The following is a 124,774-nucleotide window of genomic DNA, read 5'->3' as shown; positions in this document are numbered from 1 at the left end:
TCATTTTACAGAAGAGGTAACTGAGGTACAAAGTAATAATAATAATGTTGGTATTTATTAAGTGCTTACTATGTGCAGAGCACTGTTCTAGGTGCTGGGGTAGATACAGGGTAATCAGATTGTCCCACGTGAGGCTCACAGATAATGCCCATTTTACAGATAAGGTAACTGAGGCACAGAGAAGTGAAGTGACTTGCCCCCAGCCACACAGCTGACAAGTGGCAGAGATGGAATTCAAACCCATGACCTCTGACTCCCAAGCCCAGGCTCTTTCCACTGAGCCACGTGGCTTAGTGAAGTGACAGGCCTAAAGTCACATAGCAGACATGTGGCAGATCAGGGATTAGAATCCATGTCCTCTGACTTCCAGGCCCATGCTCTTATCCACTAGGCCACGCTTATTCCAAGGCCTCAGTTTCCCAGGGGGAAGACTGAATGGGGAATGGCCGTGTTCTCCCTTCCCCTACCTCCGCGCAATGACGGGAGAGTCTAGTCCACCTGTGAAGACTAGTGTGGCCCTTGAATGGCCCCTAAGGTTTTGGCCATGGGCGTGACCCCCCTGAGGTTGCCGGGTGCACCCGATGAGGATGGGCGCCATCCCCGGGCTCCCCGTAGTGGTCGATGCCGAATACAGAGGGTAAGAAGGGACTCTGTCCAGCATGGCTCAGTGGAAAAGAGCCCGGGCTCGAGAGTCAGAGGCCGTGGGTTCGAATACCGACTCTCCCACTTGTCAGCTATGTGACTGTGGGCAAGTCACTTCACTTCTCTGGGCCTCAGTTCCCTCATCTGTAAAATGGGGATGAAGACTGAGCTTCACATGGGACAACCTGATGACCCTGTATCTACCCCAGCGTTTAGAACAGTGCTCTGCACGTAGTAAGCGCTTAACAAATACCAACATCATCATCATTATTATTATTAATAATAATAATAATAATAATGTCCTTGGGCTCCCCCTAGTGTTTCATTTGAGGATACCACGGACAGACCGTGCGGACAGACGCCGTCCTTGGGCTCCCCCTGGGGTTCGACGTGAGGATAGCAGGGCAGACCGTGTGGATGGGTGCCGCCGGGCTCCCCCTGGTGTTCGATATGAGGATAGCAGGGCAGACCGTGTGGCTGGGCGCCTCCCTTGGGCTCCCCCTGGCGTTCGACGTGAGGATAGCACGGGCAGACCGTGTGGACGGGCGCCGTCCTTGGGCTCCCCCTAGTGTTCGGTCGGGGGCGAAGCCGCCTGAAGATGCCGGGCGCAATTGCTGAATCCGGTTGATTCAGAGGGAAGTGAGTGGCAGGAAGGAAGGAAAAAGAAAGACTAGAAGGAGCCGAACAGAGGAAGAGCTAATAATAATGACAGTACTTGTGGTATTTGCTTAGTGCTTACTACGTGCCGAACATTGTGCTGAGCACTGCGGTAGATTCAAAAGTAACAGGTCAGGCACCATAAGTGTCCCACAAGGGTCACGCAGTCTAAGGAGGAGGGAGAACAAATACTGAACTCCCCATTTCACAGATGAGAAAACTGAGGCACAGAGAATTTTCATGATCTGTCCACCATCAGGCAGCAGGCAAGCGGAGAAGCAGTTGGCGGAGTGGATAGAGCGGAGGCCTGGTGGTCAGAAGGACCTGGGTTCTAACGCTGATTTCACCACTCGTATGCTGTGTGACCTTCGGCAAGTCACTTAATTTCTCTGGGCCTCAGTTACCTCACCCGTAAAATGAGGATTAAGACTGTGAGACTCACGCTGGTTACGGACTGTGTCAAATCTGATTACTTACTGAGTATTCCAGCAATTAGAAAAGGGCCTGGCACATAGTAAGCACTAAAAAAATACCACAATTATTATTTTAAAAAGTGATGAAGTTGGGATTAGAAGCCACAGGGAACATGGTGGTGGTAGTAGTAATAAGAGTATTTATTAAGCACTTACTGTGTTCAGAGCTCTGTACTAAGCATTGGCAGGGAACTGCACAGGTAGGAATTTGACAGGATCCCTATCCCTTGGGGAACTTATAGTCGAAAAGTAAAAAGACGGAGAAAGGGGACTGATGACAGATACATAAAGAGAGAGGAAACAAGGCACTAAGACACCGTAAAGACAAAAACAAAGATCAGTAGGGCGGTGTGACTAGTGGAGCGGAATTTTAGGCTCAGCGTCTACTTACTCTAAAGTACTTTCCCATGTGCTTAGTACAGCGTTCTGTATTCAGTAAATACCAGAGATTGGTTAATAGGGTCAATTGCTCCTAAACTGTCCTTCTGGCCTCCTCCTGATTCCCCGCACATCAGAAGGAGGGAGAAGATGGCATTTTCTCTGACGGTCTGTGCACCTGGAGCTCTGAGACTCTGTTGGTCTGAGACTCTGAGTCTGTTGGTCCAGACCCCAACAAACCACTGTCAGAAAGCCTCAGGGTGCTTCTCTTTAAAGAAACAACCAGTTTCACCTTCCCTTCTCCCCTGCCTCCCACGCTCCCCACCTGGACCCTCCTCCAGTGAGAACGAGGCCTCATCAAACATCCCGGCCCTGTTGGGGCTGCTGTGACTGGGGAAACAGTGTGGTCTCGTGGAAAGTGCTCCAGATTGGGAGTCAGGAGACCAAGATTCTGCTCCTGGCTCTGTCACTTGTCTGCTGTGAAGGCTTGGGCAAGTCAGTTTTCTGGGTTTCACTTTCCTCAACTGTAAAGACGGCATTCGAAACTTGTTCTTCCCCTGTAAGACTGAGAGCCCCATGTGGAATAGGGGCTGTGCTGGACCCTATTATCTTGAATCTACTCCAGTGCTTAGTACAGTGCTTAGCAGTTAGTAAGCCACTTAACCAATTCCACAATTATTCCTATTATTACTACTACTAATAGTAATAATAATAGTAGTAGTAATATTAGTGTGGTCACTCCTCTCCTTATGGGCTTATTGGTGCAGAGACAGTAAGCAAAGGGAAAGAAATGTCCACTCTAGAATTTGTCAGGGACTGACCAAGCCCTGGTCCATTTCCATGGGCGTGGCACCATCAGCACTGCCAGGCTGTAACAACTAGGTGTGGGGGTGTGTGTGTGTTTGAGTGAGAGAGAGAGAGGGAGGGAAAGAGAGAGACTGTGAGGGTGTATTTAGATGCAAACCAGAGATTTTTCCATGCCAATTTAGAAGGTCAGGGCAGCTCAGCTAATCATCAGCTCTGTTGAACATTTTTTGCGGAGGGAAAGAGGGGAGTAAATTACCCAGACCCCAGGCAGGAACTCTGGGTTCAAGTTTGCAAAGTGGCTGTAAAAATAACGAGCTGGAATTGTGAACTGTATTTATTTCCCCTTCAAGGACAAACAGGTCAGATCAGCCCACAGGCAGCCATAGGACCATGTCCCCAAGTGCCCAGCGCTCACCACGCCCCCGCGGGCACTAGGATTAAACCATTCTTCGCTTCCTCTGCCCTTTTGATGGGGGAAAAAAAACCCCACAAAACCTTGCAAGCAGAAAGAAAGTGGTGGTTTTGTGGCTGCTGTCTCCGCAGTCAAGAATCCAGTCTGGGCTGGTAAAGATGACACAGAGGTAATCGAGTTCCAGTTGTGTTTTCCTCCACAAGCAGGTGAGACTCCAGAGCACAAAGAGGCCAGTACATCCACTCCCTCCAGGTGATCTTCCAGACCTTCCCAGATCTGAGGCGCATAGCTCATCTGTTAAAATCATTCTCGTCTCAATTGTACTTCACGACAGTCTCCAGACCTCCTTCCCTGTTAATCATTCAACAGTACTTCCTGCACACCTTCTATCTTCCATAGCCCTTCTGAAACCCCATCTCCTCCAGTTGGCCTTCCCTGATTAATCTCTCACCTCCCCCTCAAAGTCCCCCACAGTGCCACTTCACCACGTGGACACTCATGCTTGCCCATAGCAGTTGTGTATTTATCTTTGCACTCTATTACTACATCCTTCATGTCATTTATTTTAGAGTCTGTCTCCACCGAGGTTGTAAACTCCTTGAGGGCAGGGATCAGGTTTACCAACTCTTATTGGACTCATAATACCAATAAATGTTGTTTTGGTTAAATGCTTACTGTGTGCCAAGCACTGTACTAAGGCTTGGGGTAGTTAAAAAAATCATTTGGTTCCACAAGGGGGTCACAGTCTAAGTAGGAGGGAGAATGGATATTGAATCCCCATTTTGTTGATAAGGAAACTGAGGCACAGAGAAGTTAAATAACGTGCCCAAGGTCACACAGCAGACTAGTGGCAGAACTGGGATTAGAATCCAGGTCCTCTGACTCCCGGGCCCAATGACTTTCCGATAACCACACTGCTTCTCTCCCAAGTACTTGATTCAGGGCTCTGCATTCAGCGGATGCTCAACCAATACCATTATTTATAGTTCTGAGAGCTTGGAAAAATGCATTAGAAAAAAGAGATGCCCCTGCCCTCAAGGAGCTTTGTAGTGAAACAGGAGGAGACAGGGAGACATAAGTTAATGGCAAAGAGAGGGCCTGAGGAAGGTGGTCTCATGAGAATGACAGGATGAAATTGCTGAAGGAATTGAGTACACAGGGGTGGGAATACACCCATTAGTGTAAATGGAGGAGGCAGAGATCAGGGTGGGGGCTTGGCGGAATATTTGGACAGGTGGGTGGATGTGAAGTGCGACAGTCTGGAAAAGTGAGCCTGGCCCCTGAGGCCTGGTGAGGTACGGGGTCTCGATGTGGCTTTATATGGGGGGGGGAAGGTATCTGTCAGCTGTGTGACCTTGGGCCAGTCACTTCTCTGTGCCTCAGTTCCCTCATCTGTAAAATGGGGATGAAGACCGTGAGCCCTACGTGGGACAACCTGATGACCTTCTATCTAGAGAAGCAGCGTGGCTCAGTGGAAAGAGCCCGGGCTGGGGAGTTAGGGGTCATAGGTTCGAATTCCCGCTCTGCCACTTGTCAGCTGGGTGACTGTGGGCAAGTCGCTTAACTTCTCTTTGCCTCAGTTCCCTCATCTATCAAATGGGGATGAACACTGTGAGCCCACATGGGACAACCTAATGACCCTGTATCTCCCCCAGCGCTTAGAACAGTGCTCTGCACATAGTAAGCGCTTAACAAATACCAACATTATTACCTACCCCTGCGCTCAGAACAGTGCTTGGCACATAGTAAGTGCTTAAGAAATACTCACATTGGTCATGGGTTTGAATCCTGACTCTGCTACTTGTCAGCTGTGTGACTGTGGGCAAGTCACTTCACTTCTCTGTGCCTCAGTTCCCTCATCTGTCAAATGGGGATGAAGACTGTGAGCCTCACGTGGGACAACCTTAGTACAAACGCTTAGTCCAGTGCTCTGCACATAGTAAGCGCTCAATAAATACTACTGAATGAATGAGCCTGATGACCCTTTATCTACCCCAGTGTTTAGAACAGTGCTCTGCACATAGTAAGCGCTTAACAAATACCAACATTATCTCCCCCTGCGCTTAGAACAGAGCTTAGCACATAGTAAGCGCTTAAGAAATACTGACGTTGGTCATAATAGTAATAATAATACTGTTGGTATTTGTTAAGTGCTTACTATGTGCAGAGCACTGTTCTAAGCGCTGGGGTAGACACAGGGTCATCAGGTTGTCCCACGTGGGGCTCACAGTCTTAATCCCCATTTTCCAGATGAGGTAACTGAGGCACAGAGAAGTGAAGTGACTTGCCCACAGTCACACAGCTGACAAGTGGCAGATCCGGGATTTGAACCCATGACCTCTGACTCCAAAGCCCGTGCTCTTTCCACTGAGCATGGGTTCGAATCTTGCCTCTCCCACTTGTCAGCTGTGTGACTGTGGGCAAGTCACTTCACTTCTCTGTGCCCCAGTTCCTTCATCTGTCAAATGGGGATGAAGACTGGGAACCTCACATGGGACAACCGGATCACCCTGTATCTCCCCCAGCGCTTAGCACAGCGCTCTGCACATGGCAAGCGCTTAACAAATACCAACATTATTATCTTTACAGATGCGTCCACGTGCGTCACGATGCAGGTAAAAGTCGCTTTGCACCAGACCCCCTCCCCCGCTTCCCTTCCCTGCTCCGCTCCCCTAATTGGCTTCGCTCCCGGGGAGGCCCGTGGCGCCACCTGGTGGCCGCGGCGGCCCCCGGAAACAATGGACGGGGAGGCGGGGCTCCCTGTGACGGACAGCTCCCCGCGCCAATCGCCCTAGGCCTTCCATCTCAAACCTACCAATCACCAGCGAGGGGGCGGGGCCCAGGGGTCGGGTGAGGCCCGTCCGCCATGTTGGGTGTGGCGGTGGAGCGTCGGCTCCCCCCTTCCCGCAGCCTCCCCATCCCCATCAGGGCCTCCGGAGCCGCCCTCCCCTCCCCCGCTTTCCTTCCCTCCCTTCTCCCCATCCCCTGGCCGATGGTGTCGGCGACGGGACGGCGACGGGCCCGGCCCCGGCCGCGCCCAAGATGGCGCGGGGAGGCGCTAGCGGTGACGTCAGCGCGCCGGGCACGCCGGCCTAGGGAGGGCGGGGGGCGGGGAGGGGGGGGGAAAGTTTGGTCGGGCCCGGGGGGGGCAGGGAGAGCGTGAGGCGCGGGGGTGAGGCGCTGAGGGGGCGCAGGACGGTGGGGGGAGGGGGGGAGTCGGCGCCGCTTCCCACCGCCCGCGGCCTCGCGGGGATCCCTCCTTCCCGCCCCGCGTCGCTCCGGGCCGTTTCCCCTCCCCCGCGGGGAGGAGCCGCCGCCCGGGCCGCGGTCATGTCGGAGGAGGCGAGCGCCCTGCCCTGGTCCATCAACCGGGACGACTACGAGCTCCAGGAGGTCATCGGTGAGCCGAGGGCGGGCGGGGAGCGCGTGCGCCCGGGGGGCGCGTGGGGGCGCGCGCGCGGCCGAGGGGGGGGGGGTAAGGGGAAGGGGGCGCGTGCCGGCGGGGAGCGCGCGCGGGCTCGCGGGGGGCGCGTGCGGGCGGGGAGCGCGTGCGCGTGGGGCCCCAAGTGGATGGGGGCAGCTCCACCAAGGGGCCTCGGCGTCGGCTCTACCGCCGCCTGCTGGACCTCCCCTGCCTCGCCTCGCCCTCCCACCGGCCCCCTCGTTCGTTCCTTCCTACCTTCTTTCATTTAATAGTATGTAATAATAATAATGTTGGTATTTGTTAAAGCGCTTACTATGTGCAGAGCACTGGACTAAGCGCTTGGAAGGGACAATTCGGCAACAGATAATAATAATAATAATGTTGGCATTTGTTAAGCGCTTACTAGGTGCAGAGCACTGTTCTAATAATAATAATGTTGGCATTTGTTAAGCGCTTACTATGTGCAGAGCACTGTTCTAAGCGCTGGGGGAGATACAGGGTCATCAGGTTGTCCCACGTGAGGCTCACAGTTAATCCCCATGTTACAGATGAGGTCACTGAGGCACAGAGAAGTGACTTCACACGCTTACTATGTGCAGAGCACTGGACTAAGCGCTTGGAATGGATAATTCGGTAACAGTAATAATAATAATAATGTTGGTATTTGTTAAGCGCTTCCTATGTGCAGAGCACTGTTCTAAGCCCCGGGGGAGATACAGGGTCATCAGGTTATCCCACGTGAGGCTCACAGTCTTCATCCCCATTTTACAGATGAGATAACTGAGGCACAGAGAAGTGAAGTGACTTGCCCACAGTCACACAGCTGACAAGTGGCCGAGCCGGAATTTGAACCCATGACCTCTGACTCCCAAGCCCAGGATCTTTCCACTGAGCCACGCTCCTTCTCCCTGCCCATTGACGGGCTCACAGTCTCATCGGGGGAGACAAACAAAAACAATAGCAATAAATAGAATCAAGGGGATGGACATCTCTTTAACCAAAAAAAATAGGGTAATAAGTCACTTAACTTCTCTGTGCCTCAGTTACCTCATTTGTAAAATGGGGATGAACACTGTGAACCTCACGTGGGGCAACCTGATGACCCTGTATCTACCCCAGCGCTTAGAACAGTGCTCTGCACATAGTAAGCGCTTAACAAATACCAACATTATTATACAAATGAGCAGACGAGCGCAGTGCTGAGGGGAGGGGAGAAGGGGAGGAGCAGGGGGAAAGGGGGCTTAGCTGAGGGGAGGTGAAGGGGGGGTTGATTATCTTGGTTATCTCCCCCCTTTCCAATATTTAAGACCTCGTTATAATAATAATGGTAGTGGCATTTGTTAAGCGCTTACTATGTTCCGAGCACCGTTCTGAGCGCTGGGGGAGCTACAAGGTAATCAGATTGGCATCCCCCCCACCGTGGTGCTCACAGTCTTCATCCTCATTTTAATAATAATAATGTTGGTATTTGTTAAGCGCTTACTATGTGCGGAGCACTGTTCTAAGTGATGGGGTAGACACAGGGTAATGAGGTTGTTCCACATGAGGTTCACACTTAATCCCCATTTTACAGATGAGGTCACCGAGGCTCAGAGAAGGGGAGTGACTTGCCCAGGGTCACACAGCCGACAAGTGTGAGAAGCAGCGTGGCTCCGTGGAAAGAGCACGGGTTTAATAATAATAATGTTGGTGTTTGTTAAGCGCTTACTATGTGCAGAGCACTGTTCTAAGCACTGGGGAAGATACAGAGTAATCAGGTTGTCCCATGTGGGGCCACAGTCTTCATCCCCATTTTACAGATGAGGGAACTGAGGCACAGAGAAATTGTGACTTACCCACAGTCTCACAGTTTAGGGTTCTAATCCTGGCTCCGCCACCTATCAGCTGTGCGACTTTGGGCAAGTCACTTCCCTTCTTGGTGCCTCAGTTACCTCATCTGTAAAATGGGGACTAAGACTGTGAGCCTCACGTGGAACAACCTGATTACCCTATATCTACCCCAGCGCTTAAAACAGTGCTTGGCACATAGTGCTTTACAAATACCAACATTATTAATATTATTATTATTATTATGTGGTGGAGCCGGGATTAGAACCCATGACCTCTGATTCCCAAGCCCAGGCTCTTTCCACTGAGCTCCGCTGCTTCTCCGAGTATGTGTCCGAGTATCGCGCGAAGCGCTGGGATAGGTCCAAGATCTACTCATTGCACCCAGTCCCCAACACGGGACAAAATAGTAATAACGATGGTATTTGTTAAGCGCTTACTGTGTGCCGAGCGCCAGTCCGAGCACTGGGGTAAATGCAAAGTAATAAGGTTGGGGGTATGTCCCTCACGGGGCTCACGGTCTTAATCCCCATTTTGTGGATGAGGTGACTGGGGCAAAGAGAAGTTAAGTGACTTGGACAAGGTCACACAGCAGGCAGCAGAGCCGGGGTTAGAATCCACGACCTCTGTCTCCCAAACTCATGCTCTTGCCATTAGACCGTTTAATGATAGCCTAATTAAGGTATTTAATGCCCATTTGTCAGATGAGGCACAGCATGGTCTCATGGAAAGAGCACAGGCCAGGGAGTCAGAGGACATGGGTTCTATTTCCGACTCCACTGCTTGCCTGCTGTGTGACCTTGGCCAAGTCACTTGACTCTGTACCTCAGCTCATCTGTAAAATGGGGATTCAGTACCTGCTCTCTTTTCCTTTTAGATTGTGAGGCCCATACGGGGCGGGGGCTGTGCCTGATCTGTTCTGATTGTATTGACCCGAGAGCTTGGCACATAATCAGCACTTAACAAATACCACGGTTTTTATTAGGAAACTGAGGCAAAGAGAAGTAAAGTGGCTTGCCCAGGGCAGCAGGTAAGTGGTGGAGCAGGGATTAGAACCCAGGACTCCTCCCTCCCTTCTCTGTGCTCTTTCCACTAGGTCACATGGCTTCTGCCCTCTCCCCTCCTCCCCTTGAACGAAGATCCATTTCCTTGCCCTGTGAAGGCTATGGAGAGTCCCCTCTCCACCCAGGGGAGGAAAGGAGATGGGGAGAGTTTCCGTCATTTTAGAATAAGAAAAGGGAATGGAGTCTATTCATCGTCTTGGGCTCAAGCTCCCGGCTTACACTAACTCAGGCCTATGGAATGCCGACCGTGACTTGGGTGGTGGTGCCAGTTCCTGGCCTTATGCGTCACTCAGTTGGTCTCTGGGGAGGGCAGCGGGGTGCGGGTGGTGGGGAAGTGAGAGTTGGAAAATGCTATTCACAGTCATAAATAGGAAACCCTCCCCCCGCCCCCCGCACACCTCTCATATACCGACGCACACTCCCTATCATCGTCCTATAAATAAAGAAGGACTTTTTTAGGAAACTCCCTTCCTGGGATAAGGTGGGAATCCCCCGCCGGTGCTGGGCCCTGGGGGTTGTCCCGTCCCGAGGGACGCCAGGCCGTGCCCCAGGGGTGTGGGGCAGGGCTGGCTCCGCTGCCGCCTCGGCCTTCAGACAACCCGAGTTGGTGTTTGAGGCGGGGAGGGTGTCAGAAGCGGAATCCGTTGGGTTTGCCAAGAATCCTGCCTGAGTCAGGGAAGGCTATTCCCTGCTGGGCGAAGGACCCTTCGCTCCTTCCCCAAGTACAATGGTCTTTTTCTAGATGCGCCGTCTGTTGGAGTTGAGCTCTGCTTGGCTCAGACGTTCCCACCCGGTGGAGGCTTGCAGGACCTTCAACTCGCTTGCTCCTCTTTGACGTTTTCCTACCTCCCGTGACTTCAGTTTCCCTTTCTCCGCATGTATTCAAAGTTCTCAGTGTTCACAGACCGCCTTGGGACTTCCGAAACGGGGATTGGAACGCTCTTCTCCGAGCTGGATGTTCGCTGGGCAGTGTGTGGAAACAGATGTGTTTCAGGCCTCGGGCTCTGCTTCTCCCCCGGCCCTTGGGTTGGGGAGGCTTCGCAACTGCCAAAAAGTATGTGTCATGTGTCACTGTATAGCTCAGGATTCTTGAAACATTTGCTGAGCTTAAAAATGTTTCAATGCCAACTGGAAACTGGCCTGAATGTTCCTTCCCTCGCCTCACGCCTCTGATTCTTCCAGGTGGGATGAGTGACTGCTGCTGACCTCTCCTTCCCTCTCCCCCTGCTCATCTGGCTGTTTGCCACTCACCTCATCCTTCAGAGCCTTAATAAAAAATCACATCTCCTCCGTGAGGCATTCCCTGATTGACTTCTCATCTCCCCTTTCTGTAGCCACTGCCCCTTCAGACCCTCTGTGCCACTTCCATTGTGGTATTTATTGAGCAGTTACTGTGTGCAGAGCACTGTACTGAGCGCTTGGTAGAGTACAATAGAACAAACACATTCCCTGCCCACAAGGAGCTTACTTGAACACTCACCCCCATAATGCTAATGTCTAAGCCCTGTCACTGTAGGCAGCACCACTATCTTCCCTGTCTCACAAGCCCTGTAACCTTGGTATGATCCCCGACTCTCCTCTCAGACAACCTACGTATTCAGTTCGTCACCAAATCCTGTCAGTTCTGTCTTCATACGTTGTTAAAATCCACCCTCTCATCTCCATCCAAATGGTTACTGCACTGATCATATCCCATCTTGTTTTGTGCATCAGCCTCCATGCTGACCTCTCTGCCTCCTGTCTCTCCCCGCTCCAGTCCATACTAGAGTCCGTTCGTTGCCTGGTTCATTTTTCTAAAATATGGTTCTTACCATGTCCCTACACTCCTCAAGAACTTAGAGTGTTTTCCCAGTCACCACATCAAACAGAAATCCTTTACCATTGACTTTAAAACACTCGATCCCTTTGCCCCCTTTTATTTTACCTTGCTGATTTCCTACTGCAGCCCAGTCCGCACACTTTTCTCTTCTAGCACCGACTTGCTCACTGTGCGCCAATCTTATTTATCTCACCAGTGACTCCTTGCCCCACATCCTGTCTTTGGCCTGGAACTACCCCCTCCTCCATTTGTGCCGTACTTTGACTCTTCCCCACTTTCAAAGCCTTATTAGGGTCCCATCTTCAAGAGGCTTTCCCCGATGGAGCCTTCTTTTCCCTGATTCCCTATCCCTTTGGCGTCACCTGTACACTTGGATCCGTACCCTTGAGACACTTGTTATTCAACCCGCTCTCAGGCCCACAGCACTTACGTATATATCCATAATTTATTTGTATTAGTGTCTGTCTCTCCCTCTAGACTGTGAACTCCTTGTGGACACGGAACATATCTACCAACTGTTTTGTACTGTACTCTTCCAAGCACTTAGAGTGATCTTGACACAGTAGGAACTGGATAAATATTGATACATTCATTCATTCAATAGTATTTATTGAGCACTTACTATGTGCAGAGCACTGTACTAAGTGCTTGGAGTGCACAATTCAGCAACAGATAGAGACAATCCCTGCCCAATAACGGGCACAGTCTAAACTCAGGGCAAGAGGCCAGAAAGCTGAGGAGTAGAGAGCTGATGGATTGATTTCTATGTACTCCATTATTTCCTCAATATTTATTGGGAAGCATTGTGGCTCAGAGGAAAGAGCACGTGCTTGGGAGTCAGAGGTCGTGGGTTTTAATCCCGGCTCCGCCACTTGTCAGCTGTGGGACTTTGAGCAAGTCACTTAACTTCTCTGTGCCTCAGTTACCTCATCTGTCAAATGGGGATTAAGACTGTGAGCCCAAAGTGGGACAGCCTGATCACCTTGTATTGCCCACCCCCCCAGCGCTTAGAACAGTGCTTTGCACATAGTAAGTGCTTAAATACCATCATTATTATTATTTCTCTCACACCTTTTAGTGGTAGGCTTTATAATATCCACTGAGCACCTGCTGAGAGAGAAGACACTCTCTTAAGAATTGGTCCTGGGCCCTGGCCCTCGGGCTTTGTGGGTGGAGAATTTGAATAAGAATTTATGCTGAAGTCTTGGCACAGGTCCTGCCCCCTGTCGACACAGTGATTCTTAAGAGATCAATTGGTTTATTTTTCTCTCTGAGGACACTCCTCCTTCTCATGGCATCCCTCCCCCACAACTTGCTGCTCCAGCCACGTTGGAGAGGGGATGGGGTCTGGAAAGGCAGGGAGGGAGAAGTAGGGGGTCGCCCCCCAAACACCTCAGTGGGGAGGGTCCCTCATCTGTGGGCGGTCCACCAGGCTCCATCCTTCCCTCAGAGTTGCGTCTTGTTCAGTCAGTCTATGGTGTATGAGCCCTTTCTGTTTGCAAAGCACTGTACTGGGCACTTGGGAGAGTACGGTAGAGTAAGTCGACGCAATTGCTGGCCACAGGGAGTTTACGGTCTGGCAGCGTTTCCACTCTCTTTGCGACTGAAGTTCTACAGGCATCTTTACGAGTTCCTGGACAGACTCTTCAGTAGGGATAAGTGGGACCGTCCCCAGACAATGGGGACGTGCGGTCCGCTCTTCAGTCCGACTTCTGCAGGAGAGAAACCATAAACCCTTAACTTGAAGGGAATTGCCTGAAGTCATTGGTGCCTTGGGGTGGAGGGAGAGGCCATGTGGAATAGGTCATCTTCTGCCCCTCCCTCACCGGAGGAAATGGGGCGATAACGTGTATTTAGATGCCTTCAAAGGATGAAGTGGCCGAGGGCCTAACCCCCACCCTCCACCGTGAGGGATAGCATGGATCCCCTCTGCTGCAGCCCTAGTCAGCTGGCTTCACGCTGCGGAAAAGCAGCGTGGCTCAGTGGAAAGAGCACGGGCTTTGGAGTCAGGGCTCATGAGTTCGAATCCCAGCTCTGCCACTTGGCTGTGTGTGGGCAAGTCACTTAACTTCTCTGTGCCTCAGTTCCCTCATCTGTAAAATGGGGATTAAGACTGTGAGCCCCACGTGGGACAACCTGATTCCCCTATGTCTACCCCAGCACTTAGAACAGTGCTCGGCACATAGTAAGCACTTAACAAATAGCAACATTATTATTATTATTATTGTTATTAGAGCGCTGACCTGTGGGCTCCATGCTTCATTTCGCGCCCAGCAAACTGCGACCCCCCTCAGGGAGGAATCAGAATCCAGGGGTCAGGCCGGCTCCCGCCTCAGCATTGACTCAAATGGGCCTTGGGGACTGGATACTGCCCATCCCCGCCACCGACAGAGAACAGGACCAAGAGTGTGGTGACTGCCAAAGGCTGATTGTGCTCTTTAGGTTGCAAAGACCGCAGAGAGATGCTCCAAGACCAGCATGTGCTTGTTCCTCCCCGCTCCACCTCCCTCCTCCCTGAAATCGCAGCCTTTGGCATTTGCACTGGGGACTCAGGATGGGAATGACCCTGAAGGGTTTCTCCTTGGGACCCTGTCTGTCTCCTGGACAGCCACCAAGTTTGAAGGCCGTTTGTGGATCTCAAAAAAGCTAAATCAGGTGTCTGATGATGAGCCAGCAGCCTGCCACCCCCGGGCACTGACCACGACCCTCCCTCCCGCTGGCCACAGCCTGCCATCCCCGGGCACTGACCCTGACCCTCCCTCCTGCCGGCCACTGCCCCAAGAGCTCTTTCCTCTTGCTGGGAGCTGGACCCCCAGAAACTGGAATTCTTCCATCCCACAGCCATCGCTTTCCCTCCGGCTCCTGCAGGGATTCCCAGGGCTATTCCCCTTCTCTCCCCCCCACCCCATGACACCCATGAACATTCCCCCATAATTGATGGCTCTAGGAGGTGTTGGAGATAGCTGGTTTCTCACTATAGAAATTCAAATGCCAAGGGACTCCCAGCTCACCCTCTACCAGCTCTTCTCCCCAACCCCTTTTCTCTTTCTCTCCTTTCCACCCTGCGTTTAAAACCAAAACACACTACCCTTTTTGTCTAGGATTTGTGATAGCCTCATCTGCCTGAAGATCTGGACTTGGGGGAAGGTGTTCCTCAGAGGAAGCTCCCTACTGGACTGTTTCTTTTCTGGTCCCCCTCTACCTCTGGACATTTCAGCATTCTCCATTTTGATGGGGGACTTTTAGGGTGCAGCGGGAGGGACAGCTTGAGCGACTCAACTAAATTTTGTGTGTGTGTGTGTAAAATGCAGTCCATCAATGCTGTTTTCTTAGTTCCCCACTTAAACTGGTTCTGGGAAGACCCTGCTTAATTTACAATCCATTCTTTGCATTTTTGCTTTACTCTCCTGTGTCAGCGTGCTTACCCCTGGGAAGAGTCCCGGAAAGCTCAGGCCTGGGCCCAAGGGCAGTAGTAAGAATGTGCTTGTTGAGCACCTGCTGGGTGTGGTGAACTGAACTGAATGCCTGGACAAATACTACGGAATACTCGGAGCACTGTCCCCGCCCTCAGGGAGCAATCTCAATTATTCCAAGTTGGGTAGAGCCACATAGGGTAGAGTCTGAAGGCCTGGTGGTCCAGGGTACTCCCAAATTCAAAAGGTAGTGGTCCCCAGCTGGGCTCTGCCAGGTACCCCCTGGTACCGTGACTCAGAGTCAGAGTCATCTGCTTCCCTTTGAGTCCTTTCTGGAAGACCTCACCGCGCCCCTCCGGGGACTCAGGGGTAGCCGGGACTTGCTGGGGGTTCAAGTACTGGCTCGAGCTCATCTTCTCTTCTTAGAGAAGCACCGTAGAAAAAGGCATGAGCAAGGGAGTGCGAGGACCTGGGTTCTAATCCTGTTTTTGCCACGTGCCTGCCACTTCTCTGGGCCTCCATTCCCTCATCGGTAAAATGGGGGATTCAGTACCTCTTCTCCCTCCTACTTACGCTGTTAGCCCAGGTGGGACCTGATGGTCTTTCGTCTACCATAGCGCTAGTATACTGCTTAGCACATAACAAGCATTTAACCAATAAGTGCTGTTGAATGACGAGGGACCAGCAGAGAGGCATGGTATGAAACCCACTACTAAGCATAATCCATATCCCATGTTGGGCTGCAGGTCCGAGAGGGGAGGGAGGACAGTCATTTATCCCCATTTTTTAGGTGAGCCAACTGAGGCCCACAGAAGTGAAGTGACGTGCCCAAGTCACACAACAGGCAAGTGGCAGAGCAGGAATTAGAACTCAGTTTCCCTGACTCCTAGGCCTGGGTTCTTCTGACTAGGCCAAATAGGGAGAGTGGCCCTGTTGCAGGTTGAGCGGCTGACCCTGTGGGCCTCTCGCAGCCTGTACTGCCACTGAGTTCTCCTGGTGTCACTCAGCACCCCACAGGAGCCGAGCCTTGCGGTGGAGCAGAAGTGCCCTCCCTCCTCCTTCCTCCTCATATTCTGGGTCCCACAGAAAGCAAACCTGTGGCACTGCTCCCTCTGCCCTCATGCGACCTTGCTGTAACGTTGGCTACCAAGGAGAGAATTCCTCCTGAGGTGCTGCCACAGACCAGGTGGGCCGAGAATGGAGTCGGGGCCAGTGGATCAGCTGCCTGGTCCTTTCTTCCCAAACTCCGAGCCCAGAAACCTAGCGGTAAAGGTCCTGAGCCCCTTCCCCCGCTCCCGTCCCCCTTTCCTTAAATCCGCAAGGAGCGTCGGCGGGAACGGGGTCAGTCTTCCCGTCCAGGAGCTGTCGCCGAGCTGTGAGTGGATGGTGACACAGATGCCCGGGGTCTGCACACTCCCCCGGCCACTCTCTCCCGTGGATGGTAGCTCCTGTGTCCTTATTTCCCCCCTCCCCCCTCCACCTCTCTCTGTGTCCAGGGAGCGGAGCAACTGCCGTGGTCCAAGCCGCCTACTGTGCCCCCAAGAAGGAGAAAGTGGCCATCAAGCGCATCAACCTGGAGAAATGCCAGACCAGCATGGATGAGCTCTTGGTACACAGCAGGGCTGGGTCCCGGCAGAGGCCGGCGGGGCGGGCCGGACCGGACCGATCTCCAGCCTGCCGGTTCGGCCCGGTGGGGCTGGGCTGGGTGGAGGTGGCGGGGTCTGGAGCGGGGGGGGGTGGTCGACAGTTGCTGGGCAACAAGCCTTCCCGTGATTGAACGAGGGTCTCTTCCCACTGCCCCAGTCCTGGAGTCCTGGGGGTGCGGCGATGGCGGACCCCGGCGGGGGAGCCCCTGCTCTCGTGGAGTCAGGGATCTCGGAGGGAGTCAGCCAGTCGATCGGGCCTGTGTGGTGAGGCCTAATCAGTCAATCCAGCAATGGTATGTATTGAGCGCTTACTGTGTGCAGAGCACTGTACTAGGCACTTGGGAGGTACAATGCCAAGGAGTAGGTGAAGATGATTCCTGCCCAAAGGAAGCTTATGCCTATTGTTTGCAGAGCCCTGGTCTCAGCACTCGTGGGACTACAGTAGAGTTAGTAGACCCGATCTCTGCCCTCGAGGAGCTGACAGTCTACTGTGTACAGAGTACTGTGCTGAGCACTTGAAGGGTATAACAATTGCGCCTACCAACTCTATTTTATTTTACTCCCCCAAGTGTTTAGTAAAGGGCTCTGCACACAGTAAGTATTCAATCACTCGTATTTGTCGAGCACTTAATATGTGCAAAGCACTGTACTAAGTGCTTGGAGAGTACAGTATAACAGAATTAGCTGACATGTTCCCTGTCCAAAACAAGCTTCAGCCTAGGGGGGGAGATGGACATTAATATGAATAAGTAACTTAGGTAATTTAAAAATGTGTACATAAGTGCTGTGGGGTTGGGAGCTGGGGAAGCAGTGTGGCTTAGTGGATAGACTACAGGCCTGGGAGTGTCAGAAGGTCATGGGTTTTAGTCCCGGCTCCACCACTTGTCTGCTGTGTGACCTTGGGCAAGGCACTTCACTTCTCTGTGCCTCAGTTATCTCATCTGGAAAATGGGGATTAAGACTGTGAGCCCTATGTGGGACAGGGACTCTGTCCAATCCTATTACCTTGTATCTACTCCAGCGCTTAGTACAGTGCCTGGCAAATAGTAAGGCTTAACAAATACTATTGTTATTATGAGAATATTAAGCATCCAAAGGTCGCAGATTTAAGTGTGTAGGTGAGATTGGAGTGCATAGACTTCAGTCATTCATAAATACCAGTGATGGATTGATTACAGTACAGTGGAATTAGGGGAGACAGGGGACACCATGAAGGTCCCCCACTTCTCTCTTTACTCCCTGAGGGGAGGGTCATCTTGGGCCGGGAAAGGATTCACTACAGACCCATTTCCCCGGGGATCTGCATCCTCATGGGAGGTCCTTCCCGAATACATCCTGGTGCCCAGGTGGACTGGAAGGTCTCCTGGAGCAGATGTGGGAAGGGCTGGGGACAAGGTGCTCAAGATTTCACTTTGCGGCTGCCTGTGGGTCAGGGTTCCTGACGTAGGCTCTTGCCCCATGAGAGAGGACATCCCCCAGCCCAGCCCAGCCCAGCCCAGCCCAGAGGCTCTTGGAGCATCCATCCGTCTGTCCAGTGGATTGGGCCGAGCGTCTGCAGATGACCCCAGTCAAGTGATCAGTGGTATTAATTGAGAACTTACTGTGTGCAGAGCACTGTACTAAGCACTTGAGAGAGTACAAGACCCTATCGGCCCTCCCCACAGCTTGCACACTGCTGGGCTTGTGGCGACTCCCCGGGCAGCGTGTGGCACCAGTTGAGTCAGCTGCTCTGGGGTGGTTCGAACCATTGTGGACTCATGGAGGCCTCTTGGCCAGTGCTGCATCCTATGAAGCTCCTTTATAGTAACCCCTGGATTCCCAGGCTTGGAGGCCTTGAGTGGACAAACATATTGGCAGAACACACTCACCCCAGTTAGCAAATGGTGCCATCAGCACATGGGGTGAAGCAAGGCTTGAGGTGATGGAAGGTCACATCTGATTACTGTCACATGATTGTGCACTTTGTGGATGCTTCAACACCATTCAGGCTGCATGGGGTAGAGATTAGGGCATCTTGGGGCTCCGGGACAGAGGCCTCCCATCCTGCCTCTTCCCCCCTACCCCATCCCAGCAGTCTGGTTCCTGCCTTCCCTACCTGCATGCAGCACCCTGAGGCTCCTGCACCTTCTGATTGGCTGCTTCCAGCCTGCCTCCACCACACCCCACACAGCTTGCTGGATTTCCCATGAGTAGGTTAATCTTGGGCACAGACGGACAGAGTCCCGGGGAAGAAGAGGCTTTGTTGAAAACCCCTCCCGCCCCCTCCTGTCCCTCTTTCCAAATCCCAGCACTCTTGGTAGCAGGGCTGGAGTTGGGGGGCAATTAGCCACATTCCCCTCCACATACTACTGTGTGGTGCAGTTGCATTGACCTTTTCCCCCAGGAGTAGTCATTGGTAGTAGTTGTTAGGGTAGTCATTGTGCTGATGAAGCATTTACCATGTTCAGTCAACTGTACTGTACTAAGCAGTGGGAAAGAATACAAAGGTGGAAATTAAACACAATCCCTGGCCCTCGAGGGCTCACGTGTGGGAATCCAAAACCGGGGAGGGCGGAGGGTGGACTGGCCACCACAAAGGAAAAGCTGGAAAATAGAGGCATTAGGCACAACTGAGGTACAGAGAAGTTGAATGAGTAATCAATACCAAAGCCATAATAATGAGTTCAGTAAGGTGAAAAGCAGCATGGCCTAGTGGAAAGAGCATGGGCCTGGGAATTGGGACTCTTGTATTCTGACTCCACTACCGGTCCACTGTGTGACCTTGAGTAAGTCACTTCATATTTTTGGGCCTCAGTTTCTCCCTCGGTCAAATGGGGATAAAACACTGTTCTCCAACTCTTAAGCTGGGAGCAAAAAGTGGGACAGGGATTGTGTCTGAGCTCGTTATGTTGTACCTACCCCCAGCATTTAGCCCAGCTCTTGGTGCAGTATAAGAGCCTAACAAATACTGCAGTTAGTATAATTACTGAGAGATAGATGGATCGGGCTAGCAATGGGTATTTGTTTGGCTCCACAGCTGGCAAGAGCTTCAGGGAGGAATTTGGCAGATTGAGGCTTGGGAAGAGGGGCAAGACAGGGTTGGGGGGGCTGAGGGGAGGGGCAGAGCCTCGAGGGAGAGGCAGTCAAAAGATTTGCGAGGAGTCAATGGGAGGAGTTAGCTGGAGGGAGTTGACAGCGGCCGTCTAGTCGGCTCCTCTCTTCTGCCTTGATCTTCCTCCGGGACCGGGCTGGGCGCCAGCGTCTCACCGACTGCTCGGCCGCCTCCCCGGGAGCATTCTGACCCGACCCCCAGGCCTCAGTTAGTCAAATATATTTATCGAGCGCTGACTGTGTGCAGAGCACTGAACTAACAGCTTGGGAGAGTACAATATAACAGTAATGGTATAACAGTAGAAGAGGCCACGCCTGCCTCCTGACGCCGCACCGCTTCTCCTTCCAGAAAGAAATCCAAGCCATGAGCCAGTGCCATCACCCCAACATCGTGTCTTACTACACATCCTTCGTGGTCAAGGACGAGCTCTGGCTGGTCATGAGGCTGCTCAGCGGAGGTGAGTAGTGGCCTGTTCTGCCTGACCACATCCCGTCTCCTCCCCCCGGTCCCAGAAGCCATGGCTTGTGTGGAGCAGAAGGCTGACCGTGCCGGGCCCACGCCACCTCCATGAGGGGCTCGCAGAGGCAGCTCCAGAGAGCGGCAGGTTTGCAGTCAGTGGATGTCAGTGCGTGCTTGTGTCTGGCTCCTAGTGCCTTCTCTTCCTGTTTGCTGCTTCTCCCTCCTCTGCTGCCTCCTCGTGGCGTCCCCAGATAGCTGGGTTTGGCCTCTGGAGAGAACCAGTTCTTGTCTAAGTTGGACAAAAAGGTCTCCCAAGGCCGGGCGGTGGGTTTTCCTTTCTGTGCTGTGCTGCTGGGGGCCATGGGAACGGAAAGGGATGCCGGGCTGCAAAAACAGCATTAGCAGTACAACGGCTGTCCGCTTGGACGTTGCACAAGGATCCATGTGGCAAGTTCGTGAGCAGGCTGGGCCGGCTCAAGGTGTCCAAATTCAGTTTGAGTAACTTTTATTTCCCTCTCGACTTCCTCATCTGCCTCCCCTGGGGTCCTCCTCCACAGTCTGAGGTTGGGGTAAGGAGAGTGGTCGAAGCCTCCCTTGGGAGCATGCAAGATGTCCCGGGTGGCAGGGAGGACCGGATTGAGCCGGGCAGAGGAGGTAGGGCGAGGTGTCTGCTAAGGGCACAGAAAGAGTGCATGCTGCTGCTGCTGCTTGCAGCAGAGGCGGCAGAGAGAGGTTGCGCTATGTGGGGCACTGCAATTTCAGCCGACCTCTGTGGGAGAGAAAGGGAGGTGGCGAGGCCGGAGACGTGCCCCCTTGATTCTTCGTCACTACCGGCAGACATTCCAGCTGGGTATTCCTGGCCCTTGCCCTTCAAGCTGGTGCCACCCTGGAGTTTCTTCCCCCTCCCTCTGACTCCAGCCTCTGAAAGGGGGAGTGAAAAATGTGCTTGAATCAGCAGAGTTGCTGGAGCCTGGAGTTCCCGACAATGTCTGCATATGACAACCTTGTGGGGTGAATGGTGGACCAGTACATACATACATACATGATGGCATTTGTTAAGCGCTTACTCTGTGCCAAGCACTGTTCTAAGCGCTGGGTAGATACAAGGTAATCAGGTGGTCTCACACGGGGCTCACACTCTTAATCCCTATTTTACAGAGGAGGCAACTGAAGCCCAGAGAAGTTAAGTGATTTGCCCAAAGTCACACAGCTGATACGTGGCGGAGCTGGGTTTAGAACCCATGACTTCTGACTCCCAAACCCGGGCTCTTTCCACTAAGCCACACTGCTTCTCTGGGGTCATAGCCAGACTCAGGAGAGGGGCCGGAGAAGTGCACAGCCCTGCTCCCAGCTCTAGATATCAAGGGCAATTTGCCCAGGCTGGAATTGTGAGTTCAGTCTGTGACTCTGAGGGCAGACCTGTTATATCTAGAGTTGCCAGCTACTTCCCCGCAGTAACCGGGACACTGTGGGTTTTTTGTCTGATATGGGGCCACCCTGGGCTCCTCCCATTGTGGGACTTTCCCATTCTTCCTTCCGCCAAGCCTGTAAGGCAGACAGGAAGGAATTGTGGAAGCCCATTTTCCAGGTAAGGAAACAGAGGCTCAGAGAGGCAGGTCCCATTCCAGTGTGGGACCCAGACACCGTGCCACAGTGTGGGGATCGAGTTGAGGCCTTCCGCTTCCCACTGGTGTGGGCACTCCCCAGGGCTTCCCTTTCAGGAGCCCAAATGGCCATCCCAGAGACCATCAGAGCCACCACTGGCCTCTCTGTACACAGGGACTGTGTCTGGTGCAGTGATGATAGTAATGATAATTGTGGTTTTTATTAAGCACCTAGGTACCACAATTATTATTAGAGGCCACATGAAGTCGGCACCCAGCAAATCGATGTGGATCTTGGCTTGCCACCCCAGCCCGGATTAACAGGGAGCATCTGATTAGCACTTGGCTAAGATGCTGGGGCGACTGGCTCTTGGGCACCCTGGTTGCCGGGAGGACCAAGAGATGGTAGAAGGAAAGGAGCAGGAAAACTCTGGTTGTTCTCTGGCTAGATTGGAAATCGGACCCTGCTGAGGTGGGCTGGGGAGTTGCAGGGGTGCCTGGGCCTTGGTTGGATCCCACATTGAAAGGCTCAACTGATCATTGCCCATTCAGTGGGACCAGATGGGTTACCGACTCCTCTCCTATAAATGGAAATTGAATCCTACTCCCTCCTACTTAGTCTGTGTGCCCCATGTGGGAAAAGGTACTGTGTCCAACCAGATTATCTTGTATCTACCCTAGCGCTTAGTACAGTGCATGACATGTGGTAAGCACTTAAGAGGTACCATAATTACTATTATTACTCTTACTCTCTGGGAGCCGCCGAACCTTGCATACGCTGGGCTTCCCGTCGTCCGTGCCAATCTTTGTGGTTTCCTGGGATGTGGCAGAGAATCTGTGGGTATGGTCAAGGCAGCCTGCTGCTCCCACTGAGTCGGGAATCAGCCGCGGTAGCTGTGGATCCTGCCCCTTCCCCTCCCTGCCCTTCTTCTTGCACTGCACTGCCACTAAGGGGCATTTGGGCTGTTTGAGCGGGGCCGTGGTCATATGGCCCGGCATAATTCTGGTCTCTGGAGCACTGCAGAATCAGCCGTGAATGGTGAGGTTTATGCTTCACCCTCAGGGTCCGTCCTGGATGTAATCAAACACATTGTGGCCAAGGGGGAGCACCGGAATGGAGTCTTGGACGAGGCCAGCATCGCCACTGTCCTCAAGGAGGTGCTGGAGGGGCTGGAGTACCTGCACAAGAATGGCCAGATCCACAGGTATTGGATGACCCCGCACTGGGCCCACCCGTCCTAGGCTCCTCCCCCCGGCACGCGGACTCACCGGCTCCAAGGGTGGCCGTTTGGGCCGTCGTCAACTCTGTGGGAAGAGGGGGGTGCTGAAAGGCAAGGCCCTGATGTCCTCACAGCATACTGGGAGTCGCCCTGCTGACTGTCAGAGAGGAGGGCGCCTTGGGTCACTGGTGCACTTGTTCTCACTGGGAGGGGCGGGAACCGCCGGTTATCGGGACTTGTGACCCTTCTCTCCCCACAGAGACGTGAAGGCCGGCAATATCCTCCTCGGTGAGGATGGCTCAGTGCAGATTGCAGGTGAGGGGTTGTAGAGTCATGGGGTCACTTCTCTGGGCACAGCAGGGAGCAGACCTCTCCCTGCCCATGCCTGGTGGGTGCCCGGCTCCGGCACGAGAGTATGGGTCCGTCTGTCTCAGCCACGTCTCTGTCTCGGACAGTATGGATGGCTGGACCCTAGTGGATGGCTAGATCCTCTGGTCGTTCTACCCCCCCTTGGTGGTTTTCCCCCTGGCTTTTTCCACTGCCTCCAGCAATTTCTGCTCCCACCCTTTGCGCGCTTGCTAGCGAGGCTCCTTCCCAGCTTTCAGGGCCCGCCAGTCTGTATGGAGGGTCCGGCGCAGCCCGAGACTCATGGGCCCATAGTGATGGGGGTGGTGGTGATGGTGTCACCGGTCTCCTGCGTGAGGGGGCTGGGGGGCAAACGGCTGTCCACGTTTCCATTTCTTGTTGCCCTCCCGAACCCCTGTATCAGTGCCGGATTGCCAGCAGTTCATCTCTGTCGAGTGAAGTGGAGGTGTCATTCTGGACCCCTGTGTGGGCAGGAGGACGCCAGGGGTGACTGATGGATTTTATCCTGTTGTCTGTTGTGCATGGGGGCGTGGGGGTTCTCCGCCTACCTCCCTGCCACATCCTCCCCCTCAGTGCCCTCCACTGTATGGGTTGGGTCTATTTCAGACTTTGGGGTCAGCGCCTTCCTAGCAACTGGTGGGGATATCACCCGGAACAAAGTGAGGAAAACATTTGTGGGCACGCCCTGCTGGATGGCCCCTGAGGTCATGGAACAGGTAAGACTGTCCAGTCCCTGGGTAGCCAGCATGGTGGAGGGCGGGTAGCTGGCACCGAGACGGGCTGAGCCAAAACCGTGCCACGACCCAGTGTGGACAGGAGGTGCACACCTCTCCTCCATCCCTGGGAAGAGAGAGGGTGGATCCAGCTTTCATAAGGAGGCTCCTCCCTTAGGCGCGGCCACTTCAGGGTATAGAGGTAGTTCTTGCTCCACATCTCCTTGCTTTGATGGTGGCAGCCGTCCCAGCCAGCATTCCTGAGCAGCCGGGTCCCACCCCATCTCCTCAGCCCCCACCTGGCGCTTTAGGGGAGGACCAAGGGGCAAGCCAGGGGCCAAGATCTGGGTTTGGTCCCTTGCGGTAGTCCCGACTCTGGACTTTTGGGTTGGGCTACCGGTGGCTGCTACCTGGTGCAAGTGACAGCTTACACCTCTGTCTGGCTCCCAGGTGCGTGGCTACGATTTCAAGGCCGACATCTGGAGTTTCGGGATCACTGCCATCGAGTTGGCCACAGGGGCGGCTCCGTATCACAAGTACCCACCGATGAAAGTGAGTTTGCTCAATCGGTTGTTGCCGCTTTGGGCCGTGAGGGCATGGTAGGGCTGTGGCTGCAGCCACAGGATGCAGCTGTAGTGGCTTGGCCTGTGCCCTCGACTCTCTGGCCACTGCTCCTGGCGTGCCACTGCCCGGAGCTTCCTCATGGCCATTCATGAGGCTCATAGTTGCTGGGGAGGGCGCCCTCAGTGTTGTCCCGAGGTCCTCCAGTTACAGCAGGCAGCTAAGTGTAGCCAGATTCAACCAGGCTGCAGCAGGCCCTCCTTCGTGTGCCCGAGACCCCTCATCACAGTATGCCAGGATCAGGCCCAACCCATCCCAGGGGTCCCCATTCCCTAAGTCAATTGCGCAGGCTCTTAGGGGCTTCCATTTTTGCAGGTCCTGATGCTAACCCTTCAGAATGACCCTCCATCTCTGGAAACGGGGGTGCAGGACAAGGAAATGCTGAAGAAGTATGGAAAATCATTTCGGAAAATGATCGCATTGTGCCTTCAGAAAGACCCTGAGAAAAGGTAAAGCGGGAAATGTGGAGTCGGTTACCTTTCTCATTGCCCTCCCCCTCAACGAGATTCTTTGAGTCGAAGATGATACATATGCACGCACACACTCACAAATTCATGGATGGGGAACTGGAGGAGAGAAAGTTTTGAAAGTAGTGAGAAACTGAGGGAACTGACTCCTTCAAAGACGACGCGCGTGCACGTTTGTGCATCCCCCAAGTGCTGGTTGACTTAGGAGGCCAGAGGTGGATTGTGATTGTTCCAGGGCCTGCAGGCTAGGGGCGAGCTGCCCAGCTGGGAGAGCACAGCCAAGGCATGGGGGAGGAGGGAGGCTCCCCACCACCCGGATGCTCATTCCACTGGTGCTTCTGGGCCCGGCGGGGAGGGGAAGGGTCAAGTCCTCGTTAGCCAGCGCCAGTTTGCATCTTATGTTTTTCAGGCCAACAGCTGCCGAACTGTTGAGACATAAATTTTTCCAGAAAGCTAAGGTAGGAGAGCTATGGCCCTCTGTGTGTTTGTGTGTCGGAGAGTGCCACCCACCCCATCTCCTGCATCACCTCCTGCCCCCAGCCTTTGTCGAAACTCTTGGTGCTTCCACTCTATAATAATGTTGGTATTTGTTAAGCGCTTACTATGTGCCGAGCACTGTTCTAAGCGCTGGGTTGGACACAAGGGAATCAGGTTGTCCCACGTGGGGCTCACAGTCTTAATCCCCATTTCACAGATGAGGGAACTGAGGCACAGAGAAGTTAAGTGACTTGCCCACAGTCACACAGCTGACAAGTGGCAGAGCTGGGATTCGAACTCATGAGCCCTGACTCCAAAGCCCGTGCTCTTTCCACTGCACCACGCTGCTTCTCTATGTAGAATGCTGTCTGAGGCACCGGCTGAAGTGGGAGTTTTCACCAGGTGGCCTTCTGCCAGCGCTGTTCTGGCACTACCTGTCAGAGACAGAGAAGGGGGTTCATGGGAGGATTCAGTCTCTCTCAGGCCCTTATCCCAGGGAATCATGAAGGAAGCAGAGGTCCACCAATCCTGACCCTACCCGTCTCTGGCAGCCAGCACCCATGACTGAGCGGCTGCTTGCTGCAGTGCCCAGTCCTGGGCCATGAAGAACCAGAATAGCCATGGCTGTTAATAATGTTGATATTTGTTAAGCGCTTACTTGGCCTTCCTGGCTGGCTGCTGGGACCATGTTTGTCTGCAGTTGGTCCTGTAGACTGCTGGGCTCAGAGCCTCTAGACGTGGGTATCTTGGGTCAGGGTAGTGATACCAGAATTGCTTTCCCTCTGACCTGGGCTTGTTGGGGTTCCAGAGGTCCTCCAGATAGCCCAGTCTGCCAGCCGCAGCACAGAACATCCAGGTCTGTCTGCCATGGGCCGGGGCAGGAAGTAGCCTACTTGCTGCTGAGAGCAGCCGTACTGTTGGTCTGCGAGTTTCCCCCACCACAGCCCTCTTGAGTGAGAGTGAATCTCCCCTCCTCCAGAATAAGGAATTCCTACAAGAAAAGATGTTGCAGCGAGCACCCACCATCACAGAAAGAGCGAAAAAGGTATGTGGGGAACTGACCCTGGGCCCGAGACGACTGCCAGTCGGCTCCGGCACCCTTAGTGGCAGGAGGTGTAGGGAGGTGGGGAGGCATTGCAGGCTGTAAAATGACTTGACACTTTTGCCAGGCACAGCTCCCTCAAGGACAGTGCCAGGGTGGGAAGGGCCAGTCAGGGCAGGAGGGATGGGTCTATTGATGTCCAGGTCAGCAGAGGAGGAGGGCAGAGTGGTGTCTGGGGAAATCGCCCATCTGCCTTTCTCAGGTGCGCCGGGTGCCCGGCTCCAGCGGGCGCCTGCACAAGACAGAAGACGGTGGCTGGGAGTGGAGTGACGACGAGTTTGATGAAGAAAGCGAGGAGGGGAAGGCAGCTATTTCACAGCTGCGGGTAGGCTGTCACTCCCATCGATACTCTGCGTTCCTTGTCCCTGTACAATGGCACTCCCACGTCCCCCATGCTCCGGGTCCCCTTTGTTCCCCAATCCCATCCCTACCTGCCGTGAAAGGCCACAGTCTGAGAGAAAGGCCTCTATGGGTAGTTTCCTTTTTGGGCCCTGTGGGGTGCTTGGGGAGGACTATGGGGTGTTAGGCTGGCACTCAAAGATAACCCTGTCTCCTTTTCCTTCCGTAGTCCCCTCGAGTGAAAGAGTCAAGTCAGAATTCAGAGGTAAGGATATCCACTTGAATTCTATCAAAAAGCTTATCTGCAACACAGCAACCTTGCTCGGGGGTGTTTCCAAGTCTGGTTCCAAGGTGGGAAGGATGTTTTGGGAACGCGTAGCTCTCTTGGAGTCGCCGGGTCTGGGGTCTCCCTTTGGGATCCCATACAGATGGAGGAACTTGGTGGAGTCGGCATTGGGCGGCCATCATCCAGCCTTCCTCTCCCCACAACACCTAGCTCGGCCTCCTCCACCCCAAATGGTTGACATCTTGGTTCTGTTAGCCACTCTCAAGCCCTTGGTATTAGGCTGAGCCCCTCGCGGGCTCCCACGCATCATTTGGTGATGGGATGGGATTTTGACCGGCCCACCTGCGACCCTTCCCCATCCCGCACTGAGCTGGGGCCCACCCCAACCCTGCTCCAGGGCCACAGGGGAGGCCGTGCCCACCAGGATAGGAGAAGTGATAGTCCACCCTGGCAACCCTGGGTACATCCTGGGTGAGGGTCAGCCTGCTGCTCCCCACTGTCACTCTGAACCCCAAGGGGCCTCATTGGTAATGCTGAAATGGGCGTCTAGAGGGGCTGGATCAGATAGTTGGGGTATGGTGAGGCCAGAGGAAGGGGGATCCTCCACCCTCACAGTTCCACTGGTTCTGTTTTGTCTCCTTGGTCAGGGCTGAAAGCAAGCATGTCTGTGTATGATATGTCTGTTCTGTAGTTGTTCCCAGTGTCCGATTCTGCGGGCTCTTTACTCCAAGTGCCTGGGCAACCTCCATGTCACCTACCTCAACCAGCCGGACAGTCTCCTCCCCAGACATTGCAAGTCACCGTCCCGGCCCCACCTCTGGCTCCGGCGGCGGCTGCCCCCGCAGGAGCCACCGGACAGGTAAGAACACCAATTGGCTGAGCGCTGGGCCAGTGGGAGGAGCCAGTGGTCAGTAAAACCCCCGCCATGGGCACCTGCAGCACTCGGGAACAGGTCCGGGCTTGCTGTCCTTAGGAAGTCAGTCTGTTCACCAGTGGTATTTGCTGAGCACGACAGGGTGCAGACCCCAGAACTGAGTGCTGGGAATTAGCAACTACGATCGCTAACCTCTAGGAGCTGGCAGTCTAGCAGGGGAGACAGGCACTTAAACAATGTCCAGGTAGGAAGAAGGTGGGGCAGTGGATCAGTTTAGGGCTTAATTGTCTGAGCCTCTAAGGTGTGGACACGTATTCTGGGGGCTTGAATGTATCACGTAGTGGTTAGGGGGCATGGGAGTGGGAACCTAGGGGCTTGGGGCTGTGGGCAGTGACTTGGTTGGCCTTAGCTTTAAATGGCCTTGTCCAGGCCACAGTTTCAGGTCCTCCGGAGCCAGCAGAACCCAAGATTCCTATCAGCCTAGTTCTCCGGTTGCGGTAAGTTGGTGGGCAGGGCTTACCGAAGCCTGCATCCCCCCGGCTGCTCTGCCAACAGCCTGAGGGGGAATCTCCTGTCGTTCTGTCTGGTTGAGGGGAGTCCCGCTCTCTGGCTCGTGATATCGGCTGGCAATGAGTCAGGCTGCCATGTAAGTAGCTGGGCCTTGCTTCTCACCCCCTCAGCCCTCCCACCAGCAGTGGGGGAGCCCTTCCTCTTCTGAAGGCAGCTGGAAGGCAGGACATGGGTTGAGGCTAGGGAGCACTGCATCTCCTAATCTGAGCACCTGTAGGGCGGGCCATGTCCCATTCCCAATCTTCCCTCGAGGGTTACTAGGTGCTTGTGAGGCAGCCAGAGCTGCTGGGCTGCGAAGGCTCGGCCACCCTTGCACTGGTCCACTCTGGGGCCCGAGGGCCTTAACCAGGAACCAGAGGGTCATGAGGATGATCACTCACCCTCCAGTGTCTGGACCCTGCTCCCCCGGGAGGCCCCTCGGTTCCGCCTCAGAGCTCTCCCCACAGGTCTTCTGTCTTGGGTGTTGAATGGGCTGACAGGCGGGGCTGAGCCTGGACGCCACGGTCGGTACACGGATCCTGACTGTTCCCCAGCCTGGTTTCTGCTTTCTCTTTCCCCTGTCCCTCTCCTCGCTGTGGGGGGTGGTTGGGGAGGTGCCAGAGCTTCCTTCGGGGAGGGCAGCTGGGCAGCAGTGGGGAGGGAGCAAGGCCACCCACCAAGCCGCCACCTCAGAGAGTCTCATCCCTGGGGCTAACTCCAGATACCTTCTCTTCTCTCTGGCAGGAACTCCAAGAAAGAGCTGAATGACATTCGGTTTGAGTTTACTCCAGGGAGAGGTGAGCCAGACCCATAGTGCTGGAGGACACTGGATCGGCTAGGAACCCCGGGACAGCTGCACCCTCCCCGACCCTCAGGACCCCCGCCCCCCAAGACCAGCAGCTACAGACACGGACATGGTCCTCGGGCTGTTCCAAATTGGATTCAGGGAGCACAGAGTCACCCCGAAACTCCACAGCCCCTATGTCCCCACTCCTATCCGAAGCATAACGAGCTGTTATTGCCTGGCTCCCACTCACCCACTCATTCCACTTGGCTGGATCATCTAGCTAGCTCTGGAATGAGGAGCCAGCAGGTCTACCTTGCTGGAGGGAGATGGGATGTGAAGGGAGGAGCAGGAGAGCAACAGGGCCAATATGCACTGCATGCACCGACAGAGTGGGTGGGCAAGGAGAGCCCTACCCCTCCTGTCCAGTTGGGGGATCTTTGCCAAGGAGCTGGGTGAAGCGAGATCCCGCTTCAGGGCCCAGATCTGCCACTCACTCATTGGACCAATCGATCCCTCTCCCCTTTTCAGACACAGCAGACGGTGTCTCCCAGGAGCTCATCTCTGCCGGCCTGGTGGACGGCCGAGATCTCGTGATCGGTACGTGCCCGAGCTGGGGGCGGTGGCTGGGCTGGTTGAGAGTCAAGAGGACTCCTGGGGATGGAGGGAGGGCTGGGAAGTTGGATGGGCAGTGGGTTGGAACGGGCTTAGTGGGAGGGTTTTTCTTTGGGGACTTGGGCTCCCCAGCTGTCGTGTGGGAGGGCTGACTGGAAGGTGTGCGGGTGTCCACAGGCCTGGCTGGTCAGGCCCCGGTGGTTGCTCTCTGCACCCAGCTCTAACACCCTCTCACCACCCCAGCTGCAGCTTAAGGACTCTGACCAACCAGTTCTTGTATTTGCAGTGGCTGCAAATCTGCAGAAAATTGTGGGAGATCCTCAGACAAGTCGCTCTGTCACCTTCAAGCTGGTAACCCATCTCATGTTTTCTCTACCCTTGGCCCCTGACTCCCAGCTACCAGCCACTAGGATCCTCCCTCAGTCCTATCCACCCCAGAGGCCTCCTGCCCCACCCCAGGACCAATCCCTTCTACCCCCTTCCTAATTACATGCTAGGCACTTAACTCTAATGTCAATCACTGTTCTAGCATCCTCCTCCCCACTGGCTACTGTCCTCCCATCCTTTAATCCCTCCCATCCTCCTCCTCTTCACCGCCCTCCCTTGGCTGGTCCATTGACTGAGGCCACCAGTGGAGTCTGAGTGGCACACTTTTTCTCTCTGGTCTGTTGTCAGGCTTCGGGCGTCGAGGGCTCAGAGATCCCGGACGACGGGAAACTGATTGGATTTGCACAGCTCAGTATCAGCTGAAACCCAGGGCCGCTTTCCCGCTCTTCCCTCCTCCTTAACCCCCTCTTCCTCTTCTCTCCCTCCCCCCGCCCTCACCGGAGGAATCCCCACCACTCCCACCCCAAGAGCCACCACGCAAGTTTCTACAGCTTCTGTTGACCTCCAACCACTACTGCCAAAGAGTCCCTCAGTCCACTGGCCACTGCCCCGGCCTGCCGACCCTCCAGCCACTGGATTGTTTACCATTTATCAGCGATGGCTCACACGTGTTCCCTGTGCCCACCGGGCAGCCCTCGCTGTGGAATCTGGGGACGGGGCTGTCTTAACCTAGCCAGTACTACTGAGTGGATGTGCATCCCCCTAGAGGCCCTCACGTTACCTTCAGTGGGGCTGCTGAGTAGAGACCTGGGAGCCCCCAGTAAGTGAGGAAATAATGGGGGCTGCTGCCAGAGGTGGTAGAGTGCTCCTCCCCTCCCTCACCTCTGCCAGCCAGGAAAGAATTGTCCTCAGTGCCACGATCCCCGTTGCCTCCTGGCCAATTTCTAGAGGGTGGAGTGGGCTGAGAGAATCTGGGCCTGGTCAGAGTCGCCTAGGAAACCCCTCCTCCCTCCTCCTCTGCTAAGTGCCCTCTCACTTCTGGGAGCCTTCACGTTAGAAAAAACCCCTTCTAGTCCTCTTGCCTCCTCCCTCCACTTCTTTAATCTCCCGTGTACCTTGATCCTCCCCCAGTCCCTTCCCTCTTCCCTCCTCCCCCTCCCCAAGGGTGTCAGAAGGGGCCGGTCTGTGGCAACCACAGCAATAAGGGTCCCGGGGTGGGCAGTCACGGGCAGACCCTGGTTGTTGTGCTGGGGTGTGGGCCTGGCTGATCTCAGCCGTCGGCTGGGGTCTGGGTTGGCCACTGCAGCCCAGGCCTTGGGCTCTTCCCATAGGCCCTGCTGTTCGTCGGGATTTCTACGGGAATAATATAAATTATTCATGAGTCTTGAGAGCAACACTTGTAATGCAATATGTGAATAATAAATGGTGTTGATTTTTTTCGAGTGTTTCACTGTTGGTCCTTACCTCTACTCCTGCCTGGGAGCGTGGGTTGCCTGGCCTGGCTCCTGCAGGGTGCCAGGAAGAACCAGCTGAGCAGGGCCTCCTGGCTTCCCTCTCACCTCCTGAGAATGTGGTTTTGCTCCTCTTACTTTGCTCCTCCTCCTCCTCCTTCTCCAACAGCATTGCCAGCTTGAAGCTCCCTAGACTTTCCCCCACCAACCACATCCTCTTGGGTGGGGAACACCCTACAGGCCCCCCACACCCATACCCTCTCTTTAGAGTCATTCACCTTTGGCCACCCCTATGCGCGTGCACGCACACACACACACACACACAATTTTTGGTGAGGGTCTGCCTGAGATCATTGACCTGAAGTGCCTTGCCCCCCCCCAAACACCTAGGGTCCTGGTGAGGGCCTCTCAGGTGATCCCCTGAAGCGCCCCTCCTCCACAACGCATGATCCTGGTGAGAGCGACTCTACGGTCATCACCTTGTGGTGCCCCTCTTCCCCCACCCCTGGGTCCTGGTGAAGTCCTCTCTTGGGTCATCCCCCCTGTTTCCTCTCCCCCTCACTCCCTGGGGTCATTGATTCAATCGTATTTATTCAACTGTATTTATTGAGCACTTACTGTGTTTAGAGCACTGCCTCTTTGGGGTCTTCTCCCTGCAGCCCCCCGTTTCCAGGGCCTGGCTGCAGTGGAAGGCATTTCCAGGGGCGGGTGGGTGGGGGAGAGGTCTGAAATGGCCGAGCTAGGGAATGGTAGCCAAGGTCGCTCCCTCTGTGAGCCTAGTGGGACTCGATGGGGGGGGGCGGGGCCTCTGGGGTTCCCCCGAGGGGCAGAGGTCCAAGGGGCTGCCCCTCGGCAGGGGGCTTCTTGGTCTGCAAAAGGCGGGGCTGTCAAAGGGCCTGCGCCACCGACCTGTCGAGTAGGGGCCCCGGTGTTCACGGCCCCCGGCGGGCTCTGCCAGACGGTGCCGGAAGGTGAGGAAGATCGGGCTGCTGGACCGAGGCCGGGTTTCCGGAGCCGGGGATGGCCAGAAGGTCAGGTGGGGAGGAACGCGGAGGGCGGTCTTGGGGCCTGGTGGGTAGAGAGGGAGATCGGGTGGGCAGCGGGGAGATTGGGAGGGGGTCGGAGGCCCCCCGACAACCCGGATGAGAGGTCCCGGAGGACAGGACGGAGTGGACGGTGAAGGGTAGAGGTCTGACGGAGACAGCAGGCTGCGCTGGAGCAGCGGGAGAGATGGCACCTTGACATGGGGCCGGGGGCTGGTGGACCAAAGCCACGGAGAGCCCCGGGGAGGAAGATGAGATGGGGGGAGAGTCCTGCGTGACACCAGAGAGTGGGTTGTGGGTCATTTGGCCGATTCTGATGACTCCGAGCCTCGTCCCTCCCCTCCCCTCTGCAAAGCCCAGCTCGGATTTCCGCCGAGCCGGTCTGTGGGTGGACCGCCGCTCCATCAGAGGGCAAAGACCTTCGGGCTCGGTGGTGGACATCCCCGGCCTCATGGGGGGGGTCACGGCCCCGGGTCGCGAGGGGCCGAGGTGGACGCCTGTCCTGGTCCGCCAAGGCTTGGACCTAGGGACGTGCTCGTTGTTGGAGTTCCGTCCCTGACCTTTGTCGGGGGAGAGGAGGGAGGGGGCCCCGGCGGGGGGTGGGGGGACCAAGAGGGAGAAGGAAGCAATGGAGGGGAGAAGCCGGCAGGTCCACCCCCAGGAGGCGATTGGGAGAGGGCCTGAGGAGGGCGGGGGAGGCTGGAATCTCTGCCCCGTTTCATCCCCACATCGTCCCCACACCGGCAAGGCTGGGCCGGGCTCGGAGGGGCCCAGGGAGCTTGGGGTGACCGGGCCGGATCACCGGTCCCAAGCCCTGGGGCGGGGGGGGGGGGGGGGGCGGCGCCGACCGGATGGCCCAGATGCGGTGGGCGGGCGGGGGCGATGGGCGGGATCGGCCCTATGCAAAATGACCGCGACTTCCCCGGTTCCAGGGGCGGGGGGCGGATGTCGCCCCTTCCTGGAAAGGCTCTCCAGAGCCGGACCAGCCCCGCCCCAGCGTGGGGGCGGAGGGGGAGGAAGGGAGGGTAGGAGGATGGGGAGACCGAGACCCAAGATCCCTCGTGGAAGGAGGCACTGGGGATCGGGAGGAGGAGGAGGAAAGGGAGAGCGGACGGCAGGACTTCACGGTCACGCACCGACGCGTCCAGGCTCACGGACCCCGATCCGCCCGATAAGTCAAGCCGGAGTCTGACACCTCCGGGGACGGCGGTGGCAAGAGGTAAGAGGCACCACGACCTCCGCCCCCCCTGACTCGGAGTTCGAGGGACCGCCCCCTCCTCGACTGCCAGGGACCCCCTTCCCGGACCACCTACATGTGAGCCCCTGCGGCCTGGGCTGAGGGAGGGGGGTGGGCAGGGAGAGAGAGAGAGGGACAGAACCTCTGTGGGAAGGTGAGAGAGAATCCGTTCATTCAATCGTATTTAGTGAGCGCTTACTGTGTACAGAGCACTGTACTAAGCGCTTGGGAAGTACAATTCAGCAACAGAGACATTCCCTGCCCACAACGGGATACAACGGGATACAGAGCACGGGCTTTGGAGTCAGGGCTCATGAGTTCGAATCCCAGCTCTGCCACTTGTCAGCTGTGTGACTGTGGGCAAGTCACTTAACTTCTCTGTGCCTCAGTTTCCTCATCTGTAAAATGGGGATTAAGACTGTGAGCCCTACGTGGGACAACCTGATTCCCCTGTGTCTACCCCAGCGCTTAGAACAGTGCTCGGCACATAGTAAGCGCTTAACAAATACCAACATTATTATACAAAGTCCGTAGTAGAGTGGCTATTGGAATGCGTTGGGTTTTTACGGTATTTGTTAAGCACTTACTAGAGAAGCCGCTTGGCATAGTGGAAAGGGCTAGGGTCTGGGAGTCAGAAGGTCATGGGTTCTAATCCCAGCTCTGCCACTTGTCTGCCGGGTGACCTTGGGCAAGTCCCTTCACTTCTCTGTGCTTCAGTTACCTCATCTGACAAATGAGAATGAGGAGTAAGACTGAGCCCCATACAATGCTATGTGCAGTCTAACTGGTATCTACAGTGAGTTTACAGTGCAGAGGGAGATACAGACATTAATATAAATAAATTACATAATAATTTATGATCTAATCATCATCATCATGGTATTTGTTAAGCACTGTACTAAGCACTGGGATGGATACAAGCAAAGCGAGTTGGATACAGTCCCTGTCCCACATGGGGCTCACAGTCTCAATCCCCATTTTGTAGATGAGATATCTGAGGCACAGAGAAGTGAAGTAACTTGCCCAAAATCATACAGCTGACAAGTCGTGGAGCCGGGATTAGAACCCAATGAACTCTGACTTCCAAACATGACCTCTGACTTCACTAAGCCACCCTGCTTTTTTGGGCCCGGAGGAGGGATGACTAAAGGGAACACGTCAGGGCGACACAGAAGGGAGTAGGAGAAGAGGAAAGGAAGGCTTTTTCGGGGAAGGCCTCTTGGAGATGGGCCTTCAATAAAGCTTTGAAGCAGGGGAGAGTAACTGTCTGTTAGATATGAGGAGGGAGGGCTTAGGAAACACTTCACAAGCACCTTTAAAAAAAAATACACCAATAGTATTTATCAAGAATCTGAATGGCCCAGTGGAAAGAGCACTAAACCACATTTGCCATTTGTCTGCTGTGTGATCTTGGGCAAGTCATTTAACATCTCTGCCTCCCTTTATTCATTTGTAAAATGACTAAATTCCTCCTCTCCCTTCCCCCTTAGATAGTGAGTCTCTTGTGTATCCAGGCTTTCTTCTGAATATTTTGTAAACAGAACTCCTTTATCTTCCCACTCAAACCCTGTCCTCCCCTTGACTTTCCCACCATTGTAGACAGCACCACCATCCATCCTATCTCCTAAACCTGAAACTTTGGCATTATCCTTGACTCCTGTTTCTCATTCAACCCACATATTCAATCCATCACTAAATCCTTTTGCTTTGCCCTTCACAGTATTGCTAAAATCTGCCCTTTCCTCTCCATCTAAACTGCTACCATGATAATCCAAACACTTATTCTATCCCACCTTGATTACTGTATTAACTTCCTTGCTGACCTCCTAGCCTCATGTCTCTCCCCATGCCAGGCCATCCTTCACTCTGCTGCCAGGATGGTTTTTCTATAAAAATGTTCGGGACATGTCACCTTGCTCCTCAAAAAACTCCAGTGGTTGCCCAACCACCGCCGCATCAAACAGAAACTCCTCACCATTGGCTTTAAAGCACGCTACCACCTTGCCCACTCCTATCTCACCTTACTTCTCTCCTTCTACAACCTGGCCTGCAGACTTCATACCTCTAGTGCTAACCTTCTCACTGTGCCTCCATCCTACCTGTCTTGCGGCCGCCCCTTAGACCATGTCCTGCCTCTGGTTTGGAATGTCCTACCTCCTCTAATCTGACAGACAATTATACTCCCTCCTTTAAGGTCTTACTGAAGGTACATCTCCTCCAAGAAGCCTTCCCAGACTAAGCTCCCCTTTTCCTCATCTCCCACACCCTTCCATGTCACCCCGGCTTGCTCCCTTTGCTTCCCCCTCCCCAGCCCCCCAGCATTTATATACATATCTATAATTTTATATATTTGTATTGATGTCTGTTCCCCCACTCTAGACTGTAAGCTCATTTTGGGCAGGGAATGTGACTGTTTATTGCTGTATTGTACTCTCCCAAGCGTTTAGTACAGTGCTCTGCATCCAGTAAGCACTCAATAAATATAATTGAATGAATGAATGAAATCATTCCCTGAGTGCTAGCAAGCGTCATCAATCCATCCCCAAACTGGGGCCTGGGGATAGGCTTAATGAAAAGAATAATAATAGGCTCCAGCCTGCCCTTTGGAGGAACCGCAGGCCAGACACTGCTGGCCACTAGTCGCTCCCGCTGGATGTGGGATAGACTTGGGCCAAGGTGGAGCTCGGCCTGAATTTTGGCCTCTTCTTCAGACGCAGGTCAAGCAGGATATGTCACCCCAGTTGTCGCTGATCCCCCCGAGGGCGATGACCAGGTCCTCCAAATTAGGAGCTTCCAGTAGCCCGCCCGTGCACGGCTTTGGGGGCATCCTGACGGCACTTGGGGACTTTGGGCCCTTCCAGAAGTGGCTGGTGTTCTGGCTGGCCCTTCCCAGCATGATCAGCCCCTTCTTCTTCTTCGGCCAAATGTTCATGCTTCTGGAGCCGCAACACCATTGCAACACCTCCTGGATCCTGGCCCTGAGCCCCAACCTGAGCAAAGAGCAGCAGCTTTACCTGACCCTCCCACGCCAGGCCAATGGGACCTTCGAGGCCTGCCGCATGTACAGACCAGAACCGGGGTGGGGCATTGACAAGATCATCTCCTTCGGACTGAACGAAACAGAGGACTGCCAGGATGGCTGGGTATACCTCTCGGAGGAGCCGCCTTCTCTGGTCACCGAGGTGGGTCCCGGCCATGGTCTGGCCTCATTCCTGCTTCTCCCTGGGCCTAGTGAAGGGGGTGGGTGTGTCGCTGGGATTGGAGTGAAAAAGTGAAGTGTGCAGAGGCAGAGAGAGAGAGAGAGAGAGTGTGTGTGTGTGTGTGTGTGTGTGTGTGTGTGTGTGTGTGTGTGTGTCCATCCAGTCTTCCCATCAGGGCAAAACTGGTTCAGTCACTGGGAGGGCCCAGTTGAGGACTCTGGATTTGATTGGGTTCGGAGACAGTTGACTGGTACAAATTATTGGCTACATGGGGCCTTTGACTTCTACTCTGTAAGTTTCTTGTGGACAGGGATACCAACACGGAAGCAACGTGGCATAGTGGAAGGAGCATGGACTTGGGACTCTAAGGTTGTGGGTTCTAATCCCGGCCCCAACACTTGTCAGCTGTGTGACCTTGGACAAGTCACTTAACTTCTTTGTGCCTCAGTTATCTCACCTGTACAATGGGGATTAAGACTGTGAGCCCCACGTGGGACAAACTGGTAATTTTGTATCTACCCCAGCACTTAGAACAGTGCTTGGCTCATAGTAAGTGCTTAACAGATACCATCCTCATTATCATCAACGCTGGTAGTGTACATGCCAAAGCACCTAGGTCAGTGCTAGATGCACATTAAGTGTTCAATAAATACCAATGATTGATTGAGTGATTGATTCCCCTCCAGTGTCCACGTGTGTTTCCAACTTGTAGCAGTAAATGAATCAAGGGATCATGGGAGAGTATGGATAGTCAATCAATCAATCATTGGCATTTATTGAGCGCTGTCCTGAGCACTTGGGAGAGTATAATACAACAAGGTGGATGGACATATCCCTGCCCACAACAATCTATAGGGATGGAAAGGTACTGAGCCAGGCCCCAGCTTCTCTAAGCTTGGGCCAGAAAGTGGCCATGATGACCGGTCAGGCCGGAGGGTGACCGGCTACCATGAGGATGATGTCGAGTTTCTACCGCCCATGATGTCACACCAGGGTTAGCTGGCCCCTTTCTCCAAAGGAGACCAGCTATGGTGGGGAAATCCCCGGGGCTTATCCAAGCCCCGTGCCTATGGCCCCTAGGCCCAGAAACATTCTCAAGGCGGCATCTTCCTCCACAGTTCAACCTGGTCTGCGACCGGAAGTATGAGAAGGAGGTCTCCCAGTCCATCTTCATGGCCGGGCTGCTGCTTGGGGCAGCCACCTTCGGTCCACTCAGTGACAGGTGAGGGGACGGGGTCAATTCTTCTCTATCATTATTATTGTGGGTGCTAAGCAATGTTCTCCACAGTCCTACGGCCCCCGACCCAGCCCCTTGGCTCTTGGCTTGTTCTCTCAGGTTCGGCCGCCGCATCACCATCCTTGTGGAGCTGCTGCTGCAGGCCGTAATCGGCATCGGTACGGCCTTCGTCCCCAACTTCTACCTGTACATGGCGCTGCGGTTTGTGGTGGGCACTGCCGTCTCTGGATTCGCCATCAGCTATATCACCTTGAGTGAGTGCTGGGGCCAGGGCGGGGGTGGGGGCCAAGACGCTCGCTGTTATCAACACAAAACCAGGCACATCTTGCAGTAGGAGATTCATTGGTCGATGGGAGTCTGGGCTCATTCCCAGATTTAGAGACCCAAGTAGAGAATCAAAGCTCTGAAATGGGTCCATGGCTTCCTTCAGTCACTCAACCCATCAGTGGGTCTTTACTGCACACCTTCTGTGCTGTGGGCATAACCAAATATCTCTATTGATGACACAAAGCTAAGTGCTGTCATAAAATTCCATGACTGGGGCAGCATACTGGCCAATGAGGCAATGATAGACAAGGAAGTTGAAAAACGAATGAGGAAGGCCAACACATCCTTTGGGAGGTGATCAGAGAGGGGCGAAAATGTAGAGTCCCGCTCCAGATGAAATTTAAGTTCTCCAGAGCTGTAGTGTTGTCCATCCTAACCGTGGCCTCGCCCTTCTCCCCACACAGCCACAGAATGGGTAGGGCCCACCCAACGAACGCTGGCGGTGACCATCGCACCCTGCTTCTTTGCATTGGGTCAGATGGTCCTGGCGGGGCTGGCCTACGGGTTGCGGAACTGGAGGCTACTGCAGCTCGCCGGTGCATCCCCCATCGTCCTGCTCTTTTTCTATGTCTGGTGAGTGAGATGGGCACAGGTCACCACAAGGGGCCCGGGCTCCGGCCGCTGCCCAGGAGGTCAGAGGATCAGTGCCCAGGGTGGGCCGAGTCCAGGAGCTTCTGCGGTCACCACCCTTGTCAATGTTGGAGCCCACTGGACTCCTAGCACGAGGGAACAAGTCAGTATGGCAGCAGCAGCAATGATGTTCAGTGAGCATCCACGGGTGTTGTGCACTGTGCTACCAGTTCAGGAATCAAAGCAATCACAAAAGGCCAAAAAAGCAAGTGACTCATTCCCTGCCTACAAGGAGCATTCACCCTAAATGAGGGAAGGGGGAGTTCCTGGGTTGTCCACCAGTCCTTTGTCTGATTGGACAGCCAGAAATGTTTGAACCAGCTGGGGCCAAGCCCCAACCTCAGATCCGAATAGCTTCCCAACCTAGCACATCCTTGCAGGGTCCTCCCAGAGTCAGCACGTTGGCTCCTGGTCCGTGGGAGAGTGGATGAGGCCCGGGAGCTCATGAAGAAAGCAGCAGGCTGCAACCACCGCATGATCCCTCAGGAGCTGCTGGACAAGGTACTGGGGTCTGGGGGCTAGGGGCACCTGGGGAACAGTTGGAGTTGGGGGGCTTGGCCAAGCGACGTTCCTCTGGCTCCCCATGATTGGGTCTCTTGGCTGAAGATGAAGGGGAGCCTTGGAACTGGAGATGGACAGTGCAAAGAATGTTCAGTCAGCTTACCCTGTCCAGTCTGGTTGTGAGGAGCCCTGTCTGCCCCATCACATGGGGAAAGGACCCAGGGGGTCTGTCCAATCTGTTATTTGGATGTATGCATGCATGCTCTCTCTCTGTCTCTGCCTCTGTCTGTCTCTCTGTCTCTTCCTCCCCCCACCACTGCTCTCCCCAAAGCTCCAAAATGAGACAAAGCCACCACGAGGGAATATCCTAGACCTCTTCCGCCAACAGCACCTCAGGAAAGTGACGCTCATTCTGCTGGCAGTGTGGTAAGTGCCTCCCCTTCCCACCCTGCGTTTGGGTTTTGGACCCCCAGCCCAGGATCCTGGTGGGGTTGGGGTTGAAGGGTGGAATGGTGGGAGGTGGAGTGATGGGGGGCAGGGTGCCCATGTTGATGGGTGGGAGGCCGGCCGCTGGCCTGGCTCCAGGTTTGTGGACAGCCTGGTGTACTATGGACTGAGCCTGAACGTGGGGAGCTTTGGCCTGGACATCTATCTGACGCAGCTGGTGTTCGGGCTAGTGGAGTTGCCTGCCCGCCTTGGCTGTGTCGTCGTGCTCCAGCGCTTTGGCAGGAGGCGGTGCCAGGCTTGGACACTTATCGCCGGGGGCGGCATGTGCCTCATCATCATCTTCATCCCCTCAGGTACTGTCCGGACGCCCCCATGCACGGCAGCCCGGTCACCAGACACCTTTGCTGGAGGGAAGCACCCCCTCCGGCCATCCGTTCCCTTCATCTCTCCGTCCCCCTGCTCAACAGTTCTAGAGTATATTGATTACAGCCCCACCTCACGTTTTGGACTTTAAGCTCCTTGTGGTTAGGGAATGTTGCTCTGACTCCTTTGGAACTCTCTCCTGTGCTCAGTACAGTGCCTAGCTTCCAGGCACTGGGACTCTCAGTGCAGAGATGGGGGGTCCACCAGTGAGGGGGCACTGTGTCTTCACAGCCCTGGATGAGGCTCAATTCAAGAATGGCTGTGGCTGGACTCTGCCGCACAGTTTCTCTCGGGTTGAAAGAGTCAGCAGCATTAGTAGTGTTTATTGAGCACCCAGTTGGTGCTGCGCACTGTACAAGGTCCTTGGGAAATACAAAATAAAGAAGGGATGCAGCACTGCTCTCAAAGGGCTGGCAGTCAGGGGAAGATCTCTCTCTCTCTCTCTTTCTCTCTCTCCTCTCTATCTCTGCTGAGTGGCTCAGTCTTTTCCCCACAGTGTCCCCTATCTGCAGCTGTGGAAAACCAGCACTTGGTGGTTTCTGGGAGGTGGGGGCTATTTGGAGCCCATAAATCTGTCCTCATTGCACCTCACTCCAGTGTGGTGAGGATTCAAAAACCTACTGAGCTCCATGCGGTGGGGCGAAGCAGGGGTTAACAGTGGTCAGGGGATATACAGTGAGAAGGGTCTCTGAGCTAATAGCCAAGTCTTCTCTCTCCCTTGCCCCAGACTTTCCCGTGCTCATCACAGTGCTGGCGGTCATCGGCAAGTTTGCCACCACAGCGGCTTTTACCATCTCCTACATCTACTCGGCTGAGCTGTTCCCCACCATCATCAGGTGACTCCCCCTCCCCCGCCCCCAAAACTACTATCACAGTTGGGTGACTCCCTCCCTGTCTCCCCCACTACCACTGTTGGGTGACTCCCTCTCCATCCCCGCCACCACCACCGTCGGTTGGCTCCCTACCTGTCCGTGTCACCACCATCATTGGGTGACTTCCCCCCCTTCCCCACCACTGCCATCATCAGATGATGCCCCGTGTCCAATCCTCACCACTGCCATCACTGCGTTTCCCACCCACCCCCATCCCCGCTACCACAATCGTCAGGTGACTCTTCCCACCATCCCCACCACCAACATTCCCCAGGCCCTGCCATAATCAGGTGACTTCCCCCCATTCCCTGCCACTGCCATCATCCAGTGACTCTCCCCCAGGCCCTGCCATCATTAATAATAATGTTGGTATCTGTTAAGCGCTTACTACGTGCAGAGCACTGTTCTAAGCACTGGGGTATCAGGTTATCAGGTTGTCCCACGTGAGGCTCACAATCTTAAGCCCCATTTTCCAGATGAGGGAACTGAGGCACAGAGAAGTTAAGTGACTTGCCCATAGTCACACAGCTGACAAGTGGCAGAGCTGGGATTTGAACCAATGACATCTGACTCCCAAGCCCGGGCTCTTTCCACTGAGCCATGCTGCTTCATTAGTTGCATCATTAGGTGACTCTCCCCCATCCCTGACACTGCTGTCAACAGGTGGCTTCTTCGTCATCCTCCCTGCATCGGATGACCCCACTACCATTTTTGGGTGACTCCCTCCCCAACCCCACAGTTTGGAATGTGACCGAGAGCCACAATCTTGAACCAGACAGTTGGGAATCCCTTACACTTGGAAAATGTTTCCTCACAAGGAGGACCCCCTTTGAATGGGAATGAGAGCCATTTTGAGATTGGACAGCTCTAGGGAGAAAGAGCATTGTCCAGTTCTTGGAGGAAACAGATCAGTCAGCGTTTACTGAGCACTCATTCTGTGCAGAACACTGCACCAAGTGCTTGGGACAATCCAGTAGCGTGAACTGTCCTACATGGGCTTACAGTCAAATAGGAGAGATTGACCTTAACGTAACTTACAGACAGGAAGAAGAAATTCTTGGCTCCTCTCAAGCCAACCTAAGCATGGAGGCTAGCTATCGTCACTCCCTCCACAAACCTCTTGCTCCTAGCCTCCCTCTTGCTTGTAACTCCCTCCCCCTTCATATATGATTCATACCCTCTCCATCTTCAATGCCTTTCTGAGATCCCATCTCCTCCAAGAGGCCTTCCCTGACTCAGCTCCCATCTCCCGACCCTACATCACCCTGTCAACTAATGACAGAGCTGGAACTAGCACCCAGGTATCCTGCTCCAGGTCCTCTGTGCTCTATCCACAGTGCCCTTATGCTCATGCAGCTATGTGTTGTGTGCTCGGCAGGCAGACGGGCATGGGGCTGGTGGCCATGGCCTCGCGGACTGCTGGCATCATCACCCCTCTGATCGGGCTGCTGAGAGAGTATCACCCTGCCATCCCCATGGCTATCTTCGGGAGCATCCCGATACTCGTGGGGGTCCTCTGCTTCCTGCTCCCGGAAACCAAGGACCGGGAACTCCAAGACTGGCTGGACGGCCCCGGCAACACTCACCAGTTGGTCTCTCTCTCTTCAGTTCGTTGGGAAGCATGCTTTTCCTTGCCTCGGCTGATTAGTTCTGTGATTGATTTGGCCCTGGCTGGATGCTAAGCACTGTGCTGAGCCCTGGGGTGGATACGGGATGGTCAGACTGGAAATGGTCCCTGTGGTCCCACCCGGGACTCCCAGTCTGATCAGGAGGAAGAAATGGAAACTTTTCCGTGTTGTACGGGGGAGGAAACTGAGGCCCAGAGAGGTTGACTCCCGAGATCACACAGCAGGCCAGGGGCAGAACTGGGACTGGAAACCTGTATCTCCCAGATCCCAGCCCTGTGGTCTCACCACTAGGCAATGCTGCCTACTTCAAGGCTGCTCTCATCCGTTTCCTGATATGAAGTCATGTGGTTCCTTTGAGAAACTTGCATAGTAGCTCTTGCCCCAGGTTGGTGGGATCATTTGAGGATGGGGGACTGTGGGAGGATCTGTGGGGGTTCAGGAAGGCTTCTCCACCTGCCCCTTGCACCTCACCAGTCTGCCACCCTTCCTGGTCCCTGGGGGACCACTGTCCTGATCCCAATTCTCTCTCTTTCCCAAGGACCAAGGGGGCAGCCGGAGGCTGCAATGGACAAGACCAGGTGAAGGAAGCGAAAACAGATGTGAGGACGGATGCCCTTCCCTCCACCTACCTGTGACTGAGCTGGCGGCACATGGTCCAGGTGGCTGAGCTCAAGGGACCCTGGGTGCTGAGTGCTGGTGGAGACACCCTGGCTCTGGTCCTGGGGCTCAGAAACCCCCTTTCCTAGGGACACCCTAGCAGACAGACCATCCCCTTGCCCACCCTGTGCTCACCTCTCCACCCACGGATGGTGGCACTGGGCAGGGAAAGTTTCCCTGACCTCTCCCTGCAACCCCTCTCCCACCAGCCTGGCCAGCAGCTGGTCTGGTCTCCAGCTGGGGACAAGTAGAGGAAACATCCTGACCCTCATCATCCACTCAGTTTGGTGACAGTTTGGCAAAGCACAGTTGTTCGAAGGCCCCCTTCCCTCACAGCTCCCGGATCTCAACCCCAATCTGGTGTCACCTTGGCCACCTGATGAGGGAGCTGGGGCGAGGGAGTCACGGAGGAGAAGCAGAGACGTGCAGCCGTCTGATTCCTGATTCCTGGAGGCAGGGGCTGGATTGGACGTCCTTTACAGTCCTTTCTGCCCCAGTCCTCCCAACTCCCTTTCCTTCTCCCTGTCCTGGGATTGGGGTCGGCCCTTGATCCAGGGTTGTCAGTTTAGCATGGCTCCTAAGTAAACTCCAGGAATACTTTTTCCTTGGGGGCTGAAATTGGGGCCGTTTTTCCCCACTATGGAAAATGAAGGTGAGAACCAGACCTTTCATGCTGCTAAAGGGAGAGGTGGGGTTAACCCCCAGCCCAGGACACAGTGAAGCCAGCAGCCAGTCCTGAACCAGAATCCCAAACAAGATAATCATCTGGACGAGTATTTAATGGGCAGCTCAACTGGGAAGAAAATCACAACAGAAAATACTCATCAAAACTGTGCCAAGTGATCCTTGCAGCGGAGGAGGACTGAAACAATCAGGATCGAACTGAGAGTTTGAGTAACAAGGAAAATGCCTCATGTTAGATGCTCTGCTAGATCCTGTGCCAAGCTTGGAGAGATGGAGTTTGTCTCAGAATACCCCTAAATTGAGATCATCTAAACTGTTAGCTCGCTGTGGTCAGGGAACATGTCTATCAAGTCTGTTATATCTTTTTTTATGATAATTTTTAAGCATATACAAGAGAAGCAATGTGGCTTAGTGGCAAGAGCACAGGCATCAGAGGACGTGGCTTCTAATCCCGGCTCTGCCACTCGTCGGCTGTGTGACCTTGGGTAAGCCACTTAACTTCTCTGTGCCTCAGTTACTTCCTCTGTAAAATGGAGATTAAGACTGTGAGCCCCAGGAGGGACAACCTGATCACCTTGTACGTACCCCAGCACTTAGAACAGTGCTTGGCACATAATAAGCGCTTATCAAATACCATTATTATTATTATTATTGTTATTTATTATTGTACCACGTAAAATACTAAGTACTGGGATAGATACATGCTAATCAGGTGGGACACATCCCATATCCTCCATGAAACTCACTATCTTAACTCACTTCACTATTTTACGAGGTAACTGAGGCACAGAGAAATTAAACAACTTGCCCAAGGTCCCACTGCAGATGAGTGGTGGAGCCAGGATTAGAAACCAGATCCCAGGCTCATGCTCTTTCCTCTGGGGCATGCTGCTTCTCGTTCGAGCACTTAATACAGAGCTCTGCACAATCATGAACCATCATGTCAATGAGAGGTCCTATACCCCTTACCCCCCGCCCTCATCATCCCAGAATGGGTTCCTGGGGATGTTGACGGTGACTGTCCCCGTGGAGATGTCCTTAGTTGGAGTCGTCCTGTGGCCACTTTACTGTTCTCTCAGCCTGACCCTGGGCACCGGAGCTCCCGCCCCAGGGCCAGCCAGTCCCGGGCTCTGGCCTCTGTTCCAGGGAGGAGCAACCATCTAGCCATAGGGGCTGGAACCTGAGTCCCTCCCTCCAGCCCCTTCCTGCCACGCTTCCGGTAATGACCTCAACCCAGAGGGGAATTCCTGGAGGGAAGATTGACCGGGGCCTCTGGTTTCCCATCAGGTTAATGGCTCTTCCCACCATTGGGGACAGCCTCTGCCTGCTGCTGTCTGGATGGCTGTGCTCCATGGAGCCTGCTGGGCAACCTTCCTGATACAGGGAGGGTCACTGGGACCCACTGCCCTCACCAAGCCCTGGCTCTGCTTGTGCTGGGCCCAGTGACAAGTCAGAGAAAGCCACCCCTGAGATCATTCTTTTCTGAAAGAACAGAGTTGACTCTAAGCAGAAAATGTAAGAGATGCAAATGGGACAGCTGCCTCACTGGCAAGAGCGGAGTCTGATAATAATAATGATGGTATTTGTTAAGCACTTACTGTGTGCAAAGCACTGTTCTAAGCACTGGGAGGATACAAAGTGATCAGGTTGTCCCATGTGGGGCTCACAGTCTTAATCCCCATTTTCCAGATGAGGGAACTGAGGCCCAGAGAAGTGAAGTGACTTGCCCAAAGTCACACAGCTGACAAGTGGCGGAGCTGGGATTAGAACCCATGACCTCTGACTCCCAAACCCGGGCTCTTTCCACTAAGCCATGCTGCTTCTCATCTGGGGACCCTCCAGCCTTCAGGGGACCATCTCCCATCGCCCTCTGAATGCACTCTGCACTTGTCCAGGTGATGTCTTGTTCCACAACCAATCGGAAGAGGTGGGTGTAGAAGAATTTGCTGGTCACCTGCCCCTCCTGGGTGACAAAATTAATTCTAAACCTGAAATACTGTCTGGTATTGTCAGAACCCCTGACTCATTAACAGAATGGCACAGGGGAGGCCGAGGAACCCTGGCGGAGCCAGGCAGTCTCCGTCTCTGGGGCCTCAGAATCCCTTGCAACCCACTGTTAGTTCAACACCAGGAATGCTTCCAGTGGGTACATTGATTGAACACTGACTAGGGGCCAAACCCTGCCCTGCACCAGTGGATCAGACATGGTTCCTGTCCCGCCCGGGGCTCACAGTCTAAGAGGGAGAGAGCTCATCTTCACCAAAGAATGGGGAGTCTGAGGTCCTGAAAGGTTGAGTGACTTCCTCAAGGTCAAATAGCAGGCCATGGGCAGAACCGAAACCAATTCTCAGGTCCCTCCATAGAGCCACCCTGCTTCTCGGTATTGGATGTTGAACCACTGAAGAGATTTAATGGTCTAACACTGAAACAATCCATTTTCAGTAGGAGACGGCAGTGTGGTCTAGGAGAAAGAACTCAGGTCTGGGAGTTTGAAGACTTGAGTTCTAATCCCGACTCTGTCACTTGCTTATCAGGTAAATTTAGGCAGTTACTTAGCCCCTCTGTGCCTTATTTATCTCAGTGTGTTTTAGTTTTCTCTGTAAAATGGGGATAGGTAATCTAATCATTGTGTTATTTATTAAATGCTTACCATGTGCCAAGCACTGCACTAAACGCTGGGGTAGCTACAGGATCATCAGGTCCCACATGATGCTCACAGTCCAAATAGGAGGGAGAACAGGTACTGAATCCCCATTTTCCAGATGAGGGAGCTGAGGCATCAAGAAGTTAAGTGACTTGCCCAAGATCATGCAGGAGGTATGTGGTGGAGCTGGAATCAGGACCATGTCCTCTGTCTCCCAGTCCCAGGCTCTTTCCATTAAGGCATCACTGCTTCTTTATAATAATGTTGGTATTTTTTAAGTGCTTACTATGTGCAGAGTACTGTTCTATCTGTTACAGTTTGTTTATCTGCAGACTGTAAGCTCACTGTAGGCAAGGAGCCTGTCTACCAATTCTCTTGTATTCTTCTAAGTGCTAAGTACAGTGCTCTGCACATAGTAAGTGCTTAATGAATACCACTGATTGATTGACCTGCTCACCACCCCTCTTAGACTAGAAGCCCTGTGTGGGCAGGGATTAGGTTCACTTGTATTATCTCTTGTCTGCTCCAGTGCTTTACATGACACCTGGCATAGTTATGTTAAGTGCATAGTGAGTACCCCATAGTGAGGACCCCACGAGGGAGGCCCATGGCTCTAGGCCTTCGTGGAAGATTAATTAGGAGCCTAAAATGGGATCCCAGGGCTAGTGGAATTCCAGCCTCCAGTGCAAGGTCTGGTCCCGGCAGCCCTCAAAAAGGCCCAGAGTGAACAAGGATAGGCTGGGTAAATGAGGTCCCTCAACTCCCGAGTCCCGCCCACTCCGAGCAGACTTAGGTTTTGGGTTCCAGAGGAGTCTGGCTCCCTGCCCCTGAGATAAATGCAAGGTAGGGGGTGGACTGCTCACCCCAGGCCAGCCCACTACAGGCCCCTCACCCAGGTGTCCTGCCCCGCCCGACTCCAAGGGCCAACCAACAACCAGGGAGGGCAGTGGGGGTGGCCCTATCACCACTTGTGCAAACAGCAAAGTCCGGCCTGGGGCCTTTGCCTCCTGAACCCTCTCCACTCTTGACCACAGTGGGCAGTCCCTGCTGCTGCTATTTGTCAGGTTTCCAGGAATGGGAGCCTCCAGCAAGGCAGGGCGGGGGAAGGAGCTGACACTGGAACCTGTCATCCTTAAGCAACTCCCCTGCTCAGGCACAAGTGGAGCCAAGCTACTGACCAGCTCCCGGGGGCCAGTCGCTAACTGTGACAGGACCTGCCTCCTTGGGTAGCCAAGTCCAGACTGGTCCCCTGACCTTCCAAAACCTGGCCCCAGATAAAATTTAGCTCCTTGAGCATGCCAACTTCCTCCCTGAGTTTAAAGATTAATTCCAGGCTCTTCGACCCAAGTGTTCCAGTCTAGCCTCCGCCACAGCGGCCACTGCCATGCACAACTTTGGTGCCGTCCTGACAGCTCTGGGGGGCTTCGGGCCCTTCCAGAAGTGGCTGGTGTTCTGGCTGGCCCTTCCCAACCTGGGTATTCCCTTCTACTTCTTCGGCCAAATGTTCATGTTCCTGGAGCCAAGACACCACTGTGACACGAGCTGGATCCTGGCCCTGAGCCCCAACCTGAGCACAGAGCAGCAACTGAACCTGACCATTCCACGCCGGGCTGACGGCACCTTCGAGGCCTGCCGTATGTACAGGCCGGAACCGGGGTGGGGCATCGATGAAATCGTCTCCTTCGGGCTTAACGACACAGAGGACTGCCGGGACGGCTGGATGTACCTCTCAGAGGAGCCGCCTTCTCTGGTCACCGAGGTGGGTGCCGGCCAGCGTCTGGCCCCGTTCCTGCTTCTCCCGGGGCCTAGTGAGGGGGGTGGGTGTGTCCCTGGGTCTGGGCTGGACAAGTGGAATGTGCTCATCCTGTGGGGAACCCCCGGTCACAGCGGGGGCACCGAGAGCTGCCAGAGAGGGCCGGGCCGTGGCCAAAGCCAGGTCACTGACCACATGGCAGCAAGGTCAACATAAACTTTGTCCCTGTAGGGTCCATGAGGCTGAGATCTTAGAGAACTTTTGTGCCTACCAATTACCTGATCCTTCCTGGGCATGGGTGCTGCAAAGCTCATAGGGGCCTTGATTCTTTTTTTAAAAATGGTATTTGTTAAATGCTTACTGTGTGCCAGGCGCTGTTCTAAGCACTGGGGTAGATACAAGCAAATCAGTTTGGACACAGTCCCTGTCCCACATAGGGCTCAGTCTCAATTCCCATTTTACAAATAAGGTAACTGAGGCACAGAGAAGTTAAGTGACTTGCCCAAGGTCAAACAGCAGACAAGAGGCTGAACCTGGATTAGAATCCAGATCCTTCTGATGCCCATGCTCTATCCACTAGTCCACCCTGCTTCTTTGTCCCAAGATGGTAGGAGCTCGGTGGTCTTGCCCAAAATTTGCCCTGGAGTCTGTGTGCCTGCAGTCAGACTGTTTCAGTACTGTCCAGCACACATTGCACTGACCCAGAAGACAGTCAATCAATCAGTGATATTTAGTTGATGCCCACTTTGCACACAGCACTGAGCTGAGTGCTTGGAAGAGTACCCTGGTGTATGAGCACATGATCCCTGCCCTCAAGAGATTTACAGTCTACTGTATGCAGAGCACTGTACTGAGTGCTTGGGAGAATACCATAGAGTTAGTAGACATAGACATTCTCCCCTAGAATAATAATGTTGGTATTTGTTAAGCACTTACTACATACAGAGCACTGTTCTAAGCGCTGGGGTAGATACAGGGTAATCAGGTTGTTCCCCGTGAGGCTCACAGTTAATCCCCATTTTACAGATGAGGTAACTGAGGCACAGAGAAGTTAGGTGACTTGCCCAAGGTCACACAGCTGACAAGTGGCAGAGCTGGGAGGCGAACCCATGACCTCTGACTCCGAAGCCCAGGCTCTTTCCACTGAGCCACACTACTTCCCTAGAAGTTTACTGTGTGCAGAACATGGTTCTCTTGGCAGAGTTAGAGTTAAAAGAAACCAACCCTGCCCTCCAGGAGCTTACAACCTAGTCGGGGAGGCAGACACTGGAATCTTTTCCAGGTAATAATAATAATAATAATGTTTGCATTTGTTAAGCGCTTACTATGTGCAGAGCACTGTGATAAACGCTGGGGTAGATACAGAGTAATCAGGTTGTCCCACGTGAGGCTCACAGTCTTCATCCCCATTTTACAGATGAGGTAACTGAGGCCCAGAGAAGTTAAGTGACTTGCCCAAAGTCACACAGCAGATAAGTGGCCGAGGCGGGATTCGAATCCATGACCTCTGACTCCCCAGCCCAGGCTCTTTCCACTGAGCCACGCTGCTTCCCTCAATAATGATGGTATTTGTTAAGCGCTTACTATGTGCTGAACACTGTTCTAAGCGCTGGGATAGATGCTGGGTAATCAGACTACCCCACGTGGGGCTCACATTTTTAAATCCCCATTTTTACAGATGACGTAACTGAGGCACAGGGAAGTTAAGTGACTTGCCCACAGTCACACAGCTGCCAAGTGGCAGAGTCCGGATTCGAACCCATGACCTCAGACTCCCAAGCCAGGGCTCTTTCCATTGAGCCACGCTGCTTCTCTACAAGGAAGATGTGCTCAAAGAGTAAAGCGTGAAAGTCCCCAGGAGTACACTGTCGCAGTCCGGCGGCCAGGGAGATGGAATAACCTCCAAGGGGCTTCGGCAAGGGGACACCGGATTGGGGACAAGGCACCACCGTCCTCTTGGGCGTTGGAAGACGACACCTGGGGACCCTGCGGGACAGCAGGAGGGGTTTGTTTTGAGGAACTGGGCAGGAGGCAGGAAGAGGCTGAGGGGAGGCTGGAGGAGGGAAAGGAGTGGCCTCCCGTGGACCAGCTCCTTTCCATAGTTTTTTCAGTCCTCACGTCTGCCTGGACGTGGCACAAGGGGGCGCAGGGCACTTGAGACGTAAGTAGGATTGGCTCACTGACAGTCTAAGAGAGGGGAGTCATCCCTCAAATTCTCTATGATTCAGTTTCTTCCTTTTCCTCTTTAATGTCTGCCTCACCCTACCTCCCAGGGCTGTGGTGAGGACAGAAGTGTGTCATATCCCTTACTCCTCTTCCCTTCCGAGTCACCCTTGCACCTGGATTTGTACCTTTTATTTAACCTCACCCTCAGCCCCGCAGCACTTACATCCAGATCTGTAGTTTATTATAAGGTCTGCTTGCTCCTCTAGACTGTAAGCTTCTTGCGGACAGGGAACACGTCTACCAACTCTTAGACTGGACTCTCCCAAGTGCTTAGGACAATGCTCTGCACAGTAAACTCTCAATAAATACTATTGATTGATAGATTGATTGACAAGCCCGGGACAGGGATGTGAAAATGCTTAGGAATAACAAAACAAAGTAATGCAGAGAAAAAGGTATTATAATGAGGAAGGGGCATATCTGCGGATTTCAGTCTCCTCCTCACAGCACGGATCGCTGAGGTCCCTTGCTCTTCCAAGGCCAGAGGGCAAACAGGACCATCAGAAGGAGGTGAACTTGGAGATCCCCAGCATGTCGGAGGGGGGGACACCAGGCCCTTGTCCCCTTCATCCAGAAACGCTCTTACAATGGCATTTCCCTCTGCAGTTCGACCTGGTCTGCGGCCGGAAGCACGAGAAGGAGGTCTCCCAGTCCGTCTATATGGCCGGGCTGCTGGTCGGGGCAGCCAGCTTCGGTACAATGAGTGACAGGTGAGAGAGCAGGCCGACAGCCTGCAGGACACTGAGTGACAGATAACTGATGACCTCAGAAAGCAGGGTGAGCACGGGAGCATCCTCGGCCACCCCAGGGATCTGGAGCGGCCGGCTAGTGAAGAGATCAGAGAAGCATTCTCAGGAGAGGGTGAAATGCAGGGTCAGGGAGGGGTGGCTCACTCTGGTGGACCAGGCAACCCTCCCTATAGGTGGCCCAGGTGGCCCAGGTGGCCACTGTGGCTGTGAGTGGGAAAGCAGGTGGGCAGGGGCTGCTGGCTGGTGCTGGTCCCAGCAGCTAGAAAGAGAGCCCCAAGGAGAGGGAAGAGGGGTGGTCTCCAGGCCGGTGCCCACAGACACCCACAGGCAAAACTGCCTGGCCCATCCCCTAACCCCCGACTCCCAGCCCCTTGGCTCTTGGCCTGTTCCCTCAGGTTCGGCCGCCGCATCACCATCCTCATGGAGCTGCTGCTTCAGGCCATGGTCGGCATCGGCACCGCTTTCGTCCCCAACTTCTACCTGTACATGGTGCTGAGGTTCGTGGTGGGCACTGCCGTCTCTGGATTCTCCATCAGCTTCGTCACCCTGAGTGAGTGCCGGGGCTGGCCCGGGGGACTGAGCGACGAGGCCGGAGCACTTGCCGCTATCAACGGAAGATTCCTGAGTCGGCGAGGGTCTGGGCTGAATCTTCAGGGGGCCGAGTTTAGGGACCCGAGTTGAGAGTGAAATTTCCAGGCCAGGTCCACAGCTTCCCACAATCGATTTATCAACCCATCAACGGTCTTTATTGAGCACTTCTGGGGGGCATTTGAGGGGACTTTAAAATGGGTATGGAAAGAGGGTAGAGCTAGCTCCACTGCTGCAATCCAACAATGATTTTCTCTATGGGTGTCTCTTTGTCTCAATCTTTATCTCTCTCGGTCTCTCTGCCTTTCCCACCTCTCAGACATGGAATGGGTGGGACCATCCAGAAGACCGTTCACCGTGGTCATCTCTCACTGCTTATTTGCACTGGGTCAGATGGTCCTGGCCGGGCTGGCTTACGGAGTGCGGAACTGGAGGCTGCTGCAGCTCGCCGGCTCGTCCCCCATCGTCCTGCTCTTTTTCTATGTCTGGTGAGTGAGCTGGGCACGTCACCCCCGGCCCTCCCGGGTCCAGCTGCTGCCCGGCCAAATCAGGGAACCGGTGTCCAGGGTGGGCCGAGTCCAGGAGCTTCTGCAGTTACTACCCGTGTCTGCACTGGGACTTATTGGACTCCTGGCATGCGGGGACAGTCAATGTGGCAGCAGCAGTGATGGTGTTTACTGAGCACCTCTGGGTGCTGTGCATTGTACTAAGCATTCAGGAAGTGCCAGGGAAGCAAGTGACTTGTTCCCTGCCCACAAGAGGTGTCCACTCTAATAAGGGAGGGAAGGGAAGGAGGAAGCCCCCAAGGTGTTCACCGGCTCTTTGGTTGACTGCATGGGCAAGAATGCTTGAACCAGCCAGGGCCAAAGCCCCAACCTTGGGTCCTAATGACCCCCCCAACCAAGTTCATCCCAGCAGGGTCGTGCCAGAGTCAGCCCGCTGGCTCCTGGTCCAGGGGAGAGTGGACGAAGCCCAAGAACTCCTGCAAAAGGCAGCGGCCTGCAACCATCGCACGATCCCGCCAGAGCTGCTGGACCAGGTACCAGCAGGGGAACCAGGCGTTGGACAGTGATGCGGCCTGGTTGAGGTTCACTTCTCCAGCCCTCCCGTGGCCAGGTCACTGAGCTGAGGATGGAGAGGAGGCTTGGGGATGGGCTGGACAGCGCAGGGAGCAGCCAGTCAGTTTACCCTGTATAGTCTGGGTGCAGTGAACCCCTGCCTGTCTCACCAGTCAAGGAAGGGACCCAACGACTCCCTCTCTCTCTCTCTCCTCTCTCTCTCTCTGATCTCTCTCTTCCTCTCTCCCCCCTTCTGTCTCCATTCCTCTTTCCCACTCTTTCTCTCTCATTATTTTTCTCTCTGCTCTCCCCAAAGCTCCAAAACGAGACCAAGTCGCCGAAGGGGAATGTCCTGGTCCTGTTTCATTACCAGCACCTCAGGAAAGTGACGCTTATTCTTCTGGCAGTATGGTAAGAGCCTCCACTGCCCAGCCCACAGTTGGGTTCCAGAGCCACTGTCCAGAATGACGACTAGGCCAAGGGCCCGGGAAGGAGGGGGGAGTGGCGAGGGGCGGGGGGCCTGGGCTGATAGGCGGTTGACTGGCCGCTGGCCCGGTTCCAGGTTTGTGGACAGCCTGGTATATTACGGGCTGAGCTTGAACGTGGGGAGCTTCGGTTTGAACATCTACCTGACACAGCTGGTGTTTGGACTGGTGGAGTTGCCTGCCCGCTTTGGCTGTATCTTCATGCTCCAGCGCTTTGGCAGGAGGCAGTGCCAGGCCTGGACCCTGTTGGTTGGGGGCAGCATGTGCCTCATCATCATCTTCATCCCCCCAGGTACAATCTGGCCACCTCTCCTTCCCCATGCCCAGGAGCCCTCTGGGGATAAGTTGTCTGTCCCCAAATCCATCCAGCCTTTTGTCCATCCCCCTGCTCCTCCCCTCTTAACAGTCCCCCCGTCCATCCTCCTCTCCCCTGTTTGTTCCCTATCTGTCCCCCAATCCATTCCCCAATCTGTCTTTCCCTCCATCCACCTAACCAAGCCTATTCGTGCTTAAGAGTAAAGTTGAACAAGTAGTCTCTGCAACCTGGACAGGGTGACCGACCAGTCAATTAGCATTGGTACTGAGCTCTTGCTGGCTGCAGAGCTCTGTACTGCACGCTGGAGAAAGCTCAACAGTAGCCAGACATGGTCCCTTTTTTTTAATGGCATTTGTTAAGCACTTATTATGTGCCAGGCACTGTACTAAGCACTGTGGTAGATAGAAGCTATTCAGGTTGAACACAGTCTCTGTCCCTCATAGAGCTCACTGTCTTAATCTCCATTTTACAGATGAGGGAATTGGAGCACAGAGAAGTCAAGTGACTTGCTCAAGGTCACACAACAGACAAGTGATGGAGCTGGGATTAGAACCCAGGTCCTCTGACTCTAAGGCCCTTGTTCTTTCCATTCTGCCATGTTGCTTTCCCATACTACGCTGCTTCTCCGTGCCCTGAAGTTACTCAAATCCCAAGGGCAGAGAGACAGACAGGCATGATTTACCAAGATGGAAGTCCCCACAGTCCCATAACCCCTGAGAAGCTGCTCAGTACATGGGATTGTTGGGCAAGGATTGTCTATATCTGTTGCCGAATTGTACATTCCGAGCGCTTAGTACGATGCTCTGCACACAGGAAGTGCTCAATAAATACCATTAAATGAATGAATGAATTCAGCCCCATTTCCCCATTAGACAGTATGCCCTTAAGCAGCAGGGAGAAAGGGTCTGGTTCCCACTCAACTCTCCCAAGCCCTCAGTACACTGCCTAGCACTCAGTAAATAATCCTAGTTGGAGGAATTTATTGCTGAGTGGTGGGGGTTGGGAGTCAGAGAACGGGCTTGAGACTCACAGGAGTGGAACTCTACATTAGTAATTTGTGTCCCTGTTGGTAGAGCCATATACATTCCTTGAGGGCAGGGAATGCTGTCTACCAACTCTATTATATTGTGTTCTCCTAAGCGCTTAGTACCATGCTCTGAATACAGTAAGGGCTCACTAAATACCATTAATCGAGTGATTGAGAACAAGCAGACTTAACCCTCTTTTTGTCCACTGCCTTCCCTTCCATCCAGGCTCCGCTCTAATATCTGAGTCTTCTCTCTCCCTTGCCCCAGACTTTCCCGTACTCACCACAGCGCTGGCCGTCATCGGCAAGTTTGCCACATCAGCAGCCTTCTCCATCTCCTACATCTATTCTGCTGAGCTCTTCCCCACTATTGTCAGGTAAATTCCTCCCTGTCCTCATTGTTGGTGTCCTTCGGTAACTTCCACCTTGTCCACACTACTGTCTTTGTTGGGTAACTCCCTCCCTATTCCCACTTCTGTTGTCGTCGGATGACTTCCTGCCCGTCCCACTCTTGTTGGCATCGACTAACTCCCTCCCCGTTGTGATTGGACGACCCCCTCCCCATCCCCACTGGTGGCAGCGGCGGCGGATAACTCCCACCCAGTCGTTGTTGGACGACTCTCTTCCCGTCCCTGCCGTCAGTGTGATCGGGTACCTCCCTTCCCTTTGTCATCGGATGACTCCCTCCCCTCTCCCGTTGTCGACCCAATCGGATGACTCCTCCCTTACCCCATTCCGAGGTCTGGGTGGGTTTTTGGCCAGGCAGGTTCTAGGTAAATGTAAACTGTTGTGATAAATCCCTAAAAATGAGAAATTGTGAAAAAAAGAAATGTAGGTTAGTGTTTGAAGAAAGATCGGATGGAACAAAGTTTGGACTTGAAACCAAGCAATTTGGTTACCCAACCTTGAGGTTGAGGTGCTGAGATGGTTTCTGATGGTTCTTTGCCTGGAAACATTGGGTGTTTCAAGGGCGGGATGGGTAAGGGTGTGTTACTGCTGCTCTTACTATTACTCTTCCTTTGCTGTAACTGTTATTCTTACTTTTACTCTTCTTGTTTGATTAAAGAATGCCAGGAGATGTGAGGGGTTTTTTGTTGGTCAGCTTAGATCTCCAATCCATCTTGAATATCTGGGAAAATATAACTTTGCTTGGTTCTTCAAGGAGTGAAGCAATTCATTATAAAGCTCTTGTTTTTCTCACCTCTGTCACTGAGAAAGAGCAGACCTCGGGAGAATGGCCACCTCCGGCTGATTATGTCCATTGGGGAGCTCAATGAAGCCACTGGTTACTCAGGGTGGGCTCTGCCAGATACCAGGACGTAACAAGATTTCCAGATCTGGAGAGTAGTGTTTTTCCATCACCTGCTAATCAGTTGATTAGTAGTACTTTTTTGAGCCCCTACTCTGTACAGAGCACTACCCTAAGTGCTTGGGAGAGTTCGATAGAGTTAACAGACTTGATGGTTGTCTCCAATGAGCTTAAACTCTTGAGGGGGAGAGAGACTCCTTACAGAGGAGATGGAATACGGGAAAGAGGATTCCCCCATTGGGTAAATAGCCAATATTTATTTCAGTAAAATGTTTGTGGTATACGTTCATTCATTCATTCATTCAATAGTATTTATTGTGCGCTTACTATGTGCAGAGCACTGTACTAAGCGCTTGGGATGAACAAGTCAGCAACAGATAGAAACAGTCCCTGCCGTTTGACGGGCTTACAGTCTAATCGGGGGAGATGGACAGACAAGAACAATGGCAATAAATAGAGTCAAGGGGAAGAACATCTCGTAAAAAAAATGGCAACTAAATAGAATCAAGGCGATGTACAATTCATTAACAAAATAAATAGGGCAATGGAAATATATACAGTTGAGCGGATGAGTACAGTGCTGTGGGGAAGGGAAGGGAGAGGTGGAGGAGCAGAGGGAAAAGGGGAAAAAGAGGGTTTAGCTGTGGAGAGGTAAAGCGGGGGTGGCAGAGGGAGTAGAGGGAGAAGAGGAGCTCAGTCTGGGAAGGCCTCTTGGAGGAGGTGAGTTTTAAGTAGGGTTTTGAAGAGAGGAAGAGAATCAGTTTGGCGGAGGTGAGGAGGGAGGGCGTTCCAGGACCGCGGGAGGACGTGGCCCGGGGGTCGACGGCGGGATAGGCGAGACCGAGGGACGGCGAGGAGGTGGGCGGCGGAGGAGCGGAGCGTGCGGGGTGGGCGGTAGAAAGAGAGAAGGGAGGAGAGGTAGGAAGGGGCAAGGTGATGGAGAGCCTCGAAGCCTAGAGTGAGGAGTTTTTGTTTGGAGCGGAGGTTGATAGGCAACCACTGGAGTTGTTTAAGAAGGGGAGTGACAGGCCCAGATCGTTTCTGCAGGAAGATGAGACGGGCAGCGGAGTGAAGAATAGACTGGAGAGGGGCGAGAGAGGAGGAAGGGAGGTCAGAGAGAAGGCTGACACGGTAGTCTAGGTAGTCTGACACGGAGGATATAACGAGAGCCCGTAGCAGTAAGGTAGCCGTTTGGGTGGAGAGGAAAGGGCGGATCTTGGCGATATTGTAGAGGTGAAACCGGCAGGTCTTGGTAACGGATAGGATGTGTGGGGTGAACGAGAGAGACGAGTCAAGGATGACACCGAGATTGCGGGCCCGAGAGACAGGAAGGATGGTCGTGCCATCGACGGTGATAGAGAAGTCTGGGAGAGGACCAGGTTTGGGAGGGAAGATGAGGAGCTCAGTCTCGCTCATGTTGAGTTTTAGGTGGCGGGCCGACATCCAGGTGGAGACGTCCCAGAGGCGGGAGGAGATGCGAGCCTGAAGGGAGGGGGAGAGGACAGGGGCGGAGATGTAGATCTGCGTGTCATCTGCGTAGAGATGGTAGTCAAAGCCTTGAGAGCGAATGAGTTCACCGAGGGAGTGAGTGTAAATGGAGAACAGAAGAGGGCCAAGAACTGACCCTTGAGAAACTCCAACAGTTAAAGGATGGGAGGGGGAGCAGGCTCCAGCGAAGGAGACCGAGACTGAGCGGCCAGAGAGGTAAGAGGAGAACCGGGAGAGGACAGAGTCCGTGAAGCCAAGGTGAGATAAGGTATGGAGGAGGAGGGGATGGTCGACAGTGTCAAAGACAGCAGAGAGGTCAAGGAGGATCAGAATGGAGTAGGAGCCATTGGATTTGGCAAGAAGGAGGTCATGGGTGACCTTAGAGAGAGCAGTCTCGGTAGAGTGGAGGGGACGGAAGCCAGATCGGAGGGGTTCTAGGAGAGAATGGGAGTTAAGGAATTCTAAGCATCGATGGTAGACGACTCGTTCTAGGATTTTGGAAAGGAAGGGTAGTAGGGAAATAGGGCGATAACTGGAGGGGGCAGTGGGGTCAAGAGCGGGTTTTTTTAGGATGGGGGAGACGTGGGCATGTTTGAAGGCAGCGGGGAAGGAGCCATTGGAGATTGAGTGGTTAAAAATAGAAGTTAAGGAAGGTAGGAGGGCAGGGGCGATGGTTTTAATAAGGTGAGAGGGAATGGGGTCCGAGACGCAGGTGGAGGGGGTGGCACTTGCGAGGAGGGAGGAGATCTCCTCTGAGGATACTGCAGGGAAGGATGGGAAAGTAGGGGAGAGGGTTGGTGGGGGGGAGGGGAGAGGCGGAGGGGTGACTTTGGGGAGCTCAGACCTGATCGTGTTGATTTTCGTGAGGAAATAGGTGGCCAGATCATTGGGGGTGAGAGATGGGGGAGGGGGAGGAACAGGGGGCCTAAGGAGAGAGTTAAAGGTCCGGAACAATCGGCGGGGGTGACGGGCATGGGTGTCGATGAGGGAGGAGAAGAAGTTTTGCCTGGCGGAGGAGAGGGCAGAGTTAAGGCAGGAAAGGATAAATTTGAAGTGTGTGAGGTCGGCTTGGTGCTTGGACTTTCGCCAGCAGCGCTCAGCAGCTCGAGCGTAGGAGCGTAGGAGGCGGACAGAGGAGGTGATCCAGGGCTGTGGGTTAGTGGAGCGAGAGCGGCGGAGGGAAAGGGGGGCGAGAGAGTCGAGTTGAGTAGAGAGGGTGGAGTTGAGAGCGGAGACCTGATCGTGTTGCTATATTAGCACTACTGTATTGTATCATACTGTATCATGTTGCTATATTACCGATTTCGTTTATTACTGTTTATTGTTGTCAGTGCTGCCACCCACCTCTCTGGCCTCGCCATGTCCCTCCTCCCCCCCCCCGCCCCTTCCTATCCTCCCCTTCCCCTTCCCCTCTCTCGCTCAGCTCTTTCCCGCTCTCTCCTCTGTCTCCTCCCCCCCTCCCCTCCCCCGCCCTAGAACCCCACTTTACCAGCGCTACCCCTCTTCCCCCTCCCCCTACTCTTACCCCCACCAAACCCCCTCCTCACCCCCTCCCCCCTTCTCTCTTCCCCACCCACGCCCCATCCCAGTCCTCTTGTCCCACCGCTACCCCTCATCCCCCTCTCCCCGTCCAGGGCCCCGCCACCTCCTTCCCATCCAAACTCTCCCCTCCCCCCCCTCCCACGACAATATAGTCGTGTTAATAAAAGGGCGATGACCAGGGTCGGGGGTAGGCTCGATTAAGGGGCGACCTGATCAAACTCAAAGTCTGACGACAATAAACAATAACAAGCGAAATCGCTAATATAGCAACATGGTACAGTAAGACACATTACAATAGTGTTAATAAGCAGGCGATGACCAGGGTCGGGGGACGAGCCGACCCTACCCGATCAGACTCAAAGTCAAGCGGCCAGCGGCCGAGAGAGTCCCAGAGCTCATGACCAAATGTCCCTGTGGCGGCGGGGGGGCCCTGAGGTTGTCCGGGGTGGGTGGCGGCCGTATACGTTCTGTGGTTGCTATGTGCCAAGCACTGTGTTAAGCACTGGGGCACATATAAGATAATGTGGCTCATTTTCCCCACTAGATTGTAAGCTTCTTGAAGTCAGGGATCATATAACTATACTGTACTCTCCCAACCACTTAGTACAATGCTTTGCACCCAGTAAGCACCCCATAAATACTATTGTTTGAAAGATTGAACGATTGCCTAGATATGGAGATGAGTTAGTGCTTAGGTAATTGTGTAAGCTACATGCCAACGGTTGTGAGTTTACAAATGCTTCCTCCAGTCTCCTGTCTAGTTCTTCTGCTTTGTGTTTATTTTCTGAGGAGCATTCCTTCGTCCTTTTCTGTGTATCTCTGTTCCTTCCTTCTTTGCCCCCTGGCCTGGACTGGAAGCCACCCCCCACCCCAGTCACCCTGCTGCCATGGGTCCAGGCACACTGCAGATGAGGGACCTTTCCTGGGAGGCGTCCTGCCATTCACCTGTTCCAGTATCCCGGTGATTGGGATTGAGGAGTCAGAAGTCAGCTGCACCTGTCCAGCAGCAAGTGCCCTGCTGCCATCTTGCACCTTTTTTTGTGTAGGCCAGAGGTGAATGTTGCCTCTTAAATGATAATAATTCCCAGAGTGGCAGGGCATCTCCCAGGGCTTTTCCCTTGGGTACAAAATCCCTGAATGGAAAATATCTGTGCCAACGAAGACCATCAGAAGCTGTGCCCCTGTTCTCCAGGGATTTACGAGTTCAATCCCACCAATTCCCTTGGCTTCACCCTCAGAGTGCTCCAGCCCTGGGCTTTCTCCCCACTATGCCCTCATGCTCACACATCTGTGTGTTGTTTGCTCGACAGGCAGACGGGCTTGGGGCTGGTGGGCGTAGCAGCACGGACATCTGGCATCATCACTCCTCTGATCGGGCTGCTCAGAGAATATCACCCCGCCATCCCCATGGCTGTCTTTGGGAGCATCCCGGTACTGGTGGGGGTCCTCTGCTTCTTTCTCCCGGAAACCAAGGACCGGGAACTCCAAGACTGGCTGGACAGCCCCGGCGACACTCTCGGGTTGGTCTCTCTCCTTAGTTCATTGGGAAGAATGTTTATCCCTTGCCTCAGCTGATTAGTTCTGTGATTGATTTGGCCCTTGCTGGGTGCCAAGCATTGTACTGAGCCATGGGGTAGATACGCAGTGGTCAGACTGGACACGGCCCGCGTGGTCGCACCTGGCACTCCCAGTCTGACCAGGAGGAAGAGCAGGAATCTTTTCCGCGTTGTACGGGAGAAGAAACTGAAGCCCAGAGAGATTGAGTCCTGAGATCACACAGCAGGCCAGGGGCAGAACTTGGACTTGAAACCTGGATCTGAAGAGAGCACCAGCCATTTGCCTCCCTAAACACTGTTCTGATGTTGGTATTTGTTAAGCGCTTACTATGTTCTAAGCGCTGGGGTAGACACAGGGGAATCAGGATGTCCCACGTGGGGCTCACAGTCTTCATCCCCATTTTACAGATGAGGGAACTGAGGCCCAGAGAAGTGAAGTGACTTGCCCACAGTCACACAGCTGACAAGTGGCAGAGCTGGGATTCGAACTCATGAGCCCTGACTCCAAAGCCCGTGCTCTTTCCACTGAGCCACGCTGTTCTCAGTGGCTTCCTGATTTTAATTTGCCTGGTTAATAATAACGGTGACATTTCTAAAGCCCTTACTATGTGTCAAGCACTGTACTTAGTGCTGAAGTATATATTTATGTATGGTATTTGTTAGGCACTTACTATGTGTCAATTAATAATAATAATAATAATGTTGGTATTTGTTAAGGGCTTATTATGTGCCGAGCACTGTTCTAAGCACTGGGGTAAATACAGGGTAATCAGGTTGTCCTAAGTGAGGCTCACAGTCTTAATCCCCATTTTACAGATGAGGTAACTGAGGCACTGAGAAGTTAAGTGACTTGCCCAGAGTCACAAAACTGACAGGTGGCGGAGCCAGGATTAAAACCCATGACCTCTGACTCCTAAACCCGGGCTCTTTCCACTGAGCCATGCTGCTTCTCTACTGTTTTAAGCTCTGGGTGGATACAAATTAATCAGGTCAGACGCAGTCCCTGTCCTACATGGGATTTTCAGGCTAAGTCAGGGGTAAATCGGATATAAATCAGATAAAAATCCTATTTTACAGATGAGGAAATGGAGGCACAGAGAAGTTAAGTGACTCACCCTAGGTCACACAGTAGGCATGTGCTGACGGCAGGATGAAAATCCAGGTCCTCTGACTCCATGTCCATGCTCTTTTCAGTAGGTCACAGTCAATCAGTCAATCAGAGATATTTATTCATCACTAATTCTGGGCAGAGCACTGAATTAAGTGCCTGGGAGAATATGATAGAGTAAAAAGAAATAATTCTTGCCCTCAAAGCATTTACAGTTTAGTTCGGGAGGCAGACATTAAAATAAGCACCTAGTAGGAGAAGCAACAAAGCAGAAGTGCTTGGAGAGTATCTAAGTGCTTAGTGAGTAGGAAGTGAGTGCACAGGTGAAGCAGAGGGAGAAAGAATAGTATGGGGAGATGAAAGAGAAGTCAGAGAAGGCTTCCTGAAGGAGAAGCTGTTTCACTAGGCTTTTTAAAATGGGAGAGTGATGTTTTATCGGATACAAAGAAGCAGTGGAAACAGTACAAGTGGAAACAGTAGAAGCCTGAAATCAGAAGGACTCGGTGCTAATCCTGCCTCTGTCACTTCTCTGTTGTGTGACCTTGGGCCAATCACTTCTTTGTGCCTCATTTGCCTCAGCTGTAAAATGAAGATTAAGTCTGTGAGTCTCATGAGCTGTATTCAACCTGACTAGCTTGTATCTATCCCAGTGCTTGGCACACAGTAAGCCCTTGACAAATACCAAAAAAAAAAAAAAAAAGATGGAGGAGAAGTAGGGAGGGTGTGACCAAGATCTGGGCAAATGGACAGTGAGAGTGATGAGATTGAGGCACAGAAAGTAGGTTGTTGTTAGAGGAGCAAAGTGGGCAGACTGGGTTGTGGTGGGAGAGGGGAGAGGATAGGTAGGAGGGAGAGAAATGACTGAGCGCCTTATAGTCGATGGATGGTGAGGTGTTTCTGTTTGATGCAGAAGTGGATGGACAAACATTTGAGATTTTTTGAGGAATGGGGAGACGTGCCCAGAATTTAGAAAAATGATCCTAGTAGCCGTATGAAATGCAGACTGGAGCAGGGAGAGGCTGGAGGCCGGGAGGTTCCCCGGAGAATCAATCAATCAGTAGTATTTACTGAGCGCTCACTACGTGCGGAGCACTGTTCTAAGTGCTTGGGAGAATAGCTCACATTTATTCATTCATTCAGTAGTATTTACTGAGCGCTTACTAAGTGCAGAGCCCTGTATTAAGCGCTTGGAATGTACAATTCGGCAACAGAGACAATCCCTGCCCATACCTCTCATCCCATTTGAGGATTGGGGGAGCATGGGGCAGTCTGGGTGCTTCTGTGGGGGCTCGGGAAGCCCCTTCCATCCTTCCACCTGACTCCATCTGGCCCCGGCACCTGACCAGTCAGCCAGCCTTCCTGGTCCCAGGAGGCGCTGACCCAGCACCGACTCTCTTTCTCTTCCCAGGACCAAGGGAGCTGCTGGAGGCTACAGGGGGCAAGTCCAGGTGAAGGAAGCTGAAACGGATGTGGGGACAGACACCACCCTGCCCTCCACCTATCTGTGACTGAGTGAGTGGCCCGCGATCCGGGTGGCTGAGCCTAAGAGGCCCTGGTCACTGGTTGCTGGTGGGGGCCCTGCAGCTTCGATCCCGGGACATAGAAAACCCCCTCTCCTCAAATGCCAATGGAGCTCAGTTGCCCCGAGATCAGGCAGACAATTATCCTACTACCCCTGTGCCCACCGTTCTGCCCAAGGATGGTGGCATTGCGCAAGGGGAGTTTCCCTGCCCCGTCCCTGCCACCCCTCTCCCACCAGCCTGGCCAGCGGCTGGTTTGGTCTCCAGCTGGTGGCAAGTGGAGGAGACATCCTGACCCTCATCGTCAACCCAGCGCGGTGGCAGTTTGATGAAGTGCAGTTGTTCGGAGGCCCCCCGCCCTCACGGCTCCTGGATCTGAACCCCAACCCAGTGTCACCTCGGCCACCTGGTGAGGCAGCTGGGGCCAAGGCGTCACGGAGGAGAAGCAGAGACTTGCGGCTATCCACCTGGGCTGATTCATGGAAGCAGGGGCTGGATTGGATGACATTTTCAGTCCTTTCTGCCCTGCCCCTGCCCACTCCTTCTCCTCTTTCTCATCCCAGGATCGGGGTCAGCCCCTGATCCTGGGCCATCGCTGTGGCTTTCCCCTCGCGGGAGGGGAAAAGCGACGGGGGCTGGATGGCCATGCACTGTGACAAGACTCAGGCCCCAGCTGTTTTCTTGCAGGCTGTGTTGGCTCTGATGGGCACAGTTGAGAGCCCTGCACCTTGGGGGGTGCTCAGCCAGACCCAATAGAATTGGATTTTTTTTTCCTACTCTGACCTCTCTCTTCATTTGTGGGTTTCTCCTGGGACCTGAGGGGGAGTTTAGAGAAACCATGGAGGGGTGGACCTAGAAGAGAAAAAGACTCCACCGCGGGAATCTATGTGTTTGCACATACTTGAATGTATGTGTGTGTGTGTGTTTGCACGTGTGTGCCTGTGTAGGCACGCCATCTCTCCAGGACCCATGTCATCCTGCTCATCATTTTCCTCCCACTCCTTCCCATCCTCCCCATCATTATCAGTGTGCTCCAACTCCTCCCCAGCATTATCAGGGTCCTCCCTCTCCTTCCCATCCTCCCCATCCTGGTCACTGTCTTCTCCCCCGTCACCAAAGTTGGTCCTCTCCCCCCCACGGACCTGTCTGCATTTGTCCACATGGATGTGGGATGGGCAGCACCTGCACAAGCTGAGCAAGTCTTTCTGAGTCCAGAGGGTCCAGGTGAACCTCGACTTGAATGGAATTCCTGTCAGGAAACACTGACTGGGCTCTCTAGGCCTTCCCCTGAATAAGGACTCAGTGTGCCTAGTGGATAGAGCACAAGCCTAAGAATCAGAAGGACCTGGGTTCTAATCCAAGCTCTACCACTTATCAGCTGTGTGATCTTGAGCAAGTTACTTCACTTCTCTGTGCCTCACTTACTTCATTAGCTTGATTAGCTTGTAGCTACCCCAGATCTTAGTACAGTGCCTGGCACATAGTAAGCACTTAACAAATACCTTTATAAAGACTCTACCTGCCACTTGGTCTGGTGCCGCCTACTACTGTAGAACATCAAGGGAGAAGGCTCTTCCACAGGTCACCACCCACTGACCCATCAAGCCACTGACCTGCAAAACCATAGGCCACTGACCCCACCAAGTCACTTCCCCTGCCAGGCCTCTGTCCACTGCCCCAGCACACCTCTCTCTCTGTCCCAGACAGGCTGAAACAGGAGAGCAGAAGTTTGGATGGGGCTCTGTCTCAAGATCACTGCATTCCCTGAAAGATCAATCTGTCAATCGCATTTATCGAGCATTTACTGTGTGCACAGCACTGTACTAAGCGCTTGGGAGAGTACAATATAACAGAGTTGGTAGGCCTGTCCCTGTGCACAAGGTGCCTACAGTCTAGAGGGGGATACAAACATTAATGCAAATAAATAAATTACAGGTATGTACATAATAAATCAACTGCATTTCTTGTGTGCTTATTCTGTGCAGAGCACCATACTAAGCACATAATAATAATAATTGTCATATCTGTTAAGCACTTACTATGTGTCAGGCACTGTATTAAGCACTGGGGTAGATACAAGTAAATTGGGCTGGGCACATTCCTTGTCCCACGTGGGACTTAATCCCCATTTTACAAATGAAGGAACTGAGACACAGAAAAGTTAAGTCACTTGCCCAAAGTGACACCGCAGACAAGGGTCAGAGCCTGGATTAAGAACCCAGGCCCTTCTGACTCCCAGGCCTGTGCACTATCCACTAGGCAATGCTGCTCCCCTGGGTGAATTGGATATAATGTTCCCTGACCACAACAAACTGTTTAGAGACAAAACTGGGGCTAAAGGTGGGGTGAATCAATCAATCAATCAATCATATTTATTGTGCCCTTACTATGTGCAGAGCACTATACTAAGCACTTGGGAGAGTGCACTACAAAAGAATTAGCAGACTCATTCCCTGTCCAGAACAAGCTCTCAGTACAGAGAGGGAGATGGACATTAATATGAGTAAGTAATTTAATGTAACTAGTTTAATTTGAAGATATGTACATAAGTGCTGTGGGGTTGGTGGTAAGGTTAATATCATGTCAAATGTCCAAAAGTGAATTAAGGGTGCAAATGCAAGTGACAGAGAAGGACTGCATTCTTTTCCTTCTTCCTCTCCCCAACTTAATTAATTAATTACAGCTTTGTTAAGCACTGTATTAGACATGCTTTGGGATATTGACAGAGCCATTTTGAGGATTTACACTGAACAAGGATTTTTAGAAATAATAAAATAGACCTTCCTGGATTCCTGGCACACCAGAGGAAAAGATGGGATAAGGTGAGCTAGGATCAGTTTATTAGCTCTACAAAAACCCGAGTAATCATGACTGAACAGATTCCCCAACAGAATAGAGGCTAAGATTTAGCAATACGACGAATCAGAAAGACAACAGACAAGAGGATTTGTATTGAGAGTTGCTGAAGGAGATTTTAAAACCACTGAGATTTGAAGCTGCAAAGGCAAAACTTAATTGCCGGAGCACAAAAGCCACTCACCATGTGTTTGGCCACATGGTTGCCTAAGGACCTAAGGTTTTTGCCCAGGAAAGAGGGTGAGAAAGATTTAAACTGAAATATCCCCAAATTGGATCAGCCTAACCCACTTTGTCCATGGGTATGAGTAAATAGAAAGTCCTCCCGACTTGGGAACTACTTCCAGCACACATAAGCCATCCTACTCTGTACGAACGAGGGTTTGTTTCTCCTTCCCCCCAACAATGGTGATGTCATTTCTATAACACGGTCTTCACCTGAGTCCCTGTTTCATGGCAGCTTGGCTGCTCTCACAGACTGTTCTGCCCTACTGGACAGCACATCCCTCCAGGCTTTCAGCACAGCCAAGGATTCGTCTAAAGGAAAACACTTCCAATTGCTTGGTACCATCCCCCAACCCTCCAATGCCAATGCCGTGGACTCCTTGGGGAGGCTCAGGGGCCCACAGGGAAATGAGGATGGGTAGGCCAGGAGTCCCTAATGCTCAGCCAGGGTGGGTGGGGGCGTCATGATCCTCTGTCCCTAGGCCATCCACAGCGCTGAGTCAATACCTTTAAACCAGAAGATAACTTACTTCTCAGTGAGAATTTACCTCTCAGTGTCACGAGTGTGTGTGTGTGTGTGTGTGTGCGCGCACCTCCATGCGTGCCCGTAAGTAACAAGTTGGAAGCTTCTGGGGACACTGGCTTCAAGCAGGAAGAAACTGAGATGTACAATGACCTTTGTCCCCAGGGTAATCACACTTTCTGATTTGCCAAATGAAGAATTTCTGCCCCAAATGATGGCATCAATGCAGGTGACTTTCTCCCCAGATGGACACCTGACACCTCTCAGGACCGAGGCCAGTGCATAGTCCAATGGGAAAATGGACAAGGGAGGGGCAGAAGATACATTGACTCAGCACCTCCAGGGAGAACAGAGGCAAAGGCAGGAAGTTCTCTGAAGGAAGGTCAGTGCAGCTTCCACATTCCTGAGGATGGGGGTTGAACTGCATGACCTTTTAAGATCCCTCCAGATGGGATTATAGCTCTGGGGTCGGGCCATCCCAGCCCATGGGAAGGGGCCATGGAGGTGGGGGGGCTGAGCATGGCATGGTGGGTGTGGTGTGGGTGCCCGGTGGCATGGGGGGGGTGAGAGGGAATGTGGCTGACTTTAGGGGGTGAGGGGAGGAGGTTGGAAGAGGTCCAGGATATTGGTCAGATCGGGGCTGACTGGGCTCTCAGAAGTGGCCAGGTCCTCTCTGGCTGCCGGTGTGGTGAAGAGGCCAAAGATATCATCAGCTAGTGGCTCGGGGTTGGGCCCTGACTGTGGGCTGGGCCCCTTAGTACTCTGGGGTTCTCCAGCCGGACTCTCCAAGCCAAGGCCTGGCTCAGATGGGTCCCCCAGCCGCTGCTTTGTGTGGTTTTGGAGCTGGGGCTGGAGATGGAGTGCAGAGCCCAAGAGTGTGGCCATGATGGGTGGGTGGCTGGGGGTGGAGAGCACCAGGCTGCCCTCCTCTGGACACTGGCTCCTGACAGGTGACCCGTCAGGAGCGGGGTCAGCGTTACGGTCAGAAACAGACTGCAGCTCAGAATCCTGTATGGTCGGGCCATCGCAGAGCCCGGAGACAGGGAGTTTGGCCGTGGGAAGCTTGGGTTCCTCGCTTTTGGCACCAGCCCCAAAGTCACTGAGCTCGGCCCCGTCTTGTCCCAGACTGGCCCCTCCCATTGATCTTGTGGCCCCAGGAGGAGGCGGGCATGAGGACGAGGGCAACTCTTTACTGCCAGGGGCCGATGCTGGGAGATGCCCAGAAGAACCCACGTCCCCTTCCTTCACAGTGGAGATAGGGCCCTCCCCACCAGAATCTCCACTGCTGCCCACCTCTCCAGTGGTGCAGGGCAGAGGATGGTCACTGGCCCCAAAGGATCCCAAGCCAGTTCCCAGGGATGGAGAAGGTGAGGTAGGGCCAGGAGTAGCTGGATGCTGGCTCTGAGAAGGGCCTGAGAAATTCAGGGTATCCCCACTCCCAACCCCACTTTGGCTCTGGGGAGCTGAGCAATGGCCCCAAGTTCCCCCTGGTGGGCTCTCCTGGGCCTTCCTGGAGGTACTGCTGCTCTTGGATATGGGGAAGGAGGATGGGGAGGAGCGGGAGGACGGGGAGGGTCCAAAGAGCCTGGCCAGAGCTGACGGACGCTTGCCGGAGGAGGGTCCCCGGGTCACTGCTGGGTGCTCCCTCCCACTGGCTGAGAGCCGGGTGAACAGGCTTCCCCGCACCCGGGGACTCCTGGATGAGGGGCTCCTGGCAGAGCCTTGTGGATCTCTGCAGAGTGGGGGGGTTCCTGTCGATTGGTCGCAGCCCTGGACCCCCTCCTGAGAGCTGGACCCACTCCCTGCAGGAGAATATCCAGCCCTGGGGGACTCTGGGCTGGGCAGAAAGTCTCCGGGCTCTGGGCTGGGGTGGCTACCTTCTCCTGCAGGGACTCCAGAGACAAGAGCTGGGGCACATGGGAGTTTGGGAGTCCCTGGTCCACTGGTCTGGGTCCAGCTAGGGCAAACCATGAAATCAAGCCCGGGGGTCTGCGTGGGCTGGCCCTGGATGCCATCTGTTGGAACCTGACCTGGACTGAGCTGAGCTGGGGAGGAAGGTGGGGCTTCAGGCTGACTCTGGGTCAGGACCCTGTGGTGACTGAGGGGGGTCTCCTCTGGTAGGCCTCGGTCTCGACTGGTCTGAGGGTCCCCTAGGTCTGAGGTCATGGGGCTTCCTGGAACCATCTCTCCTGCTTCCAGGCCACCAGACACTGAGACCTGTGGGGGCTGACCAGTGGCCAGCCCTTGGATCACTGACTTGTGCTCCTCTTCTCCTGCACAAACCACCTTTGGGGATGGGTCTAGGGACCCCTGTGAGCCCTCCACCTCCACCCTGAGGGCCTCTGGTGTTGCACAGGCAGGTGTCTCTGACCCAGCCCGTGCCCCCACAAACCCCTCACCTTCCTCCCCCTGTAACAGGCCCCCCAGCCTGGATGAGGCCTGGACCCCAACATCCTTGCTTGGGGGCTTGGCCGGTCCCCTGGGGTCCTTCACTCTGCCCAGGGCCACTAGCTGAGGGGACTGGTTTGGGGGCATCTGAGCCGGCCTCCCACCCCTCCTCTCCCTCCAGGCTGGGCCCTCCTTCTCTGGAAGGAGGGCAAGTGAGGGCAGCAGACCAGCCTTCTCTTGAGTAGAGCCCAGAGCTGGTGGCTGCAGGCCCCAGGGGGAGGACAGGCTTTTGTGGGCTGCCTTCCCGGTCCAAGGCCTCGCCGAGCTGAGGCACGAATCAATGGACTCAGAGCAGTGTCCCCAGGACTCAGCCTTGTGTGGCTCATCCCGCCTGACCCCCAGGGTTTCCGTCCGAGCCCGGGAAGCGCCGCTCTGCTCCTTGCTCTTCCTGCTGCAGCTGCCGCCACACTCTCTGACCAGCTGCTTGGCATGGACAGGGCAGTAGAAGGTGCCACCGAGCCGTGTGTAGGCGTGGACGCTGCAAGACACGGCAACGAGAGCAACTCAGCTACCTGGACCCACCCAGAACCGCCATCTGGAACCCCCACCCAGAACTGCCCGGGACCATCTAGATTCATGTGGACCACCCATGCAAAACACCCAGAACTACCAGGACCCATCCAGAATACCCTCTCAAAACTACCCAGAACCCAGAGTGGGTACACACAGGCCAGTGATCCAGATAATTGCAGCCCGAAAGTCCCCTTGGGCCCGAATTTGCAGATGATTTCCCCAGAGTGTTTAAATGACCTGGGTTATCTGGATAATGTGCCCCCACTCCCCATCCCCTCAGCCAAGGGTGTCAGAGGTCAGCGTCCGGCTGGGCTCCCGGCTCACCTGATTGTCCTCTGGCACAGCTGGCAGCGCAGGCAGGACAGGTGTAGCAGGGCCCCATCCACCAGGATACGCTCCATAGCGTGGACAGGCTGTGAGCACATGGCACAGGCCTCCTGGGGCCCCAGCTGACACAACAGAAGTAACAGTCAGTCAGTTAGATAGCTGCAGGCCGGTGGACGGATGGGCAGACAGTTGGGGTCCCTGGGGAGACTGGGGAGTCTCAGTCTGGTGGACATGGAGGAGAGCTGCGGTGTGGCCTACTGGAAAGAGCCCAGACCTGGAAGTCAGGGGACTTGAATTCTGAGCCCGGTCCTGCCACTTGCCTATTATTTGACCTTGGACAAGTCGCTTCTCTGGGCCTCAGTTGCCTCATCTGTAAAATGGAGATGAAACACCTGTTCTCCCTCCTACTTAGACTTGGGAGCCCCATGTGGGAAAGGGACTGCTCCTGTAATGCCAACATTCTCACTGTACCATGATCTCATCTGTCTCACAACTGACCCCTTGTCCATATCTGGAGCAGCATGGTGTAGTGGATAGAGTACGGGCCTGGAAGTCAGAGGGTCATGGGTTCTAATCTCGGCTCCGCCATTTGTCTGCTGTGTGGCCTTGGGCAAGCCGCTTCACTTCTCTGTGCCTCAGTGACCTCATCTGTAAAATGGGGAGGAAGACTGCGAGCCCCATGGGGGAGAAGAACTGTGTCCAACCCGATTTGCTTGTATCTACCCCAGCACTTAGTACAGTGCCTGGCACATCGTAAACATTTAACAAATACCATTATTATTATTATTATTATCTTTCTCTGGATTGGAACTCCCCCCCCCCCGTACATCTGACAGACCACCACTCTCCCCACCTTCAAAGTCTTCCTAAAATCACATCTCCTCCAAGAGCCCTTCCCTGACTATCCATTTCCTGTGGTTGCTGGTGTGTGGAAGGAAACGCTGGCAGTGTAGCAGGAAGGGTAGAGGGCAGGCAGAAGGAAGGAAGGAAGAACTTGTGATCAGGGAGGACCACGGAGCAGTGGGGTCTGTCTCTGGAAGCCTGGGATGTAGACTGTAAGTTCACTATGGGCAGGGAATGGATTTGTTAGAGTGCTATATTGTACTCTCCCAAGCACTTAGTACAGTACTCTGTACACAGTAAGTGCTCAATAAATATGACTGATTGATTAACCTAGATGCAGCAACTGGGACCAGCGAGAAGAGTGTGCCAATGGTGGCCCCGTGCAGCCCAAGTGGGACCCCTCCGACACAGAGTTGCACCTGAGCCTCATAGCTTCACGGGGGATCCGAGACCAGGAGCCACAGCACGGTGACCTGAGGACATGGAGTCTGCAGTGGGGAGCAGGATCAGAATTACGGCGGGAGCCACATTGGCATTCCTGTTCTCCCTGAAGAAGCAGAGGAGCAGTAGGGGAAGCACAGGGGCTTGGCCACCCTGACTGGCTGGGCCACATATGGCAGAATTGCTTCCTGACCTTTGGCCTCAGATGTGAGCTGTGCCAGCTGGCAGTAATCTAGCGGTATGTGTGCATGTGTGTGTGTGTCTGTCTCCTGTCTCTGCATTTAGAGCTGGAGGGCAGGAACCACATCTTTTCTTTCTTATGTCTCCCTCCACCACGGTGGCCAGGACAGCACTCTGTCCTTCATGGGTACTTACTGCAAACAAGTTAACTTACTGAAACTAAGTAAAGCAGCACAGGGGAAAAACTGACAGGGTGGGTCACAGGTGGCACTGGGGGAAGGTCACAGGCGGCACAAGGAGTGGGTCACAGGCGGCACAAGGGGTAGGTAACAGGCGGCACAGTGGATGGGTCATAGGCGGCATGGGAGGTGGGTCACAGATGGCATAGGGGGTGGATCACAGGTGGCCCAAGGGGTCACAGGCGGCATAAAGGGTGAGTCACAGACGGCATGGGGGAGGATCAAAAGCAGCACAAGGATTAGGTCACAGACGGCAGAGGGACACCACATCTACGGAGACAGACGAACTGAAGGGAGGTGGCCAGCTGGCAGGACCTTCTAGAGGTCATCTGATATAATCCCCTTACCTCCAGGCAGGCAAGGTTTGGGGGGTTCTGGGACTTTTCTCTGCTGAACTTGGTCAAGCATCCTCCTTCTGGCTGCCCCTCGCAGATCACCATCCCTGTCGCCCCCAACCCCCTGCCCCACACCCCCACCTCAAGGGCTCAACTCCTGGTGTCCTCTCCCAGGCTGAGGTTCTGGCCCAAGCTCCCCCTGTCCTGCAGACTAGAAGAGAACCAGTAAAGAGAGGAGCCCCCGGTCCTCAGCCAAACCCTTTCCCCACCTCTCCCATTCCCCACAATTTTCTTTCACCTGTCTTCCCATCCAGCCCCCTTAAAGCCTTTCCCACCTCCATGCCCATTCCAACCTCCTTTCCAACTCTTCCAGCCCTCCCAACCCCCTTCCGTGTCCCCACCTTCTCCCAGACCCCCAAACTCTCTTCCAACCCCTCTCCCTCTTTCTCTCTTCCTTAAGCCTGTGATCTCTCTCCCCTTCACTGGCAACAGGAACTTCGAAACCAAATCTCCCAGACGCCTCACACACCCTGGGAGATGGTACAAAACGTTTTATAGGAACAGAAGAAAACGGTTACAGAGGGGTTATCGCCAACTCGCCCAGACCTGGGCGACCCAGGGCCTTCGGTTCAACGTCAGAGTCGAATCCTGCACCTCCCTTGGGAACTGGGACTTGTCAGGGGCCACGTTGGGCGTCGGGGCCCTGAAGCGCGAATTGAGCCACGATGGTCAGAGCCTCCGCCGCCGCATCTGCTACCCCTGTCCTCCTCGCTCCGCCCCTCGCCCCAAAGCAGCAGCTGAAATGGAGTTGAAGGAGGAAAACCTGCCTACAAGGCCGGCTGCTGCCTGTGGGAGTGTGGGAGTGATTGAGTCTGGCAGTTTGTGGTCGGTGGAGGGGGCTAGGTGTTTGTGAGTGTGTGTGGATGAGGAGGAGTCTGAGCGCGGGTGTGTGTGTGTGTGTGTGTGTGTGTGTGTGTGTGTGTGTGTGTTCACGCTCGTATGCCCAAGGTCCCTGAGGGTCCCTGAGGCAGGGTTGGGCCTAATGGGGACTCCTCCGGGCCCTGTGGATCGAATCCGGACTGAGCAACCCCCTGCCCTCCAGCTGGCCCGGTCCACCCCAGGTTGAGGAAGGAAGGAGCCAAAAGGAACGGAGGGTGGCTTTCCGGCCGGTACGGGGGCTGCCAGGCTAAGGGGGATCGTGGGTTCGCGGGCTGTGCTTGTCCCGCCTGGCGTTCCCAGCGCTCAGCCACTCCTCCCCGGCTCCTCCTCCCAAGAGCCTTGTAAGAATCTCATGACACCTGGGGAGACCGTGGCCGGACTGTGAGGAGGGGGCGAGGAGGGGGCGTGCAAGGGGCGTGCGGGGGCGCCGGACGCGGCCTACCGCCGCAGGGTGGGAGCGGAGACAATCACGGTCCCCATCTGCACCTCCAACATGCTCTTCTGTCTCCCGGAGGCGGTGGAGTCCGGCCCCCGCAGGCCCCAGGCCCCATCCCCGCTGCCTCCGGAGCGGGTCGGGTGCGGCAGGACCGGCAGTGGCTCGACCCCCGCCTCGGGGACCCCACCCCCCCGAGCCGGAGTGGGATCCGGCGGAGGGCGTTCCTGTGCGGCCTTGGCAGCCGGCTTCCTAGCCACGGACTCGATGGAAATGAAGGACGGGGAACCGATCCGGGGCTGCAGAACCAAGCCAGCCCGACCGGGCACGGGGCTGCCCCGGCTCGGGTCCCCGCCGGGGGACCCGGAGGGAGGCGTCGCCGCGGCTCCCCCTTCTCCCTGCCCCTGGGCTGGCCGGGCCTCTGCGGGCCGGGCTAACTGCCCATCTGAAAACCGCTGGGGCGGGGAGCCCCCCGACGGGCTTCCCGGATCGGACATCGGCTGCGGTGCGCCGGCCACCGCCCGACCCCCGGCTCCGGCGGCAAGACTCGGCTCGCGCTGGCGGGCCTCCCTGAAACGCTCTTCGGCCAGCTGGAGTGGGGTCCTGGCCGGCGGCCCCTTCCTCTCCGGGGCCGGAGGCTGGCCGGGACTGCCCAGGCCGGCGAGGTGGGCCGGCTTGGGCGGGAGGCTGGGCTTGGGGCGAAGTGCCGGCGCCTGGTCCTGGGGGCCGGAGCCGGGTAGCGAGGGAGGCTCTGTCCGCGACCGAGCAGCGGGAGGAGCGAGACCTAAATCGGCCGGCGTCGTCTCGCCAGGGATCGCCGCCGCCCGAGGTCTCGGCGCTTCCCCAGGCTTTTCCCGCCCCGCGTTGCGGTAGATCATCGCAGCCTGAAAGTCGCCCCTGGAGACATTGACTTGGCACCTTTCCAGACTCTTCAGCGCCTCCTGCAAGCTCCCCGGGCTCCCTTCCTCCTGGCTAGGAGAGCCCCCGGGGGCGAGGGCCGCCGGCTCCGGGCCTTCCCTGGCTACGGTGCCCTGCTGACCGCTCCCCAAACCCGGCCGCTCTCCGTGGCGGGGCTCGGCGCCAGCGGCGGCCAGTTGAGCGGTGTCCCCTGTGTCCGGGGAGGGTCGTCCCCGCTTCTCGGCACTGACCGGTCCGGGAGCCGGCCGGGATTGCTGCTGTGAGGCTGCGGGGGTCCCGGCGTCAGAAGGGCCCGGGCCGGGTCGGGGCGGCCCTCCCGTTTTGTCTCCTTGGAGTTTCCGCTGCACGTGGTCCTGCAGGGTCCGGGCTTCGGCCGCCGCCCATCTGAGGCCTCGCAGTGCCGCCTGCAAGTCCGGACCGTCGGTGGGGGCCCCCGCGGGTGTCCCGGCCCCGCCCTGCTCGGGCCTCTCCTCGCCCTGGGTCCGCGGAAGGGGGCGGGCTGCCGAGGCGTCCAGCGGGTCCACGTGGATCACGCTCTGGGATGGGTTCAGGCCCCCCGTGGACGGTTCAGACGGTTCCCCCGGGCTCGGGTCCATCTCCGCCTCCCGGCGCAGGTTGCCCAGGTGGCTCAGGTCGCCCCGCTCGATGCAGTCGGCGAACAGCCGCACGAGGCCCCTCTCGGCCCCGGTCCGCGGGAGGGAGAAGACCACCAGGCCGACGGCGCCGTCCGCCGCCTCCTGCAGCACCAGCCCCCTCCGGGCCGTGGCGTCCTGCCGGTCCACCAACTCGCCCAGGGCCGCCGCGGCCCCGGGCCCGCTGGCCTCGGGGACCTGCAAGGGGCTGAGGCGGATCTCGCCCCTCGCGTCCCCCTCGGCCAGCAGCGCCGGCCGCTCCAGGCGCTCCCGTTGGAGCAGCGGGCCCAGGACGTCCCGCAGGTCGCCGGCGACCGTCTCTTCCTTCCGGACCTCCGGGTGTCCGGGGCCGCCCAGCTGGTAGCGGGCCAGGCGGACGCGGCCGGGTCCGCGGGCCTCGATCACGACGCCCCCGCGCAGGACGGCCCCGCAGGCGTGGAGGGCGCGCAGGCTGGCCCGGACGGAGCCCTCGGGCCCCTCGGGAGAGGCGCTGAGCCCGTCCCGAGGCGCGTTCTCGAAGAGCCACGTGGTGCTCTTCGCCTGGGTCTCCTCCCCCCTCTCGTCCTCGGCCCCCCGGGCGCCCGGTTCCGCGGGGGTCGGGGGGTCTCGGAGACGGTCCAGCGGCTGCGTCTCGAAGAGCCAGGCGCAGCGCTTGACGCCCCCGCGGCTGACGTCCTCCCTCTGCACCGTGGTCATGGCCGGGGAAGGGGCCTCTCCGGCCTCGGGCTCGCCCGCCTCGGGTGGGCCCCGCAGGGAGTCCAGGGGCCGGTTCTCGAACAGCCAGGTGGAGGTGCGCACGTGTCCCCGCTGCTGGTCGCTGACGCTCACGGTCCGCACGTACCGCCCGGGGCCGACGGGGGCTCGGGACTGGCCGGCGGCCGCGCTCCGGACGCCGTCTCCCGGCCCGGCGTCTTCCCTCGACGGCGCGTCCATCCTCTCCCCCGGCGTCCTGGCCGCCGGCTCCAGGGGCTCCGTCTCGAACCGCCAACGCGCGGCGCCCCGGCCGCCCTCTTCTTGCGTGACGGCCCGCACCAGGAACACCTCCGTCCCCTCGGCGGCGTCCAGCGGGCTGGTGTCGAAGACCCAGCGGGCTCCCCGCGCCGTGCCCCGCCTCACTTCTTCCTTCCGCACGGCCGTCACCTCGTGGCAGCCGCCGTCCGCGTCGCGCAGGGCGTAGAGGGGCCGGCCCTCGAAGCGCATGGTGCACGCGTGGGCCGCGCGCGGGAGCGGCGGCGGCGGCGGCAGCTCGGACTCGTCCACCTGGGCCTGCAGCTGCCCCAGGGCCAGGGTCTCGAACACGAACCTCTTGCCGGCGCTCGCCCCGCCGCTGGCGGCCGGGAGCTCCCGGATGCCCCCCGGGGCGGCGTTCAGCCCGTCCATGGGGCGGGTCTCGAAGAGCCACGTGAAGCGGCGCACGGAGCCCGGCTCGACCTCGCCAGCGGCCGACGCCGCGGAGCCCCCGGCCCCTTGGGCGGCCCCGGGCTGCGCCTCGAACACCTCCCGCCGGCGGGACACGGCCCCGGACGGGATCTCCACCCGGCTGCAGGTGCGAACGGCCTTCCTGGGCCCGCCCTGGCCGCCCAGGGCCTCGGTCTCGAAGAGGCGACGGACGGTGCCGCCCACCCCGCCGCCCACGCCGGACACCTGGCCGGCCCGCAGACGTTGCTCGCGCGGTGGCCCCTGCCCGTCCGGGGGCTGCGCCTCCAGCATCCACGTGCAGGGCTCGGGGGTCACGGAGACCCGGGGGTCGCCGGAGTCCTCCGCGTCCGGCGGCCTTGTCGTCTCCAGGAGCCACCGGCACGTGGGCGCTTCGCCCTTGGGCGACTCTCCCCGCTGCGCCTCGGCGGGCTCCGCCGGCTCCGCAGGCCGCGTCTCGAAGAACCAGCGGGCCGTCCTTCCGTCCTCGGCCGCCGCCTCCTCGCGGGTGAGGCCCCGGATGACCTCCGCCGTCCGCGGGGCCCCGTCCAGGGGCTTCGTCTCGAACAGCCACAGGCAGCCCCGCCCGGCCTCCTGCTCGCGGCTGACCGCGGTGACCCGGTGCAGCCCGCCGCGGCCGTCCCGAAGGACGTACAGCGGGGAGGCGTCGAACAGGGCCTGGGTGGCCCGCACGTGGCCCACGGCCACCCCCGCCTCGGCTCCGACCCCGCCGCCGGGGCTCGCCGGGCTCGCCGGCCCGATGCGGTCCAAGGGGAGGGCCTCGAACAGGGCCCTGAAGGCCTTGACCTCCCCGCTGTCCGCGGCCGGCCGGCCCTCGAGGGCGCCGTCCCCCTCGTCCCCCCGGCCCTCCTCCCGGGGCTCCACCCGCTGCAGTCGCCCCACCTGGCAGCGGCCGCCGCCCAGCGCGCCCAGGGGCTGCGTCTCGAACAGCCACAGGGTGGATCGCACGGCCCCCGCCGCTGCCTCTCCCTCCCCCGGCCCCGGGCGGGCCGGTCCCCTCCCGGCCTCGCCCGCCTCGCCCTCCCCTCCGGCCGCGCCCTCCTCGCCCGCCTCGCCCGTCAGCGAGTCCAGCGCCCGGGTCTCAAAGAGCAGCCGCCGCTTCCGCACATCTGGGCCGGACACCACCTCGGGCGCCGACTGGAACTCTCGTTCGTCCACCGTGACCTCCCGGATGGCGTCCAGCGGCTGCGTCTCGAAGAGCCAGCGGGCCCCGCTCACGTCGGGCCGCGCCGCCTCCTCCAGGGAGATGCCCCGGACGACGTGCACCCGGGCGGCCGGGTCGCGGTCGATGGCGTCCAGCGGCCGCGTCTCGAACAGCCAGCGGGCAGCGCTGACGGCGGCGCTGCCGATCTCCTCGCGGCACACCGCCTGGATCTCGTGCATGTGCCCAGCGCCGTCGCGGAGGGCGCAGAGCGGCTCCGTCTGGAACAGCTTGACGGTCTTCTGCACGCCGCCCTGCAGGTCCCGGATCTCCGAGCACAGCCGCAGGACGCTCCGCTCCTGGTCGGGGCCGCGCGCGGCGTCCAGGCCGCAGCCTTCGAAGAGCCGCCGGGTGCCCTGCACGTCCCCTCTGGGCTCGGGTTCGCTCTGCGCGGGCTGCTGAAGCACGGCTTCCTGCAGCTCCGTCTCCTCCAGCCTCGTCTTGTTGAGCGCGTCCAGGGGCTGGGTCTCGAACAGCCACCGCGCCGTGCGCACGGCCCCCGTGGCCGCCCCCGAGTCGGGGGGAGGCGGCGGGGCGGCGGGCAGCGGGGTCGCCCCGCCGCCGCCCGGGCCCTCGAACTTGAGGGATGTGGCCTTCACGTCTCCGCTCAGCACGGCCTCCTCGTCAGTCAGTTTCTTGGGACCTGGGCGCTCCCCGATGGCGTCCAGCCGCCAGTTGTCGAAGATCCAGCGCATGCACTGGACGTCGCCGCCGCCGCCGCCGCCGCCGCCGGCCGGGGCCGGGTCTGAGCCTCCCGGGGCCTGGGGGCCCGGACTCCCCGCCTCAAGGAGGTCGGCGAGGTCTTCGGCCACGGTCTCCTCCAGGTTCCTCCGCAGCTCCGGGTGCATGTGGCGGTAAAGGCGCTTCAGCTCGCTGGCCTGGCGTTGCTGGTAGAATCGCGAAAAGGACTCCTTGGGCGGGGGCGGCGGCAGGGCGCCGGGCCCCTCCGGGGGCGTCTGGGCCGGGTCCGTGGCCGAGTCCTGGGCCGGCGGCGGGGGCGGCGGAGGGGCCGGGAAGCCGTCCTCCATTCTGAGCGAGTGGGCCGGGGCCTGGGAGTCGGCCAGCCTTAGGGGAACAGGACCCGCGTGAGCACGGGGACAGACATCGCGCCCCGCGGCGCCCCCGGCCCCGTTAGTGGGCACACGGCACACGGTTAGCGCGATCCATGCTCAGAGGCGGAACGACGGACGGACAGAGGCCAGTCCCCAGCGAGGGGCGCACGCACACACGTACACACACGCTCACATTCACCCGCACATACACTCACGCACATATACACAGAGTACTGCCCGCCAAGCCCCAACCGACCCCCAGCCTCGGTGGCTCAGACCGGAATTCCACTCCCGCCCTCGTCCGGAGCCCCAGCCATCTGTCTGAACACAGGAATCGCTCTCGGGCGACCGGGAATGTGTCGGCCTCGGCCTCCCGCTTTACTCAAGTCAGGGCTCAGTACAGCGCTGTGCCCTCAGGAGGCGGTCACTAAATACCATCGAGTGATCGAGCCCTTGATTCTTTAGGTTGGGAGGGTGTTGCCCGGCTGGATCATCGGGTCCGACCCCCTGCCTCCATACAGAATGCCACCCCCAAATCATCCCCGCCAGGCTTCTTGCGGGCATTCGGGGTCCTCGGAGACGCTGCTCAAGTATATCCCGTAACCTCCTGACGTTACGGCTCCCAGATGAAATCGCCACTCATGGCGAACCCGGCCGGGAAACTTTCCCTGATTACCGTCTCGCCCTCACCCCCTAGTGCCGGCCGGGATTGAACGTCTCAATTTACTACCGCCATGGCTGCATCGGGATCAACGACTGACCAGACCGATTAGTTCTAACCTAAATCCTTCGTGCTGCAATTCAAGCCGGTGGAGACGGACATTTAGGGGCGAGAACCCTAGCTCCGTTCCAGAGTTGGGCTCCTGCGGAGGCCGGGGTTTGGGAGAGGGTGGGGAGGGAGGGAGCGGGGTGAGGCGAAAGGGCCCCGATACGGTCAGCGCTGAGGCTCGGCCGGCATCCTGAGTGTCCGACTTCCCATGCAACACTCGGGGATGCGGCGCCGAAAGCTCCAGGGGGTTGAATCCGAAACGAAACCCCGGGGCGCCCCGGCCTGGTAGCCGCCCGCCCGGTTTTCCCACCCGCCAGTGGGCACCGGTGGCTGCACTCGACTGGTCCTACCTGTCGCGGTCGCCGCCTGCTGCAGAGCCCACTCGGGGTCTGGGGCGTGGCCGGGGGGCGCGGAGCCTGCGGGAGAACAGCGTATCAGCGAGAGAAACTTGCCCGGATTCACCCCCTGCTCCCGGCTCCCCACCATTCCTGCTCCCAGTTCTCTCCTGTCCTGCCTTGTGTCTGTCTTGCCGCTGTCTGTCTGTCTGCCTGGCCTTCTGTCGCCTGTCTCTATCCGGCCTGGGTTCCTGAGAGGGACTCTCCGGCCCGCACCTAGTAATAAATTTTTTTAAAAAGGTATTTGTTAAGCATTACTATGTGCCAGGCGCTGTACTAAGCACTGGGGTGAATACAAGCAAAATTGGGTTGGATTCAGTCCCTGTCCCACGTGGGGCTCACATTCTCAATCCCCATTTTCAGATGAGGGAACTGAAGGCCAGAGAAGTGAAGTGACTTGCCCAAGGTCACATAGCAGACAAGTCAACCTGACCACTCTCAGGGCGCCCTAGAATAGCCTTCCCCGCCCTCTTCCCGCAGCTGGTAATTCGGCGGGGTCAGAGGGGAGCTGACCCGTTCGTGGCTTGGCGGGAGGGGCAGGTGCAGGTGGGCTCCTTGGAGGAGGTCCCCCGTTCCTGTTTCCGCCTCTCACTACTCGCCAGCCTCTAGGCCGGTCCGGATCCCGCAGGGCCCGCGCCCCCCCGTCTCTCCCCCTCGGAGGCTGCTCCGACCCCCGACCCGCATACTCACAGCTCCGGGCGCGCTGGCGCGGCGCGGGATAGGTAGCAGGAGGGATCTCTCCCGCACGGGAGACCCCCACACTCACCGAGCCCTTGACGGGAAGCGATTTGGTTCGTCTAGGGGGAAAACAGAGACACGGGCTCAGCCAAGACAGGATCGGGAGGAAGACCCCAGGTCGGGGGGAGGGAGCTGCTCTCCCCTTACAGAGCTTCCCGCGCCGAGACCCCCCCCCCGTAACGCTCCCTCGTTCGCCGGCCAGGGAGAGAGTTGTAAGGTAGCCGGTCCCCTCCTCCCAGCCTTCTTTAGGGCAGGAACAGCCGACGGCCCCCCCCCACAAGAGCCTCTAGAGAATCGGTGTCAGGCGGATTCGGTCTTGAGGCTCCTTTCTCCAGGCCGGCCCACCCCCGACCCTCGTCTCCTCCATCTCCTTCCGACTCATTTCCCATCTTTCAGTGTTTCTGCAGCCTCCCCGGACCCTCCCTGGTTTCTGGTGTGCCTGTCGCGCCGCCCCCCATCCCCCGCCAATACCTCGCCCCCAACCACCCGGGCCCCTGACTCGCCCTGACCGCGGTATGTCCAGTCGGACCACTGGAGTCAGAGTCACGTCTGAGAAGCAGACGGCCGAGCCCGGCGCTAGATGGAATGGGAGGGCACCCCTCCTCCGCCGGCCCGCCCTTCCCCCCTCCCCGTTTCCCAACTGCTCCCGGGGCTAATTTTAGCATCCTGGACCGCGGCCTTCCTCGCAGGACACCTGCCCGCCTAGGACTTTCTGGAGGAAAGCTAGGCGGGGTGGGGCGCGTATTACCCCCTCCTGGCTACCAATTCCCAGGCAGAGTTCCAGGGGGGATCCCCTTCCCCGCCTCCGCCGGGTTGAGGTCTCTCGGGGTAGGCCCCTGGACACTCGCGGTCTAAGAGACCTGAATCAGGGGCAGCCCCTCCCCCAATTCCAGGGATGGGGGCGCCGAACCCCATTGCAAGAAAGTTGATTCCGACCTCAGACCCTCCCCGCACGGCTCAGGAACTCAAGTCTTCCTTCTCCGCAGCGCCTGTCTCTGAGTCTATCTCTCTGTCCCTGACTTTGTCTCTGTCTTTGTCTCTAGCTCACCCTGTGTGTCTGTCTCATTTTGACTCACGGATGTCTCGGCAGTGAGTAGTTAAGACTCTCCCTTAGCCGAGGAAGGCCGACGGGACCCCTCGACCCTGACCCCCGTCTCCCACCTGCCAGCTCTGCCCCCTTCTCCCGGGGCCGGATTCCCCCCCGCCTGGCAGGGAGCTGGTACTTGGCCGTTCCGACGGCAGGAGCTGGTACTGCCGACTCAGCACTATCCCCGCGGCGACGGCCCCCTCCCCTCACCCCCCGCCCCCAGCGCCCAGATCAAATCCCCGGCCGCAGAGAACAAAACAGCTAAAGCCGGATCGGAACCAGGGTGGCGGCGGCGGGGGACCGGTCTCGTGGTGGGGGTGAAGGGAGAAAGAGGGTCCTGGCTGGAGGACCTTGGACCAGTCCTTTCCCCACGGGAGGCTGCAGTCTCGGGCTGTGACGGGAAACCTAAAGTTCAAGCCCTCTTCGTCCCAGATCTCAAAACCACAATAATGGTAATGATAATTATTATGGTATTTGTTAAGCGCTTACTTTGTCCCGGGCACTGGACTAAGCCCTGGGGTGGATACAAGCAAATTGGGTTGGACAGAGTCCCTGTCCCACATGCGGCTTAATCCCCATTTTACAAATGAGGGAACTGAGGCACGGAAAAGTTAAGTGACTTGCCCAAAGTCACCTAAAAGACAAGTGGCAGAGTCGGGATTAGAATCCATGACCTTGTGATTCCCAGGCCCGTGCTCTAGCCACTACGCCACACTGCTTTGCAGGGGGTAAAACAGAGGGGCAGGTGGAGCCGGCACGGAGGTGTCTGGCTCTAAGTGGAGCCTCCCCCCCGTCAACTGTTTGGGGGGGTTTCTTAACTACTCACTGCAGAGACGGAGACAGAGATAGAGACAGAGATAGAGGGGTAGAGGCAGGGGCAGAAAGAAAGAGGCAGGGGCCGGGGCTGTCAGGATGAGGAGTCCCTGGCTTTGCTCTCCAGTCGCCGCTTTAATCCTTTGCAAAAGTCATCAGACTGTGAAAACTCCGTTCCTCTCGCCCACATTCCCTTATCCCAGCCGGTGTGGGGGGAGGGGGAAGGGGGAGGGGAGGGGAGAGACGGAGCAGGGGGAGATCAGGGGACAGAGGTAAGGACTGGGTTCCCTTGGCGACCCCTCCTTGTCCCCAGCATCCCGCGGGCCACGAGCACTGAGGTTAGTGGCCCAGGAGGGAGGGAGGCAAAGGGGCTGAGCCTCCCGCTGGCCGTGGCCCTCCGGTGGTCGCCTGGGCGCGGACTCCCCACGCCCTCGGCATCTCCAGAATCCCAGCTGTGCCTGCCGAGCCCCGTCCCCTTGACCCTGGATTCCCTAGCCCCGAACCCGCGACGGAGGGGCTGGTGGTTTAATATGGAGGCCAGGGTCAGGTCTCAGGGACTCAAGCTCATCACCCAGGGCCCGGTCACAGAAAACGCTCAAGAGATGGACTCAAACCCAGAACCCACTTTGGTCTCTATTATTCGGATCACTGAAAGTCATTGATTTAGAGGGTTTGCCATTGTCGACCGGATTTGCCCTTCACCTTGCTACCTCTCCCCGCGCCGCTCCACGAGAGCCCCGGAGAAGACGTTTGGAGAGGGATTGTCCCCTCTTTCCCCTGACTACCCTCCCTCCCCCCCCGCGTCCCCGCAACGAATAAACACTAACAATTGAGATTTAAGGGCCGTAGTGGCACACTGATTCAGGGGTCAGGCCGAGTGCCGCTCTGGTCGCTCCGAGTAAGCGAGAGAAGCAGTGTGGCTTAGTGGCAAGATCACGGGCTTGGGAGCAAGAGGAGGTGGGTTCTAATCCCGACTCCGTCCCTCGTCTGCTGTGTGACCTTGGGCAAACCACTGAATTTATCTGGGCCTCAGTTAACTGTAAAATGGGGATTAAAACTGTGAGCCCCACGTGGGACAACCTGATTACCCAGTATCTACTCCAGCGCTTAGAAAAGTGCTTGGCGCGTAGTAACTGCTTAACAGATACCACAATAATAATAATAATTGTATATTATTGTATACAATTATTGTATATATTATTATATTATTGTTTTATATATTGTGTGTATATTGTATATATTATTGTATATTATATTATTATTATTATTATACTCCGGCTTCCCTCCCCTCCCCTCCACCCCCGACTCCGGGCTGGCTTCCATGGGGATTCTGTGAGAAGTGGGGAATGGGGAGTAGAGAGAGTGGAGGGGGAGGGGAGGCACTCCCAGAGAGGAATGTGGACTCGCTATTCCTGGTGCAAAAATGCGGAGAGATTCCGCCAGGGGACAGCTGGTGGGGGAGAGGGTCGCAGAGCCGGCGGAGGGGGTGCTACGGGGGGAGCTGCCTTGAGAGGGGCCCGAAGTGAGACCTCACGGCTTCCTGGCTACCGTACTCTCCCGGCAGGTAGATTCTCCCAGTATTAAGGGCTCATCTGTTCCGGGCCTCTGCCTCTGGTCGGGACCGTCCCCCCGCCCCACCCTAGCCCACCAAGTGAGGGATTCCAGTTGGAGCTGGCCCCAGTGACCCACTTTCCTCCAGCCGCCGGAGGATGCCCCGAGCACTGACGCCGGGATCCCGGGTGAAACCCCATGAGACCCGAGACCAGGAGAAAAACCCGACGTTATCTTGGGCCTCTGCGTAGCCGAGAGGGCCTGGGGAGTGGCAGATTCATTCAGTCGTATTTATTAAGCGCTTACTGTGTACAGAGCACAGTACTAAGCGCTTAAAGAACAGTTCCCTCCTCTCAGTTCCCCTTTGAGGGGTCCCTCGGGGTCTGAGAGACCCTCCACACTAAAGAGAGGAAGGCACCCACTCCTCCACTAAGCCTGGCCTTGGTTCCCAAATCTCCCAACCCCGATGCCGGGGCTGTTATTCCTACGCAGGGGCCCGGGGGCCCGGGAGCTTAGCTAGGAAAGCAGCTTGGCTTAGAGGGAAGACCATGGGCTTGGGAGTCAGAGGACGTGGGTTCTAATCCTGACTCCGCCACTTATCTGCTGTGTAACCTTAGGTAAGCCACTTAGCTACTCTGTGCCTCAGTTACCTCATCTGTAAAATGAGGATTAAGCCTGTGAACCCCACGTGGGACAACCTGATTAGCTTGTATCTCCCCCAGCGCTTAGAACAGTGCTTGGCACATAGTAAGCGCTTAACAAATACCACTATTGTTGTTATTATTATGGACCGGGACGGGACGGGTGGTCCCGAACTGGCAGGTCCCTGTACTCACATGCAGCGAGCTCCCTGGGGTCGGTCTTCGGCGGCTAGTCCTCGCTGACCGTCCCGTCCTGTCCCGTCTGGGTTCTGCTGCCCCGGGCCCCCTCGGCCAGCTTTATCTCGGGGCCGCGCTATGTCGAGCGCGTGAAGCCAACGGCTATTTTTAGGAACCGAGGAAGCTGCTATTCCCTTCGCCTGAGTCAATCAGGAGTCCCTTGGGACGGGGGCGGAGGGCAGCGTGCTGGCGACCCTTACTCACTCCCAACCCCCGCCCCCGGCCGGAGGGGTCATTGCAAGGAGACGGACAGGCCCCTCTCCTGAGTAGCCCCTGGGCGCTGCCGTCACCAGCCGCCGGATCCGTTCCATCACCCCCTCCCCACTACCCCACCCCGACCCGGGAATCAGAGCAATCCGACCTCAAGTTTTGCGGTCCGGGAGGGGCAGGGGCGGGGGTCCAGGCCGGCTCTGGGTCCCAGGGGCCACAGAGGGGGCGTGGGGGGGAGAGAACAGTGACATTATGTCAGCGCCGTTTTGGGCTTTCAGGTGACACACTGACCGTTACCGATGATGAAGGCGGTGAGGTGGGGGGCGGGGGGTGGAGATGAAGAGTTTTCCTAAAAATATCCCCTACCCCACCAGTCTTGGCCCGCCGACGATCCCGCCCGCCCAGACCAACAACCAACTGACCGCGACGCATCCACCCCTCAAAGAAATCACTTCCCTTCCCTGGGACAGCACCTCCTATCACCTCCCTCCCCCGCCCTGAGAATTCCCCTCCCCGCGAACAATCCCTCTCCTCCCTAACAGCTTCTCCACCCCCTCACCCCCCCCCCGGGCACCTTCCAAGTCCACCCCTCCTTCCTCCCCCCGGTCAACAGTCTCTTCTCTAGGCCGGACTCTTCCCCCCCGTGCGCCGCCGCTCCCCATCGGTCCCTTTCCACCTTTGACCTTTTGGTGGCTTCTTCCCGGCCCAGCCCACTGTCTGCTCGCCCTCATCCCCCTGGCCATCTGACAGGGTGGCGGTCAGAGCTGGACCAGAGCCCAGAAGAGGTCTGGCCTTAGAGATCGAAGGTACTTACCGGGGCGGGGGGTGCATGTGGAGAGGTGGGGGCGCTGAGAACTGTGGAGAGCAGCACCTCCTCCAGAGGCCCAGAGACCCCAGCACCTTCCCTTCGGAATCCCTGACCCCTCCCCAGGCACCCTCCCGACCCCGAGTGGGCAGGAGGAGGCAGGGGCTTGATTCTAGTTACTCAGCATTTTGCTCTGCACACAGTAAGCGCTCAATAAATACGATTGAATGAATGCATGAGGGAACCCCAAATTCTAGTTGGGGGAATCACTCCTTTCATCCACTACCCCCACCTCCAGCGGGACTCCAGACTCCCTCCTCTTCCCCGAAATATTGGCGGGGGCCGGGCAGGGTACGTGTCTTGCGCTCCTGTCCTACTTTCCCACGCTTCTCAGTGCACCGCGATCCGTGGGCGCTAAGTAAACAACATCAGGGCTGCTCTCCCTGCCAGGCTCCCTACTAGGGTGTTGGGGCTGAACGCGTCTCTCTAGGACCCTCCAGAGGAGTGGAGCGGGAAGAATGGGAGGTCAGCAGGAACCGGACTGGATCGGCCGGACCTGCTGCCGGCTCAAGGCTTTGCAGCCCCCGAGGGCTTTCCGACCCCTGGCCAGCCCCAGATGAGATGTTAAACTGAGAGTCCCCATGATTCTCACGGGGCAGAGACGGAGAGGGGAGCTATGCAGTTCTTTCCCTGTGGAGCTCCAGCTACTCGAGAGTGCACTTTTGGTGGACTAGGGAAGGAGCTGACCTGCCTGGAGCCAGGGGACTGGACTAAATGACCTCTGCTCTTCTCCATCTGTCCCTACAAGGTCTCCATTGTAGAAGTGAAAAATTGGGCAACCATCCAGGCAAGATCCCACTTTCTCCATAATGACCAGAGCCAATCAGGTCTTCACCGAGTGGGCTTGGGTTGCCTGAACTGCTCAGGAAATTGGGCCTTTGGAGATGTGAATTACCTAGAAATTAGGCTTGTGTATCCTTGCATTACCAGCCTGGAGAAGATGCTCTGGCCAGGCCAGCAGTGTGGATGGTGAGCAGAGACAGCAGTCTGGGCACTGAGGTAAGGGGTGGGGGTTCCATCTCCTGACCTCCTTGGGCCAGAGTAGGGGTAAACATCTTGGTCGCAGATCAAAGGGAGCAGGAGTGGGGATGGGGAGTCGAGAGAGAGGTGTATGGTAGACTTACAGCTGTGGGCCCGGGAGTGGGTGGGGGGTTGGTCTGGACCCCCAGAGCTGCTCTTCCAGGGAACCAGCCTATCCTGTGAAGAGCAAGCGGCTCAGTATTAGGGTAAGGACCAAGAAATTGAGGATGGTCGCTCCAGGTGAGAACCATGCCCACCGCTGACCTCACTGACCTCCAGCCAGGGACTCAGACCATCCACCAGCCCGGAGGCATGGGGGCACAATGGGAACGGGAGGGGAGAAGGAGGGGAGGGAAGAGGGGCTGGGGTGAGATGAGTCCAGGGTTGAGGAGCTGGCCCAGACACCACCTCCTTACTCACCTGGCTGGATGGACTGTCCCTCAGGAGCTCTCCCCCCAGCCAGTGCTTCACCAGGCCTGGAGAATGGCCAGGGGCAGGAGGTGGGCAGGATCCTCCCCATGGACTCTTGTGGGCCAGGCCAGCTGCAGGGAGCTCCTGATGGTCCCGATGGTGGTTCCAGGGGTGGAGGCTTCCAGACCAGGCCTGATGATCCTTCCCTGGAGGAGTCCAGAGTCTGGGGGGTTTGGGGGGAGGGGTGCTGATGGATAAGGGGGTGAGCAGACTCTCCAGGGACTGACTCCTCCTTTTGGAGGTATCGAGGAGGGCGAGAGCAAAGTTGGTGTTGGGCAGCGTCTCCCACTGTAGGGTCCTCCTCAGTTCCTGGAAAGGAACATGGCACTGTCACCTAAGGGCCTGGATGGCAGCAGCGGCTCAAGAGGACATAGCCAAGGGTTGCTCAATAAGTGCTATCACTCCTAGAAGACACAGTCCCTGTCCTGGGGAGGTTGCCAGTCTAACAGGGAGACAGGACACACACACACACACACACAGGCAAAAAGCCCACTGACGAAGTAGACCCCACAAGCCCAATCCACAGACACTCACATAGTTATAAATCTCGGAAAACTTTGTAGAGAAAGTGCATTTTTAGGCCCAGTTCCCAGCATCCCCAGGAGTTTCCCATCCAGAAAGGGAATGGATTCCAGAGGTGTGAGTCTTGGAACTGTAATGAGCATCCTGACACTCTGAGAACAGAGACCTTGGGAGGCAGGATGGAAAATGCCCCCCTGCATGGGACTCCAGCATGAGGCTTCACTGGAACAGGGTGGCCTTTCAGCCTGTGTGGGTGGGCAGGGTTCAACTACAGGCCGCACATTGTCCCCACTTGATGCCCTCTGCGCCTCCCTCCAGCCTAGGGCCCCACTCAGTCTTCTCCCACCCCAGCTCACCTGGCGCTCCCTGGCCACGCCTCCGTCCCCATCCTGGAGAGTCTGAAACCTGCCGGGCATGAGAGGTGCTGCTGATTCCCTCCCTTCACCCCAATGCACACCGCGCTATGACCCCCTCAGGCCCACCGCCAGCTCCCATGGCCGGGGGTGGCTGAGCAGACCCCATGAGCTTCATAAGCGCTCAATAAATACGATTGGATGAATGAATCTCTCTCTCCCCGTTCTCCAAGGACTCTTCCCCAGATCCTCCCGGGAAGAGTCACCCCAGTCGGTAGAGGGCCTGTCAGCACTGCCCACCTGGCCACCAGGTCGGACACAGACAAGGAGCTCCTGCCGATCCCCGCTGCCCAGCGTTCCCCTCTGTGCCCGCCGTGGCCCCGGGCCGGGGCGGGCACCGACTGGGGGCGGGACGGAGCGGGCAGCCGCCGGCCTGCTCTCTCCATGGGTCCGGAGCAACACGCGGCGACACCTGGCAGGGAGGGAGCGGGAGCGGGAGGGCAGACGGTCCCCGACACCGACTCGCTGCGACACCTGGCGGGGAGAGAGCGGAAGGGCAGACAGTCCCTTACACCGACTCGCTGCGACACCTGGCGGAGAGAGAGCGGAAGGGCAGGCAGTCCCCGACGCCGACTCGCTGCGACACCTGGCGGGGAGAGAGCGGAAGGGCAGACAGTCCCTTACCCCGACTCGCTGCGACTCCTGGCGGAGAGAGAGCGGAAGGGCAGACAGTCCCCGACACCGACTCGCTGCGACACCTGGCGGGGAGAGAGCGGAAGGGCAGACAGTCCCTTACACCGACTCGCTGCGACACCTGGCGGAGAGAGAGCGGAAGGGCAGACAGTCCCCGACACCGACTCGCTGCGACACCTGGCGGAGAGAGAGCGGAACGGCAGACAGTCCCCGACACCGACTCGCTGCGACACCTGGCGGGGAAAGAGAGAAAGGGCAGACAGTCGCTTACACCGACTCGCTGCGACACCTGGCGGAGAGAGAGCGGAACGGCAGACAGTCCCCGACACCGACTCGCTGCGACACCTGGCGGGGAAAGAGAGAAAGGGCAGACAGTCGCTTACACCGACTCGCTGCGACACCTGGCGGGGAGGGAGCGGAAGGGCAGTCGGTCCCCTCTGACTCTCCCCGATTTAACGCAGGAGCCGTCGAGGCCGAGAGGTCGAGCCACTCGCTCCAAGGCACACGGCGGTTTTGGGAAATCTGGGGACTTGGACACAGATGGAGGCAGGGACAGGGGTAGGAGCACAGCTAAGGACAGGAACCCAGTCACGGGGAGGGGCAGGGGCACTGGCCGGAGCAAGGGTAGGGACAGGGGCTGCGGAAAATGGAAGGGAACTGTCCAGTGCAGCTACCGAGCTTTCCCTAGCCCTCTGGGGACCTAGTTGGATCTCATCCCCCTGGCCGCCCCTCTACGCCCAACCTTCCCCACCCCTCTTCTCCCCTAACAGGAAGGAGGTTGGGGTTCTGGGTTTGCTCAGGAGACGCGGGTGGCAGAAGAGACACTGACCTGTCAGGACGCGGCTCTCCTCTGGAGTCCAAGCCCAAGCTGGAGTCCCCTTCCTGCCCCCCACCTCCCGCCCCGGGAGTCCGAAGTCAAAGTTCTCGGTCCCGACACGAACCATTAAACTTCAGTGATTGCCAGGAGAGGCTCCTTCTGACCCTCCCCCTCCCTCCTAAACGATCTTTCCCCAACCTCCCTCTCTTCCCTCCTTCTTCCTCCTCTCCCCACCTCCTCGCAATTTCCCCCTCCTTCCTCTTTCTTCGTCCTCCTCCCAATCTCCCCCTCCTCCCTTCCCTCCCCCGCCCCCAACTATTTTCATCAATCAATGATATTGAATGAGCAGTTACTACGTGCAGAGCACTGTACTAAGTGCTTGGTAGAGCACAGTAGAGTAGGTAGACACGGTCCTTTGCTCTCAGGGAACTGTTTATCAAGGGAAACAGATGTGAAAATGAATTATAGGTAGGGGAACCAACAGAGTATCAGGATAAGTTCATGGGTGCTGTGGGAATGGGGTAAGCGGGAGTGGGGTGAGCTCCTAAGTACTTCGGGGATTTGGACTCAATAATAATAATGATGGTATTTGTTGAGTGCTTACTATGCGCTGAGCACTGTTCTAAGCTCTGGGATAGATACAAGGTTATCAGACTGTCCCACGTGGGGCTCACAGTCTTAATTCCCATTTCACAGATGAGGTAACTGAGGCAGAGAGAAGTTAAGTGACTTGCCCAAAGTCACACTGCTGGCAAGTGGCAGAGCTAGGATTAGAATCCACGACCTCTGGCTCCCAAGCCCATGCTCTTTCCACTAAGCCACACAGATTCTACTGCCCTGGAAGATCCCAGCCCGGAGTTGGAGTTTGGGCCACCTTCCTTGACTGAGAGGCAGAGAAACTGTGGGGAATAATAATAATAATAACTGTGGGCTCCTGTTCTAGACTGTAAACTCGTGGATGGGGAATATGTCTGTTATATTGTTATATTATGCTCTCCCAAGTGTTTAGGACAATGCTCTGCACACAGTAAGCATTCAATAAATGTGACTAACTGGTATTTAATAATGTTGGTATTTGTTAAGTGCTTACTATGTGCAGAGCACTGATCTAATCAGGTTGTCCCACATGAGGCTCACAGTCTTCATCCCCATTTTACAGATGAGGTAACTGAGGCACAGAGAATTTACGTGACTTGCCCACAGTCACACAGCTGACAAGCGGCAGGGTTCAGATTTGAATCCATGATCTCTGACTCCCAAGCCCGTTCTCTTTCCACTGAGCCACGCTGTTTGTGCTAGTCGCTGTACTAAGCGCTGGGGTAGATATGAGGTAATTGGGTTGGACACAGTTCCTGACCCACATGGGGCTCACACTCTTAATCCCCATTTTACAGATGAGGTAACTGAGGCCCAGAGAAGTGAAGTGACTCACCCAAGGTCACACAGCAGACAAGTAGCAGAGCCACTTCACCTGGAGCACCCCATTCTCCCCAACTCAGCCTATACCCCCTCCGGAACTCCATAATGAGGAGCTTCTGGGGGGAGGCCCCTGCCTGCCAGGACTTTGCCCCGACCCCGCGGCCACACCCCCAGCTGGACTCCTGGATCCTTGACCACAGGGCAGCCAGGACCAGGCACAAACTGTCTCAGAGCGGGCCCTCGGCGTCTCCCCCACGCAGCTTTGGGCTTGAAGCCGAGAGGGGTGGTTGGGAGGATGAGGGAGGAGGGGAATGTGGGTGGGAGAATGGGCCTGGGACCTTGACTCTTTAAAAAGGAACCTTCTCGCGGCCCCAGGAGATCCAGCCGCAGAGGGGCCGCTCTGAGATCGCCCACCCTTCTGCTAGCCCCACCCGCCTGATTTCTTATTTCCCATTCCAAGCAGTAATAATAATGTTGGTATTTGTTAAGCGCTTACTATGTAACGAGCACTGTTCTAAGCGCTGGGGTAGACAAAGGGGAATCAGGTTGTCCCACGTGGGGCTCACAGTCTTAATCCCCATTTTATGGATGAGGGAACTGAGGCACCGAGAAGTTAAGTGACTTGCCCAAAGTCACACAGCTGACAAGTGACAAGAAGCAGTAGGGGGTAGGGGGCGTAGGTCAATCTGCAGGGGGTGGTGTCAGGGCTGTGGGGTGGGACTCGGGGCGGGGAGGGGACGGGGGGGGTAAATCTTTTTATGAATTCTATCCTTAAGCACATTCACTCATCTGCTTCAACACCTCCTTCTTCCTTCTATTAGAAAATTACTTTCGTGCCCTGCTTTGTAGTTTCGGAAGCACTAGGCACAGTGATCTGCACAGTATTGGCACTCAATCAATGCCGTTGATTGATTGAAACCTCGAGGTTCTCGTTTGGGGGTGCTGAGTGCCTGTCGATCTGCCCGGCCCATTACTCGGGTCAGTCCTGCCGAGGCTCAGCGTGAGGCCTGGAGATGGAGTCCCCAGCTCAGATATCAGATTACCAGAGCAGAAGTACGCAGAGCTGGAGGAGAAGGAAAGGTCACCCAACCCAGGCCCCATCGCCAAGAGGCATAGAAAACAATCACTGAATTGATGGAACTTGAGGTTTTACTCCGTGTCAGACCACTGTACTTAGCGCTTGGGAGAATCAATAGAGTAAGTAGACGTGATCCCTGCCCTCAAGGAACAGCAGAGCGGAGATTCTCTGCTCTTCCCCCTTCCCCTCAGCACTGTGCTTATTTGTATAGATTATTCATTACCCTATTTATTTTGTTAGCGAGGTGTACATCTCCTTGATTTTATTTATCTTGATGATGTTGTTTTGTTTTGTTCTGTTTTGCTTTGCTGTCTATCTCCCCCTCTTAGACTGTGAGCCCGTCACTGGGCAGGGATTGTCCCTCTCTGTTGCCGAATTGTACATTCCAAGCGCTTAGTCCAGTGCTCTGCACATAGTAAGCGCTCAATAAATATGAAAAGCAACCTGGCTCAGTGGAAAGAGCCTGGGCTTGGGAGTCAGAGGTCATGGGTTCTAATCCCGGCTCTGCCGCTTGTCAGCTGTGTGACTTTGGACAAGCCACTTAACTTCTCTGTGCCTCAGTTACCTCATCTGTAAAATGGGGAAGAATAATGATGTTGGTATTCGTTAAGCGCTTACTATGTGATGAGCACTGTTCTAAGCGCTGGGGTAGATATAGGGTAATCAGGTTGTCCCATGAGGGGCTCACTCTTTTAATCCCCATTTTACAGATGAGGTAACTGAGGCGCGGAGAAGTTAAGTGACTTACCCAAAGTCACACAGCTGAAGAAGACTGTGAGCTCTGCGTGGGACAATCTGATTGCCTTGTATCTACCCCAGCACTTAGAACAGTGCTTGGCACATAGTAAGTGCTTAATAAATACCAACACTATTATCATTATTATTATTGAATGAATGAATGAATGCATTCCAAGTGATGCCCGCCTAAGTAGCTCCCTAATCATACCTGGAGATCAACTGGGCGGCGGGGGGTGGGGGTGGGGGGGTTAAGGAGAGGAGGGTCGCAGCGTGGCTCAGTGGAAAGAGCCCGGGCTTGGGAGTCGGAGGTCATGGGTTCGAATCCCGGCTCTGCCACTTGTCAGCTGTGTGACTGTGGGCGAGTCACTTCACTTCTCTGTGCCTCAGTGACCTCATCTGTAAAATGGGGATTAACTGTGAGCCTCACGTGGGACAACTTGATGACCCTGTATCTGCCCCAGCGCTTAGAAGAGTGCTCTGCACAGAGTAAGCGCTTAACAAATACCAACATTATTATTACTATTACTATTGAATTAATGAATGAATGAATTCCAAGTGATGCCCGCCTGAGTAGCTCCCTAATCATACCCGGAGATCAACTGGGCGGCGCGGGGTAAAAGGAGGGGAGGGTCAAAGAAAGGAAGGGCGGGGCCAACAGGTCATTGAGCCCGGGCCTGAGCGGCTCCGCTTCCTCTTTTGGCCAGCAGGGAGCGCCACCTCCTTAAGATCCCCCAGTCGAAGATTCCCGACAACAGCGCCCCCTTCCCGCCGTCTGGGGAAGAGCCCCGCTCGGGTCGGGCTCGTGGTAATAATAATAATGATGTTGGTATTTGTTAAGCGCTTACTCTGTGCAGAGCACTGTTCTAAGCGCTGGGGGAGATAGAGGGTCATCAGGTTGTCCCACGTGGGGTTCACAGTTTTAATCCCCATTTTACAGATGAGGTAACTGAGGCACAGAGAAGTTAAGTGACAGTCACACACCTGACAAATGGTGGGGCCGGGATTCTAACCCATGGCTTCTAACTCCCAAGACCGTGCTCTTTCCACTGAGCCACGCTGCTTCTCTAGCGGTGGTGAGACCAGAGCTGCTAAATGCCCCGCTGCGGCGCCCCATCAAGCAAATCCTGGACTTCATCCAGTTCGGCCAAGCTCTGCTTTCCGGACGTCCAACTTCTGACCCTTGGCTGTGGCTTTCGTTTCGGACTTCAGCCTGCAGCTGCGCTGCTGATCACTGTCCTCATAATAATAATAACAACAATAATAATAGCAGAATGTGTTCAACTCTTACTATATGCCAAGTACTGTACTTAGTACTAGGGTAGATACAGGATAAAAATAATAATAATAATAATGTTGGTATTTGTTAAGCGCATACTATGTGCCAAGCACTGTTCTAAGCGCTGGGGTAGATACAGGGTAATCAGGTTGTCCCACGTGAGGCTCACAGTCTTAATCCCCACTTTACAGATGAGGTAAATGAGGCACAGAGAAGTTAAGTGACTTGCCCACAGTCACACAGCTGACAGGTGGCAGAGCCAGGATTCAAATCCATGACCTCTGACTCCCGAGCCCGGGCTCTTTCCACTGAGCCACACTGCTTCCCTATACTCAGGTCACACATGGGGCTCGCAGTGTAAGTAGGAGGGAGAACAGATACTGAATCCCATTTTGCAGATGAAGGAACTGAGGCACAGAAAAGTTAAGTGTATGGCCCAAGGACACACAGGAGGTAAGTGATAAAATCTGGATTAGAACCCAGATCCTCTGTTCTCAGTTCTGTGCTTTTTCCATAAGACCACACTGCTTCTCTTCTGATGTCCAGCTCCCAGGACCCCCAAAGTTGGGAAAGTTGGGCTCAATTCTGAGAACAGAGAGTAGGAGAGGGAGAGGCTGAAGACCCCTGGGACAGGGCCTCCCCCATCAGTCAATCAACAAATCGAACAGTAATTGGAAGAGTGGCAGTGGGAAAGCAACTGGCAGGGGGGCGGGCCTGGAGTGTCTTTGGCAGGGTGGATGGGTGGAAAATCTCCTCAGGGAGTAACCGGGGGAGAGAGTTCTCTCCCGGCCCATCCCCTCCTTTACTGGCTAGTGGGACCTGGTGCTCAGTACTCGCTGGGGGGTAGGGGGTGATCGGGGAAAGGGGAGGTCGATTGATGAGGGGGAGGAGGAGAGAGGAGGCGCCGGGCCGGTGGGTGACAGCTGGGTTGACAGGTTCCTGGACTGAAGAGAGTTGGGAGGGGAAGGAGGGAATCCACCGGAAACAGCCCCAGAAAGGAATGCACTTGGGCTGGTTTGCCTAGCAGCCTCTGGGATCTTGGAACTGGTTCCCAAGCCCCCTGCACGCCCCCACCCGCTCGCTCACTCTCTCCTGTCTCAGAGCACCTCCCCCCTCCCCCTGCCCCACTTCACATGGCGTTGGCCTCTCTGCTTCGTGTCAGCAGGCCCCTCTGTCTCTCAGCCCCCTCCTCTCTGACTTGGGGCAGCACTGCCCCGCCACATCCTCTGCCAGCCCGGGGGGCATCCAATCCACCTCCATTATCTGCACTGTCATTCATTCATTCAACCATATTTATTGAGCGCTTACTCTGTCTCCTGGAGGAGATGTGGGGGATAGATGGCATAGTGATGCAAACAAAACGGAGTAGATAGTTTAGACTTTCTTTATATTAAACCCTTCAGTTCAACTAGCCTTGGTGATTCGTATTCAGCTTGGGGCCCAGTTTGACCCCGGAATCTTCTTTCATTCACTGTCCCAGTTTCTGGGTTGTACTTCTCTCTGGAAAATCTCCATCCCACTGTTCCCTCATCAGGGACACTGCTGCATTGGGCTCTTGTTGCCACTTAGGACGACCCCCGCTTCCCCTCGCCCCATTGCCTGCTGTCCAGGGAGGATGGAGGGGCAGGAGGGCCTTGGGGCCCTGTACCTTGAAGCTGCTCTTTTGCCTCAGCGGTGCAGCTGCAGGGCTGGGGGAGAGATCTCCCAGTCCTGGCCTCACCTCCCTTGTCCCTGGCCCTTGACCCCCAGGCCCCAACCTTGTGCCTTTCCCCAGAGGAGGAGCAGGGGCCTAGCCCCCGTGACAAACTGGCTGCTCCCCTGGAGGGGGTTGGGGGGAGGCAATGACCAGCAGATTCCCACGTCCATGGGGACTATGGAGCCTCCCTCAACCCTGTTCAATCCTGTTTTGGGGGGAGGGGGGAAGGGGGTTGGACAGAGGCCCAGGGGCGTTGGAGGCCACCCACAGTCCCTGCAGCTGGAGGTCTGACCTTCTGTGGAGAGGAGAGGTGGAGAGGTGGGGGGGGGGAGGGGGCACATCAGCTGTGTAAACAAATGCCCTGAGGAGGCAAATGCTCTTTCCTGGGGTGGGCCAGCTCCCTCCCTTTCCCTCCCCTCTCCTCCATCCCCCCAAGTCCATCAGAAGAAAAGCAGTGTGGTCTTGTGGAAAGAGCACAGACCTGGGAATCAGAGGACCTGGATTCTAATCCTGCCTCTGTCACTTACCTCCTGTGTGTCCTTGGGCCAGTCACTTAACTTCTCTGTGCCTCAGTTCCTTCATCTGCAATATGGGTTTCAATATCTGTTCTCCCTTTTAGGCAAGTACAACCCTCACCGTTCAGCAGGGGAGACCCCAACCTGGCATGGTGGAAGGGGTGGGCTCACAGGCAGACACAAGCAGACAGACAAATGAAACAGCCAATGACAGGAGAGAACTGAGGGACAGTGGGGAAATCCTGGGGGTTTTCTTGGAGGAGATGGTGTGGAACAACAGCAATTGGGAGGGAGAGGGACAGGGAGGTGGGACCAGTGTCCAAACTCTGTTTCTACACACACGAGGGTGTAGGCTGAGACTGGGGACTTTTCTTTGTTCCTCCCAAAAACTGGGCAACCTTCCCCCAACTTCAGGGATCTCCAAGTGACTTACAGAGGAAGCAGCATGGCCGAGAGGAAAGAGTACCAGCCTAGGAGCCAGAAGACCTGAGTTCTAATATAGGCTCCACTACTTGACTGCTGTGTGACCTTGGGAAAATTACTGCACTTATCTGTGCCTCAGTTTCCTCATTGGCAAAATGGGAATTCAAAACCTGCTCTCCCTCCTACGTAGAATGTGAGCTCCATATAGAATCTACCCCAGCACTTACTACAATCCTTGGCACAAAGTAAGTGATTAAGAAACACCACAATTATTATTATTACTGAGAGGCTACCCCTCCAGGAGGTGGGGGGGGATGTTGAGGGCAGGGTTGGGCTGGGCTGGGGAAGGGGGGTGAGATGAAGATGTGGAATTTAAGACCCTAAGAGCCAGAGATTATATTATTACTAAAGATACTTGTTAAGCACTTACTTTGTGCCGCACTGGTCTATGTGGTTTGGTAGATACAAGTTTATCAGGTTGGACACAGTCCCTGTCTCACATGGGGTACAGACTCTTAATCCCCATTTTACAGATGAGGTATCTTAGGCCCAAAGAAGTGAAGTGACTTGGCCAAGGTCACACAGCAGACATGTGGCAGAGCCAAATCAGAACCTAGATCCTTCTGATTCCCAGGCTCGTGCTCTAGCTACTAAGCAACTCTGCTTCTGGATCTCCTCAGTGGGTCCTCTCCCCTGTGCCCAGGAGAAATGGGGTGGTTGGGAGTGAGACTCTTAGCAAGAATAGCCTCACACAGATGGCCACTGATTAAGATGGATGAAAGGTTGGGGTGAAGCATCTCAACTCTCTTAAACCCTCCTTAGTATAGTGGTGAGTATCCTCGCCTGGGATGCAAGAGACAAGGATTCTATTCTCCTATGAGGAGAGTTGTTTTAAGAAGCCTCCCTGACTAATACCTCATTTCCTTTCCTTCCACTCCCTTCTGCTTTGCCCTGATTGCTCCCTTTATTCACCCCACCCTCAGCCTCAAAGTGCTTAAGTACATATCCATAATTTATTTATTTATGTTAATATCTGTCTCCTTCTCTAGACTATAAACTCATTGTGGGCAGGGAATGTGTCTCATATAGTGATATACTGTACTCTCCCAAACGTTTAGCCGAGTGCTCTGCAAATAATAATACTAATTAATAATTGTGGTATTAGTTGAGCCCTTTCTGTATGCCAGGCACTGTACCAAGCACTTGGGTGGAGACAAGCAAATGGGATTGGACACAGTCCCCGTCACACATGGGAATCACAGTCTCAATTCCTATTTTACAGATGAGGTAACAGAGGAGTGAAATGACTTGACCAAGGTCATACAGCAGACAAGTAGCAGAGCAGGCAGTAGAACCCATGACCTTCTGACTCCCGGGCTCTGCCTTATCCACTACACCATGCTTCTTCTACCTTGCACAAAGTAAAATGCTCGATAAATTCATCTGATTGACTGAGTGTTGGGGTGCTGGTGTGAACAGCTGTGAGGATCAGGAATGCCCTTCCTCTTCTTCCTCCCCCTTGCGTCCTCCCTTTCCTCCCACTCCTCTTCCTCCTGGGCCCCCCACCCCCTGTCCCCCACCCTGCAGAGCAGAAGCCAGGGGCACTCGATGCAAATTAGGAGGGTCCAGGTGCGAGGGCCCTTCCCACACCTGTTCGCACAGCTTGCCCAGTGGAGGAAGCCCCCCAGCAGTGCCCACTCTCTTCTTCCTCCCATCCCACTTACCCCTTTTGGCCCATTTGCCCCCCAACCCTTGTCCCCGGGAACTGCCAACTCCCTCCCGCCCCACCCGCCCACATCACCCTATAGGTTTTTCCAGGGCGGCTCCTGGTGGGGATCCCGGGGTTGACTCCGACGGGGCGCGGCCGCAGGGGACTGTCGGCCTTGGGGAAATCTCGGTCCGCGGGCGGGGCTGCGGCCTGGCCCTGGCCCTGGCCCTGGCCCGGGGCCACCGATCCCGGGAGCGGCAGAAATCGGAAAATTCAAGGCGCAGGGGAAGCTCGACCCCGTTGGCAGCTAGCGCGGACCTGAAGAGGCATCCACCGGGACAGGCAGGGAAGGAGAGGGCGGACAATCAGGGCGGCTTCTGGGAGGAGGTGGCCTTGAGTGGTTGCGTGAAAGGCGGAGCCGGAGCAGGGGCGGGGAATGGGCAGTGTTCTTGTCTGCCCAATAAATCAATGGTGTTTATTGAGCGCTTACTATGTGCAGAGCACTGAACTAAGCGCTTGGGAGAGTACAATACAACAGAGTTAGCAACCCTCTAGACTTTGAGCCCGTTTTGGGCAGGGATTGTCTCTACTGCTGTACTATACTTTCCAAGCTCTTAGTACAGTGCAATGCATACATTAAGAGCTCAATAAATACGAGTGAATGAACGAATGAGTTAGCAGACACATTCCCTGCCCACAACCAGCTAGAGGGGGAGACGGATATTAATATAAATAAATTGCAGATATTTACATTTGTATAATCATATATCCTCTAAGAAGCCTTCCTTGACTAACCTCTCATCTCCCCACCATATTCCCCAAAAGCATCGCTTATGTATTTATCCTTATACTCTGTTTCCCAGATCTACAATTTATTTTAACGTCTGTCTCACCCACTAGTTTGTAAGCTCCTTGAGTGCAGGGGTCATGTCTACTAACTCTATTATAATCAGAACAATCAGTCAATGGAATTTGTTATTTTTTATTGTACTCTGCCAAGCGCTTAGTACAGATTGCCTTTTACTCCACAGGGAGCCTGTTTCACGCATGAAGTAGGAGTTAGAAACCGATACAGCGTAAGCACTCCCTCACTCTCTTTCTCTCTCCTGAGTTCATTGGCCAAGAACATCAATCAAAGTGTCAAATTGCATTTGTCGCCCAACCGGCGCGGAGTCTGGCAGGTGAGGGGCGGGGATGGCCCTTTCTCCTTCCCCAGACGCTGTGCCTACGACTCTCCGCTCCCCCTTCTCGTTCCCCTGCGTGTGCCTGCGTGCAATAACGTTCATGAATGAAGTCACTCGGCACACCATAAAAGGAGGCAGCGTCTAAAGACAAACGCGTAGGTTTGGGGAGGCCGGAAACTAGGTTCTGGCCCCAGCTTTGCCACCGGTTGGCCGACTGACCTCAGACAAACCCCTCGGACCTCCCCGGACCTCAGTCTAATCCAGTCACTCGGTCGTATTTATTGAGCGCTTACTGTGTGCAGAGCACAGGACTAAGCGCTTGGGAGAGTATAACACAACAATACAAGAGGAACTTTCCCTGCCCACAACGAATTTACAGTCTAGAGGGAAGTATCCTCATCTCTAAAATGGGCATAATAATTTCCGCTTCTCCCATCGTCCCAGGGACGTTGCTAGGACAAAATGAGGTAACAGATAGGAGTGTGCTTTGTTGAAATGTTTGAAAGGCGCAACTCCAATACAATAATAATTATAATAATGGTACTTGCTAAGGGTTTACTATGTGCCAAGCACTGTTCTAAGCGCTGGGGTAGATACAAATTAATCTACGTGGATGCAGTTTGGATGCAGTACCTCTCCCACATGGGGCTCACGCTCTTACTCCCCATTTTACAGATGAGGTAAGTGAAGTCCAGAAAAGTTTAGTGACTTGCTCTAGCTCACACAGCAAACAAGTGATGAAGCCGGGATTATTATTACTATTAGCAGTAGTAGTAATGATAATAATGATGTTTGTTAAGCATTTACTATGTGCCAGGCACTGTACTAAGTGCTGGAGAGGATACAAGCAAAAAGAGTTAGACACAATCCCTGTCCCATGTGGGGTTAACTGAGGTCCAGAGAATAATAATAATAATAATGTTGGTATTTGTTAAGCACTTACTATGTGCAGAGCACTGTTCTAAGCGCTGGGGGAGATAGAGGGTAATCAGGTTTCCCCACGTGAGGCTCACAGTCTTAATCCCCATTTTACAGATGAGGGAACTGAGGCACAGAGAAGTCAAGCGACTTGCCCACAATCACACAGCTGACAAGGGGCAGAGTCGGGATTCGAACCCATGACCTCCGACTCCCAAGCCCGGGCTCTTTCCACTGAGTCACACAGCTTCTCTAATAATGTTGGTAATTGTTAAGCGCTTGCTGTGTGCCAAGCACTGTTCTAAGCGCTGGGGGAGATACAAGGTATTCAGGTTGTCCCACGTGGGGCTCGCAGTCTTAATCCCCATTTGACAGATGAGGTCACCGAGGTCCAGAGAAGTGAAGTGACTTGCCCACAGTCACACAGCTGACAAGTGGCGGGTTCGGGATCAGAACCCCTGAGCTTCCTGACTCTCAGGCCCCCGCTCTGTCCACCGTTGGAGTGGAGGGAGGAGAGGCAGCCCTGCGCCTTGCAGGGGAGACGCCGAGTCGAGCCGCGGAAAATCCGCGTTGGGTCAGAGTCTGGAGGCGCGGTGGGCGAGCGGACTAGGGAGGGCGGCCGCCATCCCCACTCGGGGCCGGACCGGCCGGTCTCGGCTCCCCAGCAGCCGGCGGGTCCCCGCGGATACTCCGGATGATAGTCGCCATGGCGACCGTGACGTCACAGAGCCTTGGCGCGGCGGAGAGATCCGGGCGCGGGAGGCCGGTTGCTAGGAGACGCTGCCTTCGGGGAAGTCGCCGGGCAGGCGGCCCGGCCCCGGGGACCAGGCGGCGTCTGAACGGGATGTACCGGCCCCCCCTCCCCCCAAACAGGGGGAAGAGCCCGGGCCTGGGAGGCCAGGGACCTGGGTTCGAATCCCCACCCCGCCACTTCATCCCGGCTCTGCTGCTTGCCAGCTGTGTGACTTTGGGCAAGTCACTTCACTTCTCTATGCCTCAGTTCCCTCATCTGTAAAATGGGGATTAAAACTGTGCGCCCCATGTGGGACAACCTGATGACCTTGTATCCCCCCCAGCGCTTAGAACAGTGCTCGGCACATAGTAAGCGCTTAACAAATACCACCATTATTATTATTATTATTATTATTATTATTCAGTCGATCCATCAGTCGATCGTACTTATTGAGCAATTACTGCTCCATAGCAGCAGGGCGTAGTGGATAGAGCACGAGCATGGGAGTCAGAGGTCATGGGTTCGAATCTCAGCTCCGCCACTTGGCAGCTGTGTGACTGTGGGCAAGTCACTTCTCTGTGCCTCAGTTCCCTCATCTGTAAAATGGGGATTAAGACTGTGAGCCTCATGTGGGACAACCTGATTACCCTGTATCTCCCCCAGCGCTTAGAACAGTGCTCTGCACATGGTAAGCGCTTAACAAATACCAACATTATTATTATTATTATTGTTAAAACGGGGATTGAGACTGTGAGCCCCACACAGGACAGGGACCCTGCCTGACCCCATTTACTTGTATCCATCCCAACACTCAGTACAGTGCCTGGCACATAGTAAGTGATTAACAAATACCACAATTACTGTTATTAATGTTGGTATTTGTTAAGCGCTTACTATGTGCCGAGCACTGTTCTAAGCGCTGGGGTAGACACAGGGGAATCAGGATGTCCCACGTGGGGCTCACAGTCTTAATCCCTAGTAGTGTGTCTGTATTGTTATATTGTACTCTCCCAAGTGCTTTGTACTGTGCTTTACACATAGTAAGCACTCAATAAATACAAATGAATGAACGAATGAAAGTGTACTAAGCTCTTACACCATACTAAGTGCTTGGGAGCGTACAAGATAAGAGAGTTGTTAGAAATCTTCCCTGCCCACAGCGAGCTTACAGTCTAGAGGGGGAGACAGACATTGGTATAAATAAATAAATTACGGATCTGTACATAAGTGCCGTGGGGCTGAATGAGGGGTGAAAAAAAAGGTAAAAATCCAAGTGCAAGGCGACGCAGAAGAGAGTGGGAGAAGAGGGCCAGGCACTGTAATAAACTCTTGGGAAACTCTAGCGAAAGAAAAGACATGTTGCCTGCCCACAAGAAGCTCATATTCTCCCTGGGGGGAAACAGATTTGAAAAATTTGAAATATTTTCAAACTTGGGAGCAGGAGGAAGAACAAGGATCATATAGGAAGCGAAATGAATATGCCAGGATGAAATATCTGAATAAATCAATGAATAATTCTACCACTGAATATGATACACACATACAGGAGGAGGAAGTCAGACTGTTGGAGGAGTTTGAAAATTGGGAGGACTGTGGTCTGGTGGATTTAGTGGGGAAGGAGTTCCAAGCGAGGAAAAGGGAAGGACAGTGAAAAGGTCAGCTGGGTTAGTTCTGACTTAATAATAATAATTGTGGTATTTGTTAAATGCATACTATGTGCCAAGCCCCATATTAAGTACTAGGATAGATACAATATAAGCAGATCAGACACAGTCTCTGTGCCACAGTCCAAAAGGGAGGAAAAACAAGTACTTAATCTCTATTGTACTTTTGGGGAAATTGAGGCACAGAAAAGTTGTGACTCATCCAAGGTCACAGAGCAGGCAAATGGCAGAGCTGGAATTAGAACAGATCTCCTGACTTCCAGGCCTGTCCTCTTGCTTCAGGCAAGTAGAGAGGCAGCATGGCCTAATGGCAAGAGCACGAGCTTGGGAGTCAGAAGACGTGTGTTCTAATCCCGCCTCCGCCCCTTGTCTGCTCTCTGGCCTTGGGCAAGTCACTTCACTGCTCTGTGCCTCAGTTACCTCATCTGTCAAATAGGAATTAAAACTGTGAGCCCCATGTGGGACAACCTAACTACCTTGTATCTACCCCATTGCTTAGAACAGTGCTTGGCACATAGTAAGCAATTAACAAATACTATAGTAATAATAATATAATAATATTAATAATGGTTTGTAGCCCCTTCCTACTCACCCACTCCCCTCCTCCCCTCCACTCCTTCCTGTAACTTTCCCATCCCCTTCTCTGGTGATTTCAGTTCTCTAAGGAATTTCCATGAGAGGAGGCTCTAAGCCACAGCGGTAGGGCCGGGGCCGTGGGGCCCAAACTGTGGGAGTGATGGGGTGAGTGTCTGGAGAATCCTAACCTACTCCTGGAGTGGCCTTGCTGCCCCTCTGTAGAGTCGGGGGAGGGAGAGGAGGAGATTCCCTAGTAGGAGAAAGCATAGGGAACTGGATTTAATTGCACATAACTGGACCGCAGCAGTTTTGATGGGCCTGAATCCTGCTGGGATCCAGGCCGGTTTGGAGGGAATGCGGAATCTTCCCGCCCATTCTCCGTCATGGGGTTCAGGGAAGGGGGCTGAGAAGGGGGAGGGGTTCTGGAAGGGCGTTGGAATGTGTGGATGTATGTCGAGGTTTGTGTTCAGCTGGGCGGGGGGGGGGGAGAGGGGTGTGCACGTGTGTGGAGGGGATTACGTGTGTGTACGCGTACGTGTGGGTGCATGCATGTCGGTATGTCTGTGTGTGGTACGTGAGTCTTAGCTCCCCTCCCCGGGGCGGGGAACCTGGGTCGGAAGAAGGCGGGAAACAGAGCCCCGCCAGCTGGCGACCCTCCGGCTGAACTGAGGGTGGCGAGTCTCTGGGCCGGCTACTGCCTGGCCCTCATTCCGCCTTGTCTGGAGGGAGCCTCGGTAGAACCTCTTTTTTTGTGTGGTATTTATTAAGCATTTACTATGTGCCAGGCGCTGTAATAGTGATGGTATTTGTTAAGCGCTTACCATGTGCAAAGCACTGTTCAATGCGCTGAACACTGAGGTAATCAGGTTGGTCACAGTCCCTGTCCCACACAGGGCACACAGTCTTAATCCCCATTTTACAGGTGAGGTAACTGAGGCTCAGAGAAGTTAAATGACTTGCTCAAGGTCACACAGCAGACAAATGGCAGAGCCGGAATGAGAATCCAGGCCCTCTACAGTCTGGTGTTCTTTTCTTTAGGCCATGCAGCTTTTCAGCTGACTCCTGGTGGATCCAATAGCCCCATCCTGTCCCCACCCAACCCCCCGCCCGCGGCCAGAATGGGGATGGGGGGAGGAGGCTTCCTCAGGCTCTGAACGTAGAGGCCAAGAGTAAAGAGAACAGCGATTTGGCCTCGGAGCAAACTGGGAGGCTGCAGACGGCTCATCGCTAAAAATCCTAGAGATCAGCAGCGTGGCCTAGTGGATACAGCATGGGCCTAGGAATCAGAAAGCCCTGGGTTCTAATGCCGCTCTACCAGTTGTCTGCTGTGTGACCTTGGGCAAGCTGCTTACCTTCTCTGTGCCTCAGTTACATCATCTGTAAAATGGGGATTCAAACTGTTGGCCTCCCATGGAACAACCTGCCTACCTTGTATCTACCCCAGCACTTAGGACAGTGCTCGGCACATAGTAAGCGCTTTCCAAAATACCATAATTATTAACTGCCCCCTTTTTTTAATGGTATTTGTTAAAGCACTTACTTCGTTCCGGGCACTGTGCTAAGAACTGATGTAGACAAAGGATAATCAGGTTGGACACAGTTTCTGGCCCACAAAGGGCTGAGTCTTAATTCCTATTTACAGTTGAGGTAACTGAGGCACTGAGCAGTTAAGTCTTGCCCAAGGTCACACAGCATATAAGTGGCAGAGACCCCACCAGAATGCAGGTTCTCTGACTCGCAGGCCCCTGCTCTTCACACTAGGCCATGCTGCATCCCTGCCTTCACCAGGCTTGTTTCTCCCATGGGGAGACCGCGTCCTGGCCCTCGCCCTGCGGAGCCAGGGGTAGAAAGGCAGCGTGGCTCAGTGAAAAAAGCCCGGGTTTGGGAGTCAGAGGTCATGGGTTCAAATCCCCACTCTGCCACTTGTCAGCTATATGACTTTGGGCCCGGAGTTAACTTAACTTCTCTGCGCCTCAGTTACCTCGTCTGTAAAATGAGGGTTAAGACTGTGAGCCCCAAGTGGCACAACTTGATCACCGTCTATCCTCCCCAGCTCTTTGACCAGTGCTTTGCACCTAGTAAGCTCTTAACAAAAGCCATCATTCCCCGGCCCCAGGGTCCCCGGGGCGCCCCTGCCCTCCCTTTCCCTGTCCTGGGGTCCCGGCTCTCTGCAGTGGGATGGGGAATCCGGGGGCGTGGTGCCCCGTGCCCCCCTCTCCCCCCTGAGGGGCTCAGCGGCCTAGCTCCGCCGCCAATTTCTGCTCGCTCTTTTTCAAAACCACAAACCGTTTCCCGTCTCCAGCCCAGGTGGGGCCGAAGACCCAGAAACCGAAACCCCAGCCCACCCTGGGCTCCCTTCCCCTTCTCTCTCTCCTCGGCCGCCTCCCCTCCCCCTCTCCCAACTTCTTACCTCCCTCCCCCACATCAGTCCGCGGACTCCTCCTCCCCTTCTTTCCCCTCCCATCTCCCAGTGTCTTACCTCCCCCTCCCCACTCCTCAGTCTCACTCCCTGCTTCTCATTCCCCTTCCCCTCTCCTGGCGTCTTACCCCCTGCCCAGCCTCCGCTTTTCAATCCCCAAACTCCTCTTCCCCCTCCCCTAACCCTGGTCTTCTCCCCCAGCCACATTAATTCAATCGTATTAATTGAGCGCTTACTGTGTGTAGAGCACTGTACTAGCGCTTGGAAAGTACAATTCAGCAGTAGAGACAATCCCTGCCCACAAAGGCTTACAGTCTAGGAGGGGGGAGACAGACATCAAAACAGGTAAACAGACATCAATAGCATCAATATAAATAGCATTATAGACATATACACATCAAAACAAGTAAATAAGCATTAATATAAATAGAATCCCGACTCTGCCCCTTGTCAGCTCTGTGACTGTGGGCAAGTCACTTCACTTCTCTGTGCCTCAATTCCCTCATCTGTAAAATGGGGTTAAAGACTGTGACCCTCATGTCGGACAACCTCATTCCCCTGCATCTACCCCAGCGCTTAGAACAGTGCTCTGCACATAGTAAGTGCTTAACAAATACCAACATTATTATTATTAATTATAGATACATACACAAGTGCTGTGGGGCAGGGGGTAGAACAAAAGGAGCAAGTTGGGGCGATGAGGAGCGGAGGGGGTCTTAGTCTGGGAAGGCCTCTTGGTGGAGGTGAACCTCCACCACCCACCTCCAGCCTCCACTGTCCCCCTCCAGCCTCCTCCTCGCTTCCCCAGCCACTAACCACCTCCGGCCTCCTCTGTCCCCCTCCAGCCTCATCTCCACCTCCAGTTCCCCCTACCCTTCTTTCCCTAGCCTCCAAACCAGTCGATCTACAAAGGCCTTCGAGGATCTGATTCCGGTTCGTACTCCAGGCTTGGCAGTGCCCCAGTCAATCAGTCAATCAACCAATAGTAATTGCTAAGCACCTACTGCTTGCAGAGCACTGTTTTAAGGATTTGGGAGAGTTCAGTAGATTAAACAAGACATGATTCCTGCTCCCAAGGATCTTACAGTCCCTCCTGCTGTAAAGTCAAACCTCTCACCCCAGCCCTGACGGGTGGGAAGAAAGGTCAGGACTACATTACTAGAAGAGGAAGGTAGGGGGAGGAGGAGAAGAGGGGAGATGGCAGGCCCCCTGCCCCCAGGGTAAATAACACTCTTTCTTGGGTCGGGTGAAGTAGTAGGTGGAGGAAAGGATTTGGCCCCAGCCTAGGCTGTGGTGGGGGTTGGCTGGGGGGTGGGCAAAGAGAACGGAATTCACCATGAATCCCCTGGGACTCTCTACCTCCCCCTCATCCACACCTGCACCCGAGGCCCGGGCATTAGCTAAACACCCAAGGCCCACAGGATGCAGGGAAAGCATAGAACAAGGGCCGCCTTCCAGGGTCCTGGCCCAGAGGTGCATTGAGCTGGACAACCCCCGGGGCCCCAGCATGTCCAGGAAATGCTCCCTGGCTTTTTTTTGCTCTCTGTGCTTCTCCAGGAGTCTGAGGGAGAGGGGTCTTGGGGCAAGGGGCAGCATGGCCTAATGGATAGATCCCGGCCCTGGCAGTCAGAAGGACCTGGGTTCTAATTCTGTTCTGCCACTGGTCTGCTTTGTGACCTTGGGCAAGTCACTTCGCTTCTCTTTGCCTTAATGGGGATTAAGATTACAAGCCCCATGGGGGATATGACCTGTGTCCAATCTGATTATTTTGCATCTAACCCAGTATTTAGTAAAGTGTCTGGCACATAGTAAATGCTTAATAAATACCATTAAAAAAAGGACCATTTCTTCACCTTCCCTCTCCCTGCAGCTCAGCCTGAGTACACAGTGGAGAGCACACAACAGGTGTAGCTGTCTGACACCCTGGTCACAACAACCCTGGATTTTTACATAGCAGCAGCTGCCTGCCTTCACACCCACCCAACCCTCTGTTTACTCCTAAACATTCACCACATCACTCACAAGGACCCACATTCAATTTAATCTCAGAACCACCTAAATGAGCAGCTACTGTTGTTGAAAACCTCACCTATAACCCTTAATAATATTATAATAATAATAATGATAATTGTGGAATTTGTTAAGCATGTACTATGTGCCAAACACTGGGTTAGATAATAATAATAATTGTGATATTTGTTAATCGCCTATGATGTGCCATGCATTCTACTAAGCGCTGGGTTGAATTCAGGAAATCAGGTTGGACAGAGTCCCTGTCCCACATGGGGTTCACAGTCTCACTCCCCATTTTACAGATGAGGTAACTGAGGCACAGAGAAGTTAAGTGCTTTCCCCCAAATCATCCAGCAGAAAAGTGGAAGAGCTGGGATTAGAACCCATGTCCTTCTGACTCTCAGGACCATGTTCCCATGCTCCCCCAAGACCATGCTCTATCCACTAGGCCAAGCTGCTTCTCTAACATCTGAGGCCCCATCACAACCTCTCAATGCCCTCCCTCCAATCAGCCTATCTCTGTCCTTCCTTCCCAGCACCACCCCCCTTCCAAATTCCCTTCCTTCCAACCCCTCTCCACCCTCCTCCCTCACCCCAACCCTGTTATCTTGTCCCAGCTCTGCCCCTCATCCCCTCCCGGTACTCCTGCTGGTCCCCTCTAACTCACTCACATTACAACTCCTCCCCACCCATCAAGCCGTTTCCACCTCCTGCACCCTCGCCTCACTCCAAAGCCTCAGCCAATTGCAGCCTATGGAATCCCACTCCATTATGGGAAAGCTTCCCTTTATCACTGACCTGTTCCTGTTCATCCACAGAAAACTGGCCATTCCCCAGACGACACTGTCTTCCCTGCTGCTCTCTCTACAGGGGTCCTCATCTTTTCCCATTCCCCCATTTCACTTCCTTCTCACTCCCCATGCTACTTTCACATCATTCCACCATCACCCCATCTTTCTTTTTCCCTTTCTATGAAACCCATAGCTTCCACGTTTACCATCCACTCCAAATACTAGTCACAATCATCTACTGCCCCCCAGGCCCCACCTCCAACTTTCTGAATCATTTCGATCCTTTCTCATGTTCCTTCTCTCTTTCTCAATCCCTACATTGATCCTTGGGAACTTCAATATCCACGTGGACATTCCATTGCCTACTTTCTATCACTCCTCAATTGCACTGACCTTCTGCTCCACTCTACCTCACCCACTCACACAAATACACACTCGATCTCATCATCTCTAAGGCACTGAACAATCTGTACCCTCACCAACTCGGAAATCCCTCTATCCGACCACAGTCTCCTCACCTGTCTTCTCTCCCAGACACCCCCTCCCAACAAATTCATTCTGTTCTTCCACAAAGACCTCAGATCTTTTGACCCCATCCAATTTTCTCAAGTCATCATGCTCCAGTTAGTTTCCACAGTTAAACTACTTTCCCTTGATGATCAAATGACTTCCTCAACACTACTTTCTCTCCTGAAGTCAACTCACTGGCTCCCTGATCCCTTTGGCTATCTCATTCCACTAACCTACAGCCCTGGATCACCTACATATTCCACTATCTTTGCTCCTGTGCACCAACCACAGAGTGCTGCTGGTGGAAATCCAGATATCCAGATCCAAATCCAGATGCAGCATGGCTCAGTGGAAAGAGCACGGGCTTTGGAGTCAGAGGTCATGGGTTCGAATCCCCACTCGGCCACTTGTCAGCTGTGTGACTTTGGGCAAGTCACTTAACTTCTCGGTGCCTCAGTTACCTCATCTGTAAAATGGGGATTAAGATTGTGAGCCCCACGTGGGACAACTTGATTCCCCTGTGTCTACCCCAGTGCTTAGAACAGTGCTCGGCACATAGTAAGCGCTTAACAAATACCAACATTATTATTATTATTATTAGATATCAGGCCAACTTGTCCACTTTAAGTTCATCCTTGCCGGCTTTAACTATGCCCTCTCCTCTTCCCAGCAGCATTGTTTTTCCATCCTTACTGACTCTCATGCCCATTGCCCTTGCCAGGTGTTTCAGACATTTAACTCCCTCCTCAAACCCTTCTTCCTCTCACTTCCCCTACCTCTTTGCCCTAATGACCTGGCCATGTACTTTATTGAGAAAATGGAAGCCATTAGCTGTGATCTCCCTAAAAATCTCCCCCCCCGTCACTCCTCTCCAGTCCTTCCCTCCTCCTGCCCCTTCTTCAACGCTCCCATCTATCACAGAGGTGTCTCAAGAGGAGATCTCTTGCCTCTTCTCAAAATCTACCCCCCACTCCCTTTACATCTTATCAAAGCACTTGCCCCCTTCCTCATTCCCTCCCTGATTTTCAACTTCAAGTGTTCACCCTCTAGTGGCTTTTCCTCCACAGGTTTTAAATATGCTCATGTCTCCCCTATCCTAAAAACACCCTCCCTTGACCCCAAGATTCCCTCCAGTTATCATCCTTTTCCCCTCCTACCATTCCTCTCCAAACACCTTGAGTGAGTTTTCTATACCCCCATCTCCACTTCCTTTCCTCCAGTTCTCTCCTTGACCTCCTCCAATCTGTCTTCCACCCACTTCACTCCACCAAAATTGCCCTTTGAAAGGTCACCAGTGATCTATTTCTTGCCAAATCCAATGGCCTATATCCCATCCTAATCCTTCTGGACCATTCAGTGGCCTTCCATACTGTCGACCACCCCCTCTCCTGGACACAGCATCCAACTTTTGCTTCACTGACAGTCTTGTCCTGCTTCTCCTTCTATCTCTCTGGCTGCTCATTCTCAGTCTCTTTTGTGGGCTTCTCCTCTCCCTCCCACCCCCTAACTGTGGGAGCCTCTGAAGGCTCAGTTCTGGGTCCCCTTCTAACTTCCATCTACACCCACTCCTTTTGAGGACTCATTCACTCCCATGGCTTCAAGCATCATCTCTATGCAGCTGATTCCCAAATTTTCATCTCCAGCATTGATCTCTTTTTTTCTCTTTCCTTTCTATGCAGAGAGTGGAAAGGGGAGGTCTGAGTCTTTTGGCCTTGCTGGGTGGCTCCCTCCCCGAGCTGGCTGCAGAGGAGAGGGGCCATAGAGTCACTGAGCAGGCCAGTGGGCAGTGGCTGGAGGGATCCCTGCACCTGAGATCTCTGTGTTCCCATCCAGCTCAGTTCATGGACTAATCCACACTGACCTTCTGCCACAAACATCCCCTGCCCAGCCCAACCGCTGCTGTGCCAAGTCCTTCCCCCACAAGCCCCCCACCCCGGGCTGACCAAGCTCCATTGACCAGAAGCCACCACCCAACCCGGGCTGACTCAGGGGCACCTGGAGCCCCTGCTCTGCATCCCATCCATCTTCCAGCATGAAGCTCACTCTGCTCTCCCTCTTTCTCCCTCCACCTCCCTCCTTTTCTTTCTTTGTCTTCACTCTTCCCTGCTGCCCTAGCCCTGGCCCCCACCTCTTGCCCTGCTCCTGTCCTGGTTCCCATCTTGCCCCGCCCAGTCCACACCCTACCTTGCCCCAGCCCCCTTGCCCAGGCCCCACCCCACCCTACCCCTTTCCTGCTCCTACCCTATCTAGTCCATGCCCTGCCCCAGCCCCCACTCTGCCCTCTTCCTGGTCCCTGCCCTGCCCCTGTCTTGTCTCCACCCTACCCTGTCCCTGCCCCTGCCCTGTCCCTGCCCCCTGCCTCTCCCTGCCCTGGCTCCAGCACCACCCAAGAAGGGAGACATAGGAACAATCCAGGAATCAAGAGTCAGATTTGAAAACAGCATCGCCTTCCCAGTTGGATGGTTGTTTCCCAGAGGAATGCCAGCCTCTGTAGCAATAAACCACATGACCAGGAGGGAGGGGCCCTCTGGAGTCACAGAAGCCATGCCCCTCTCCCAGCCGGAGGTCTGCCCAGCCTCTTTATCTGCTCTCCTTCAGTCTACCCATGCCATTTTACCATAAAGTTTTCACTCCCTGCCCCCCCCCCCCCACATAGTACATTTTGTTTGTATCTTTAAACTCCACTGATCCCTCTTACTGTAAATTATTTGAGTGTCTGCCTTGTTCCCTAAATTGTAAACTCCTTGAGGGCAGGAATTGAGTTTTTTGTACTCTCCAAGAGCTCAATACAGTACTCTTCTCATAGTAGATGCTCTGTTTATACTTTATTGATTGGGTAAGGTATGACTCGTCGCCCTGTCTGCCACCAGTCTGCTGCTGGATGACCGTGGGTAAGTCACCTAACCTTTAGAACCTGGGTTCTGTTCCTGGCTCCGCCACTTGTCTGCTCTGTAACCTTGGACACGTTATTAGTTTTTTTTATGGTATTTATTAAGTACGTAGTGTCTGCCAGGCTGTATTAAATGCTGGGGTAGATAAAAGCTAATCAGGTTGGACACAGTTCAAGCTCTATGTGGGGCTCACGGTACTCAGTCAGTCAGTCAGTCGTATTTATTGAACACTCTTGTGCAGAGCACTTTCCTAAGCGCTTGGGAGAGTTCAATATAACAATATAATAGACACATTCCCTGTCCACAAGGACCTTATGGTCTAGAGGGGGAGACAAATTAATATAAATAAATAAAATTATAGATATGTACATGAGTCCTGTATTATTATTATCATTATTTCTGGGCCTCAGTTTCCTCCTCTGATCAGTGGGGACAAGATCTCTACTCTCTAGTCTGTGTGGGTCAGGGACTTTGTCCATTCTGATTATACTCTGTGGCCCCCAGTGCTTGCTAGGCACCTAGTAGGAACTGTCACAATTAGGGAGAGTAGGGGGAGTCTGCGCTGGAGTCTTAGTACAGTGCCTGGCACATAGTAAGTGCTTAACAAACACCATTAAAAAAAAAAGTCAGCACTCCCCACCTCCACCCCCCCATGCTCCTGAGGGGAAGAGGTCAAAGGGCATAAGGCAAGCCCAACCCGCTACCTGGGCGAACAAAGCGATTGCCTTATTGAAAGGCAATGAGGAAATGGGGGGGGGGGGTAAGGCAAGGGAATCAGCCTTAATTAATGGGGGGGGAAGGCTGCTAATTAGTCCAAAGTGGCGGCCCTTCCCCCTCCAGCCCTCAGGCACGGAGCCAGTGGAGGTGTTTCTCTGGGCCGGGGTCCCCCTGTCCCCCCCCACCTCCTGCTCCAGCTCCAGCGTCACCCAAGCCAGGCCCCTTGGACAGCGGCCAGAACCGAAGCCTCTCCACTGGACTTTCACAAAAAAATACATCAACCCAAAGGGCCAGAGGTGCTGGGCTGGGCCGAAGCCAAATTGGCCCCTCGGTTCCTGCGGCCCCAAGACGGAGGCCTGGGGCAAGGCCTGGGGTGAGGCCTGGGGCTCCTGCTTCATTTGTCTGGAAGCCCCGGGGGGTCCTGGGCTCTGACTGGACCCCACTGACCGATCTGCCCTGCCAGGCTCACCCTACAAGAGCCAACTTCCAAACCATGCCTGCTCAGGCCAGAAGTGCCGGGCTCTGGACCCATCCAGCCCTGGCACAGGTCCAACCCTTTTTCAGCCCATTTCCAATGAACTGGTGTCTTCTGTAAGGCGACAGCTGGTGCCCCTCTGGTTGTTTTATTGTCACAATATATAATATTTTGTAACAGTTGTTATATTGTACTCTCCTAAGTGCTTGGTACGGTGCTCTGCACAAAGTAAGTGCTCAATAAATAGGACTGAATGAAGAGTTTTAGGTGAGCCATTCCCAGGACCCTGTGACAGACAGCCCATCTGGCCAGCTGCCACTTAGGATAGGAGGATAAGGGGAGGATCCGTTTTTATTCATTCATTCATTATATCGGATTTACTGAGTGCTTACTGTGTGCAGAGCACTGTATTAGGTGCTTGGGAAGAGGACAATATAGCAATAAACAGACATATTCCCTGCCCACAGTGAGCTTTCATCGTGGCTTAGTGAAAAGAACACGGACTTGGGAGTCAGAGGTCGTGGGTTCTAATCCCAGCTCTGCCACTTATCAGCTGTGTGACTTTGAGCAAGCCACTTAACTTCTCTGTGCCTTAGTTATCTCATCTGTAAAATGGGGATTAAGACTGTGAGCCCCACATGGGGCCACCTGATTACCTTGTATCTACCCCAGTGCTTAGAACAGTGCTTGGCACATACTAAGCAGTTGACAAATACCATAATAATTATTATTACAGTCTAGTGGTGGAGACAGGCATTCATATAAACAAATAAATCGCAGATATGTGCAAAAGAGCTATGGGGCTTGGGGGGATGAATAAAGGGAGCAGATCAGGGAGACCCAGAAGGGAGAGGGAGAAGAGGAAGGGGGGCTTAGTCAGGGAAGACTTCTTGGAGGAGATTTGCCTTCAGTAAGGCTTTGAAGCAGGGGAGAGTTGGTGTGGCTTGGCTAGGCTTTTGTCTGTTTTATATTATCCCTGTCTTTTTTGGCTGTTTTTGTGTTTTATTGTATCATCTTTCCTTACCTGTATGATGCCTACCGTTCCCCCTCCCCAACATATACAGCTTATTCTTAGATTACCAGCCCTCTGAGGGCCAAGGTCCCTATCTAATATCCAGCGGGGTATTTTTTTCCCCTGCTTAGTACAGTGCAGGGCACTCAGTAGGCGCTCCATCAATCAATCGATGGCATTTATTGAGTGCCTCTGTTAACAGAATTAGCAGACACAATCCCTTCCCATAAGGAGCTTTAGGTCTAGAGGGGGAGACAGACGTTAATATGAGACTGTAAACTCATTGTGGGCAGGGAATCTGTCTATTGTTATATTGTGCTCTCCCAAGAGCTTAGCACTGTGCTCTGCACACAATAATAATAATAAATAATAATAATGTTGGTATTTAAGCACTTACTATGTGCAGAACACTGTTCTAAGCGCTGGGGTAGATATAGGGTAATCAGATTGTCCCACGTGAGGCTCACAGTCTTCACCCCCACTTTACAGATGAGGTAACTGAGGCACAGAGAAGTGAAGTGACTTGCCCACAGTCACACAGCTGACAAGTGGTAGAGCCAGGATTCGAACCCATGATGGCTGACTCCCAAGCCCACTGAGCCATGCTGCTTCCCAATTAAGTGCTCAATAAATCTGATTGAATGAATGAATAAATAAATAGTCGTTCTCCTCCTACTGCAGCGTGGCTTAGTAGAAAGAGCACGGGTTTGGGAGTCTGAGGATGTGGGTTCTAAACCCAGCTCCGCCATGTGTCTGCTGTGTGACCTTGGGCAATCCGCTTAACTTCTCTGTGCCTCAATTACCTCATCTGTAAAATGGGGATTAAGATTGTGAACCCGACGGGGCAACCTGATTACCTTATCTACCCCAACACTTAGAACAGTGCTTGGTACATAGTAAGCACTTAACAGATACATTATTATTATTATTATCACCCCCCTCCCTCTCACCCTCCCACCCTTGCAGTGGGTCTCGGTGGGGCAGGCCCGCCTAATATACACTAAGTGGGTGGGTAAATCTTTTCAGAAAATGAGGATCCCAGAGAGGGGGGATGAGTGGCCGAGGCAGGCCCACGGTCCCACCGCTCCTGTGTCCGAGGCCCGGCTTCAACCCCCGAACACTCTCCCACCCCCCTCCCAGCCCCTACACTTTCGGAGTCTTGTCCTTCCAGCCCATCAATGCTTTTGGGTTTTGAGAAGCAGCTTGGTGTAGTGGGTAGGGCAGAGGCCTGGGAGTCAGAAAGTCATGGGTTCTGATTCCGGCCCTGCCACGTGCCTGCTGTGTGACCTTGGGTAAGTCACTTAACCTCTCTGTGCCTCAGTTACCCCCTCTGTGAAAGGGGGATTGAGACTGTGAGCCCCACGTGGGACAGGGACTGTGTTCCAGCCGATCTGCTTGTATCCACCCCAGTGCTTCGTACAGTACCTGGTGCCTAGTAAGCGCTTATCAAATACCATGATGATGATGATGATGATGATGATGATTTTGACGCCTCCCCTTCCGTCCTGCGGGGGCGGGCCGGGCCGGGCCGGGCCCAGGCCAGGACGTGACGCGGTGGGGCGGCTCCCGGCCCCCGGGCAGCCGGTGACTCAGCTTCTGGGAACCGGGGAAACGGCAGAGGCGAGACGGGGTTTTTTTCTGTAGAAAGGACGCGGACATTTTCCAGGGACTTTTCCTTTTTCTCTGGAAAGGGCGCCATCGGGGGCGGAGGGCGTTCCTTGCGGGCCTGGCTCTCCCAGGGGCCGGGGTGAGGGGGAGGCGGGAAAGGGGAGCTCACATCCATTCAATAGTATTTATTGAGCGCCTGCTATGTGCAGAGCACTACACTAAGCGCTTGGGATGTACAGTTCGGCAAGAGAGAGAGACACAATCCCTGCCCAGCAACGGGCTCACAATCTCAAATGTTTAGGGCCCGGGAGCCTGAGGGTCATGGGTTCTAATCCCGCCTTTGCCACTTGTCTGCTGTGCGGCCTTGGGCAAGTCACTTCACTTTTCGGGGGCCTCAGTGATCTCATCTGTAAAGTGGGGACAAAGACTGTGAGCCCCATGTGGGACAACCTGATTACCTTGTATCTATCCGGCGCTTAGAACAGTGCTCGGCACATAGTAAGCGCTTAACGAATAACAGGAATAATAATTATTATTACTGTGTGCATGAATTCACTTATTCAGTTGTATTTATTGAGCACCTGTTGGGTTCAAAACCCTATGTTAAGCGCATGGTAGAGTACAGTATAACAATAAACAGACACATTCCCTGCTCCCAACGAGTTTGACTGTAGTAGATATGCGATTGTGCCTTTAGGTGTCTATAATAATTATGGTTTTTGTTAAGCATGTACTATGTGCCGATACTGCTCTAAGCGCCGCGTTAGATACAAGGCAATCAGGTTGTCTCATGTGGGGCTCACAGTCTTAATCCCCATTTTACAGATGAGTCAACTGAGGCACAGAGAAGTTAAGTGGCTTACTCAAGGTCACACAGCAGACAAATGACGGAACCGGGATTAGAACCCATGTTCTATGACTCCCAAGCCCGTGCTCTTGCCACTAAGCTACTCTGTGGTGTACCCTTGCACCTGTCATTCTTCTGTGGCTGTCCCATCCTGCGGCCCTCCGCTCCACCCCAGAGGTGGGTTGCTTGGGAAGCCCTGATTGCAAGACCCCCCTCTCCTCGCCGGCAGCGGTGTCCCACTCGGGACCTGCCCAAAGTTTCCTGGGAATGAGGGACTGGCCGGAGTTCAGAACCGGATTTCTCATTTAGCTGTGCCTCCTCCTGCTGCTGTGTGACCTAATCAAGTCTCTTACCCTCTCTGGGCGTGAGGATTTCTGGGGCAGGCTAGGCCGAGCTCACTGGGATAGGCACCCAAGAGATTTCCCGGATGTTGGTGGGCGAGGAGTGCTCCCGTGGCATTCACGGAGTGGGGAGGGGGAGGTACAACCCCCCTATTTTCGCCTGGTTCCTAGATTCCCCCTCCCCCGCCCCCTTCCCTCATCACACCCCATCCCACCACATCCGGAGACCGGCACTGACCTTGCTGGAGAAGGTTGTGGGGGGTGGGGTGTGTGTGAGGAACATGGATGGAAGTGTCTCATTGTGTAATGGGAAGATGATAGGAGACTTGGGGAGAGCAGTGTGTGTCTCTTTTGTGTGTGTGTGCAAGCAGAAACCAAGCAGAATGGCAGAAAGAGACACCCAGGGACAAACAGACAGAGAAAGGGAGAAGCTTAGAGAAAGTTTTAGAGATAGAGACACCAACAGATACAGAGGTACTTAGAAAGAGATAGAAATGGAAAGACATCACATCTCCTCTAGGAAGCCTTCCCTGACTAATTTCTCATCTCCCCACCCTATTTTTCTTCCCTACTGTGTCACCTATGCACCTGAGTCCATACCCTCTAAACACTTCATTACTCATCCCACCCCCACAGCATGAATGTACATATCTTTATGCCTATTTCCCTTACCTGTAATTTATTTTATTGTCTGTCTCCTCAGACTGTAAACTCCTTGAGGGTAGGGATCATGTTTACTAACTTTATTGTACTCTCCCAAGTGTTTAGTACAGTATTCTGCACTCAGTGCTCATACACACAAAGAGATAGTTATAGAGAGACACAGGTGGTCAAGGAAGAAGAGTTTATGGCTGGGTCCCCTTGAGCTGGGCTATTAAGTTTGGCCTTTGGCGTATACTCTTCCCGGGGCAGTGAACTCTGAGTCCAGACTCGGGGCCCAGGACAGGGCTTTGACCTCTTCTCTGGTGGCCTGGTTCTCTGTCGGGAAGGGGAGAGAGGGGAAGGGAATCCCTGCCTTGAAGCCTTTTTCCTGGAGAATCAATTAATCAGTGGTATTTATTGAGTGCTTTCTGTGTGTAGAGCACTGTATTAAGCACTTGGGAGAGTACAATACAAGAGTTGGTAGACACATCCGCTCTCACGGCTTTGACTACCATCTCTACGCAGATGACACGCAGATCTACATCTCCGCCCCTGTCCTCTCCCCCTCCCTTCAGGCTCGCATCTCCTCCTGCCTCCGGGACGTCTCCACCTGGATGTCGGCCCGCCACCTAAAACTCAACATGAGCGAGACTGAGCTCCTCATCTTCCCTCCCAAACCCGGTCCGCTCCCAGACTTCTCTATCACCGTGGATGGCACGACCATCCTTCCCGTCCCGCAGGCCCGCAATCTCGGTGTCATCCTTGACTCGTCCCTCTCGTTCACCCCACACATCCTATCCGTTACCGAGACCTGCCGGTTTCACCTCTACGATATCGCCAAGATCCGCCCTTTCCTCTCCACCCAAACGGCTACCTTACTATTACGGGCTCTCGTTATATCCCGGCTAGACTACCGTGTCGGCCTTCTCTCTGACCTCCCTTCCTCCTCTCTCGCCCCGCTCCGGTCTATTCTTCACTCCGCTGCCCGGCTCATCTTCCCGCAGAAACGATCTGGGCATGTCACTCCCCTTCTTAAACAACTCCAGTGGTTGCCTATCGACCTCCGCTCCAAACAAAAACTCCTCACTCTAGGCTTCAAGGCTCTCCATCACCTTGCCCTTTCCTACCTCTCCTCCCTTCTCTCTTTCTACCGCCCACCCCGCACGCTCCGCTCCTCTGCCACCCACCTCCTCGCCGTCCCTCGGTCTCGCCTATCCCGCCGTCGACCCCCGGGTCACGTCCTCCCGCGGTCCTGGAACGCCCTCCCTCCTCACCTCCGCCAAACCGATTCTCTTTCCCTCTTCAAAACCTTACTTAAAAATCACCTCCTCCAAGAGGCCTTCCCAGACTGAGCTCCTCTTCCCCCTCTACTCCCTCTGCCATCCCCCCTTTACCTCTCCGCAGCTAAAGCCTCATTTTCCCCTTTTCCCTCTGCTCCTCCACCTCTCCCTTCCCATCCCCACAGCACTGTACTCGTCCGCTCAACTGTATATATTTTCGTTACCCTATTTATCTTGTTAATGAATTGTACATCGCCTTGATTCTATTTAGTTGCCATTGTTTTTACGAGATGTTCTTCCCCTTGACGCTGTTTAGTGCCATTGTTCTTGTCTGTCCGTCTCCCCCGATTAGACTGTAAGCCCGTCAAACGGCAGGGACTGTATCTGTTGCCGACTTGTTCATCCCAAGCGCTTAGTACAGTGCTCTGCACATAGTAAGCGCTCAATAAATAAATACTATTGAATGAACATTCCCTGCCCACAGGGAATTTACACTTCAGAGGGATTTATATATATAACATTATTTATTTAAAAATTATGGGACTATACATAAGTGCTGTGGAGTTGAGGGCAGGGTGAATATCACATGCTAAAAGGATACAGATCCAAGTGCAGAAGGGAGAGAGATTAGGGAAAAAGAGGCTTAATCAGGGAAGGCTGCTGAACTGCTGCTCAGGGCTTTCCCATCTCCTTCCTCTGGAACACTGGTCTTCTTCCGGCCTCCTTTTTGACCCCTCAGGCAGCAGATTGTTTTGATTTCCAGGGCAAGGCTGCAGGATGGTCTCTAAAGAACGAACACTTGCAGTTCCTGCCTGAGCCAGGATGGATTTTTTTTAATGGTATTTGTTAAGGGCTTATTATGTGTCAAGCACTGTTCATTCATTCAATCAATCATATTTATTGAGCGCTTACTGCGTGCAGAGTACTGTACTAAGCCCTTGGAAAGTACAATACGGCCAATAAAGAGAGACATTCCAAGCCCACAACAGGCTCACAGTCTAGTGGAGGGGAGACAGAAACCAGTACAAGTTCTAAACACTGGGGTAGATGCAAGTTTATCCTGTGGGATACAGTCCTTGTCCCAAATAATAATAACTGTGGTATTTGTTAAGCGCTTACTATATGCCAAGCACTGTTCTAAGCATTGGGGTAGATAGAAGCCAATCAAGTTGTCCCACAGGGGGCTCACAGTCTTAATCCCCATTTTACTGATGAGGTAACTGAGGCACAGAGAAGTTAAGCGACTTGCCCAAGGTCACACAGCAGACAAGTGGCAGAGCCGGGATTAGAAGCCATGACCTCTGACTCCCAAGCCGTTGCTCTTTCCACTAAGCCACGCTGCTTCCCAAATGGGAGTCACAGTCAAATAAGAAGGAGAACAGATATTGAATCCCCATTTTGCAGATTTGCTGTTCGGTCCCTGGGGACTGAGGTCCCTTTCCCCACCCCACCCCTCATCCAGCTACTACGAACCTTGGGATTTGATGCCTAATGAAATTGTAGTATCTGAATTCATTCAATAGTATTTATTGAGCACTTACTATGTGCAGAGCACTGTTCTAAGCGCTTGGGCTGTACAAATCGGTAACAGAAGAGGCAGTCCCTGCCCTTTGATGGGCTTACAGTCTACAATCTGTACATAGTACCGTGCTACTAAATGTTAGGGTGTAGATTCAAGATCATCTGATCAGGCACAGTCCCTGTCTCAAACAAAGCTCACAGTTTAAGGGTGAAGTAGCACAGGTATTGAATCAGCCTATTTTTACAGCCAAGAAAACTAAGGCCCAGAAAAGTGAAGTGACTTGCTCGAGGTCACAGAGAAGTCAAGTGGTAGAGTAGGGATTTGAATCTGGATCCTCTGATGCTTGGGCCCATGCTCCGCATGGCATAGTGGATAGAGCACGGGCCTGGGAATCAGAAGGTCATGGGTTTAAATTCAGGCTCTGCTCCTTGTCTGCTGTGTGACCTTGGGCAAGTTACTTAACTTCTCTGCCTTTCACTTCACTTATCTGTGCTTCATTCAATCATATTGAATTCATTCAATCACATTTATTAAGCGCTTACTGTTTGCAGAACACTGATACTAAGCGCTAGGCTTCAGTTACCTCATCTTTAAACTGGGGATTGGGACTGTGAGCCCCATGTGCTACAAGGACTGTGTTCAACCCTCTTTGCTTGTATCCACCCCACTGTTTAGTACAATGCCTGACACATAGTAAGTGCTTAACAAATACCACAGTTATTATTATTATTATTATTTCCATTAGTCTGCACGGCTTCTCTGGTCCGGGTTCTTGCTGACCATTGCCCTTCCCCCCCATCTGCCCACCCTCCGTGGCCACGCTCCTTTCCACTTAAACCTGAGTCCAAGAGTGTGTTGGCGCTGGGGCAGGGCAGCTGAGCTGATTTAACTGCAGCAGTGAAAAGGGAGAAACCCTGCATATAATGACATAGAACCCTCTTTGTTCTCAAGAACTAGGGGTTGGCTGAAGCTGGGATTGGGGGGGGAGGGGGTTTGAGGAAAGGAGGATGTGGAGGAGGGGAAGGGGTTAGCAGGGGAGGGGAATGGTCAGTTGGGGTGGGGGGAGGAGGGGAATATTATTATGGGAGTGAGTCAGTCAGTTGTATTTATTGCTTACTGTGTGCTGAGCGCAGTATGGAGTGCTAAGGAGAGTTCAGTATAACAATAAGCAGACACATTCCCTGCCCACAGTGAGTTTACAGTCCAGAGGGAAGGAAGGGAATGGGGATGGGAGAGGAGGGGAGGAAATAAGAGAGCTGGAGGACACTGAGGCTGGTCTCCATCTTGTTTCTTGTTTTCTGTGGCCAAAGTAGCTTGGTCCCTGCAGTGGGCTCAGGCCAGACACTGTTAACCATCCTGTTAGCCTGGCCAGGCGGGCCTTGCCCACAACCTCAGCCTACCTCCTTCTCTTAAAACCGGTCTTATACCATAAGGAGATGAAACCACAGTCATAAGTTCAGGGGCCTGGCTAAGCAGTTGGAATGATCTTCAAGGGGATTATCCATTTGGTGGACTATCCAGAGCAGATCTCTACCTCTCACCTGGCTTGAAAGAGCCTGCCATTGCTTTGATTATCCCCCACCATATGGACTGCCCAGGCTCTGCTAACCCAAGATCACTTCCACTCAATTCCCAGACAGCTCACTGGATGGTCTGCCCCACCCCTGCCCTACCAGGGTTCAAGCTGCCTACTCCATTATTTATTATCAGTTGATTTGTATTATCCAGGTCATTGCTGCCCAGCACTGCTATGGTTCCCATTATGGCTGGGAGGGACTCAAGGTTGAGAAACACTTTCCCTTTGAGTGTCCTAACAGGGTAAGGGAGAAGGAACAGGTAGCCAGGAGGTAGAATAATGTCAATTGTGGTATTTATTAAGTGCTTACAATGTGCCAAGCACGGTACTAAGCAATGGGGTAGATACAAGATAATCACTCCTACATCGGGCTCACAGTCTAAGTGGGATGTAGAGCAGGTATTGAATCCCTATCTTGTAGATGAGGGAACTGAGGCACAGAGAACTTCATTCATTCAATCGTATTTATTGAGCACTTACTGTGTGCAGAGCACTGTGCTAAGCACTTGGGAAGTACACTTCAGAAGTTGTGACTTGCCCACGTTCACACATCAGGAAAGTGGTGGAACTGGGATTAGAACCCAGGTTCTCTGACTCCCAGGCCCATCCACACTCATTCCACTGGGCCACGTTGCTTCCCTAGGAGTGGGGAATGGGACCTTTGACCTTTGAGCTGGACTGGATTGGAGGAGGGACTGTGATGTGGGATCAACCCAGGAAATTTTTAAAGCTCCTTGCAGATAGTCACTGGTCCAGGTGACTGGCACAGTGCCAACCAGTAGACCAGAATTCAGTTACTCTTGGTTGGATTCCCAGGCTCCCCTGGAGCACATAAACTTTAGGGAGAGAATCTTATTTGTAGCATAACAATGTAATAGTATTTATTGATTCATCAATCCATCAATCAATGGTATGTATCGAACACTCACTATGTGAAGAGCACTATACTAAGCGCTTGGGAAAATACAACAGAATTAGCATTCACATTCCCTGCCCATAACTAGTTTATAGTCCTGATGGGCAAGCAGGGGTTGGTGTCTCCCCAGGCACCGAGTCCCCATTGCCCCCATCACAGCTTCCACTATTAACTCCCCCAGGGCTGCTCCAATGGAAACAAATTACGATTCAGGGAGCTTGGGGGTGATTTGTGAAATCCAATAACTGGTATTTTGTTAAGCACTTACTATGTGTTAAGCCCAGTAGTAAGCACTTGGCCACCTAGATCAGACTTTCCCTGTCCCATATAATAATAATGTTGGTATTTGTTAAGCGCTAACTCTGTGCTGAGCACTGTTCTAAGCGCTGGGGTAGATACA

General features: G+C 54.7%; 6 protein-coding genes across 11 annotated transcripts; 3 read left to right on the top strand and 3 right to left on the bottom strand.

The window, feature by feature from the left end:
• The first annotated feature begins 6,583 nt into the window (after positions 1-6,583).
• OXSR1 (oxidative stress responsive kinase 1) lies at positions 6,584-31,896 on the top strand. Of its 3 annotated transcripts, XM_029077921.1 has the most exons (18): positions 6,584-6,769; positions 16,413-16,525; positions 20,002-20,110; positions 22,780-22,921; positions 23,196-23,251; positions 23,909-24,018; positions 24,466-24,567; positions 24,952-25,085; positions 25,513-25,561; positions 26,560-26,625; positions 26,885-27,007; positions 27,251-27,286; positions 27,999-28,166; positions 28,611-28,678; positions 29,475-29,527; positions 30,046-30,114; positions 30,416-30,480; positions 30,805-31,896. In XM_029077921.1, the coding sequence occupies exons 1-18, from the start codon at positions 6,700-6,702 to the stop codon at positions 30,877-30,879; spliced, it is 1,608 nt and encodes a 535-aa protein (XP_028933754.1). In that variant the 5' UTR covers positions 6,584-6,699; the 3' UTR covers positions 30,880-31,896. The 3 variants fall into 3 exon arrangements, with proteins under 3 accessions (XP_028933754.1, XP_028933756.1, XP_028933755.1); XM_029077922.2 differs by lacking the exons at positions 6,584-6,769; positions 16,413-16,525 and adding an exon at positions 16,758-16,855; XM_029077923.1 differs by lacking the exons at positions 28,611-28,678; positions 30,416-30,480; positions 30,805-31,896.
• A 2,020-nt stretch (positions 31,897-33,916) lies between these two features.
• On the top strand, positions 33,917-45,151 carry LOC100092640 (solute carrier family 22 member 13). The gene is made up of 11 exons (XM_029078417.2): positions 33,917-34,169; positions 36,899-37,369; positions 38,506-38,609; positions 38,724-38,878; positions 39,356-39,524; positions 39,962-40,082; positions 40,414-40,508; positions 40,668-40,882; positions 41,680-41,788; positions 43,203-43,412; positions 43,991-45,151. The coding sequence occupies exons 2-11, from the start codon at positions 36,917-36,919 to the stop codon at positions 44,085-44,087; spliced, it is 1,728 nt and encodes a 575-aa protein (XP_028934250.1). The 5' UTR covers positions 33,917-34,169; positions 36,899-36,916; the 3' UTR covers positions 44,088-45,151.
• A 2,700-nt stretch (positions 45,152-47,851) lies between these two features.
• On the top strand, positions 47,852-64,938 carry LOC100080162 (solute carrier family 22 member 13-like). 4 transcript variants are annotated; one of them, XM_029077277.1, is made up of 11 exons: positions 47,860-49,196; positions 52,023-52,126; positions 52,561-52,715; positions 53,073-53,241; positions 53,669-53,792; positions 54,128-54,222; positions 54,374-54,588; positions 55,908-56,016; positions 61,289-61,498; positions 64,051-64,154; positions 64,402-64,938. In XM_029077277.1, exons 1-10 carry the CDS (start codon positions 48,822-48,824, stop codon positions 64,148-64,150), a joined length of 1,656 nt encoding a protein of 551 aa, XP_028933110.1. In that variant the 5' UTR covers positions 47,860-48,821; the 3' UTR covers positions 64,151-64,154; positions 64,402-64,938. The 4 variants fall into 4 exon arrangements, with proteins under 4 accessions (XP_028933112.1, XP_028933110.1, XP_028933109.1 ...); XM_029077276.1 differs by having other exon boundaries at positions 47,861-49,196; positions 64,051-64,938; XM_029077278.2 differs by having other exon boundaries at positions 47,862-49,196; positions 53,672-53,792; positions 64,051-64,938.
• Positions 64,939-66,980: 2,042 nt separating this feature from the next.
• LOC103165741 (collagen alpha-1(III) chain-like) lies at positions 66,981-71,375 on the bottom strand. The gene is made up of 2 exons (XM_007657718.2): positions 71,052-71,375; positions 66,981-70,692 (listed from the first exon to the last, which is right to left on the bottom strand). The coding sequence occupies exons 1-2, from the start codon at positions 71,150-71,152 to the stop codon at positions 68,352-68,354; spliced, it is 2,442 nt and encodes an 813-aa protein (XP_007655908.2). The 5' UTR covers positions 71,153-71,375; the 3' UTR covers positions 66,981-68,351.
• A 2,253-nt stretch (positions 71,376-73,628) lies between these two features.
• Positions 73,629-80,883, bottom strand: XIRP1 (xin actin binding repeat containing 1). The gene is made up of 2 exons (XM_029077890.1): positions 80,824-80,883; positions 73,629-79,717 (listed from the first exon to the last, which is right to left on the bottom strand). The coding sequence occupies exon 2, from the start codon at positions 79,678-79,680 to the stop codon at positions 74,470-74,472; it is 5,211 nt and encodes a 1,736-aa protein (XP_028933723.1). The 5' UTR covers positions 79,681-79,717; positions 80,824-80,883; the 3' UTR covers positions 73,629-74,469.
• Positions 80,884-81,575: 692 nt separating this feature from the next.
• On the bottom strand, positions 81,576-90,050 carry LOC103166523. The gene is made up of 6 exons (XM_029077366.2): positions 89,949-90,050; positions 89,677-89,910; positions 89,380-89,428; positions 88,451-88,810; positions 88,135-88,207; positions 81,576-81,665 (listed from the first exon to the last, which is right to left on the bottom strand). Exons 2-6 carry the CDS (start codon positions 89,820-89,822, stop codon positions 81,631-81,633), a joined length of 663 nt encoding a protein of 220 aa, XP_028933199.1. The 5' UTR covers positions 89,823-89,910; positions 89,949-90,050; the 3' UTR covers positions 81,576-81,630.
• Between the last annotated feature and the right edge of the window lie 34,724 nt (positions 90,051-124,774).

This window comes from Ornithorhynchus anatinus, chromosome 13, assembly GCF_004115215.2.
Source record: "Ornithorhynchus anatinus isolate Pmale09 chromosome 13, mOrnAna1.pri.v4, whole genome shotgun sequence".
Lineage (NCBI taxonomy): Eukaryota > Metazoa > Chordata > Mammalia > Monotremata > Ornithorhynchidae > Ornithorhynchus > Ornithorhynchus anatinus.
This window is presented reverse-complemented; position numbering and strand designations above follow the sequence as displayed.

Excerpts from the sequence above, each read along its gene's own strand:
- OXSR1 (XM_029077921.1), top strand. The coding sequence starts at position 6,700 with ATGTCGGAGGAGGCGAGCGCCCTGCCCTGGTCCATCAACCGGGACGAC. Across the intron at positions 27,008-27,250 it reads CAGCTATTTCACAGCTGCGG|TCCCCTCGAGTGAAAGAGTC; the intron begins GTAGGCTGTCAC and ends TTCCTTCCGTAG. Across the intron at positions 28,679-29,474 it reads AGCCTAGTTCTCCGGTTGCG|GAACTCCAAGAAAGAGCTGA; the intron begins GTAAGTTGGTGG and ends TCTCTCTGGCAG.
- LOC100092640 (XM_029078417.2), top strand. The coding sequence starts at position 36,917 with ATGTCACCCCAGTTGTCGCTGATCCCCCCGAGGGCGATGACCAGGTCC. Across the intron at positions 37,370-38,505 it reads CGCCTTCTCTGGTCACCGAG|TTCAACCTGGTCTGCGACCG; the intron begins GTGGGTCCCGGC and ends CTTCCTCCACAG. Across the intron at positions 39,525-39,961 it reads CTGCTCTTTTTCTATGTCTG|GGTCCTCCCAGAGTCAGCAC; the intron begins GTGAGTGAGATG and ends ACATCCTTGCAG.
- LOC100080162 (XM_029077277.1), top strand. The coding sequence starts at position 48,822 with ATGCACAACTTTGGTGCCGTCCTGACAGCTCTGGGGGGCTTCGGGCCC. Across the intron at positions 52,127-52,560 it reads TTCGGTACAATGAGTGACAG|GTTCGGCCGCCGCATCACCA; the intron begins GTGAGAGAGCAG and ends CTGTTCCCTCAG. Across the intron at positions 61,499-64,050 it reads AGCCCCGGCGACACTCTCGG|GACCAAGGGAGCTGCTGGAG; the intron begins GTTGGTCTCTCT and ends TTCTCTTCCCAG.
- LOC103165741 (XM_007657718.2), bottom strand. The coding sequence starts at position 71,152 with ATGTGCTCACAGCCTGTCCACGCTATGGAGCGTATCCTGGTGGATGGG. Across the intron at positions 70,693-71,051 it reads CTGTGCCAGAGGACAATCAG|CGTCCACGCCTACACACGGC; the intron begins GTGAGCCGGGAG and ends CGTGTCTTGCAG.
- XIRP1 (XM_029077890.1), bottom strand. The coding sequence starts at position 79,680 with ATGGAGGACGGCTTCCCGGCCCCTCCGCCGCCCCCGCCGCCGGCCCAG.
- LOC103166523 (XM_029077366.2), bottom strand. The coding sequence starts at position 89,822 with ATGGAGAGAGCAGGCCGGCGGCTGCCCGCTCCGTCCCGCCCCCAGTCG. Across the intron at positions 88,811-89,379 it reads GCGTGGCCAGGGAGCGCCAG|GAACTGAGGAGGACCCTACA; the intron begins GTGAGCTGGGGT and ends GTTCCTTTCCAG. Across the intron at positions 81,666-88,134 it reads CCACTCCCGGGCCCACAGCT|ACGAACCAAATCGCTTCCCG; the intron begins GTAAGTCTACCA and ends TTTTCCCCCTAG.